Genomic DNA, 144,179 nt, shown 5'->3' on the forward strand with positions numbered 1-144,179 from the left:
TGTCTGAGAGTGTCAGAGAGTGTCAGAGAGAGTCAGAGAGTTTCAGAGAGTGATAGAGAGAGTCAGAGAGTTTCAGAGAGTGATAGAGTGTGTCAGAAAGTGATAGAGAGTGTCTGAGAGTGATAGAGAGTGTCAGAAAGTGATAGAGAGTGATAGAGAGTGTCAGAGAGTGATAGAGAGTGATAAAGAGTGTCTGAGAGTGTCAGAGAGTGTCAGAGAGAGTCAGAGAGTTTCAGAGAGTGATAGAGAGAGTCAGAGAGTTTCAGAGAGTGATAGAGAGTGTCAGTGAGTGACAGAGAGTGACAGAGAGTGTCAGAGAGTGATAGAGAGTGATAGTGAGTGTCTGAGAGTGTCAGAGAGTGTCAGAGAGTGTCAGAGAGTGATAGAGAGTGATAGGGAGTGTCAGAGAGTGTCTGAGAGGGTCTGAGAGTGTCAGAGATAGTCTGAGAGTGTCAGAGTGTGTCAGACTGTGATAGAGAGTGATAGAGAGCGTCAGAGAAGTCATAGAGTGATAGCAAGTGTCAGAGAGTGTCAGCGAGTGATAGAGAATGTTGGAGAGTCTCACAGTGTGTCAGAGATTGTCAGAGAGTGATAGAGAGTGATAGAGAGTGTCAGTGAGTGTCATAGAGTGATAGAGAGTGTCAGAGTGTGTCACAGAATGTCTGAGAGTGTCAGAGAGTGTCAGAGATTGACAAAGAGTGATAGAGTGTCAGAGAGAGTCATAGAGTGATAGCGAGTGTCAGAGAGTGTCAGAGAGTGATAGAGAGTGTCAGAGAGTCACAGAGAGTTTATGAGAGTGTCAGAGAGTGTCAGAGAGTGATAGAGAGTGAGAGAGAGTGTCAGAGAGTGATTGAGAGTGTCAGAGAGTGACAGAGAGTGACAGAGAGTGTCTGAGAGAGACAGAGAGTGTCAGAGAGTGACAGAAAGTGTCTGAGAGTGTCAGAGAGTGACAGAGAGCGATAGAGAGTGTCTGAGAATGTCAGAGAGTGTCAGAGAGTGATACAGAGTGTCTGAGAGTGTCAGAGAGTGACAGAGAGCGATAAAGAGTGTCTGAGAGTGTCAGAGAGAGTCAGAGAGAGTCAGAGAGTTTCAGAGAGTGATAGAGAGAGTCAGAGAGTTTCAGAGAGTGAGAGAGAGTGTCAGAAAGTGATAGAGAGTGTCTGAGAGTGATAGAGAGTGACAGAAAGTGATAGAGAGTGATAGAGAGTGTCAGAGAGTGATAGAGAGTGATAAAGAGTGTCTGAGAGTGTCAGAGAGTGTCAGAGAGAGTCAGAGAGTTTCAGAGAGTGATAGAGAGAGTCAGAGAGTTTCAGAGAGTGATAGAGAGTGTCAGTGAGTGACAGCGAGTGACAGAGAGTGTCAGAGAGTGATAGAGAGTGATAGTGAGTGTCAGAGAGTGTCAGAGAGTGATAGAGAGTGATAGGGAGTGTCAGAGAGTGTCTGAGAGTGTCTGAGAGTGTCAGAGATAGTCTGAGAGTGTCAGAGTGTGTCAGAGTGTGATAGAGAGTGATAGAGAGCGTCAGAGAGTGTCATAGAGTGATAGAGAGTGACAGAGTGTGTCACAGAAAGTATGAGAGTGTCAGAGAGTGTCAGAGAGTGATAAAGAGTGATAAAGAGTGATGGAGAGTGTCTGAGAGTGTCTGAGTGTGTCAGAGAGTGTCAGAGAGTGATAGAGAGTGATAGAGAGTGATATATTGTGTCAGAGAGTGTCAGAGATTGTCAGAAAGTGTCAGAGAGTGATAGAGAGTGTCAGAGAGAGTCATAGAGTGATAGCAAGTGTCAGAGAGTGTCAGAGAGTGTCAGCGAGTGATAGAGAATGTTGGAGAGTCTCACAGTGTGTCAGAGATTGTCAGAGAGTGATAGAGAGTGATAGAGAGTGTCAGTGAGTGTCATAGAGTGATAGAGAGTGTCAGAGTGTGTCACAGAATGTCTGAGAGTGTCAGAGAGTGTCAGAGATTGACAAAGAGTGAAAGAGTGTCAGAGAGAGTCATGGAGTGATAGCGAGTGTCAGAGAGTGTCAGAGAGTGATAGAGAGTGTCAGAGAGTCACAGAGAGTTTCTGAGAGTGTCAGAGAGTGTCAGAGAGTGTCAGAGAGTGATAGAGAATGAGAGAGAGTGTCAGAGAGTGATTGAGAGTGTCAGAGAGTGACATAAAGTGTCTGAGAGTGTCAGAGAGTGACAGAGAGCGATAGAGAGTGTCTGAGAATGTCAGAGAGTGTCAGAGATTGATACAGAGTGATATATTGTGTCAGTGAGTGTCAGAGATTGTCAGAGAGTGTCAGAAAGTGATAGAGAGTGATAGAGAGTGATAGAAAGTGTCAGAGAGAGTCATTGAGTGGTAGTGAGTGTCAGATAGCGTCAGAGAGTGTCACAGTGTGATAGAGTGTGATAGTGAGTCTCAGAGTGTGTCAGAGAGTGTCAGAGAGTGATAGAGAGCATCAGAGAGTGTCAGAGAGTGATAGAGAGTGTCAGAGTGAGTCACAGAGTGTCTGAGTGTGTCAGAGAGTGTCAGAGAGTGATAGAGAGTGATAGAGAGTGGCAGAGAGTGTCAGAGAGTGATAGAGAGTGTCAGAGAGTGTCAGAAAGTGATAGAGAGTGTCAGAAAGTGTCAGAGAGTGTCAGAGAGTGATCGAGAGTGACAGAGAGTGTCAGAGAGTGATAGAGAGTGTCAGAGAATGTCAGAGAGTGTCAGAGAGTGATAAAGAGAGATAGAGAGTGTCTGAGAGTGTCAGAGTTCGTCAGAGAGTGTCAGAGTGTGTCAGAGAGTGTCAGAGAGTGATAGAGAGTGATAGAGAGTGTCTGAGAGTGTCAGGGAGTGTAAGAGTGTGTCAGAGAGTGATAGAGAGTGATATATTGTGTCAGAGATTGTGAGAGAGTGTCAGAGAGTGATAGAGAGTGTCTGTGAGTGTTATAGAGTGATACAGAGTGTCAGAGTGTGTCACAGAATGTGTGAGAGTGTCAGAGAGTGTCAGAGAGTGTTAGAGAATTTCAGAGAGTGTCAGAGAGTGATAGTGAGTGTCTGAGAGTGTCTGAGAGTGACAGAGGGTGTCAGAGAGTGCCAGAGAGTTTCAGAGAGTTATGGAGAATTTCAGAGAGTGCCAGAGAGTGTCAGAGAGTGATTGAGAGTGTCAGAGAGAGATAGAGAGTGTCAGAATTAGAATTAGTATTAGAATATTACAGCGCAGTACAGGCCCTTCGGCCCTCGATGTTGCGCCGATCATCTGACCTACACTATTCCATTTACATCCATATGTCTATCCAATGACCACTTAAATGCCCTTAAAGTTGGCGAGTCTACTACTGTTGCAGGCAGGGCGTTCCACGCCCCTACTACTCTCTGCGTAAAGAAACTACCTCTGACATCTGTCCTATATCTTTCACCCCTCAACTTAAAGCTATGTCCCCTCGTGTTTGCCATCCTCATCCGAGGAAAAAGACTCTCACTATCCACCCTATCTAACCCTCTGATTATCTTGTATGTCTCTATTAAGTCACCTCTCCTCCTCCTTCTCTCTAACGAAAACAACCCCAAGTCCCTCAGCCTTTCCTCGTAAGACCTTCCTTCCATACCAGGCAACATCCTAGTAAATCTCCTCTGCACCCTTTCCAAAGCTTCGACATCCTTCCTATAATGCGGTGACCAGAACTGCACGCAATACTCCAGGTGCGGCCTCACCAGAGTTTTGTACAGCTGCATCATGACCCCGTGGCTCTGAAACTCGATCCCCCTACTAATAAAGGCTAACACACCATATGCCTTCTTAACAGCCCTATTAACCTGGGTAGCAACTTTCAGGGATTTATGTACCTGGATACCAAGATCTCTCTGCTCATCTACACTACCAAGAATCTTCCCATTAGCCCAGTACTCTGCATTGCTGTTACTCCTTCCAAAGTGAATCACCTCACACTTCTCCGCATTAAACTCCATTTGCCATCTCTCAGCCCAGCTCTGCAGCCTATCTATGTCCCTCTGTACCCTACAACACCCTTCGACACTATCCACAACTCCACCGACCTTCGTGTCATCCGCAAATGTACTAACCCACCCTTCTACACCCTCATCCAGGTCGTTTATAAAAATGACAAACAGCAGTGGCCCCAAAACAGAACCTTGCGGTACACCACTAGTAACTAAACTCCAGGATGAACATTTGCCATCAACCACCACCCTCTGTCTTCTTTCAGCTAGCCAATTTCTGATCCAAAGCTCTAAATCACCTTCAACCCCATACTTGCGTATTTTCTGCAAGAGCCTACCGTGGGGAACCTTATCAAACGCCTTACTGAAATCCATATACACCACATCCACGGCTTTACCCTCATCCACCTGTTTGGTCACCTTCTCGAAAAACTCAATAAGGTTTGTGAGGCACGACCTACCTTTCACAAAACCGTGCTGACTATCGCAAATGAACTTATTCTTTTCAAGATGATTATAAATCCTGTCTCTTACAACCTTTTCCAACATTTTACCCACAACCGAAGTAAGGCTCACAGGTCTATAATTACCAGGGCTGTCTCTACTCCCCTTCTTGAACAAGGGGACAACATTTGCTATCCTCCAGTCCTCCGGCACTACTCCTGTCGACAATGACGACTTGAAGATCAACAACAACGGCTCTGCAATCTCCTCCCTGGCTTCCCAGAGAATCCTAGGATAAATCCCATCTGGCCCAGGGGACTTATCTATTTTCACTCTTTCCAAAATTGCTAACACCTCCTCCTTGTGAATCTCAATCCCATCTAGCCTAGTAGGCTGTATCTCAGTAATCTCCTCGGCAACATTTTCTTTCTCTACTGTAAATACTGACGAAAAATATTCATTTAACGCTTCCCCTATCTCCTCTGATTCCGCACACAACTTCCCACTACTATCCTTGATTGGCCCTGTTCTAACTCTTATCATTCGTTTATTCCTGTTATACCTATAGAAAGCCTTAGGGTTTTCTTTGATCCTATCCGCCAATGACTTCTCGTGTCCTCTCCTTGCTCTTCTTAGCCCTCCCTTTAGATCCTTCCTGGCTAGCTTGTAACTCTCAAGCGCCCTAACTGAGCCTTCACGTCTCATCCTAACATAAGCCGCCCTCTTCCTCTTGACAAGCGCTTCAACTTCTTGAGTAAACCACGGCTCCCTTGCTCGACAACTTCCTCCCTGCCTGACAGGTACATACTTATCAAGGACACGCATTAGCTGCTCCTTGAATAAGCTCCACATTTCGTTTGTGCCCATCCCCTGCAGTTTCCTTCCCCATCCTACACATCCTAAATCTTGCCTAATCGCGTCATAATTTCCTTTCCCTCAGCTATAATTCTTGCCCTGCGGTATATACCTGTCCCTGCCCATCGCTCAGGTAAACCTAACCGAATTGTGATCACTATCGCCAAAGTGCTCACCTACATCTAAATCAAACACCTGGCCGGGTTCATTACCCAGTACCAAATCCAATGTGGCATCGCCCCTGGTTGGCCTGTCCACATACTGTGTCAGAAAACCCTCCTGCACACACTGGACAAAAACAGACCCATCTAAAGTACTCGAACTATAGTATTTCCAGTCAATATTTGGAAAGTTAAAGTCCCCCATAACCACTACCCTGTTACTCTCGCTCCTGTCGAGAATCATCTTCGCTATCCTTTCCTCTACATCTCTGGAACTATTCGGAGGTCTATAGAAAACTCCCAACAGGGTGACCTCTCCTCTCCTGTTTCTAACCTCGGCCCATACTACCTCAGTAGACGAGTCCTCAAACGTCCTTTCTGCCGCTGTAATACTTTCCTTGATTAACAATGCCACACCCCCCCCCCCCCCCGTCTTTTACCCTCTTCTCTGTTCTTTCTGAAACATCTAAATCCCGGAACCTGCAACATCCATTCCTGCCTCTGCTCTACCCATGTCTCCGAAATGGCCACAACATCAGGATCCCAGGTACCAACCCATGCTGCAAGCTCACCCACCTTATTCCGGATGCTCCTGGCGTTGAAGTAGACACACTTTAAACCAAGTTCTTGCTTGCCAGTGCCCTCTTGCGTCCCTGTAACCTTATCATAGAGTGATAGAGAGTGTCTGAAAGTGGGTGAGAGTGGGTGAGAGTGACAGAGAGTGACAGAGAGTGACAGAGAGTGTCATAGAGTGATAGCGAGTGTCAGAGAGTCTCACAGTGTGTCAGAGAGTGTCAGAGAGAGATGGAGAGTGATAGAGAGTGCCTGAGAATGTCAGAGTGTCAGAGAGTGATACAGAGTGATATATTGAATCAGTGAGTGTCAGAGATTGTCAGAGAGTGTCAGAGAGTGATAGAGAGTGATAGAGAGTGTCAGAGAGAGTCATAGAGTGATCGCGAGTGTCAGATAGCGTCAGAGAGTGTCAGAGAGTGATAGAGAGTGATAGAGAGTCTCAGAGTGTGTCAGAGAGTGTCAGAGAGTGATAGAGAGTGATAGAGAGTGTCAGTGAGCGTTATAGAGTGATAGAGAGTGTCAGAGTGTGTCACAGAATGTCTGAGAGTGTCAGAGAGTGTCAGAGATTGACAAAGAGTGATAGAGAGTGTCAGTGAGTGTCATCGAGTGATAGAGAGTGTCAGAGAGTGTCAGAGAGTGATAGAGAGTGATAGAGAGTGATAGAGAGTGATAGAGAGTGTCAGAGAGTGTCAGAGAGTGATAGAGTGTTTTAGAGAGTGTCAGAGAGTGTCAGACAGTGATAGAGAGTGATAGAGAGTGTCAGAGAGTGATAGAGAGTGTCATTGGATGTCAGAGAGTTTTACGGAGTGTGATGGAGTGTGTCTGAGAGTGTCAGAGAGTGTCAGAGAGTGATAGAGAGTGATAGAGAGTGTCAGAGAGTGCCAGAGAGTGATCGAGAGTGATATCGAGTGTCAGAGAGTGATAGAGAGTGTCATTGGATGTCAGAGAGTGATATGGAGGGTGATGGAGTGTGATGGAGTGTGTCTGAGAGTGTCAGAGAGTGTCAGAGAGTGATGGAGAGTGATAGAGAGTGTCAGAGGGTGATAGAGAGTGTCAGAGAGTGATAGAGAATAATCGAGAGCGTCAGAGAGTGTCAGAGAGTGATCGAGAGTGATAGAGAGTGTCAGAGAGTGATAGAGAGTGATAGTGAGAGTCAGAGAGTGATATAGAGTGATAGAGAGTGGCAGAGAGTGATAGAGAGTGATAGAGAGTGGCAGAGAGTGTCAGAGAGTGATAGAGAGTGATAGAGAGTGATAGAGAGTGTCAGAGAGTGTCAGCGTGTGATCGAGAGTGATAGAGAGTGTCAGAGTGTGATAGAGAGTGTCAGAGAGTGTCAGAGAGTGTCAGAGAGTGATAAAGAGTGATAGAGAGTGTCTGAGAGAGTCAGAGTGTGTCAGAGAGTGTCAGACTGTGTCAGAGAGTGTCATGGAGTGATAGAGAGTGTCTGAGAGTGATCGAGAGTGTCTGAGAGTGTCAGAGAGTGTCAGAGTGTGCCAGAGTGTGATAGAGAGTGTTGGAGAGTGACAGAGAGTGTCTGAGAGTGTCTGAGAGCGTCAAAGAGTGTCAGAGAGTGTCTGAGAGTGTCTGAGAGCGTCAGAGAGAGTCTGAGAGCGTCAGAGAGTGTCTGAGAGCGTCAAAGAGCGTTAATGTGTGATAGTGAGTGACAGAGAGTGTCTGTGAGTGTCTGTGAGTGTCAGAGTGTGATAGAGAGTGTCAGAGAGTGATAGAGAGTGTCTGAGAGTGTCAGAGAGTGTCAGAGTGTGCCAGAGTGTGATAGAGAGTGTTGGAGAGTGACAGAGAGTGATAGAGAGTGATTGAGTGTGTCTGAGAGTTTCAGAGAGTGTCAGAGAGTGATAGAGAGTGTCAGAGTGTGATAGAGAGTGTCAGAGAGCGTCAGAGAGTGTCAGAGAGTGATCGAGAGTGATAGAGAGTGTCAGAGAGTGATAGAGAGTGATAGTGAGAGTCAGAGAGTGATAGAGAGTGATAGAGAGTGGCATGGGAGTGTCAGAGAGTGATGGAGAGTGGCAGAGAGTGTCAGAGAGTGATAGAGAGTGATAGAGAGTGATAGAGATTGTCAGAGAGTGTCAGAGTGTGATCGAGAGTGATAGAGAGTGTCAGAGTGTGATAGAGAGTGTCAGAGAGTGTCAGAGAGTGTCAGAGAGTGATAAAGAGTGATAGAGAGTGTCTGAGAGAGTCAGAGTGTGTCAGAGAGTGTCAGACTGTGTCAGAGAGTGTCATGGAGTGATAGAGAGTGTCTGAGAGTGATCGAGAGTGTCTGAGAGTGTCAGAGAGTGTCAGAGTGTGCCAGAGTGTGATAGAGAGTGTTGGAGAGTGACAGAACATAGAACATAGAACATAGAAAATACAGCACAGAACAGGCCCTTCGGCCCACGATGCTGTGCCGATCCTTTGTCCTCTGTCAAGGACAATTTAATCTATACCCCATCATTCTCCTTTATCCATATACCTATCTAAAAGCCGTTTGAAAGTCCCTAAAGTTTCTGACTCAACAACTTCCCCAGGCAAGGCATTCCATGCCCCGACCACTCTCTGGGTAAAGAACCTTCCCCTGACATCCCCCTTATATCTCCCACCCTTCACCTTAAATTTATGACCCCTTGTAACGCTTAGCTCCACCCGGGGAAAAAGTTTCTGACTGTCTACCCTATCTATTCCCCTGATCATCTTATAAACCTCTATCATGTCACCCCTCATCCTTCTCCGTTCTAATGAGAAGAGGCCTAGAATGTTCAGCCTTTCCTCGTAAGACTTATTCTCCATTCCAGGCAACATCCTGGTAAATCTCCTCTGCACCCTCTCCAAGGCTTCCACTTCCTTCCTAAAATGAGGCGACCAGAACTGCACACAGTACTCCAAATGAGGCCTTACCAAGGTCCTGTACAGCTGCATCATCACCTCACGGCTCTTAAATTCAATCCCTCTGCTAATGAACGCTAACACCCCATATGCCTTCTTCACAGCCCTATCCACTTGAGTTGCAACTTTCAACGATCTATGCACATAGACCCCAAGGTCTCTCTGCTCCTCCACATGCCCAAGAACCCTACCGTTAACCCAGTATTTTGCATTCGTGTTTGTCCTTCCAAAATGGACGACCTCACACTTTTCAGGGTTAAACTCCATCTGCCACTTTTCAGCCCAGCACTGCAACCTATCCAAGTCCCTTTGCAGACGACAATAGCCCTCCTCGGTATCCACAACTCCACCAACCTTTGTATCATCTGCAAATTTACTGACCCACCCTTCGACTTCCTCATCCAAGTCGTTAATAAAAATCACAAACAGGAGAGGACCCAGAACTGATCCCTGTGGCACGCCACTGGTAACTGGGCTCCAGGCTGAGTATTTACCATCTAAGACCACTCTCTGCCTTCTATCTGTGACACACTCTGTGTGTCAGAGAGTGTCAGAGAGTGATAGAGAGTGTCAGAGAGTGTCAGAGAGTGTCATAGAGTGATAGAGAGTGTCAGAGTGTGTCACAGAATGTCAGAGAGTGTCAGAGAGAGTCAGAGAGTGATAGAGTGTGTCAGTGTGTGTCAGAGAGTGATAGCGAGTGTCAGATCGTGTCAGAGAGTGATAGAGAGTATCAGAGAGTATCAGGGAGTGTCAGAGAGTGATAGAGAGTGATAGAGAGCATCAGAGAGTGTCAGATTGTGATAGAGAGTGTCAGAGTGAGTCACAGAGTGTCTGAGTGTGTCAGAGAGTGTCAGAGAGTGATAGAGAGTGATAGAGAGTGGCAGAGCGTGTCAGAGAGTGATAGAGAGTGTCAGAGAGTGTCAGAAAGTGATAGAGAGAGTCAGAAAGTGTCAGAGAGTGTCAGAGAGTGATCGAGGGTGATAGAGAGTGTCAGAGAGTGATAGAGAGTGTCAGAGAATGTCAGAGAGTGTCAGTGAGTGATAAAGAGTGATAGAGAGTGTCTGAGAGTGTCAGAGTTCGTCAGAGAGTGTCAGAGTGTGTCAGAGAGTGTCAGAGAGTGATAGAGTGAAAGAGATTTTCAGAGAGTGTCATTGAGTGATAGAGTGTGTCAGAGAGTGATAGAGAGTGATAGAGAGTGTCTGAGAGTGTCAGGGAGTGTAAGGGTGTGTCAGAGTGTGATAGAGAGTGATATATTGTGTCAGAGAGTGTCAAAGATTGTCAGAGAGTGTCAGAGAGTGATAGAGAGTGTCTGTGAGTGTCATAGAGTGATAGAGAGTGTCAGAGTGTGTCACAGAATGTGTGAGAGTGTCAGAGAGTGTCAGAGATTGACAAAGAGTGATAGAGAGAGTCAGAGAGAGTCATAGAGTGATAGCGAGTGTCAGAGAGTGATAGAGAGCTTCAGAGAGTGATAGAGAGTGTCTGAGAGTGGGTCAGAGTGACAGAGAGTGACAGAGAGTGACAGAGAGTGTCTGAGAGTGATAGAGAGTGTCAGAAAGTGATAGAGAGTGATAGAGAGTGTCAGAGAGTGATAGAGAGTGATAGAGAGTGTCTGAGAGTGTCAGAGAGTGTCAGAGAGAGTCAGAGAGTTTCAGAGAGTGATAGAGAGAGTCAGAGAGTTTCAGAGAGTGATAGAGAGTGTCAGAGAGTGACAGAGAGTGACAGAGAGTGTCAGAGAGTGATAGAGAGAGATAGTGAGTGTCTGAGAGTGTCAGAGAGTGATAGAGAGTGTCAGAGAGTGTCTGAGAGGGTCTGAGAGTGTCAGAGATAGTCTGAGAGTGTCAGAGTGTGTCAGAGTGTGATAGACAGTGATAGAGAGCGTCAGAGAGTGTCATAGAGTGATAGAGAGTGTCAGAGTGTGTCACAGAAAGTATGAGAGTGTCAGAGAGTGTCAGAGAGTGATAAAGAGTGATGAAGAGTGATGGAGAGTGTCTGAGAGTGTCAGAGTGTGTCAGAGAGTGTCAGAGAGTGATAGAGAGTGATATATTGTGTCAGAGAGTGTCAGAGATTGTCAGAAAGTGTCAGAGAGTGATAGAGAGTGATAGAGAGTGTCAGAGAGAGTCATAGAGTGATAGCAAGTGTCAGAGAGTGCCAGAGAGTATCAGAGAGTGATAGAGAGTGATAGAGAGTCTCAGACTGTGTCAGAGAGTGTCAGAGAGTGATAGAGAGTGATAGAGAGTGTCAGAGAGTGTCATAGAGTGATAGAGTGTGTCAGAGTGTGTCACAGAATGTCAGAGAGTTTCAGAGATTGATAAAGAGTGATAGAGAGTGTCAGAGAGAGTCATAGAGTGATAGCGAGTGTCAGAGAGTGTCAGAGAGAGTCAGAGAGTGGTAGAGTGTGTCAGTGTATGTCAGTGTGTGTCAGAGAGTGATAGAGAGTGTCAGATCGTGTCAGAGAGTGATAGAGAGTATCAGAGAGTGTCAGAGAGTGATAGAGAGTGTCAGAGTGAGTCACAGAGTGTCTGAGTGTGTCAGAGAGTGTCAGAGAGTGATAGAGAGTGATAGAGAGTGATAGAGAGTGGCAGAGAGTGTCAGAGAGTGATAGAGAGTGTCAGAGAGTGTCAGAAAGTGATAGAGAGTGTCAGAAAGTGTCAGAGAGTGTCAGAGATTGATCGCGGGTGATAGAGAGTGTCAGAGAGTGATAGAGAGTGTCTGAGAGTGTCAGAGTTCGTCAGAGAGTGTCAGAGTGTGTCAGAGAGTGTCAGAGAGTGATAGAGTGAAAGAGATTTTCAGAGAGTGTCATTGAGTGATAGAGTGTGTCAGAGAGTGATAGAGAGTGATAGAGAGTGTCTGAGAGTGTCAGGGAGTGTAAGAGTGTGTCAGAGAGTGATAGAGCGTGATATATTGTGTCAGAGAGTGTCAGAGATTGTCAGAGAGTGTCAGAGAGTGATAGAGAGTGTCTGTGAGTGTCATAGAGTGATAGAGAGTGTCAGAGTGTGTCACAGAATGTGTGAGAGTGTCAGAGAGTGTCAGAGATTGACAAAGAGTGATAGAGAGAGTCAGAGAGAGTCATAGAGTGATAGCAAGTGTCAGAGAGTGTCAGAGAGTGTCAGCGAGTGATAGAGAATGTTGGAGAGTCTCACAGTGTGTCAGAGATTGTCAGAGAGTGATAGAGAGTGATAGAGAGTGTCAGAGAGTCACAGAGAGTTTCTGAGAGTGTCAGAGAGTGTCGAGAGTGATAGAGAGTGAGAGAGGGTTTCAGAGAGTGATAGAGAGTGTCTGAGAGTGGGTGAGAGTGACAGAGAGTGACAGAGAGTGACAGAGAGTGTCTGAGAGAGACAGAGATAGTCAGAGAGTGTCAGAAAGTGATAGAGAGTGATAGAGAGTGTCAGAGAGAGTCATTGAGTGGTAGTGAGTGTCAGATAGCGTCAGAGAGTGTCAGAGTGTGATAGAGTGTGATAGAGAGTCTCAGAGTGAGTCAGAGAGTGTCAGAGAGTAATAGAGAGCATCAGAGAGTGTCAGAGAGTGATCGAGAGTGTCAGAGTGAGTCACAGAGTGTCTGAGTGTGTCAGAGAGTGTCAGAGAGTGATAGAGAGTGATAGAGAGTGGCAGAGAGTGTCAGAGAGTGATAGAGAGTGTCAGAGAGTGCCAGAAAGTGTCAGAGAGTGTCAGAGAGTGATAAAGAGAGATAGAGAGTGTGTGAGAGTGTCAGAGTTCGTCAGAGAGTGTCAGAGTGTGTCAGAGAGTGTCAGAGAGTGATAGAGAGTGATAGAGAGTGATAGAGAGTGATAGAGATTTTCAGAGAGTGTCATTGAGTGATAGAGTGTGTCAGAGAGTGATAGAGAGTGTCTGAGAGTGTCAGGGAGTGTAAGAGTGTGTCAGAGAGTGATAGAGAGTGATATATTGTGTCAGAGAGTGTCAGAGATTGTGAGCGAGTGTCAGAGAGTGATAGAGAGTGTCTGTGAGTGTCATAGAGTGATAGAGAGTGTCAGAGTGTGTCACAGAATGTGTGAGAGTGTCAGAGAGTGTCAGAGATTGACAGAGAGTTTCAGAGAGTGATAGAGAGTGTCTGAGAGTGGGTGAGAGTGACAGAGAGTGACAGAGAGTGACAGAGAGTGACAGAGAGTGACAGAGAGAGTCATAGAGTGATAGCGAGTGTCAGAGAGTGATAGAGAGTTTCAGAGAGTGATAGAGAGTGTCTGAGAGTGGGTGAGAGTGACAGAGAGTGACAGAGAGTGACAGAGAGTGATAGAGAGTGACAGAGAGTGTCATAGAGTGATAGCGAGTGTCAGAGAGTCTCACAGTGTGTCAGAGAGTGTCAGAGAGTGTCAGAGAGAGATGGAGAGTGATAGAGAGTGTCTGAGAATGTCAGAGAGTGTCAGAGAGTGATACAGAGTGATATATTGTGTCAGTGAGTGTCAGAGATTGTCAGAGAGTGTCAGAGAGTGATAGAGAGTGATAGAGAGTGATAGAGAGTGTCAGAGAGAGTCATAGAGTGATCGCAAGTGTCAGATAGCGTCAGAGAGTGTCAGAGAGTGATAGAGAGTGATAGAGAGTCTCAGAGTGTGTCAGAGAGTGTCAGAGAGTGATAGAGAGTGATAGAGAGTGTCAGTGAGCGTCATAGAGTGATAGAGAGTGTCAGAGTGTGTCACAGAATGTCAGAGAGTTTCAGAGATTGATAAAGAGTGAGAGAGAGTGTCAGAGAGAGTCATAGAGTGATAGCGAGTGTCAGAGAGTGTCAGAGAGAGTCAGAGAGTGATAGAGTGTGTCAGTGTGTGTCAGAGAGTGATAGAGAGTGTCAGATCGTGTCAGAGAGTGATAGAGAGTATCAGAGAGTGTCAGAGAGTGATAGAGAGTGATATAGAGTATCAGAGAGTGATAGAGAGTGTCATTGGGTGTCAGAGAGTGATACGGAGTGTGTTAGAGAGTGTCTGAGAGTGTCAGAGTGTGTCAGAGAGTGTCAGAGATTGACAAAGAGTGATAGAGAGTGTCAGAGAGAGTCATAGAGTGATAGCGAGTGTCAGAGAGTCTCACAGTGTGTCAGAGAGTGTCAGAGAGTGATAGAGAGTGATCGAGAGTGTCAGTGAGTGTCATAGAGTGATGGAGAGTGTCAGAGTGTGTCACAGAATGTCTGAGAGTGTCAGAGAGTGTCAGAGATTGACAAAGAGTGATAGAGAGTGTCAGAGAGTGTCATCGAGTGTCAGAGAGTGTCAGATAGTGTCAGAGAGTGATAGAGAGTGATAGAGAGTGATAGAGAGTGATAGAGAGTGATAGAGAGTGTCAGAGAGTGTCAGAGAGTGATAGAGTGTTTTAGAGAGTGTCAGAGAGTGTCAGAGAGTGATAGAGAGTGATAGAGAGTGTCAGAGAGTGTCAGAGAGTGATAGAGAGTGATATCGAGTGTCAGAGAGTGATAGAGAGTGCCATTCGATGTCAGAGAGTGATACGGAGTGTGATGGAGTGTGTCTGAGACTGTCAGAGAGTGTCAGAGAGTGATGGAGAGTGATAGAGAGTGTCAGAGGGTGATAGAGAGTGTCAGAGAGTGAGAGAGAATAATCGAGAGCGTCAGAGAGTGTCAGAGAGTGATCGAGAGTGACAGAGAGTGTCAGAGAGTGATAGAGAGTGATAGTGAGAGTCAGAGAGTGACAGAGAGTGATAGAGAGTGGCAGAGATTGTCAGAGAGTGATAGAGTGTGATAGAGAGTGATAGAGAGTGGCAGAGAGTGTCAGAGAGTGATAGAGAGTGATAGAGAGTGATAGAGAATGTCAGAGAGTGTCAGAGTGTGATCGAGAGTGATAGAGAGTGTCAGAGTGTGATAGAGAGTGTCAGAGAGTGTCAGAGAGTGTCATGGAGTGATAGAGAGTGTCTGAGAGTGATCGAGAGTGTCTGAGAGTGATAGAGAGTGTCTGAGAGTGTCTGAGAGCGTCAAAGAGTGTCAGAGAGCGTCAGAGAGTATCTGAGAGTGTCTGAGAGCGTCAGAGAGTGTCTGAGAGCGTCAAAGAGCGTTAATGTGTGATAGAGAGTGATAGAGAGTGTCTGAGAGTGATCGAGACTGTCTGAGAGTGATAGAGAGTGTCTGAGAGTGTCTGAGAGCGTCAAAGAGTGTCAGAGAGCGTCAGAGAGTGTCTGAGAGTGTCAGAGAGTGTCAGAGTGTGTCAGAGTGTGATAGAGAGTGTCTGAGAGTGATAGAGAGTGTCTGAGAGTGTCTGAGAGCGTCAAAGCGTGTCAGAGAGCGTCAGAGAGTGTCTGAGAGTGTCTGAGAGCGTCAGAGAGTGTCTGAGAGCTTCAAAGAGCGTTAATGTGTGATAGAGAGTGATAGAGAGTGTCTGAGAGTGTCTGTGAGTGACAGAGAGTGTCTGTGAGTGTCAGTGAGTGTCAGAGTGTGATAGAGAGTGTCAGAGAGTCTCAGAGTGTGTCAGAGAGTGTCAGAGAGTGATAGAGAGTGATAGAGAGTGTCTGAGAATGTCAGAGAGTGATAGAGAGTGTCAGAGAGTGATAGAGAGTTTCTGAGAGTGTCAGAGAGTGACAGAGAGTTTCTGAGAGTGTCAGAGAGTATCAGAGAGTGATAGTGAGTGTCTGAGAGTGTCCGAGAGTGACAGAGAGTGTCTGAGAGTGTCAGTGAGTGTCAGAGATTGTCAGAGAGTGTCAGAGAGTGATAGAGAGTGATAGAGAGTGTCAGAGAGAGTCATAGAGTGATCGCGAGAGTCAGATAGCATCAGAGAGTGTCAGAGAGTGATAGAGAGTGATAGAGAGTGTCAGTGTGCGTCATTGAGTGATAGAGAGTGTCAGAGTGTGTCACAGAATGTCTGAGAGTGTCAGAGAGTGTCAGAGATTGACAAAGAGTGACAGAGAGTGTCAGAGAGAGTCATAGAGTGATAGCGAGTGTCAGAGAGTCTCACAGTGTGTCAGAGAGTCTCAGAGAGTGATCGAGAGTGATAGAGAGTGTCAGTGAGTGTCACAGAGTGATGGAGAGTGTCAGAGTGTGTCACAGAATGTCTGAGAGTGTCAGAGAGTGTCAGAGATTGACAAAGAGTGATAGAGAGTGTCAGAGAGTGTCATCGAGTGATAGAGAGTGTCAGAGAGTGTCAGAGAGTGTCAGAGAGTGATAGAGAGTGATAGAGAGTGATAGAGAGTGTCAGAGAGTGTCAGAGAGTGATAGAGTGTTTTAGAGAGTATCAGAGAGTGTCAGAGAGTGATAGAGAGTGATAGAGAGTGTCAGAGAGTGTCAGAGAGTGATAGAGAGTTATATCGAGTGTCAGAGAGTGATAGAGAGTTTTAGAGAGTGTCAGAGAGTGTCAGACAGTGATAGAGAGTGATAGAGAGTGTCAGAGAGTGATAGAGAGTGTCATTGGATGTCAGAGAGTTTTACGGAGTGTGATGGAGTGTGTCTGAGAGTGTCAGAGAGTGTCAGAGAGTGATAGAGAGTGATAGAGAGTGTCAGAGAGTGCCAGAGAGTGATCAAGAGTGATATCGAGTGTCAGAGAGTGATAGAGAGTGTCATTGGATGTCAGAGAGTGATACGGAGGGTGATGGAGTGTGATGGAGTGTGTCTGAGAGTGTCAGAGAGTGTCAGAGAGTGATGGAGAGTGATAGAGAGTGTCAGAGGGTGATAGAGAGTGTCAGAGAGTGATAGAGAATAATCGAGAGCGTCAGAGAGTGTCAGAGAGTTATCGAGAGTGATAGAGAGTGTCAGAGAGTGATAGAGAGTGATAGTGAGAGTCAGAGAGTGATAGAGAGTGATAGAGAGTGGCAGAGAGTGATAGAGAGTGATAGAGAGTGGCAGAGAGTGTCAGAGAGTGATAGAGAGTGATAGAGAGTGATAGAGAGTGTCAGAGAGTGTCAGCGTGTGATCGAGAGTGATAGAGAGTGTCAGAGTGAGATAGAGAGTGTCAGAGAGTGTCAGAGAGTGTCAGAGAGTGATAAAGAGTGATAGAGAGTGTCTGAGAGAGTCAGAGTGTGTCAGAGAGTGTCAGACTGTGTCAGAGAGTGTCATGGAGTGATAGAGAGTGTCTGAGAGTGATCGAGAGTGTCTGAGAGTGTCAGAGAGTGTCAGAGTGTGCCAGAGTGTGATAGAGAGTGTTGGAGAGTGACAGAGAGTGTCTGAGAGTGTCTGAGAGCGTCAAAGAGTGTCAGAGAGTGTCTGAGAGTGTCTGAGAGCGTCAGAGAGAGTCTGAGAGCGTCAGAGAGTGTCTGAGAGCGTCAAAGAGCGTTAATGTGTGATAGTGAGTGACAGAGAGTGTCTGTGAGTGTCTGTGAGTGTCAGAGTGTGATAGAGAGTGTCAGAGAGTGATAGAGAGTGTCTGAGAGTGTCAGAGAGTGTCAGAGTGTGCCAGAGTGTGATAGAGAGTGTTGGAGAGTGACAGAGAGTGATAGAGAGTGATTGAGTGTGTCTGAGAGTTTCAGAGAGTGTCAGAGAGTGATAGAGAGTGTCAGAGTGTGATAGAGAGTGTCAGAGAGCGTCAGAGAGTGTCAGAGAGTGATCGAGAGTGATAGAGAGTGTCAGAGAGTGATAGAGAGTGATAGTGAGAGTCAGAGAGTGATAGAGAGTGATAGAGAGTGGCATGGGAGTGTCAGAGAGTGATGGAGAGTGGCAGAGAGTGTCAGAGAGTGATAGAGAGTGATAGAGAGTGATAGAGATTGTCAGAGAGTGTCAGAGTGTGATCGAGAGTGATAGAGAGTGTCAGAGTGTGATAGAGAGTGTCAGAGAGTGTCAGAGAGTGTCAGAGAGTGATAAAGAGTGATAGAGAGTGTCTGAGAGAGTCAGAGTGTGTCAGAGAGTGTCAGACTGTGTCAGAGAGTGTCATGGAGTGATAGAGAGTGTCTGAGAGTGATCGAGAGTGTCTGAGAGTGTCAGAGAGTGTCAGAGTGTGCCAGAGTGTGATAGAGAGTGTTGGAGAGTGACAGAACATAGAACATAGAACATAGAAAATACAGCACAGAACAGGCCCTTCGGCCCACGATGTTGTGCCGATCCTTTGTCCTCTGTCAAGGACAATTTAATCTATACCCCATCATTCTCCTTTATCCATATACCTATCTAAAAGCCGTTTGAAAGTCCCTAAAGTTTCTGACTCAACAACTTCCCCAGGCAAGGCATTCCATGCCCCGACCACTCTCTGGGTAAAGAACCTTCCCCTGACATCCCCCTTATATCTCCCACCCTTCACCTTAAATTTATGACCCCTTGTAACGCTTTGCTCCACCCGGGGAAAAAGTTTCTGACTGTCTACCCTATCTATTCCCCTGATCATCTTATAAACCTCTATCATGTCACCCCTCATCCTTCTCCGTTCTAATGAGAAGAGGCCTAGAATGTTCAGCCTTTCCTCGTAAGACTTATTCTCCATTCCAGGCAACATCCTGGTAAATCTCCTCTGCACCCTCTCCAAGGCTTCCACATCCTTCCTAAAATGAGGCGACCAGAACTGCACACAGTACTCCAAATGAGGCCTTACCAAGGTCCTGTACAGCTGCATCATCACCTCACGGCTCTTAAATTCAATCCCTCTGCTAATGAACGCTAACACCCCATATGCCTTCTTCACAGCCCTATCCACTTGAGTTGCAACTTTCAACGATCTATGCACATAGACCCCAAGGTCTCTCTGCTCCTCCACATGCCCAAGAACCCTACCGTTAACCCAGTATTTTGCATTCGTGTTTGTCCTTCCAAAATGGACGACCTCACACTTTTCAGGGTTAAACTCCATCTGCCACTTTTCAGCCCAGCACTGCAACCTATCCAAGTCCCTTTGCAGACGACAATAGCCCTCCTCGGTATCCACAACTCCACCAACCTTTGTATCATCTGCAAATTTACTGACCCACCCTTCGACTTCCTCATCCAAGTCGTTAATAAAAATCACAAACAGGAGAGGACCCAGAACTGATCCCTGTGGCACGCCACTGGTAACTGGGCTCCAGGCTGAGTATTTACCATCTAAGACCACTCTCTGCCTTCTATCTGTGACACACTCTGTGTGTCAGAGAGTGTCAGAGAGTGATAGAGAGTGTCAGAGAGTGTCATAGAGTGATAGAGAGTGTCAGAGTGTGTCACAGAATGTCAGAGAGTGTCAGAGAGAGTCAGAGAGTGATAGAGTGTGTCAGTGTGTGTCAGAGAGTGATAGCGAGTGTCAGATCGTGTCAGAGAGTGATAGAGAGTATCAGAGAGTATCAGGGAGTGTCAGAGAGTGATAGAGAGTGATAGAGAGCATCAGAGAGTGTCAGATTGTGATAGAGAGTGTCAGAGTGAGTCACAGAGTGTCTGAGTGTGTCAGAGAGTGTCAGAGAGTGATAGAGAGTGATAGAGAGTGGCAGAGCGTGTCAGAGAGTGATAGAGAGTGTCAGAGAGTGTCAGAAAGTGATAGAGAGAGTCAGAAAGTGTCAGAGAGTGTCAGAGAGTGATCGAGGGTGATAGAGAGTGTCAGAGAGTGATAGAGAGTGTCAGAGAATGTCAGAGAGTGTCAGTGAGTGATAAAGAGAGATAGAGAGTGTCTGAGAGTGTCAGAGTTCGTCAGAGAGTGTCAGAGTGTGTCAGAGAGTGTCAGAGAGTGATAGAGTGAAAGAGATTTTCAGAGAGTGTCATTGAGTGATAGAGTGTGTCAGAGAGTGATAGAGAGTGATAGAGAGTGTCTGAGAGTGTCAGGGAGTGTAAGGGTGTGTCAGAGTGTGATAGAGAGTGATATATTGTGTCAGAGAGTGTCAAAGATTGTCAGAGAGTGTCAGAGAGTGATAGAGAGTGTCTGTGAGTGTCATAGAGTGATAGAGAGTGTCAGAGTGTGTCACAGAATGTGTGAGAGTGTCAGAGATTGACAAAGAGTGATAGAGAGAGTCAGAGAGAGTCATAGAGTGATAGCGAGTGTCAGAGAGTGATAGAGAGCTTCAGAGAGTGATAGAGAGTGTCTGAGAGTGGGTCAGAGTGACAGAGAGTGACAGAGAGTGTCTGAGAGTGATAGAGAGTGTCAGAAAGTGATAGAGAGTGATAGAGAGTGTCAGAGAGTGATAGAGAGTGATAGAGAGTGTCTGAGAGTGTCAGAGAGTGTCAGAGAGAGTCAGAGAGTTTCAGAGAGTGATAGAGAGAGTCAGAGAGTTTCAGAGAGTGATAGAGAGTGTCAGAGAGTGACAGAGAGTGACAGAGAGTGTCAGAGAGTGATAGAGAGAGATAGTGAGTGTCTGAGAGTGTCAGAGAGTGATAGAGAGTGTCAGAGAGTGTCTGAGAGGGTCTGAGAGTGTCAGAGATAGTCTGAGAGTGTCAGAGTGTGTCAGAGTGTGATAGACAGTGATAGAGAGCGTCAGAGAGTGTCATAGAGTGATAGAGAGTGTCAGAGTGTGTCACAGAAAGTATGAGAGTGTCAGAGAGTGTCAGAGAGTGATAAAGAGTGATGAAGAGTGATGGAGAGTGTCTGAGAGTGTCAGAGTGTGTCAGAGAGTGTCAGAGAGTGATAGAGAGTGATATATTGTGTCAGAGAGTGTCAGAGATTGTCAGAAAGTGTCAGAGAGTGATAGAGAGTGATAGAGAGTGTCAGAGAGAGTCATAGAGTGATAGCAAGTGTCAGAGAGTGTCAGAGAGTATCAGAGAGTGATAGAACATAGAACATAGAACATACAGCACAGAACAGGCCCTTCGGCCCACAATGTTGTGCCGATCCTTTGTCCTCTGTCAAGGACAATTTAATCTATACCCCATCATTCTCCTTTATCCATATACCTATCCAAAAGCCTTTTGAAAGTCCCTAAAGTTTCTGACTCAACAACTTCCCCGGGCAAGGCATTCCATGCCTCTACCACTCTCTGGGTAAAGAACCTTCCCCTGACATCCCCCTTATATCTCCCACCCTTCACCTTAAATTTATGACCCCTTGTAACGCTTTGCTCCACCCGGGGAAAAAGTTTCTGACTGTCTACCCTATCTATTCCCCTGATCATCTTATAAACCTCTATCATGTCACCCCTCATCCTTCTCCTTTCTAATGAGAAGAGGCCTAGAATGTTCAGCCTTTCCTCGTAAGACTTATTCTCCATTCCAGGCAACACCCTGGTAAATCTCCTCTGCACCCTCTCCAAGGCTTCCACATCCTTCCTAAAATGAGGCGACCAGAACTGCACACAGTACTCCAAATGAGGCCTTACCAAGGTCCTGTACAGCTGCATCATCACCTCACGGCTCTTAAATTCAATCCCTCTGCTAATGAACGCTAACACCCCATATGCCTTCTTCACAGCCCTATCCACTTGAGTTGCAACTTTCAATGATCTATGCACATAGACCCCAAGGTCTCTCTGCTCCTCCACATGCCCAAGAACCCTACCGTTAACCCAGTATTTTGCATTCATGTTTGTCCTTCCAAAATGGACGACCTCACACTTTTCAGGGTTAAACTCCATCTGCCACTTTTCAGCCCAGCACTGCAACCTATCCAAGTCCCTTTGCAGACGACAATAGCCCTCCTCGGTATCCACAACTCCACCAACCTTTGTATCATCTGCAAATTTACTGACCCACCCTTCGACTTCCTCATCCAAGTCGTTAATAAAAATCACAAACAGGAGAGGACCCAGAACTGATCCCTGAGGCACGCCACTGGTAACTGGGCTCCAGGCTGAGTATTTACCATCTAAGACCACTCTCTGCCTTCTATCAGTTAGCCAATTCTTAATCCAACTGGCCACATTCCCCACTATCCCATGCCTCCTGACTTTCTCCATAAGTCTACCATGGGGGACCTTATCAAATGCCTTACTAAAATCCATGTACACCACATCCACTGGTTTACCCTCATCCACTTGCTTGGTCACCTGCTCAAAGAATTCAATCAGGCTTGTGAGGCAAGACCTACCCCTCACAAAACCGTGCTGACTGTCCCGAATCAAGCAGTGTCTTTCCAGATGCTCAGAAATCCTATCCCTCAGCACCTTTTCCATCAACTTGCCTACCACCGAAGTAAGACTAACTGGCCTGTAATTCCCAGGGTTGTTCCTATTCCCTTTCTTGAACAGGGGCACAACATTTGCCACCCTCCAATCACCTGGTACCACCCCCGTCAGCAGAGAAGATGAAAAGATCATTGCCAGCGGCTCTGCAATTTCATCCCTTGCTTCCCATAACATCCTTGGATATACCCCGTCAGGCCCGGGAGACTTGTCTATCTTCAAGTTATTCAAAAACCCCAACACATCTTCCCTCCTAACGAGCACTTCCTCGAGCTTACCAGTCTGCTTCCCACCGTCCTCTTCAGTAATACACCCCTTCTCATTCGTAAATACCGAAGAGATGTACTCATTCAAAACCTCACTTATCTCTTCCGGCTCAACACACAGTCTCCCGCTATTGTCCTTGACCGGACCTACGGTCCCCCTAGTCATCCTCATATTTCTGACATACGCGTAAAAGGCCTTGGGGTTTTCTTTTATCCTACCCGCCAAGCATTTTTCATGCCCTCTCTTAGCTCTCCTAATCCCTTTCTTCAGATCCTTCCTGGCCATCTTGTATCCCTCCAGAGCTATGCCTGTGCCCTTTTTCCTCAACTTTATATACGCATCCTTCTTCTTCCTAACAAGACTCTCAACCTCTCTTGTCAACCACGGTTCCCTCACATGACCATCCCTTCCCTGTCTGACAGGGACATGCTTATCAATGGCCCCTACTATCTGCTCCTTGAAAAAGTTCCACATTTCGACCGTGCCCTTCCCTGCCAGCATATGCTCCCAACTTATGCTCCTCAGTTCCTGCCTGACAGCATCATATCTACCCTTCCCCCAATTGTAAACCTTGCCCTGTTGCACATACCTATCCCTCTCCATTACCACAGTGAATGCTACAGAATTGTGATCACTATCTCCAAAGTGCTCGCCCACCAACAGCTCTATCACTTGCCCTGGTTCATTACCTAGTACCAAATCCAATATTGCCTCCCCTCTGGTCGGGCAGAGTGATAGAGAGTGATAGAGAGTCTCAGACTGTGTCAGAGAGTGTCAGAGAGTGATAGAGAGTGATAGAGAGTGTCAGAGAGTGTCATAGAGTGATAGAGTGTGTCAGAGTGTGTCACAGAATGTCAGAGAGTTTCAGAGATTGATAAAGAGTGATAGAGAGTGTCAGAGAGCGTCATAGAGTGATAGCGAGTGTCAGAGAGTGTCAGAGAGAGTCAGAGAGTGATAGAGTGTGTCAGTGTATGTCAGTGTGTGTCAGAGAGTGATAGAGAGTGTCAGATCGTGTCAGAGAGTGATAGAGAGTATCAGAGAGTGTCAGAGAGTGATAGAGAGTGTCAGAGTGAGTCACAGAGTGTCTGAGTGTGTCAGAGAGTGTCAGAGAGTGATAGAGAGTGATAGAGAGTGATAGAGAGTGATAGAGAGTGGCAGAGAGTGTCAGAGAGTGATAGAGAGTGTCAGAGAGTGTCAGAAAGTGATAGAGAGTGTCAGAAAGTGTCAGAGAGTGTCAGAGATTGATCGCGGGTGATAGAGAGTGTCAGAGAGTGATAGAGAGTGTCAGAGAATGTCAGAGAGTGTCAGTGAGTGATAAAGAGAGATAGAGAGTGTCTGAGAGTGTCAGAGTTCGTCAGAGAGTGTCAGAGTGTGTCAGAGAGTGTCAGAGAGTGATAGAGTGAAAGAGATTTTCAGAGAGTGTCATTGAGTGATAGAGTGTGTCAGAGAGTGATAGAGAGTGATAGAGAGTGTCTGAGAGTGTCAGGGAGTGTAAGAGTGTGTCAGAGAGTGATAGAGAGTGATATATTGTGTCAGAGAGTGTCAGAGATTGTCAGAGAGTGTCAGAGAGTGATAGAGAGTGTCTGTGAGTGTCATAGAGTGATAGAGAGTGTCAGAGTGTGTCACAGAATGTGTGAGAGTGTCAGAGAGTGTCAGAGATTGACAAAGAGTGATAGAGAGAGTCAGAGAGAGTCATAGAGTGATAGCGAGTGTCAGAGAGTGATAGAGAGCTTCAGAGAGTGATAGAGAGTGTCTGAGAGTGGGTGAGAGTGACAGAGAGTGACAGAGAGTGACAGAGAGTGTCTGAGAGTGTCTGAGAGTGATAGAGAGTGTCAGAAAGTGATAGAGAGTGATAGAGAGTGTCTGAGAGTGTCAGAGAGGGTCAGAGAGTTTCAGAGAGTGATAGAGAGAGTCAGAGAGTTTCAGAGAGTGATAGAGAGTGTCAGAGAGTGACAGAGAGTGACAGAGAGTGTCAGAGAGTGATAGAGAGAGATAGTGAGTTTCTGAGAGTGTCAGAGAGTGTCAGAGAGTGATAGAGAGTGATAGGGAGTGTCAGAGAGTGTCTGAGAGGGTCTGAGAGTGTCAGAGATAGTCTGAGAGTGTCAGAGTGTGTCAGAGTGTGATAGAGAGTGATAGAGAGCGTCAGAGAGTGTCATAGAGTGATAGAGAGTGTCAGAGTGTGTCACAGAATGTCTGAGAGTGTCAGAGAGTGTCAGAGATTGACAAAGAGTGATAGAGTGTCAGAGAGTGTCAGAGAGTGTCAGCGAGTGATAGAGAATGTTGGAGAGTCTCACAGTGTGTCAGAGATTGTCAGAGAGTGATAGAGAGTGATAGAGAGTGTCAGTGAGTGTCATAGAGTGATAGAGAGTGTCAGAGTGTGTCACAGAATGTCTGAGAGTGTCAGAGAGTGTCAGAGATTGACAAAGAGTGATAGAGTGTCAGAGAGAGTCATGGAGTGACAGCGAATGTCAGAGAGTGTCAGAGAGTGATAGAGAGTGTCAGAGAGTCACAGAGAGTTTCTGAGAGTGTCAGAGAGTGTCGAGAGTGATAGAGAGTGAGAGAGGGTTTCAGAGAGTGATAAAGAGTGTCTGAGAGTGGGTGAGAGTGACAGAGAGTGCCAGAGAGTGACAGAGAGTGTCTGAGAGAGACAGAGATTGTCAGAGAGTGTCAGAAAGTGATAGAGAGAGATAGAGAGTGTCAGAGAGAGTCATTGAGTGGTAGTGAGTGTCAGAGAGTGTCAGAGAGTGATAGAGAGTGTCAGAGAGTCACAGAGAGTTTCTGAGAGTGTCAGAGAGTGTCGAGAGTGATAGAGAGTGAGAGAGGGTTTCAGAGAGTGATAGAGAGTGTCTGAGAGTGGGTGAGAGTGACAGAGAGTGACAGAGAGTGACAGAGAGTGTCTGAGAGAGACAGAGATTGTCAGAGAGTGTCAGAAAGTGATAGAGAGTGATAGAGAGTGTCAGAGAGAGTCATTGAGTGGTAGTGAGTGTCAGATAGCGTCAGAGAGTGTCAGAGTGTGATAGAGAGTGATAGAGAGTCTCAGAGTGAGTCAGAGAGTGTCAGAGAGTAATAGAGAGCATCAGAGAGTGTCAGAGAGTGATCGAGAGTGTCAGAGTGAGTCACAGAGTGTCTGAGTGTGTCAGAGAGTGTCAGAGAGTGATAGAGAGTGATAGAGAGTGTCAGAGAGTGTCAGAGAGTGATAGAGAGTGTCAGAGAGTGCCAGAAAGTGTCAGAGAGTGTCAGAGAGTGATAAAGAGAGATAGAGAGTGTGTGAGAGTGTCAGAGTTCGTCAGAGAGTGTCAGTGTGTGTCAGAGAGTGTCAGAGAGTGATAGAGAGTGATAGAGAGTGATAGAGAGTGATAGAGATTTTCAGAGAGTGTCATTGAGTGATAGAGTGTGTCAGAGAGTGATAGAGAGTGTCTGAGAGTGTCAGGGAGTGTAAGAGTGTGTCAGAGAGTGATAGAGAGTGATATATTGTGTCAGAGAGTGTCAGAGATTGTGAGAGAGTGTCAGAGAGTGATAGAGAGTGTCTGTGAGTGTCATAGAGTGATAGAGAGTGTCAGAGTGTGTCACAGAATGTGTGAGAGTGTCAGAGAGTGTCAGAGATTGACAGAGAGTTTCAGAGAGTGATAGAGAGTGTCTGAGAGTGGGTGAGAGTGACAGAGAGTGACAGAGAGTGACAGAGAGTGACAGAGAGTGACAGAGAGAGTCATAGAGTGATAGCGAGTGTCAGAGAGTGATAGAGAGTTTCAGAGAGTGATAGAGAGTGTCTGAGAGTGGGTGAGAGTGACAGAGAGTGACAGAGAGTGACAGAGAGTGATAGAGAGTGACAGAGAGTGTCATAGAGTGATAGCGAGTGTCAGAGAGTCTCACAGTGTGTCAGAGAGTGTCAGAGAGTGTCAGAGAGAGATGGAGAGTGATAGAGAGTGTCTGAGAATGTCAGAGAGTGTCAGAGAGTGATACAGAGTGATATATTGTGTCAGTGAGTGTCAGAGATTGTCAGAGAGTGTCAGAGAGTGATAGAGAGTGATAGAGAGTGATAGAGAGTGTCAGAGAGAGTCATAGAGTGATCGCAAGTGTCAGATAGCGTCAGAGAGTGTCAGAGAGTGATAGAGAGTGAGAGAGAGTCTCAGAGTGTGTCAGAGAGTGTCAGAGAGTGATAGAGAGTGATAGAGAGTGTCAGTGAGCGTCATAGAGTGATAGAGAGTGTCAGAGTGTGTCACAGAATGTCAGAGAGTTTCAGAGATTGATAAAGAGTGAGAGAGAGTGTCAGAGAGAGTCATAGAGTGATAGCGAGTGTCAGAGAGTGTCAGAGAGAGTCAGAGAGTGATAGAGTGTGTCAGTGTGTGTCAGAGAGTGATAGAGAGTGTCAGATCGTGTCAGAGAGTGATAGAGAGTATCAGAGAGTGTCAGAGAGTGATAGAGAGTGATATAGAGTATCAGAGAGTGATAGAGAGTGTCATTGGGTGTCAGAGAGTGATACGGAGTGTGTTAGAGAGTGTCTGAGAGTGTCAGAGTGTGTCAGAGAGTGTCAGAGATTGACAAAGAGTGATAGAGAGTGTCAGAGAGAGTCATAGAGTGATAGCGAGTGTCAGAGAGTCTCACAGTGTGTCAGAGAGTGTCAGAGAGTGATAGAGAGTGATCGAGAGTGTCAGTGAGTGTCATAGAGTGATGGAGAGTGTCAGAGTGTGTCACAGAATGTCTGAGAGTGTCAGAGAGTGTCAGAGATTGACAAAGAGTGATAGAGAGTGTCAGAGAGTGTCATCGAGTGATAGCGAGTGTCAGAGAGTGTCAGATAGTGTCAGAGAGTGATAGAGAGTGATAGAGAGTGATAGAGAGTGATAGAGAGTGATAGAGAGTGTCAGAGAGTGTCAGAGAGTGATAGAGTGTTTTAGAGAGTGTCAGAGAGTGTCAGAGAGTGATAGAGAGTGATATCGAGTGTCAGAGAGTGATAGAGAGTGCCATTCGATGTCAGAGAGTGATACGGAGTGTGATGGAGTGTGTCTGAGACTGTCAGAGAGTGTCAGAGAGTGATGGAGAGTGATAGAGAGTGTCAGAGGGTGATAGAGAGTGTCAGAGAGTGAGAGAGAATAATCGAGAGCGTCAGAGAGTGTCAGAGAGTGATCGAGAGTGACAGAGAGTGTCAGAGAGTGATAGAGAGTGATAGTGAGAGTCAGAGAGTGACAGAGAGTGATAGAGAGTGGCAGAGATTGTCAGAGAGTGATAGAGAGTGATAGAGAGTGATAGAGAGTGGCAGAGAGTGTCAGAGAGTGATAGAGAGTGATAGAGAGTGATAGAGAATGTCAGAGAGTGTCAGAGTGTGATCGAGAGTGATAGAGAGTGTCAGAGTGTGATAGAGAGTGTCAGAGAGTGTCAGAGAGTGTCATGGAGTGATAGAGAGTGTCTGAGAGTGATCGAGAGTGTCTGAGAGTGATAGAGAGTGTCTGAGAGTGTCTGAGAGCGTCAAAGAGTGTCAGAGAGCGTCAGAGAGTATCTGAGAGTGTCTGAGAGCGTCAGAGAGTGTCTGAGAGCGTCAAAGAGCGTTAATGTGTGATAGAGAGTGATAGAGAGTGTCTGAGAGTGATCGAGACTGTCTGAGAGTGATAGAGAGTGTCTGAGAGTGTCTGAGAGCGTCAAAGAGTGTCAGAGAGCATCAGAGAGTGTCTGAGAGTGTCAGAGAGTGTCAGAGTGTGTCAGAGTGTGATAGAGAGTGTCTGAGAGTGATAGAGAGTGTCTGAGAGTGTCTGAGAGCGTCAAAGAGTGTCAGAGAGCGTCAGAGAGTGTCTGAGAGTGTCTGAGAGTGTCAGAGAGTGTCTGAGAGCTTCAAAGAGCGTTAATGTGTGATAGAGAGTGATAGAGAGTGTCTGAGAGTGTCTGTGAGTGACAGAGAGTGTCTGTGAGTGTCAGTGAGTGTCAGAGTGTGATAGAGAGTGTCAGAGAGTCTCAGAGTGTGTCAGAGAGTGTCAGAGAGTGATAGAGAGTGATAGAGAGTGTCTGAGAATGTCAGAGAGTGATAGAGAGTGTCAGAGAGTGATAGAGAGTTTCTGAGAGTGTCAGAGAGTGACAGAGAGTTTCTGAGAGTGTCAGAGAGTATCAGAGAGTGATAGTGAGTGTCTGAGAGTGTCTGAGAGTGACAGAGATTGTCTGAGAGTGTCAGTGAGTGTCAGAGATTGTCAGAGAGTGTCAGAGAGTGATAGAGAGTGATAGAGAGTGTCAGAGAGAGTCATAGAGTGATCGCGAGTGTCAGATAGCATCAGAGAGTGTCAGAGAGTGATAGAGAGTGATAGAGAGTGTCAGTGAGCGTCATTGAGTGATAGAGAGTGTCAGAGTGTGTCACAGAATGTCTGAGAGTGTCAGAGAGTGTCAGAGATTGACAAAGAGTGATAGAGAGTGTCAGAGAGAGTCATAGAGAGATAGCGAGTGTCAGAGAGTCTCACAGTGTGTCAGAGAGTCTCAGAGAGTGATCGAGAGTGATAGAGAGTGTCAGTGAGTGTCACAGAGTGATGGAGAGTGTCAGAGTGTGTCACAGAATGTCTGAGAGTGTCAGAGAGTGTCAGAGATTGACAAAGAGTGATAGAGAGTGTCAGAGAGTGTCATCGAGTGATAGAGAGTGTCAGAGAGTGTCAGAGAGTGTCAGAGAGTGATAGAGAGTGATAGAGAGTGATAGAGAGTGTCAGAGAGTGTCAGAGAGTGATAGAGTGTTTTAGAGAGTGTCAGAGAGTGTCAGAGAGTGATAGAGAGTGATAGAGAGTGTCAGAGAGTGTCAGAGAGTGATAGAGAGTTATATCGAGTGTCAGAGAGTGATAGAGAGTGTCATTGGATGTCAGAGAGTGATACGGAGTGTGATGGAGTGTGTCTGAGAGTGTCAGAGAGTGTCAGAGAGTGATGGAGAGTGATAGAGAGTGTCAGAGGGTGATAGAGAGTTTCAGAGAGTGATAGAGAGTGATAGAGAGTGATAGAGAGTGATAGAGATTGTCAGAGAGTGTCAGAGTGTGATCGAGAGTGATAGAGAGTGTCAGAGTGTGATAGAGAGCGTCAGAGAGCGTCAGAGAGTGTCAGAGAGTGATCGAGAGTGATAGAGAGTGTCAGAGAGTGATAGAGAGTGATAGTGAGAGTCAGAGAGTGATAGAGAGTGATAGAGAGTGGCAGAGAGTGTCAGAGAGTGATGGAGAGTGGCAGAGAGTGTCAGAGAGTGATAGAGAGTGATAGAGAGTGTCAGAGTGTGATAGAGAGTGTCAGAGAGCGTCAGAGAGTGTCAGAGAGTGATAAAGAGTGATAGAGAGTGTCTGAGAGAGTCAGAGTGTGTCAGAGAGTGTCAGACTGTGTCAGAGAGTGTCATGGAGTGATAGAGAGTGTCTGAGAGTGATCGAGAGTGATAGTGAGAGTCAGAGAGTGATAGAGAGTGATAGAGAGTTGCAGAGAGTGTCAGAGAGTGATAGAGATTGTCAGAGAGTGTCAGAGTGTGATCGAGAGTGATAGAGAGTGTCAGAGTGTGATAGAGAGTGTCAGAGAGTGTCAGAGAGTGTCAGAGAGTGATAAAGAGTGATAGAGAGTGTCTGAGAGAGTCAGAGTGTGTCAGAGAGTGTCAGACTGTGTCAGAGAGTGTCATGGAGTGATAGAGAGTGTCTGAGAGTGATCGAGAGTGTCTGAGAGTGTCAGAGAGTGTCAGAGTGTGATAGAGAGTGTCAGAGAGTGTCAGAGAGTGTCAGAGAGTGATAAAGAGTGATAGAGAGTGTCTGAGAGAGTCAGAGTGTGTCAGAGAGTGTCAGACTGTGTCAGAGAGTGTCATGGTGTGATAGAGAGTGTCTGAGAGTGATTGAGTGTGTCTGAGAGTTTCAGAGAGTGTCAGAGAGTGATAGAGAGTGTCTGAGAGTGATAGAGAGTGTCTGAAAGTGTCTGAGAGCGTCAAAGAGTGTCAGAGAGTGTCTGAGAGCGTCAGAGAGTGTCTGAGAGTGTCTGAGAGCATCAGAGAGTGTCTGAGAGCGTCAAAGAGCGTTAATGTGTGATAGCGAGTGATAGAGAGTGTCTGAGAGTGTCTGTGAGTGACATAGAGTGTCTGTGAGTGTCAGTGAGTGTCAGAGTGTGACAGAGAGTGTCAGAGAGTGATAGAGAGTGTCTGAGAATGTCAGAGAGTGACTGAGAGTGTCTGAGAGTGATAGAGAGTTTCTGAGAGTGTCTGAGAGTGACAGAGAGTTTCTGAGAGTGTCAGAGAGTGATAGAGAGTGAGAGAGAGTGTCTGAGAGTTTCAGAGAGTGACAGAGAGTGACAGAGAGTGTCAGAGAGTGATAGAGAGTGTCAGAGAGTGATAGAGATTGTCTGAGAGTGTGTGAGAGTGACAGAGAGTGACAGAGAGTGACAGAGAGTGTATGAGAGTGTCAGTGAGAGTCATAGAGTGATAGCGAGTGTCAGAGAGTGTCAGAGTGTATCAGAGAGTGATAGAGAGTGATAGAGAGTCTCAGAGTGTGTCAGAGAGTGTCAGAGAGTGATAGAGAGTGATAGAGAGTGATAGAGAGTGTCTGAGAATATTAGAGAGTGTCAGAGAGTGATAGAGAGTGATATATTGAGTCAATGAGTGTCAGAGATTGTCAGAGAGTGTCAGAGAGTGATAGAGAGTGATAGAGAGTGTCAGAGAGAGTCATAGAGTGATAGCGAGTGTCAGAGAGTGTCAGAGTGTATCAGAGAGTGATAGAGAGTGATAGAGAGTCTCAGAGTGTGTCAGAGAGTGTCAGAGAGTGATAGAGAGTGATAGAGAGTGTCAGAGAGTGTCATAGAGTGATAGAGAGTGTCAGAGTGTGTCACAGAATGTCAGAGAGTTTCAGAGATTGATAAAGAGTGATAGAGAGTGTCAGAGAGAGTCATAGAGTGATAGCGAGTGTCAGAGAGAGTCAGAGAGTGATAGAGTGTGTCAGTGTGTGTCAGAGAGTGATAGAGTGTGTCAGATCGTGTCAGAGAGTGATAGAGAGTATCAGAGAGTGTCAGAGAGTGATAGAGAGTGATATAGAGTATCAGAGCGTGATAGAGAGTGTCATTGGGTGTCAGAGAGTGATACGGAGTGTGTTAGAGAGTGTCTGAGAGTGTCAGAGTGTGTCACAGAGTGTCATTGAGTGATAGAGAGTGTCAGAGAGTGTCAGAGTGTGAAAGAGAGTGATAGAGAGTGTCAGAGAGTGTCAGAGAGTGATAGGGAGTGATAGAGAGTGTCAGAGGGTGATAGAGAGTGTCAGAGAGTGATAGAGAGTGATAGAGAGCGTCAGAGAGTGTCATAGAGTGATAGAGAGTGTCAGAGTGAGTCACAGAGTGTCTGAGTGTGTCAGAGAGTGGTAAAGAGTGATAGAGAGTGTCTGAGAGGGTCAGAGTGTGTCAGAGAGTGTCAGACTGTGTCAGAGAGTGTCATGGAGTGATAGAGAGTGTCTGAGAGTGATGGAGAGTGATAGAGATTGTCACAGAGTGTCATTGAGTGATAGAGAGTGTCAGAGAGTGTCAGAGTGTGACAGAAAGTGATAGAGAGTGTCAGAGAGTGTCAGAGAGTGATAGAGAGCGTCAGAGAGTGTCATAGAGTGATAGAGAGTGTCAGAGTGAGTCACAGAGTGTCTGAGTGTGTCAGAGAGTGATAGAGAGTGAAAGAGAGTGTCTGAGAGTGTCAGTGAGTGATAGAGAATGATAGAGAGTGTCAGAGAGTGTCAGAGAGTGTCAGAGAGTGTCAGAAAGTGATAAAGGTGACAGAGATTTTCAGAGAGTGTCATTGAGTGATAGAGAGTGTCAGAGAGTGATAGAGAGTGATAGAGAGTGTCTGAGAGTGTCAGAGTGTGTCAGAGAGTGATAGAGAGTGATTGAGTGTGTCTGAGTGTGTCAGAGAGTGTCAGAGAGTGATAGAGAGTTTCTGAGAGAGATAGAGAGTTTCTGAGGGTGTCTGAGAGCGTCAAAGAGTGTCAGAGAGTGTATGAGAGCGTCAGAGAGTGTCAGAGAGTGTCTGAGAGAGTATGAGAGTGTCAAAGAGCGTTTGAGTGTGATAGAGAGTGTCTGAGAGTGTCCGTGAGTGACAGAGAGTGTCTGAGAGTGTCAGTGCGTGTCAGAGAGTGATAGAGAGTGTCAGAGAGTGTCAGAGAGTGATCGAGTGTGCCAGAGAGTGATAGAGAGTTTCTGAGATTGTCAGAGAGTGACAGAGAGTTTCTGAGAGTGTCAGAGAGTGTCAGAGAGTGATAGAGAGTAATGGAGAGTGTCTGAGAGTATCAGAGTGTGTGAGAATGTCAGAGAGCGATAGAGAGTGTCAGAGAGTGATAGAGAGTGTCAGAGAGTGAAAGAGAGTGTCAGAGAGTGATAGAGAGTGTCTGAGAGTGTCTGAGAGTGACAGAGAGTGACCGAGAGTGACAGAGAGTGTCTGAGAGTGTCAGTCAGTGTCAGAGAGTGATAGAGAGTGTCTGAGAGTGTCAGAGAGTGAGAGAGAGTGATAGAGAGTTTCTGAGAGTGTTAGAGAGTGTCAAAGAGTGATAGAGAGTGATAGATTGTGTCAGAGAGTGTCAGAGAGTGTCAGAGAGTGATAGAGAGTGATAGAGAGTGTCAGAGAGAGTCATGGAGTGATAGCATGTTTCAGAGAGTGTCAGAGAGTGATGTAGAGTTTCTGAGCGTGTTAGAGAGTGTCAAAGAGTGATAAAGAGTGATAGATTGTGTCAGAGAGTGTCCGAGAGTGTCAGAGAGTGATAGACGGTGATAGAGAGTGTCAGAGAGAGTCATAGATGGATAGCGAGTGTCAGAGAATGTCAGCGAGTGTCAGAGAGTGATAGAGAGTGATAGAGAGTGTCAGAGTGTGTCAGAGAGTGTCAGAGAGTGATCGAGAGCGTCAGAGAGTGTAATCGAGTGACAGAGAGTGTCAGAGTGTGTCACAGAATGTCTGAGAGTGTCAGAGTGTGTCTGAGATTGATAAATAGTGATAGAGGGTGTCTGAGAGTGTCAGAGAGTGTCAGAGAGTATCAGAGAGTGATAGAGAGTGATAGAGAGTGTCATAGAGTGTCATTGAGTGATAGAGAGTGTCAGAGAGCGTCAGAGAGCGTCAGAGAGTGTTCGAGAGTGTCAGAGAGTGATAGAGAGTGTCAGAGAAAGATGGGGAGTGTCAGAGAGTGATAGAGAGTGATACAGAGTGTCAGATAGTGATTAAGAGTGTCAGAGAGTGTCAGAGAGTGTCAGAGAGTGATAGAGAGAGATAGAGAGTGACTGAGAGTGTCTGAGAGTGTCAGAGAGTGCCTGAGAGTGTCAGAGAGTGTCAGAGAGTGTCAGAGTGTGTCAGAGAGTGATGAAGAGTGATAGAGAGAGTCTGAGAGTGTCAGAGAGAGTCAGAGTGTGTCAGAGAGTGTCAGAGAGAGATAGAGAGTGATGGAGAGTGTCAGAGAGTGTCAGAGAGTGTCAGAGCGTGATAGAGAGTGTTAGAGAGTGACAGAGAGTGAGAGAGAGTGATTGAGTGTGTCTGAGAGTTTCAGAGAGTGTCAGAGAGTGACAGGGAGTGTCTGAGAGTGATAGAGAGTGTCTGAGAGTGATAGAGAGGGTCTGAGAGCGTCAAAGAGTGTCAGAGAGTGTCTGAGAGTGTCTGAGAGCCTCAGAGAGTGTCTGAGAGTGTCTGAGAGCGTCAGAGAGTGATAGAGAGTGTCAGAGAGTGATAGAGAGTGTCTGAGAGTGTCAGAGAGTGATAGAGAGTGTCAGAGAGTGATAGAGAGTTTCTGAGAGTGTCAGAGAGTGACAGAGAGTTTCAGAGAGTGTCAGAGAGTGATAGAGAGTGAGAGAGAGTGTCTGAGAGTGTCAGAGAGTGTCAGAGTGTGTGAGAGTGTCTGAGAGCGTCAGAGAGTGTCTGAGAGTGTCTGAGAGCGTCAGAGAGTGATAGAGAGTGTCAGAGAGTGATAGAGAGTGTCTGAGAGTGTCAGAGAGTGATAGAGAGTGTCAGAGAGTGATAGAGAGTTTCTGAGAGTGTCAGAGAGTGACAGAGAGTTTCTGAGAGTGTCAGAGAGTGATAGAGAGTGAGAGAGAGTGTCTGAGAGTGTCAGAGAGTGTCAGAGTGTGTGAGAGTGACAGAAAGCGATGGAGAGTGTCAGAGAGTGATAGAGAGTGTCAGAGAGTGATAGAGAGTGTCTGAGAGTGTGTGAGAGTGACAGAGAGTGACAGAGAGTGACAGAGAGTGTCTGAGAGTGTCTGAGAGTGTCAGAGAGTGATAGAGAGTGATAGAGAGTGTCTGAGAATATCAGAGAGTGTCAGAGAGTGATAGAGAGTGATATATTGAGTCAGTGAGTGTCAGAGATTGTCAGAGAGTGTCAGAGAGTGATAGAGAGTGAAAGAGAGTGTCAGAGAGTGATAGAGATTGTCTGAGAGTGTCTGAGAGTGACAGAGAGTGACCGAGAGTGACGGAGAGTGTGTGAGAGTGTCAGAGAGTGTCAGAGAGTGATAGAGAGTGATAGAGAGTGTCTGAGAATATCAGAGAGTGTCAGAGAGTGATAGAGAGTGATATATTGAGTCAGTGAGTGTCAGAGATTGTCAGAGAGTGTCAGAGAGTGATAGAGAGTGATAGAGAGTGTCAGAGAGTGTCATAGAGTGATAGCGAGTGTCAGAGAGTGTCAGAGAGTATCAGAGAGTGATAGAGAGTGATAGAGAGTCTCAGAGTGTGTCAGAGAGTGTCAGAGAGTGATAGAGAGTGTCAGAGAGTGTCATAGAGTGATAGAGAGTGTCAGAGTGTGTCACAGAATGTCAGAGAGTTTCAGAGATTGATAAAGAGTGATAGAGAGCGTCAGAGAGTGTCATAGAGTGATAGAGAGTGTCAGAGAGTGATAGAGAGTGAGAGAGAGTGTCTGAGAGTGTCAGAGAGTGTCAGAGTGTGTGAGAGTGTCTGAAAGCGTCAGAGAGTGTCTGAGAGTGTCTGAGAGCGTCAGAGAGTGATAGAGAGTGTCAGAGAGTGATAGAGAGTGTCTGAGAGTGTCAGAGAGTGATAGAGAGTGTCAGAGAGTGATAGAGAGTTTCTGAGAGTGTCAGAGAGTGACAGAGAGTTTCTGAGAGTGTCAGAGAGTGATAGAGAGTGAGAGAGAGTGTCTGAGAGTGTCAGAGAGTGTCAGAGTGTGTGAGAGTGACAGAGAGCGATGGAGAGTGTCAGAGAGTGATAGAGAGTGTCAGAGAGTGATAGAGAGTGTCTGAGAGTGTGTGAGAGTGACAGAGAGTGACAGAGAGTGACAGAGAGTGACAGAGAGTGTCTGAGAGTGTCTGAGAGTGTCAGAGAGTGATAGAGAGTGATAGAGAGTGTCTGAGAATATCAGAGAGTGTCAGAGAGTGATAGAGAGTGATATATTGAGTCAGTGAGTGTCAGAGATTGTCAGAGAGTGTCAGAGAGTGATAGAGAGTGAAAGAGAGTGTCAGAGAGTGATAGAGAGTGTCTGAGAGTTTCTGAGAGTGACAGAGAGTGACCGAGAGTGACAGAGAGTGTGTGAGAGTGTCAGAGAGTGTCAGAGAGTGATAGAGTGTGATAGAGAGTGTCTGAGAATATCAGAGAGTGTCAGAGAGTGATAGAGAGTGATATATTGAGTCAGTGAGTGTCAGAGATTGTCAGAGAGTGTCAGAGAGTGATAGAGAGTGATAGAGAGTGTCAGAGAGTGTCATAGAGTGATAGCGAGTGTCAGAGAGTGTCAGAGAGTATCAGAGAGTGATAGAGAGTGATAGAGAGTCTCAGAGTGTGTCAGAGAGTGTCAGAGAGTGATAGAGAGTGTCAGAGAGTGTCATAGAGTGATAGAGAGTGTCAGAGTGTGTCACAGAATGTCAGAGAGTTTCAGAGATTGATAAAGAGTGATAGAGAGCGTCAGAGAGTGTCATAGAGTGATAGAGAGTGTCAGAGTGAGTCACAGAGTGTCTGAGTGTGTCAGAGAGTGATAGAGAGTGAAAGAGAGTGTCAGAGAGTGTCAGTGAGTGATAGAGAATGATAGAGAGTGTCAGAGAGTGTCAGAGAGTGTCAGAGAGTGTCAGAAAGTGATAAAGGTGACAGAGATTTTCAGAGAGTGTCATTGAGTGATAGAGAGTGTCAGAGAGTGATAGAGAGTGATAGAGAGTGTCTGAGAGTGTCAGAGTGTGTCAGAGAGTGATAGAGAGTGACTGAGTGTGTCTGAGTGTGTCAGAGCGTGTCAGAGAGTGATAGAGAGTTTCTGAGAGTGTCAGAGAGTGACAGAGAGTTTCTGAGAGTGTCAGAGAGTGATAGAGAGTGAGAGAGAGTGTCTGAGAGTGTCAGAGAGTGTCAGAGTGTGTGAGAGTGACAGAAAGCGATGGAGAGTGTCAGAGAGTGATAGAGAGTGTCAGAGAGTGATAGAGAGTGTCTGAGAGTGTGTGAGAGTGACAGAGAGTGACAGAGAGTGACAGAGAGTGTCTGAGAGTGTCTGAGAGTGTCAGAGAGTGATAGAGAGTGATAGAGAGTGTCTGAGAATATCAGAGAGTGTCAGAGAGTGATAGAGAGTGATATATTGAGTCAGTGAGTGTCAGAGATTGTCAGAGAGTGTCAGAGAGTGATAGAGAGTGAAAGAGAGTGTCAGAGAGTGATAGAGATTGTCTGAGAGTGTCTGAGAGTGACAGAGAGTGACCGAGAGTGACGGAGAGTGTGTGAGAGTGTCAGAGAGTGTCAGAGAGTGATAGAGAGTGATAGAGAGTGTCTGAGAATATCAGAGAGTGTCAGAGAGTGATAGAGAGTGATATATTGAGTCAGTGAGTGTCAGAGATTGTCAGAGAGTGTCAGAGAGTGATAGAGAGTGATAGAGAGTGTCAGAGAGTGTCATAGAGTGATAGCGAGTGTCAGAGAGTGTCAGAGAGTATCAGAGAGTGATAGAGAGTGATAGAGAGTCTCAGAGTGTGTCAGAGAGTGTCAGAGAGTGATAGAGAGTGTCAGAGAGTGTCATAGAGTGATAGAGAGTGTCAGAGTGTGTCACAGAATGTCAGAGAGTTTCAGAGATTGATAAAGAGTGATAGAGAGCGTCAGAGAGTGTCATAGAGTGATAGAGAGTGTCAGAGAGTGATAGAGAGTGAGAGAGAGTGTCTGAGAGTGTCAGAGAGTGTCAGAGTGTGTGAGAGTGTCTGAAAGCGTCAGAGAGTGTCTGAGAGTGTCTGAGAGCGTCAGAGAGTGATAGAGAGTGTCAGAGAGTGATAGAGAGTGTCTGAGAGTGTCAGAGAGTGATAGAGAGTGTCAGAGAGTGATAGAGAGTTTCTGAGAGTGTCAGAGAGTGACAGAGAGTTTCTGAGAGTGTCAGAGAGTGATAGAGAGTGAGAGAGAGTGTCTGAGAGTGTCAGAGAGTGTCAGAGTGTGTGAGAGTGACAGAGAGCGATGGAGAGTGTCAGAGAGTGATAGAGAGTGTCAGAGAGTGATAGAGAGTGTCTGAGAGTGTGTGAGAGTGACAGAGAGTGACAGAGAGTGACAGAGAGTGACAGAGAGTGTCTGAGAGTGTCTGAGAGTGTCAGAGAGTGATAGAGAGTGATAGAGAGTGTCTGAGAATATCAGAGAGTGTCAGAGAGTGATAGAGAGTGATATATTGAGTCAGTGAGTGTCAGAGATTGTCAGAGAGTGTCAGAGAGTGATAGAGAGTGAAAGAGAGTGTCAGAGAGTGATAGAGAGTGTCTGAGAGTTTCTGAGAGTGACAGAGAGTGACCGAGAGTGACAGAGAGTGTGTGAGAGTGTCAGAGAGTGTCAGAGAGTGATAGAGTGTGATAGAGAGTGTCTGAGAATATCAGAGAGTGTCAGAGAGTGATAGAGAGTGATATATTGAGTCAGTGAGTGTCAGAGATTGTCAGAGAGTGTCAGAGAGTGATAGAGAGTGATAGAGAGTGTCAGAGAGTGTCATAGAGTGATAGCGAGTGTCAGAGAGTGTCAGAGAGTATCAGAGAGTGATAGAGAGTGATAGAGAGTCTCAGAGTGTGTCAGAGAGTGTCAGAGAGTGATAGAGAGTGTCAGAGAGTGTCATAGAGTGATAGAGAGTGTCAGAGTGTGTCACAGAATGTCAGAGAGTTTCAGAGATTGATAAAGAGTGATAGAGAGCGTCAGAGAGTGTCATAGAGTGATAGAGAGTGTCAGAGTGAGTCACAGAGTGTCTGAGTGTGTCAGAGAGTGATAGAGAGTGAAAGAGAGTGTCAGAGAGTGTCAGTGAGTGATAGAGAATGATAGAGAGTGTCAGAGAGTGTCAGAGAGTGTCAGAGAGTGTCAGAAAGTGATAAAGGTGACAGAGATTTTCAGAGAGTGTCATTGAGTGATAGAGAGTGTCAGAGAGTGATAGAGAGTGATAGAGAGTGTCTGAGAGTGTCAGAGTGTGTCAGAGAGTGATAGAGAGTGACTGAGTGTGTCTGAGTGTGTCAGAGCGTGTCAGAGAGTGATAGAGAGTTTCTGAGAGTGATAGAGAGTTTCTGAGAGTGTCAGAGAGTGACAGAGAGTTTCTGAGAGTGTCAGAGAGTGATAGAGAGTGAGAGAGAGTGTCTGAGAGTGTCAGAGAGTGTCAGAGTGTGTGAGAGTGACAGAGAGCGATGGAGAGTGTCAGAGAGTGATAGAGAGTGTCAGAGAGTGATAGAGAGTGTCTGAGAGTGTGTGAGAGTGACAGAGAGTGACAGAGAGTGACAGAGAGTGACAGAGAGTGTCTGAGAGTGTCTGAGAGTGTCAGAGAGTGATAGAGAGTGATAGAGAGTGTCTGAGAATATCAGAGAGTGTCAGAGAGTGATAGAGAGTGATATATTGAGTCAGTGAGTGTCAGAGATTGTCAGAGAGTGTCAGAGAGTGATAGAGAGTGAAAGAGAGTGTCAGAGAGTGATAGAGAGTGTCTGAGAGTTTCTGAGAGTGACAGAGAGTGACCGAGAGTGACAGAGAGTGTGTGAGAGTGTCAGAGAGTGTCAGAGAGTGATAGAGTGTGATAGAGAGTGTCTGAGAATATCAGAGAGTGTCAGAGAGTGATAGAGAGTGATATATTGAGTCAGTGAGTGTCAGAGATTGTCAGAGAGTGTCAGAGAGTGATAGAGAGTGATAGAGAGTGTCAGAGAGTGTCATAGAGTGATAGCGAGTGTCAGAGAGTGTCAGAGAGTATCAGAGAGTGATAGAGAGTGATAGAGAGTCTCAGAGTGTGTCAGAGAGTGTCAGAGAGTGATAGAGAGTGTCAGAGAGTGTCATAGAGTGATAGAGAGTGTCAGAGTGTGTCACAGAATGTCAGAGAGTTTCAGAGATTGATAAAGAGTGATAGAGAGCGTCAGAGAGTGTCATAGAGTGATAGAGAGTGTCAGAGTGAGTCACAGAGTGTCTGAGTGTGTCAGAGAGTGATAGAGAGTGAAAGAGAGTGTCAGAGAGTGTCAGTGAGTGATAGAGAATGATAGAGAGTGTCAGAGAGTGTCAGAGAGTGTCAGAGAGTGTCAGAAAGTGATAAAGGTGACAGAGATTTTCAGAGAGTGTCATTGAGTGATAGAGAGTGTCAGAGAGTGATAGAGAGTGATAGAGAGTGTCTGAGAGTGTCAGAGTGTGTCAGAGAGTGATAGAGAGTGACTGAGTGTGTCTGAGTGTGTCAGAGCGTGTCAGAGAGTGATAGAGAGTTTCTGAGAGTGTCAGAGAGTGACAGAGAGTTTCTGAGAGTGTCAGAGAGTGATAGAGAGTGAGAGAGAGTGTCTGAGAGTGTCAGAGAGTGTCAGAGTGTGTGAGAGTGACAGAAAGCGATGGAGAGTGTCAGAGAGTGATAGAGAGTGTCAGAGAGTGATAGAGAGTGTCTGAGAGTGTGTGAGAGTGACAGAGAGTGACAGAGAGTGACAGAGAGTGTCTGAGAGTGTCTGAGAGTGTCAGAGAGTGATAGAGAGTGATAGAGAGTGTCTGAGAATATCAGAGAGTGTCAGAGAGTGATAGAGAGTGATATATTGAGTCAGTGAGTGTCAGAGATTGTCAGAGAGTGTCAGAGAGTGATAGAGAGTGAAAGAGAGTGTCAGAGAGTGATAGAGATTGTCTGAGAGTGTCTGAGAGTGACAGAGAGTGACCGAGAGTGACGGAGAGTGTGTGAGAGTGTCAGAGAGTGTCAGAGAGTGATAGAGAGTGATAGAGAGTGTCTGAGAATATCAGAGAGTGTCAGAGAGTGATAGAGAGTGATATATTGAGTCAGTGAGTGTCAGAGATTGTCAGAGAGTGTCAGAGAGTGATAGAGAGTGATAGAGAGTGTCAGAGAGTGTCATAGAGTGATAGCGAGTGTCAGAGAGTGTCAGAGAGTATCAGAGAGTGATAGAGAGTGATAGAGAGTCTCAGAGTGTGTCAGAGAGTGTCAGAGAGTGATAGAGAGTGTCAGAGAGTGTCATAGAGTGATAGAGAGTGTCAGAGTGTGTCACAGAATGTCAGAGAGTTTCAGAGATTGATAAAGAGTGATAGAGAGCGTCAGAGAGTGTCATAGAGTGATAGAGAGTGTCAGAGAGTGATAGAGAGTGAGAGAGAGTGTCTGAGAGTGTCAGAGAGTGTCAGAGTGTGTGAGAGTGTCTGAAAGCGTCAGAGAGTGTCTGAGAGTGTCTGAGAGCGTCAGAGAGTGATAGAGAGTGTCAGAGAGTGATAGAGAGTGTCTGAGAGTGTCAGAGAGTGATAGAGAGTGTCAGAGAGTGATAGAGAGTTTCTGAGAGTGTCAGAGAGTGACAGAGAGTTTCTGAGAGTGTCAGAGAGTGATAGAGAGTGAGAGAGAGTGTCTGAGAGTGTCAGAGAGTGTCAGAGTGTGTGAGAGTGACAGAGAGCGATGGAGAGTGTCAGAGAGTGATAGAGAGTGTCAGAGAGTGATAGAGAGTGTCTGAGAGTGTGTGAGAGTGACAGAGAGTGACAGAGAGTGACAGAGAGTGACAGAGAGTGTCTGAGAGTGTCTGAGAGTGTCAGAGAGTGATAGAGAGTGATAGAGAGTGTCTGAGAATATCAGAGAGTGTCAGAGAGTGATAGAGAGTGATATATTGAGTCAGTGAGTGTCAGAGATTGTCAGAGAGTGTCAGAGAGTGATAGAGAGTGAAAGAGAGTGTCAGAGAGTGATAGAGAGTGTCTGAGAGTTTCTGAGAGTGACAGAGAGTGACCGAGAGTGACAGAGAGTGTGTGAGAGTGTCAGAGAGTGTCAGAGAGTGATAGAGTGTGATAGAGAGTGTCTGAGAATATCAGAGAGTGTCAGAGAGTGATAGAGAGTGATATATTGAGTCAGTGAGTGTCAGAGATTGTCAGAGAGTGTCAGAGAGTGATAGAGAGTGATAGAGAGTGTCAGAGAGTGTCATAGAGTGATAGCGAGTGTCAGAGAGTGTCAGAGAGTATCAGAGAGTGATAGAGAGTGATAGAGAGTCTCAGAGTGTGTCAGAGAGTGTCAGAGAGTGATAGAGAGTGTCAGAGAGTGTCATAGAGTGATAGAGAGTGTCAGAGTGTGTCACAGAATGTCAGAGAGTTTCAGAGATTGATAAAGAGTGATAGAGAGCGTCAGAGAGTGTCATAGAGTGATAGAGAGTGTCAGAGTGAGTCACAGAGTGTCTGAGTGTGTCAGAGAGTGATAGAGAGTGAAAGAGAGTGTCAGAGAGTGTCAGTGAGTGATAGAGAATGATAGAGAGTGTCAGAGAGTGTCAGAGAGTGTCAGAGAGTGTCAGAAAGTGATAAAGGTGACAGAGATTTTCAGAGAGTGTCATTGAGTGATAGAGAGTGTCAGAGAGTGATAGAGAGTGATAGAGAGTGTCTGAGAGTGTCAGAGTGTGTCAGAGAGTGATAGAGAGTGACTGAGTGTGTCTGAGTGTGTCAGAGCGTGTCAGAGAGTGATAGAGAGTTTCTGAGAGAGATAGAGAGTTTCTGAGGGTGTCTGAGAGCGTCAAAGAGTGTCAGAGAGTGTATGAGAGCGTCAGAGAGTGTCAGAGAGTGTCTGAGAGAGTCAGAGAGTGTATGAGAGTGTCAAAGAGCGTTTGAGTGTGATACAGAGTGATAGAGAGTGTCTGAGAGTGTCCGTGAGTGACAGAGAGTGTCTGAGAGTGTCAGTGAGTGTCAGAGAGTGATAGAGAGTGTCAGAGAGTGTCAGAGAGTGATCTAGTGTGTCAGAGAGTGATAGAGAGTGATAGAGAGTCTCAGAGAGTGTCATAGAGTGATAGAGAGTGTCAGAGTGTGTCACAGAATGTCAGAGAGTTTCAGAGATTGATAAAGAGTGATAGAGAGTGTCAGAGAGAGTCATAGAGTGATAGCGAGTGTCAGAGAGTGTCAGAGAGAGTCAGAGAGTGATAGAGTGTGTCAGTGTGTGTCAGAGAGTGATAGAGAGTGATAGAGAGTGTCAGATCGTGTCAGAGAGTGATAGAGAGTATCAGAGAGTGTCAGAGAGTGATAGAGAGTGATATAGAGTATCAGAGAGTGATAGAGAGTGTCATTGGGTGTCAGAGAGTGATACGGAGTGTGATAGAGAGTGTCTGAGAGTGTCAGAGTGTGTCAGAGAGTGTCAGAGAGTGATGGAGAGTGATAGAGATTGTCACAGGGTGTCATTGAGTGATAGAGTGTGTCAGAGAGTGTCAGAGTGTGAAAGAGAGTGATAGAGAGTGTCAGAGAGTGTCAGAGAGTGATAGAGAGTGATAGAGAGTGTCAGAGGGTGATAGAGAGTGTCAGAGAGTGATAGAGAGTGATAGAGAGTGTCAGAGGTTGATGGAGAGTGTCAGAGAGTGATAGAGAGTGATAGAGAGCGTCAGAGAGTGTCATAGAGTGATAGAGAGTGTCACAGTGAGTCACAGAGTGTCTGAGTGTGTCAGAGAGTGATAGAGAGTGATAGAGAGTGTCAGAGAGTGTCAGTGAGTGATAGAGAATGATAGAGAGTGTCAGAGAGTGTCAGAGAGTGATGGAGAGTGATAGAGATTGTCACAGGGTGTCATTGAGTGATAGAGTGTGTCAGAGTTTTATAGAGAGTTTCTGAGAGTGTCAGAGAGTGACAGAGAGTTTCTGAGTGTGTCAGAGAGTGTCAGAGAGTGATAGAGAGTGATGGAGAGTGTCTGAGAGTATCAGAGTGTGTGAGAGTGTCAGAGAGCGATAGAGAGTGTCAGAGAGTGATAGAGAGTGTCAGAGAGTGAAAGAGAGTGTCAGAGAGTGATAGAGAGTGTCTGAGAGTGTCTGAGAGTGACAGAGAGTGACCGAGAGTGACAGAGAGTGTCTGAGAGTGTCAGTCAGTGTCAGAGAGTGATAGAGAGTATCTGAGAGTGTCAGAGAGTGAGAGAGAGTGATAGAGCGTGATAGAGAGTGTTAGAGATTGTCAAAGAGTGATAGAGGGTGTCACAGAGTGATAGAGAGTGATAGAGAGTGTCAGAGAGTGTCAGAGAGTGTCAGAGAGTGATAGAGAGTGATAGTGAGTGTCTGAGAGTGTCAGAGAGTGTCAGAGAGTGTCAGAGAGTGATAGAGAGTGATAGAGAGTGTCAGAGAGTGTCAGAGAGTGTCAGAGAGTTTCTGAGAGAGTCTGAGAGTGTCAGCGACTGTCAGAGTGTGTCAGAGAGTGATAGAGAGTGATAGTGAGTGTCTGAGAGTGTCAGAGAGTTTCAGTGTGTGTCAAAGAGTAATAGAGAGTGATAGAGAGTGTCAGAGAGTGTCATGGAGTGATAGAGAGTGTCAAAGAGTGTCAGAGAATGATAGAGAGTGATAGAGAGTGATAGAGAGTGTCTGAGTGTGTCAGAGAGAGAAAGAGAGTGTCAGAGATTGTCTGAGAGAGTCTGAGAGTGTCAGAGAATGTCAGAGTGTGTCAGAGAGTGATAGAGAGTGATAGTGAGTGTCTGAGAGTGTCAGAGAGTGTCAGAGAGTGATAGAGAGTGTCAGAGAGTGTCAGAGAGTGTCAGAGAGAGTCTGAGACTGTCAGAGACTGTCAGAGTGTGTCAGAGAGTGATAGAGAGTGATAGAGAGTGTTTGAGAGTGATAGAGAGTGTCAGGAAATGATAGAGAGTGTCAGAGAGTGATAGAGAGTGATAGAGAGAGTCTGAGAGTGTCAGAGAGAGTCTGAGAGTGTCAGAGAGAGTCTGAGAGTGTCAGAGAGTGATAGAAAGTGTCTGAGAGTGTCAGAGAATTTCAGAGTGCGTCAGAGTGAGTCAGAGAGTAATAGAGAGTGATATAGAGTGTCAAAGAGTGTCAGAGAGTGATAGAGAGTGATTGAGTGTGTCTGAGAGTGTCAGAGAAAGTCAGAGCGTGCCAGAGAGTGACAGAGAGTGTCTGAGAGTGTCTGAGAGTGTCAGAGAAGGAAAGAGAGTGATGGAGAGTGTCTGAGTGTGTCAGAGAGTGTCAGAGAGGGTCAGAGAGTGATAGAGAGTGATAGAGAGTGTCAGAGAGAATCATAGAGTGACAGAGAGTGTCAGACAGTGTCAGAGAGTGTCAGAGAGTGATAGAGAGTGTCTGAGAATGTCAGAGAGTGATAGAGAGTGTCAGAGAGTGATAGAGAGTGTCTGAGAGTTTCAGAGAGTGTCAGAGCGTGATAGAGTGTGATTGAGTGTGTCTGAGAGTGTCAGTGAGTGTCAGAGAGTGTCAGAGAGTGATAGAGAGTGTCTGAGAGTGTCAGAGAGCTTCAGAGTGTGATGGAGAGTGTCTGAGAGTGACAGAGAGTGTCTGAGAGTGTCAGTGAGTGTCAGAGAGTGAGAGAGAGTGTCAGAGAGTGTCAGAGAGTGATAGTGAGTTTCAGAGAGTGATAGAGAGTGTCTGAGAATGTCAGAGTGTCATAGAGAGTGTCAGAGAGTGATAGATAGTGTCTGAGTATTTCAGAGAGTGAGAGAGAGATTCTGAGAGTGTCAGAGAGTGTCAGAGAGTGATAGAGAGTGATAGAGAGTGTCTGAGAGTGTCAGAGAGTGTCTGAGATTGTCAGAGAGTGTCAGAGAGCGTCAGAGAGTGTCAGAGAGTGTCAGAGAGTGATAGAGAGTTATTGAGGTGTCTGAGAGTGACAGAGTGTGCCTGCGAGTGTCAGTGAGTGTCAGAGAGTGTTATAGAATGTCTGAGAATGTCTGAGAGTGTCTGAGAGTGTCAGAGATTGTCAGAGTGTGTCAGAGTGTGTCAGAGAGTGATAGAGAGTGTCTGAGACTGTCAGAGAGTGTCAGAGTGTGTCAGAGTGTGTCAGAGAGTGATAGAGATTGATAGAGAGTGTCAGAGAGTGTCAGAGAGTGATAGAGAGTGATAGAGAGTGTCTGAGAGTGTCAGAGAGTGTCTGAGATTGTCAGAGAGTGTCAGAGAGCGTCAGAGAGTGTCAGAGAGTGTCAGAGAGTGATAGAGAGTTACTGAGGTGTCTGAGAGTGACAGAGTGTGCCTGCGAGTGTCAGTGAGTGTCAGAGAGTGTTATAGAATGTCTGAGAATGTCTGAGACAATCTGAGAGTGTCAGAGATTGTCAGAGTGTGTCAGAGTGTGTCAGAGAGTGATAGAGAGTGTCTGAGAGAGTCAGAGTGTGTCAGAGAGTGTCAGACTGTGTCAGAGAGTGTCATGGAGTGATCGAGAGTGTCTGAGAGTGTCAGAGAGTGTCAGAGTGTGTCAGAGTGTGATAGAGAGTGTTAGAGAGTGACAGAGAATGATAGAGAGTGATTGAGTGTGTCTGAGAGTTTCAGAGAGTGTCAGAGAGTGATAGAGAGTGTCTGAGAGTGATAGAGAGTGTCTGAAAGTGTCTGAGAGCGTCAAAGAGTGTCAGAGAGTGTCTGAGAGCGTCAGAGAGTGTCTGAGAGTGTCTGAAAGCGTCAGAGAGTGTCTGAGAGCGTCAAAGAGCGTTAATGTGTGATAGCGAGTGATAGAGAGTGTCTGAGAGTGTCTGTGAGTGACAGAGAGTGTCTGTGAGTGTCAGTGAGTGTCAGAGTGTGACAGAGAGTGTCAGAGAGTGATAGAGAGTGTCTGAGAATGTCAGAGAGTGACAGAGAGTGTCAGAGAGTGATAGAGAGTTTCTGAGAGTGTCTGAGAGTGACAGAGAGTTTCTGAGAGTGTCAGAGAGTGATAGAGAGTGAGAGAGAGTGTCAGAGAGTGTCAGAGTATGAAAGAGAGTGATAGAGAGTGTCAGAGAGTGTCAGAGAGTGATAGAGAGTGATAGAGAGTGTCAGAGTGTGATAGAGAGTGTCAGAGAGTGATAGAGAGTGATAGAGAGCGTCAGAGAGTGTCATAGAGTGATAGAGAGTGTCAGAGTGAGTCACAGAGTGTCTGAGTGTGTCAGAGAGTGATAAAGAGTGATAGAGAGTGTCTGAGAGAGTCAGAGTGTGTCAGAGAGTGTCAGACTGTGTCAGAGAGTGTCATGGAGTGATAGAGAGTGTCTGAGAGTGATGGAGAGTGATAGAGATTGTCACAGAGTGTCATTGAGTGATAGAGAGTGTCAGAGAGTGTCAGAGTGTGAAAGAGAGTGATAGAGAGTGTCAGAAAGTGTCAGAGAGTGATAGAGAGCGTCAGAGAGTGTCATAGAGTGATAGAGAGTGTCAGAGTGAGTCACAGAGTGTCTGAGTGTGTCAGAGAGTGATAGAGAGTGAAAGAGAGTGTCAGAGAGTGTCAGTGAGTGATAGAGAATGATAGAGAGTGTCAGAGAGTGTCAGAGAGTGTCAGAGAGTGTCAGAAAGTGATAAAGGTGACAGAGATTTTCAGAGAGTGTCATTGAGTGATAGAGAGTGTCAGAGAGTGATAGAGAGTGATAGAGAGTGTCTGAGAGTGTCAGAGTGTGTCAGAGAGTGATAGAGAGTGATTGAGTGTGTCTGAGTGTGTCAGAGAGTGTCAGAGAGTGATAGAGAGTTTCTGAGAGAGATATAGAGTTTCTGAGGGTGTCTGAGAGCGTCAAAGAGTGTCAGAGAGTGTATGAGAGCGTCAGAGAGTGTCAGAGAGTGTCTGAGAGAGTATGAGAGTGTCAAAGAGCGTTTGAGTGTGATAGAGAGTGTCTGAGAGTGTCCGTGAGTGACAGAGAGTGTCTGAGAGTGTCAGTGCATGTCAGAGAGTGATAGAGAGTGTCAGAGAGTGTCAGAGAGTGATCGAGTGTGTCAGAGAGTGATAGAGAGTTTCTGAGATTGTCAGAGAGTGACAGAGAGTTTCTGAGAGTGTCAGAGAGTGATAGAGAGTAATGGAGAGTGTCTGAGAGTATCAGAGTGTGTGAGAATGTCAGAGAGCGATAGAGAGTGTCAGAGAGTGATAGAGAGTGTCAGAGAGTGAAAGAGAGTGTCAGAGAGTGATAGAGAGTGTCTGAGAGTGACAGAGAGTGACCGAGAGTGACAGAGAGTGTCTGAGAGTGTCAGTCAGTGTCAGAGAGTGATAGAGAGTGTCTGAGAGTGTCAGAGAGTGAGAGAGAGTGATAGAGAGTTTCTGAGAGTGTTAGAGAGTGTCAAAGAGTGATAGAGAGTGATAGATTGTGTCAGAGAGTGTCAGAGAGTGTCATAGAGTGATAGAGAGTGATAGAGAGTGTCAGAGAGAGTCATGGAGTGATAGCATGTTTCAGAGAGTGTCAGAGAGTGATGTAGAGTTTCTGAGCGTGTTAGAGAGTGTCAAAGAGTGATAGACGGTGATAGGGAGTGTCAGAGTGTGTCAGAGAGTGTCAGAGAGTGATCGAGAGCGTCAGAGAGTGTCATCGAGTGACAGAGAGTGTCAGAGTGTGTCACAGAATGTCTGAGAGTGTCAGAGTGTGTCTGAGATTGATAAATAGTGATAGAGGGTGTCTGAGAGTGTCAGAGAGTGTCAGAGAGTATCAGAGAGTGATAGAGAGTGATAGAGAGTGATAGAGAGTGTCATAGAGTGTCATTGAGTGATAGAGAGTGTCAGAGAGCGTCAGAGAGCGTCAGAGAGTGTTCGAGAGTGTCAGAGAGTGATAGAGAGTGTCAGAGAAAGATGGGGAGTGTCAGAGAGTGATAGAGAGTGATACAGAGTGTCAGCTAGTGAATAAGAGTGTCAGAGAGTGTCAGAGAGTGTCAGAGAGTGATAGAGAGAGATAGAGAGTGACTGAGAGTGTCTGAGAGTGTCAGAGAGTGCCTGAGAGTGTCAGAGAGTGTCAGAGAGTGTCAGAGTGTGTCAGAGAGTGATAAAGAGTGATAGAGAGAGTCAGAGAGTGTCAGAGAGTGTCAGAGAGAGATATAGAGTGATGGAGAGTGTCAGAGAGTGTCAGAGAGTGTCAGAGAGTGATAGAGAGTGTTAGAGAGTGACAGAGAGTGAGAGAGAGTGATTGAGTGTGTCTGAGAGTTTCAGAGAGTGTCAGAGAGTGACAGAGAGTGTCTGAGAGTGATAGAGAGCGTCTGAGAGTGATAGACAGTGTCTGTGAGCGTCAAAGAGTGTCAGAGAGTGTCTGAGAGTGTCTGAGAGCCTCAGAGAGTGTCTGAGAGTGTCTGAGAGCGTCAGAGAGTGATAGAGAGTGTCAGAGAGTGATAGAGAGTGTCTGAGAGTGTCAGAGAGTGATAGAGAGTGTCAGAGAGTGATAGAGAGTTTCTGAGAGTGTCAGAGAGTGACAGAGAGTTTCTGAGAGTGTCAGAGAGTGACAGAGAGTGAGAGAGAGTGTCTGAGAGTGTCAGAGAGTGTCAGAGTGTGTGAGAGTGTCTGAGAGCGTCAGAGAGTGTCTGAGAGTGTCTGAGAGCGTCAGAGAGTGATAGAGAGTGTCAGAGAGTGATAGAGAGTGTCTGAGAGTGTCAGAGAGTGATAGAGAGTGTCAGAGAGAGATAGAGAGTTTCTGAGAGTGTCAGAGAGTGACAGAGAGTTTCTGAGAGTGTCAGAGAGTGATAGAGAGTGAGAGAGAGTGTCTGAGAGTGTCAGAGAGTGTCAGAGTGTGTGAGAGTGACAGAGAGCGATGGAGAGTGATAGAGAGTGTCAGAGAGTGATAGAGAGTGTCTGAGAGTGTGTGAGAGTGACAGAGAGTGACAGAGAGTGACAGAGAGTGACAGAGAGTGTCTGAGAGTGTCTGAGAGTGTCAGAGAGTGATAGAGAGTGTCTGAGAATATCAGAGAGTGTCAGAGAGTGATAGAGAGTGATATATTGAGTCAGTGAGTGTCAGAGATTGTCAGAGAGTGTCAGAGAGTGATAGAGAGTGAAAGAGAGTGTCAGAGAGTGATAGAGATTGTCTGAGAGTGTCTGAGAGTGACAGAGAGTGACCGAGAGTGACAGAGAGTGTGTGAGAGTGTCAGAGAGTGTCAGAGAGTGGTAGAGAGTGATAGAGAGTGTCTGAGAATATCAGAGAGTGTCAGAGAGTGATAGAGAGTGATATATTGAGTCAGTGAGTGTCAGAGATTGTCAGAGAGTGTCAGAGAGTGATAGAGAGTGTCAGAGAGTGTCAGAAAGTGATAGAGAGAGTCAGAAAGTGTCAGAGAGTGTCAGAGAGTGATCGAGGGTGATAGAGAGTGTCAGAGAGTGATAGAGAGTGTCAGAGAATGTCAGAGAGTGTCAGTGAGTGATAAAGAGAGATAGAGAGTGTCTGAGAGTGTCAGAGTTCGTCAGAGAGTGTCAGAGTGTGTCAGAGAGTGTCAGAGAGTGATAGAGTGAAAGAGATTTTCAGAGAGTGTCATTGAGTGATAGAGTGTGTCAGAGAGTGATAGAGAGTGATAGAGAGTGTCTGAGAGTGTCAGGGAGTGTAAGGGTGTGTCAGAGTGTGATAGAGAGTGATATATTGTGTCAGAGAGTGTCAAAGATTGTCAGAGAGTGTCAGAGAGTGATAGAGAGTGTCTGTGAGTGTCATAGAGTGATAGAGAGTGTCAGAGTGTGTCACAGAATGTGTGAGAGTGTCAGAGATTGACAAAGAGTGATAGAGAGAGTCAGAGAGAGTCATAGAGTGATAGCGAGTGTCAGAGAGTGATAGAGAGCTTCAGAGAGTGATAGAGAGTGTCTGAGAGTGGGTCAGAGTGACAGAGAGTGACAGAGAGTGTCTGAGAGTGATAGAGAGTGTCAGAAAGTGATAGAGAGTGATAGAGAGTGTCAGAGAGTGATAGAGAGTGATAGAGAGTGTCTGAGAGTGTCAGAGAGTGTCAGAGAGAGTCAGAGAGTTTCAGAGAGTGATAGAGAGAGTCAGAGAGTTTCAGAGAGTGATAGAGAGTGTCAGAGAGTGACAGAGAGTGACAGAGAGTGTCAGAGAGTGATAGAGAGAGATAGTGAGTGTCTGAGAGTGTCAGAGAGTGATAGAGAGTGTCAGAGAGTGTCTGAGAGGGTCTGAGAGTGTCAGAGATAGTCTGAGAGTGTCAGAGTGTGTCAGAGTGTGATAGACAGTGATAGAGAGCGTCAGAGAGTGTCATAGAGTGATAGAGAGTGTCAGAGTGTGTCACAGAAAGTATGAGAGTGTCAGAGAGTGTCAGAGAGTGATAAAGAGTGATGAAGAGTGATGGAGAGTGTCTGAGAGTGTCAGAGTGTGTCAGAGAGTGTCAGAGAGTGATAGAGAGTGATATATTGTGTCAGAGAGTGTCAGAGATTGTCAGAAAGTGTCAGAGAGTGATAGAGAGTGATAGAGAGTGTCAGAGAGAGTCATAGAGTGATAGCAAGTGTCAGAGAGTGTCAGAGAGTATCAGAGAGTGATAGAACATAGAACATAGAACATACAGCACAGAACAGGCCCTTCGGCCCACAATGTTGTGCCGATCCTTTGTCCTCTGTCAAGGACAATTTAATCTATACCCCATCATTCTCCTTTATCCATATACCTATCCAAAAGCCTTTTGAAAGTCCCTAAAGTTTCTGACTCAACAACTTCCCCGGGCAAGGCATTCCATGCCTCTACCACTCTCTGGGTAAAGAACCTTCCCCTGACATCCCCCTTATATCTCCCACCCTTCACCTTAAATTTATGACCCCTTGTAACGCTTTGCTCCACCCGGGGAAAAAGTTTCTGACTGTCTACCCTATCTATTCCCCTGATCATCTTATAAACCTCTATCATGTCACCCCTCATCCTTCTCCTTTCTAATGAGAAGAGGCCTAGAATGTTCAGCCTTTCCTCGTAAGACTTATTCTCCATTCCAGGCAACACCCTGGTAAATCTCCTCTGCACCCTCTCCAAGGCTTCCACATCCTTCCTAAAATGAGGCGACCAGAACTGCACACAGTACTCCAAATGAGGCCTTACCAAGGTCCTGTACAGCTGCATCATCACCTCACGGCTCTTAAATTCAATCCCTCTGCTAATGAACGCTAACACCCCATATGCCTTCTTCACAGCCCTATCCACTTGAGTTGCAACTTTCAATGATCTATGCACATAGACCCCAAGGTCTCTCTGCTCCTCCACATGCCCAAGAACCCTACCGTTAACCCAGTATTTTGCATTCATGTTTGTCCTTCCAAAATGGACGACCTCACACTTTTCAGGGTTAAACTCCATCTGCCACTTTTCAGCCCAGCACTGCAACCTATCCAAGTCCCTTTGCAGACGACAATAGCCCTCCTCGGTATCCACAACTCCACCAACCTTTGTATCATCTGCAAATTTACTGACCCACCCTTCGACTTCCTCATCCAAGTCGTTAATAAAAATCACAAACAGGAGAGGACCCAGAACTGATCCCTGAGGCACGCCACTGGTAACTGGGCTCCAGGCTGAGTATTTACCATCTAAGACCACTCTCTGCCTTCTATCAGTTAGCCAATTCTTAATCCAACTGGCCACATTCCCCACTATCCCATGCCTCCTGACTTTCTCCATAAGTCTACCATGGGGGACCTTATCAAATGCCTTACTAAAATCCATGTACACCACATCCACTGGTTTACCCTCATCCACTTGCTTGGTCACCTGCTCAAAGAATTCAATCAGGCTTGTGAGGCAAGACCTACCCCTCACAAAACCGTGCTGACTGTCCCGAATCAAGCAGTGTCTTTCCAGATGCTCAGAAATCCTATCCCTCAGCACCTTTTCCATCAACTTGCCTACCACCGAAGTAAGACTAACTGGCCTGTAATTCCCAGGGTTGTTCCTATTCCCTTTCTTGAACAGGGGCACAACATTTGCCACCCTCCAATCACCTGGTACCACCCCCGTCAGCAGAGAAGATGAAAAGATCATTGCCAGCGGCTCTGCAATTTCATCCCTTGCTTCCCATAACATCCTTGGATATACCCCGTCAGGCCCGGGAGACTTGTCTATCTTCAAGTTATTCAAAAACCCCAACACATCTTCCCTCCTAACGAGCACTTCCTCGAGCTTACCAGTCTGCTTCCCACCGTCCTCTTCAGTAATACACCCCTTCTCATTCGTAAATACCGAAGAGATGTACTCATTCAAAACCTCACTTATCTCTTCCGGCTCAACACACAGTCTCCCGCTATTGTCCTTGACCGGACCTACGGTCCCCCTAGTCATCCTCATATTTCTGACATACGCGTAAAAGGCCTTGGGGTTTTCTTTTATCCTACCCGCCAAGCATTTTTCATGCCCTCTCTTAGCTCTCCTAATCCCTTTCTTCAGATCCTTCCTGGCCATCTTGTATCCCTCCAGAGCTATGCCTGTGCCCTTTTTCCTCAACTTTATATACGCATCCTTCTTCTTCCTAACAAGACTCTCAACCTCTCTTGTCAACCACGGTTCCCTCACATGACCATCCCTTCCCTGTCTGACAGGGACATGCTTATCAATGGCCCCTACTATCTGCTCCTTGAAAAAGTTCCACATTTCGACCGTGCCCTTCCCTGCCAGCATATGCTCCCAACTTATGCTCCTCAGTTCCTGCCTGACAGCATCATATCTACCCTTCCCCCAATTGTAAACCTTGCCCTGTTGCACATACCTATCCCTCTCCATTACCACAGTGAATGCTACAGAATTGTGATCACTATCTCCAAAGTGCTCGCCCACCAACAGCTCTATCACTTGCCCTGGTTCATTACCTAGTACCAAATCCAATATTGCCTCCCCTCTGGTCGGGCAGAGTGATAGAGAGTGATAGAGAGTCTCAGACTGTGTCAGAGAGTGTCAGAGAGTGATAGAGAGTGATAGAGAGTGTCAGAGAGTGTCATAGAGTGATAGAGTGTGTCAGAGTGTGTCACAGAATGTCAGAGAGTTTCAGAGATTGATAAAGAGTGATAGAGAGTGTCAGAGAGCGTCATAGAGTGATAGCGAGTGTCAGAGAGTGTCAGAGAGAGTCAGAGAGTGATAGAGTGTGTCAGTGTATGTCAGTGTGTGTCAGAGAGTGATAGAGAGTGTCAGATCGTGTCAGAGAGTGATAGAGAGTATCAGAGAGTGTCAGAGAGTGATAGAGAGTGTCAGAGTGAGTCACAGAGTGTCTGAGTGTGTCAGAGAGTGTCAGAGAGTGATAGAGAGTGATAGAGAGTGATAGAGAGTGATAGAGAGTGGCAGAGAGTGTCAGAGAGTGATAGAGAGTGTCAGAGAGTGTCAGAAAGTGATAGAGAGTGTCAGAAAGTGTCAGAGAGTGTCAGAGATTGATCGCGGGTGATAGAGAGTGTCAGAGAGTGATAGAGAGTGTCAGAGAATGTCAGAGAGTGTCAGTGAGTGATAAAGAGAGATAGAGAGTGTCTGAGAGTGTCAGAGTTCGTCAGAGAGTGTCAGAGTGTGTCAGAGAGTGTCAGAGAGTGATAGAGTGAAAGAGATTTTCAGAGAGTGTCATTGAGTGATAGAGTGTGTCAGAGAGTGATAGAGAGTGATAGAGAGTGTCTGAGAGTGTCAGGGAGTGTAAGAGTGTGTCAGAGAGTGATAGAGAGTGATATATTGTGTCAGAGAGTGTCAGAGATTGTCAGAGAGTGTCAGAGAGTGATAGAGAGTGTCTGTGAGTGTCATAGAGTGATAGAGAGTGTCAGAGTGTGTCACAGAATGTGTGAGAGTGTCAGAGAGTGTCAGAGATTGACAAAGAGTGATAGAGAGAGTCAGAGAGAGTCATAGAGTGATAGCGAGTGTCAGAGAGTGATAGAGAGCTTCAGAGAGTGATAGAGAGTGTCTGAGAGTGGGTGAGAGTGACAGAGAGTGACAGAGAGTGACAGAGAGTGTCTGAGAGTGTCTGAGAGTGATAGAGAGTGTCAGAAAGTGATAGAGAGTGATAGAGAGTGTCTGAGAGTGTCAGAGAGGGTCAGAGAGTTTCAGAGAGTGATAGAGAGAGTCAGAGAGTTTCAGAGAGTGATAGAGAGTGTCAGAGAGTGACAGAGAGTGACAGAGAGTGTCAGAGAGTGATAGAGAGAGATAGTGAGTTTCTGAGAGTGTCAGAGAGTGTCAGAGAGTGATAGAGAGTGATAGGGAGTGTCAGAGAGTGTCTGAGAGGGTCTGAGAGTGTCAGAGATAGTCTGAGAGTGTCAGAGTGTGTCAGAGTGTGATAGAGAGTGATAGAGAGCGTCAGAGAGTGTCATAGAGTGATAGAGAGTGTCAGAGTGTGTCACAGAATGTCTGAGAGTGTCAGAGAGTGTCAGAGATTGACAAAGAGTGATAGAGTGTCAGAGAGTGTCAGAGAGTGTCAGCGAGTGATAGAGAATGTTGGAGAGTCTCACAGTGTGTCAGAGATTGTCAGAGAGTGATAGAGAGTGATAGAGAGTGTCAGTGAGTGTCATAGAGTGATAGAGAGTGTCAGAGTGTGTCACAGAATGTCTGAGAGTGTCAGAGAGTGTCAGAGATTGACAAAGAGTGATAGAGTGTCAGAGAGAGTCATGGAGTGACAGCGAATGTCAGAGAGTGTCAGAGAGTGATAGAGAGTGTCAGAGAGTCACAGAGAGTTTCTGAGAGTGTCAGAGAGTGTCGAGAGTGATAGAGAGTGAGAGAGGGTTTCAGAGAGTGATAAAGAGTGTCTGAGAGTGGGTGAGAGTGACAGAGAGTGCCAGAGAGTGACAGAGAGTGTCTGAGAGAGACAGAGATTGTCAGAGAGTGTCAGAAAGTGATAGAGAGAGATAGAGAGTGTCAGAGAGAGTCATTGAGTGGTAGTGAGTGTCAGAGAGTGTCAGAGAGTGATAGAGAGTGTCAGAGAGTCACAGAGAGTTTCTGAGAGTGTCAGAGAGTGTCGAGAGTGATAGAGAGTGAGAGAGGGTTTCAGAGAGTGATAGAGAGTGTCTGAGAGTGGGTGAGAGTGACAGAGAGTGACAGAGAGTGACAGAGAGTGTCTGAGAGAGACAGAGATTGTCAGAGAGTGTCAGAAAGTGATAGAGAGTGATAGAGAGTGTCAGAGAGAGTCATTGAGTGGTAGTGAGTGTCAGATAGCGTCAGAGAGTGTCAGAGTGTGATAGAGAGTGATAGAGAGTCTCAGAGTGAGTCAGAGAGTGTCAGAGAGTAATAGAGAGCATCAGAGAGTGTCAGAGAGTGATCGAGAGTGTCAGAGTGAGTCACAGAGTGTCTGAGTGTGTCAGAGAGTGTCAGAGAGTGATAGAGAGTGATAGAGAGTGTCAGAGAGTGTCAGAGAGTGATAGAGAGTGTCAGAGAGTGCCAGAAAGTGTCAGAGAGTGTCAGAGAGTGATAAAGAGAGATAGAGAGTGTGTGAGAGTGTCAGAGTTCGTCAGAGAGTGTCAGTGTGTGTCAGAGAGTGTCAGAGAGTGATAGAGAGTGATAGAGAGTGATAGAGAGTGATAGAGATTTTCAGAGAGTGTCATTGAGTGATAGAGTGTGTCAGAGAGTGATAGAGAGTGTCTGAGAGTGTCAGGGAGTGTAAGAGTGTGTCAGAGAGTGATAGAGAGTGATATATTGTGTCAGAGAGTGTCAGAGATTGTGAGAGAGTGTCAGAGAGTGATAGAGAGTGTCTGTGAGTGTCATAGAGTGATAGAGAGTGTCAGAGTGTGTCACAGAATGTGTGAGAGTGTCAGAGAGTGTCAGAGATTGACAGAGAGTTTCAGAGAGTGATAGAGAGTGTCTGAGAGTGGGTGAGAGTGACAGAGAGTGACAGAGAGTGACAGAGAGTGACAGAGAGTGACAGAGAGAGTCATAGAGTGATAGCGAGTGTCAGAGAGTGATAGAGAGTTTCAGAGAGTGATAGAGAGTGTCTGAGAGTGGGTGAGAGTGACAGAGAGTGACAGAGAGTGACAGAGAGTGATAGAGAGTGACAGAGAGTGTCATAGAGTGATAGCGAGTGTCAGAGAGTCTCACAGTGTGTCAGAGAGTGTCAGAGAGTGTCAGAGAGAGATGGAGAGTGATAGAGAGTGTCTGAGAATGTCAGAGAGTGTCAGAGAGTGATACAGAGTGATATATTGTGTCAGTGAGTGTCAGAGATTGTCAGAGAGTGTCAGAGAGTGATAGAGAGTGATAGAGAGTGATAGAGAGTGTCAGAGAGAGTCATAGAGTGATCGCAAGTGTCAGATAGCGTCAGAGAGTGTCAGAGAGTGATAGAGAGTGAGAGAGAGTCTCAGAGTGTGTCAGAGAGTGTCAGAGAGTGATAGAGAGTGATAGAGAGTGTCAGTGAGCGTCATAGAGTGATAGAGAGTGTCAGAGTGTGTCACAGAATGTCAGAGAGTTTCAGAGATTGATAAAGAGTGAGAGAGAGTGTCAGAGAGAGTCATAGAGTGATAGCGAGTGTCAGAGAGTGTCAGAGAGAGTCAGAGAGTGATAGAGTGTGTCAGTGTGTGTCAGAGAGTGATAGAGAGTGTCAGATCGTGTCAGAGAGTGATAGAGAGTATCAGAGAGTGTCAGAGAGTGATAGAGAGTGATATAGAGTATCAGAGAGTGATAGAGAGTGTCATTGGGTGTCAGAGAGTGATACGGAGTGTGTTAGAGAGTGTCTGAGAGTGTCAGAGTGTGTCAGAGAGTGTCAGAGATTGACAAAGAGTGATAGAGAGTGTCAGAGAGAGTCATAGAGTGATAGCGAGTGTCAGAGAGTCTCACAGTGTGTCAGAGAGTGTCAGAGAGTGATAGAGAGTGATCGAGAGTGTCAGTGAGTGTCATAGAGTGATGGAGAGTGTCAGAGTGTGTCACAGAATGTCTGAGAGTGTCAGAGAGTGTCAGAGATTGACAAAGAGTGATAGAGAGTGTCAGAGAGTGTCATCGAGTGATAGCGAGTGTCAGAGAGTGTCAGATAGTGTCAGAGAGTGATAGAGAGTGATAGAGAGTGATAGAGAGTGATAGAGAGTGATAGAGAGTGTCAGAGAGTGTCAGAGAGTGATAGAGTGTTTTAGAGAGTGTCAGAGAGTGTCAGAGAGTGATAGAGAGTGATATCGAGTGTCAGAGAGTGATAGAGAGTGCCATTCGATGTCAGAGAGTGATACGGAGTGTGATGGAGTGTGTCTGAGACTGTCAGAGAGTGTCAGAGAGTGATGGAGAGTGATAGAGAGTGTCAGAGGGTGATAGAGAGTGTCAGAGAGTGAGAGAGAATAATCGAGAGCGTCAGAGAGTGTCAGAGAGTGATCGAGAGTGACAGAGAGTGTCAGAGAGTGATAGAGAGTGATAGTGAGAGTCAGAGAGTGACAGAGAGTGATAGAGAGTGGCAGAGATTGTCAGAGAGTGATAGAGAGTGATAGAGAGTGATAGAGAGTGGCAGAGAGTGTCAGAGAGTGATAGAGAGTGATAGAGAGTGATAGAGAATGTCAGAGAGTGTCAGAGTGTGATCGAGAGTGATAGAGAGTGTCAGAGTGTGATAGAGAGTGTCAGAGAGTGTCAGAGAGTGTCATGGAGTGATAGAGAGTGTCTGAGAGTGATCGAGAGTGTCTGAGAGTGATAGAGAGTGTCTGAGAGTGTCTGAGAGCGTCAAAGAGTGTCAGAGAGCGTCAGAGAGTATCTGAGAGTGTCTGAGAGCGTCAGAGAGTGTCTGAGAGCGTCAAAGAGCGTTAATGTGTGATAGAGAGTGATAGAGAGTGTCTGAGAGTGATCGAGACTGTCTGAGAGTGATAGAGAGTGTCTGAGAGTGTCTGAGAGCGTCAAAGAGTGTCAGAGAGCATCAGAGAGTGTCTGAGAGTGTCAGAGAGTGTCAGAGTGTGTCAGAGTGTGATAGAGAGTGTCTGAGAGTGATAGAGAGTGTCTGAGAGTGTCTGAGAGCGTCAAAGAGTGTCAGAGAGCGTCAGAGAGTGTCTGAGAGTGTCTGAGAGTGTCAGAGAGTGTCTGAGAGCTTCAAAGAGCGTTAATGTGTGATAGAGAGTGATAGAGAGTGTCTGAGAGTGTCTGTGAGTGACAGAGAGTGTCTGTGAGTGTCAGTGAGTGTCAGAGTGTGATAGAGAGTGTCAGAGAGTCTCAGAGTGTGTCAGAGAGTGTCAGAGAGTGATAGAGAGTGATAGAGAGTGTCTGAGAATGTCAGAGAGTGATAGAGAGTGTCAGAGAGTGATAGAGAGTTTCTGAGAGTGTCAGAGAGTGACAGAGAGTTTCTGAGAGTGTCAGAGAGTATCAGAGAGTGATAGTGAGTGTCTGAGAGTGTCTGAGAGTGACAGAGATTGTCTGAGAGTGTCAGTGAGTGTCAGAGATTGTCAGAGAGTGTCAGAGAGTGATAGAGAGTGATAGAGAGTGTCAGAGAGAGTCATAGAGTGATCGCGAGTGTCAGATAGCATCAGAGAGTGTCAGAGAGTGATAGAGAGTGATAGAGAGTGTCAGTGAGCGTCATTGAGTGATAGAGAGTGTCAGAGTGTGTCACAGAATGTCTGAGAGTGTCAGAGAGTGTCAGAGATTGACAAAGAGTGATAGAGAGTGTCAGAGAGAGTCATAGAGAGATAGCGAGTGTCAGAGAGTCTCACAGTGTGTCAGAGAGTCTCAGAGAGTGATCGAGAGTGATAGAGAGTGTCAGTGAGTGTCACAGAGTGATGGAGAGTGTCAGAGTGTGTCACAGAATGTCTGAGAGTGTCAGAGAGTGTCAGAGATTGACAAAGAGTGATAGAGAGTGTCAGAGAGTGTCATCGAGTGATAGAGAGTGTCAGAGAGTGTCAGAGAGTGTCAGAGAGTGATAGAGAGTGATAGAGAGTGATAGAGAGTGTCAGAGAGTGTCAGAGAGTGATAGAGTGTTTTAGAGAGTGTCAGAGAGTGTCAGAGAGTGATAGAGAGTGATAGAGAGTGTCAGAGAGTGTCAGAGAGTGATAGAGAGTTATATCGAGTGTCAGAGAGTGATAGAGAGTGTCATTGGATGTCAGAGAGTGATACGGAGTGTGATGGAGTGTGTCTGAGAGTGTCAGAGAGTGTCAGAGAGTGATGGAGAGTGATAGAGAGTGTCAGAGGGTGATAGAGAGTTTCAGAGAGTGATAGAGAGTGATAGAGAGTGATAGAGAGTGATAGAGATTGTCAGAGAGTGTCAGAGTGTGATCGAGAGTGATAGAGAGTGTCAGAGTGTGATAGAGAGCGTCAGAGAGCGTCAGAGAGTGTCAGAGAGTGATCGAGAGTGATAGAGAGTGTCAGAGAGTGATAGAGAGTGATAGTGAGAGTCAGAGAGTGATAGAGAGTGATAGAGAGTGGCAGAGAGTGTCAGAGAGTGATGGAGAGTGGCAGAGAGTGTCAGAGAGTGATAGAGAGTGATAGAGAGTGTCAGAGTGTGATAGAGAGTGTCAGAGAGCGTCAGAGAGTGTCAGAGAGTGATAAAGAGTGATAGAGAGTGTCTGAGAGAGTCAGAGTGTGTCAGAGAGTGTCAGACTGTGTCAGAGAGTGTCATGGAGTGATAGAGAGTGTCTGAGAGTGATCGAGAGTGATAGTGAGAGTCAGAGAGTGATAGAGAGTGATAGAGAGTTGCAGAGAGTGTCAGAGAGTGATAGAGATTGTCAGAGAGTGTCAGAGTGTGATCGAGAGTGATAGAGAGTGTCAGAGTGTGATAGAGAGTGTCAGAGAGTGTCAGAGAGTGTCAGAGAGTGATAAAGAGTGATAGAGAGTGTCTGAGAGAGTCAGAGTGTGTCAGAGAGTGTCAGACTGTGTCAGAGAGTGTCATGGAGTGATAGAGAGTGTCTGAGAGTGATCGAGAGTGTCTGAGAGTGTCAGAGAGTGTCAGAGTGTGATAGAGAGTGTCAGAGAGTGTCAGAGAGTGTCAGAGAGTGATAAAGAGTGATAGAGAGTGTCTGAGAGAGTCAGAGTGTGTCAGAGAGTGTCAGACTGTGTCAGAGAGTGTCATGGTGTGATAGAGAGTGTCTGAGAGTGATTGAGTGTGTCTGAGAGTTTCAGAGAGTGTCAGAGAGTGATAGAGAGTGTCTGAGAGTGATAGAGAGTGTCTGAAAGTGTCTGAGAGCGTCAAAGAGTGTCAGAGAGTGTCTGAGAGCGTCAGAGAGTGTCTGAGAGTGTCTGAGAGCATCAGAGAGTGTCTGAGAGCGTCAAAGAGCGTTAATGTGTGATAGCGAGTGATAGAGAGTGTCTGAGAGTGTCTGTGAGTGACATAGAGTGTCTGTGAGTGTCAGTGAGTGTCAGAGTGTGACAGAGAGTGTCAGAGAGTGATAGAGAGTGTCTGAGAATGTCAGAGAGTGACTGAGAGTGTCTGAGAGTGATAGAGAGTTTCTGAGAGTGTCTGAGAGTGACAGAGAGTTTCTGAGAGTGTCAGAGAGTGATAGAGAGTGAGAGAGAGTGTCTGAGAGTTTCAGAGAGTGACAGAGAGTGACAGAGAGTGTCAGAGAGTGATAGAGAGTGTCAGAGAGTGATAGAGATTGTCTGAGAGTGTGTGAGAGTGACAGAGAGTGACAGAGAGTGACAGAGAGTGTATGAGAGTGTCAGTGAGAGTCATAGAGTGATAGCGAGTGTCAGAGAGTGTCAGAGTGTATCAGAGAGTGATAGAGAGTGATAGAGAGTCTCAGAGTGTGTCAGAGAGTGTCAGAGAGTGATAGAGAGTGATAGAGAGTGATAGAGAGTGTCTGAGAATATTAGAGAGTGTCAGAGAGTGATAGAGAGTGATATATTGAGTCAATGAGTGTCAGAGATTGTCAGAGAGTGTCAGAGAGTGATAGAGAGTGATAGAGAGTGTCAGAGAGAGTCATAGAGTGATAGCGAGTGTCAGAGAGTGTCAGAGTGTATCAGAGAGTGATAGAGAGTGATAGAGAGTCTCAGAGTGTGTCAGAGAGTGTCAGAGAGTGATAGAGAGTGATAGAGAGTGTCAGAGAGTGTCATAGAGTGATAGAGAGTGTCAGAGTGTGTCACAGAATGTCAGAGAGTTTCAGAGATTGATAAAGAGTGATAGAGAGTGTCAGAGAGAGTCATAGAGTGATAGCGAGTGTCAGAGAGAGTCAGAGAGTGATAGAGTGTGTCAGTGTGTGTCAGAGAGTGATAGAGTGTGTCAGATCGTGTCAGAGAGTGATAGAGAGTATCAGAGAGTGTCAGAGAGTGATAGAGAGTGATATAGAGTATCAGAGCGTGATAGAGAGTGTCATTGGGTGTCAGAGAGTGATACGGAGTGTGTTAGAGAGTGTCTGAGAGTGTCAGAGTGTGTCACAGAGTGTCATTGAGTGATAGAGAGTGTCAGAGAGTGTCAGAGTGTGAAAGAGAGTGATAGAGAGTGTCAGAGAGTGTCAGAGAGTGATAGGGAGTGATAGAGAGTGTCAGAGGGTGATAGAGAGTGTCAGAGAGTGATAGAGAGTGATAGAGAGCGTCAGAGAGTGTCATAGAGTGATAGAGAGTGTCAGAGTGAGTCACAGAGTGTCTGAGTGTGTCAGAGAGTGGTAAAGAGTGATAGAGAGTGTCTGAGAGGGTCAGAGTGTGTCAGAGAGTGTCAGACTGTGTCAGAGAGTGTCATGGAGTGATAGAGAGTGTCTGAGAGTGATGGAGAGTGATAGAGATTGTCACAGAGTGTCATTGAGTGATAGAGAGTGTCAGAGAGTGTCAGAGTGTGACAGAAAGTGATAGAGAGTGTCAGAGAGTGTCAGAGAGTGATAGAGAGCGTCAGAGAGTGTCATAGAGTGATAGAGAGTGTCAGAGTGAGTCACAGAGTGTCTGAGTGTGTCAGAGAGTGATAGAGAGTGAAAGAGAGTGTCTGAGAGTGTCAGTGAGTGATAGAGAATGATAGAGAGTGTCAGAGAGTGTCAGAGAGTGTCAGAGAGTGTCAGAAAGTGATAAAGGTGACAGAGATTTTCAGAGAGTGTCATTGAGTGATAGAGAGTGTCAGAGAGTGATAGAGAGTGATAGAGAGTGTCTGAGAGTGTCAGAGTGTGTCAGAGAGTGATAGAGAGTGATTGAGTGTGTCTGAGTGTGTCAGAGAGTGTCAGAGAGTGATAGAGAGTTTCTGAGAGAGATAGAGAGTTTCTGAGGGTGTCTGAGAGCGTCAAAGAGTGTCAGAGAGTGTATGAGAGCGTCAGAGAGTGTCAGAGAGTGTCTGAGAGAGTATGAGAGTGTCAAAGAGCGTTTGAGTGTGATAGAGAGTGTCTGAGAGTGTCCGTGAGTGACAGAGAGTGTCTGAGAGTGTCAGTGCGTGTCAGAGAGTGATAGAGAGTGTCAGAGAGTGTCAGAGAGTGATCGAGTGTGCCAGAGAGTGATAGAGAGTTTCTGAGATTGTCAGAGAGTGACAGAGAGTTTCTGAGAGTGTCAGAGAGTGTCAGAGAGTGATAGAGAGTAATGGAGAGTGTCTGAGAGTATCAGAGTGTGTGAGAATGTCAGAGAGCGATAGAGAGTGTCAGAGAGTGATAGAGAGTGTCAGAGAGTGAAAGAGAGTGTCAGAGAGTGATAGAGAGTGTCTGAGAGTGTCTGAGAGTGACAGAGAGTGACCGAGAGTGACAGAGAGTGTCTGAGAGTGTCAGTCAGTGTCAGAGAGTGATAGAGAGTGTCTGAGAGTGTCAGAGAGTGAGAGAGAGTGATAGAGAGTTTCTGAGAGTGTTAGAGAGTGTCAAAGAGTGATAGAGAGTGATAGATTGTGTCAGAGAGTGTCAGAGAGTGTCAGAGAGTGATAGAGAGTGATAGAGAGTGTCAGAGAGAGTCATGGAGTGATAGCATGTTTCAGAGAGTGTCAGAGAGTGATGTAGAGTTTCTGAGCGTGTTAGAGAGTGTCAAAGAGTGATAAAGAGTGATAGATTGTGTCAGAGAGTGTCCGAGAGTGTCAGAGAGTGATAGACGGTGATAGAGAGTGTCAGAGAGAGTCATAGATGGATAGCGAGTGTCAGAGAATGTCAGCGAGTGTCAGAGAGTGATAGAGAGTGATAGAGAGTGTCAGAGTGTGTCAGAGAGTGTCAGAGAGTGATCGAGAGCGTCAGAGAGTGTAATCGAGTGACAGAGAGTGTCAGAGTGTGTCACAGAATGTCTGAGAGTGTCAGAGTGTGTCTGAGATTGATAAATAGTGATAGAGGGTGTCTGAGAGTGTCAGAGAGTGTCAGAGAGTATCAGAGAGTGATAGAGAGTGATAGAGAGTGTCATAGAGTGTCATTGAGTGATAGAGAGTGTCAGAGAGCGTCAGAGAGCGTCAGAGAGTGTTCGAGAGTGTCAGAGAGTGATAGAGAGTGTCAGAGAAAGATGGGGAGTGTCAGAGAGTGATAGAGAGTGATACAGAGTGTCAGATAGTGATTAAGAGTGTCAGAGAGTGTCAGAGAGTGTCAGAGAGTGATAGAGAGAGATAGAGAGTGACTGAGAGTGTCTGAGAGTGTCAGAGAGTGCCTGAGAGTGTCAGAGAGTGTCAGAGAGTGTCAGAGTGTGTCAGAGAGTGATGAAGAGTGATAGAGAGAGTCTGAGAGTGTCAGAGAGAGTCAGAGTGTGTCAGAGAGTGTCAGAGAGAGATAGAGAGTGATGGAGAGTGTCAGAGAGTGTCAGAGAGTGTCAGAGCGTGATAGAGAGTGTTAGAGAGTGACAGAGAGTGAGAGAGAGTGATTGAGTGTGTCTGAGAGTTTCAGAGAGTGTCAGAGAGTGACAGGGAGTGTCTGAGAGTGATAGAGAGTGTCTGAGAGTGATAGAGAGGGTCTGAGAGCGTCAAAGAGTGTCAGAGAGTGTCTGAGAGTGTCTGAGAGCCTCAGAGAGTGTCTGAGAGTGTCTGAGAGCGTCAGAGAGTGATAGAGAGTGTCAGAGAGTGATAGAGAGTGTCTGAGAGTGTCAGAGAGTGATAGAGAGTGTCAGAGAGTGATAGAGAGTTTCTGAGAGTGTCAGAGAGTGACAGAGAGTTTCAGAGAGTGTCAGAGAGTGATAGAGAGTGAGAGAGAGTGTCTGAGAGTGTCAGAGAGTGTCAGAGTGTGTGAGAGTGTCTGAGAGCGTCAGAGAGTGTCTGAGAGTGTCTGAGAGCGTCAGAGAGTGATAGAGAGTGTCAGAGAGTGATAGAGAGTGTCTGAGAGTGTCAGAGAGTGATAGAGAGTGTCAGAGAGTGATAGAGAGTTTCTGAGAGTGTCAGAGAGTGACAGAGAGTTTCTGAGAGTGTCAGAGAGTGATAGAGAGTGAGAGAGAGTGTCTGAGAGTGTCAGAGAGTGTCAGAGTGTGTGAGAGTGACAGAAAGCGATGGAGAGTGTCAGAGAGTGATAGAGAGTGTCAGAGAGTGATAGAGAGTGTCTGAGAGTGTGTGAGAGTGACAGAGAGTGACAGAGAGTGACAGAGAGTGTCTGAGAGTGTCTGAGAGTGTCAGAGAGTGATAGAGAGTGATAGAGAGTGTCTGAGAATATCAGAGAGTGTCAGAGAGTGATAGAGAGTGATATATTGAGTCAGTGAGTGTCAGAGATTGTCAGAGAGTGTCAGAGAGTGATAGAGAGTGAAAGAGAGTGTCAGAGAGTGATAGAGATTGTCTGAGAGTGTCTGAGAGTGACAGAGAGTGACCGAGAGTGACGGAGAGTGTGTGAGAGTGTCAGAGAGTGTCAGAGAGTGATAGAGAGTGATAGAGAGTGTCTGAGAATATCAGAGAGTGTCAGAGAGTGATAGAGAGTGATATATTGAGTCAGTGAGTGTCAGAGATTGTCAGAGAGTGTCAGAGAGTGATAGAGAGTGATAGAGAGTGTCAGAGAGTGTCATAGAGTGATAGCGAGTGTCAGAGAGTGTCAGAGAGTATCAGAGAGTGATAGAGAGTGATAGAGAGTCTCAGAGTGTGTCAGAGAGTGTCAGAGAGTGATAGAGAGTGTCAGAGAGTGTCATAGAGTGATAGAGAGTGTCAGAGTGTGTCACAGAATGTCAGAGAGTTTCAGAGATTGATAAAGAGTGATAGAGAGCGTCAGAGAGTGTCATAGAGTGATAGAGAGTGTCAGAGAGTGATAGAGAGTGAGAGAGAGTGTCTGAGAGTGTCAGAGAGTGTCAGAGTGTGTGAGAGTGTCTGAAAGCGTCAGAGAGTGTCTGAGAGTGTCTGAGAGCGTCAGAGAGTGATAGAGAGTGTCAGAGAGTGATAGAGAGTGTCTGAGAGTGTCAGAGAGTGATAGAGAGTGTCAGAGAGTGATAGAGAGTTTCTGAGAGTGTCAGAGAGTGACAGAGAGTTTCTGAGAGTGTCAGAGAGTGATAGAGAGTGAGAGAGAGTGTCTGAGAGTGTCAGAGAGTGTCAGAGTGTGTGAGAGTGACAGAGAGCGATGGAGAGTGTCAGAGAGTGATAGAGAGTGTCAGAGAGTGATAGAGAGTGTCTGAGAGTGTGTGAGAGTGACAGAGAGTGACAGAGAGTGACAGAGAGTGACAGAGAGTGTCTGAGAGTGTCTGAGAGTGTCAGAGAGTGATAGAGAGTGATAGAGAGTGTCTGAGAATATCAGAGAGTGTCAGAGAGTGATAGAGAGTGATATATTGAGTCAGTGAGTGTCAGAGATTGTCAGAGAGTGTCAGAGAGTGATAGAGAGTGAAAGAGAGTGTCAGAGAGTGATAGAGAGTGTCTGAGAGTTTCTGAGAGTGACAGAGAGTGACCGAGAGTGACAGAGAGTGTGTGAGAGTGTCAGAGAGTGTCAGAGAGTGATAGAGTGTGATAGAGAGTGTCTGAGAATATCAGAGAGTGTCAGAGAGTGATAGAGAGTGATATATTGAGTCAGTGAGTGTCAGAGATTGTCAGAGAGTGTCAGAGAGTGATAGAGAGTGATAGAGAGTGTCAGAGAGTGTCATAGAGTGATAGCGAGTGTCAGAGAGTGTCAGAGAGTATCAGAGAGTGATAGAGAGTGATAGAGAGTCTCAGAGTGTGTCAGAGAGTGTCAGAGAGTGATAGAGAGTGTCAGAGAGTGTCATAGAGTGATAGAGAGTGTCAGAGTGTGTCACAGAATGTCAGAGAGTTTCAGAGATTGATAAAGAGTGATAGAGAGCGTCAGAGAGTGTCATAGAGTGATAGAGAGTGTCAGAGTGAGTCACAGAGTGTCTGAGTGTGTCAGAGAGTGATAGAGAGTGAAAGAGAGTGTCAGAGAGTGTCAGTGAGTGATAGAGAATGATAGAGAGTGTCAGAGAGTGTCAGAGAGTGTCAGAGAGTGTCAGAAAGTGATAAAGGTGACAGAGATTTTCAGAGAGTGTCATTGAGTGATAGAGAGTGTCAGAGAGTGATAGAGAGTGATAGAGAGTGTCTGAGAGTGTCAGAGTGTGTCAGAGAGTGATAGAGAGTGACTGAGTGTGTCTGAGTGTGTCAGAGCGTGTCAGAGAGTGATAGAGAGTTTCTGAGAGAGATAGAGAGTTTCTGAGGGTGTCTGAGAGCGTCAAAGAGTGTCAGAGAGTGTATGAGAGCGTCAGAGAGTGTCAGAGAGTGTCTGAGAGAGTCAGAGAGTGTATGAGAGTGTCAAAGAGCGTTTGAGTGTGATACAGAGTGATAGAGAGTGTCTGAGAGTGTCCGTGAGTGACAGAGAGTGTCTGAGAGTGTCAGTGAGTGTCAGAGAGTGATAGAGAGTGTCAGAGAGTGTCAGAGAGTGATCTAGTGTGTCAGAGAGTGATAGAGAGTGATAGAGAGTCTCAGAGAGTGTCATAGAGTGATAGAGAGTGTCAGAGTGTGTCACAGAATGTCAGAGAGTTTCAGAGATTGATAAAGAGTGATAGAGAGTGTCAGAGAGAGTCATAGAGTGATAGCGAGTGTCAGAGAGTGTCAGAGAGAGTCAGAGAGTGATAGAGTGTGTCAGTGTGTGTCAGAGAGTGATAGAGAGTGATAGAGAGTGTCAGATCGTGTCAGAGAGTGATAGAGAGTATCAGAGAGTGTCAGAGAGTGATAGAGAGTGATATAGAGTATCAGAGAGTGATAGAGAGTGTCATTGGGTGTCAGAGAGTGATACGGAGTGTGATAGAGAGTGTCTGAGAGTGTCAGAGTGTGTCAGAGAGTGTCAGAGAGTGATGGAGAGTGATAGAGATTGTCACAGGGTGTCATTGAGTGATAGAGTGTGTCAGAGAGTGTCAGAGTGTGAAAGAGAGTGATAGAGAGTGTCAGAGAGTGTCAGAGAGTGATAGAGAGTGATAGAGAGTGTCAGAGGGTGATAGAGAGTGTCAGAGAGTGATAGAGAGTGATAGAGAGTGTCAGAGGTTGATGGAGAGTGTCAGAGAGTGATAGAGAGTGATAGAGAGCGTCAGAGAGTGTCATAGAGTGATAGAGAGTGTCACAGTGAGTCACAGAGTGTCTGAGTGTGTCAGAGAGTGATAGAGAGTGATAGAGAGTGTCAGAGAGTGTCAGTGAGTGATAGAGAATGATAGAGAGTGTCAGAGAGTGTCAGAGAGTGATGGAGAGTGATAGAGATTGTCACAGGGTGTCATTGAGTGATAGAGTGTGTCAGAGTTTTATAGAGAGTTTCTGAGAGTGTCAGAGAGTGACAGAGAGTTTCTGAGTGTGTCAGAGAGTGTCAGAGAGTGATAGAGAGTGATGGAGAGTGTCTGAGAGTATCAGAGTGTGTGAGAGTGTCAGAGAGCGATAGAGAGTGTCAGAGAGTGATAGAGAGTGTCAGAGAGTGAAAGAGAGTGTCAGAGAGTGATAGAGAGTGTCTGAGAGTGTCTGAGAGTGACAGAGAGTGACCGAGAGTGACAGAGAGTGTCTGAGAGTGTCAGTCAGTGTCAGAGAGTGATAGAGAGTATCTGAGAGTGTCAGAGAGTGAGAGAGAGTGATAGAGCGTGATAGAGAGTGTTAGAGATTGTCAAAGAGTGATAGAGGGTGTCACAGAGTGATAGAGAGTGATAGAGAGTGTCAGAGAGTGTCAGAGAGTGTCAGAGAGTGATAGAGAGTGATAGTGAGTGTCTGAGAGTGTCAGAGAGTGTCAGAGAGTGTCAGAGAGTGATAGAGAGTGATAGAGAGTGTCAGAGAGTGTCAGAGAGTGTCAGAGAGTGTCTGAGAGAGTCTGAGAGTGTCAGCGACTGTCAGAGTGTGTCAGAGAGTGATAGAGAGTGATAGTGAGTGTCTGAGAGTGTCAGAGAGTTTCAGTGTGTGTCAAAGAGTAATAGAGAGTGATAGAGAGTGTCAGAGAGTGTCATGGAGTGATAGAGAGTGTCAAAGAGTGTCAGAGAATGATAGAGAGTGATAGAGAGTGATAGAGAGTGTCTGAGTGTGTCAGAGAGAGAAAGAGAGTGTCAGAGATTGTCTGAGAGAGTCTGAGAGTGTCAGAGAATGTCAGAGTGTGTCAGAGAGTGATAGAGAGTGATAGTGAGTGTCTGAGAGTGTCAGAGAGTGTCAGAGAGTGATAGAGAGTGTCAGAGAGTGTCAGAGAGTGTCAGAGAGAGTCTGAGACTGTCAGAGACTGTCAGAGTGTGTCAGAGAGTGATAGAGAGTGATAGAGAGTGTTTGAGAGTGATAGAGAGTGTCAGGAAATGATAGAGAGTGTCAGAGAGTGATAGAGAGTGTCAGAGAGAGTCTGAGAGTGTCAGAGAGTGTATGAGAGTGTCAAAGAGCGTTTGAGTGTGATACAGAGTGATAGAGAGTGTCTGAGAGTGTCCGTGAGTGACAGAGAGTGTCTGAGAGTGTCAGTGAGTGTCAGAGAGTGATAGAGAGTGTCAGAGAGTGTCAGAGAGTGATCTAGTGTGTCAGAGAGTGATAGAGAGTGATAGAGAGTCTCAGAGAGTGTCATAGAGTGATAGAGAGTGTCAGAGTGTGTCACAGAATGTCAGAGAGTTTCAGAGATTGATAAAGAGTGATAGAGAGTGTCAGAGAGAGTCATAGAGTGATAGCGAGTGTCAGAGAGTGTCAGAGAGAGTCAGAGAGTGATAGAGTGTGTCAGTGTGTGTCAGAGAGTGATAGAGAGTGATAGAGAGTGTCAGATCGTGTCAGAGAGTGATAGAGAGTATCAGAGAGTGTCAGAGAGTGATAGAGAGTGATATAGAGTATCAGAGAGTGATAGAGAGTGTCATTGGGTGTCAGAGAGTGATACGGAGTGTGATAGAGAGTGTCTGAGAGTGTCAGAGTGTGTCAGAGAGTGTCAGAGAGTGATGGAGAGTGATAGAGATTGTCACAGGGTGTCATTGAGTGATAGAGTGTGTCAGAGAGTGTCAGAGTGTGAAAGAGAGTGATAGAGAGTGTCAGAGAGTGTCAGAGAGTGATAGAGAGTGATAGAGAGTGTCAGAGGGTGATAGAGAGTGTCAGAGAGTGATAGAGAGTGATAGAGAGTGTCAGAGGTTGATGGAGAGTGTCAGAGAGTGATAGAGAGTGATAGAGAGCGTCAGAGAGTGTCATAGAGTGATAGAGAGTGTCACAGTGAGTCACAGAGTGTCTGAGTGTGTCAGAGAGTGATAGAGAGTGATAGAGAGTGTCAGAGAGTGTCAGTGAGTGATAGAGAATGATAGAGAGTGTCAGAGAGTGTCAGAGAGTGATGGAGAGTGATAGAGATTGTCACAGGGTGTCATTGAGTGATAGAGTGTGTCAGAGTTTTATAGAGAGTTTCTGAGAGTGTCAGAGAGTGACAGAGAGTTTCTGAGTGTGTCAGAGAGTGTCAGAGAGTGATAGAGAGTGATGGAGAGTGTCTGAGAGTATCAGAGTGTGTGAGAGTGTCAGAGAGCGATAGAGAGTGTCAGAGAGTGATAGAGAGTGTCAGAGAGTGAAAGAGAGTGTCAGAGAGTGATAGAGAGTGTCTGAGAGTGTCTGAGAGTGACAGAGAGTGACCGAGAGTGACAGAGAGTGTCTGAGAGTGTCAGTCAGTGTCAGAGAGTGATAGAGAGTATCTGAGAGTGTCAGAGAGTGAGAGAGAGTGATAGAGCGTGATAGAGAGTGTTAGAGATTGTCAAAGAGTGATAGAGGGTGTCACAGAGTGATAGAGAGTGATAGAGAGTGTCAGAGAGTGTCAGAGAGTGTCAGAGAGTGATAGAGAGTGATAGTGAGTGTCTGAGAGTGTCAGAGAGTGTCAGAGAGTGTCAGAGAGTGATAGAGAGTGATAGAGAGTGTCAGAGAGTGTCAGAGAGTGTCAGAGAGTGTCTGAGAGAGTCTGAGAGTGTCAGCGACTGTCAGAGTGTGTCAGAGAGTGATAGAGAGTGATAGTGAGTGTCTGAGAGTGTCAGAGAGTTTCAGTGTGTGTCAAAGAGTAATAGAGAGTGATAGAGAGTGTCAGAGAGTGTCATGGAGTGATAGAGAGTGTCAAAGAGTGTCAGAGAATGATAGAGAGTGATAGAGAGTGATAGAGAGTGTCTGAGTGTGTCAGAGAGAGAAAGAGAGTGTCAGAGATTGTCTGAGAGAGTCTGAGAGTGTCAGAGAATGTCAGAGTGTGTCAGAGAGTGATAGAGAGTGATAGTGAGTGTCTGAGAGTGTCAGAGAGTGTCAGAGAGTGATAGAGAGTGTCAGAGAGTGTCAGAGAGTGTCAGAGAGAGTCTGAGACTGTCAGAGACTGTCAGAGTGTGTCAGAGAGTGATAGAGAGTGATAGAGAGTGTTTGAGAGTGATAGAGAGTGTCAGGAAATGATAGAGAGTGTCAGAGAGTGATAGAGAGTGATAGAGAGAGTCTGAGAGTGTCAGAGAGAGTCTGAGAGTGTCAGAGAGAGTCTGAGAGTGTCAGAGAGTGATAGAAAGTGTCTGAGAGTGTCAGAGAATTTCAGAGTGCGTCAGAGTGAGTCAGAGAGTAATAGAGAGTGATATAGAGTGTCAAAGAGTGTCAGAGAGTGATAGAGAGTGATTGAGTGTGTCTGAGAGTGTCAGAGAAAGTCAGAGCGTGCCAGAGAGTGACAGAGAGTGTCTGAGAGTGTCTGAGAGTGTCAGAGAAGGAAAGAGAGTGATGGAGAGTGTCTGAGTGTGTCAGAGAGTGTCAGAGAGGGTCAGAGAGTGATAGAGAGTGATAGAGAGTGTCAGAGAGAATCATAGAGTGACAGAGAGTGTCAGACAGTGTCAGAGAGTGTCAGAGAGTGATAGAGAGTGTCTGAGAATGTCAGAGAGTGATAGAGAGTGTCAGAGAGTGATAGAGAGTGTCTGAGAGTTTCAGAGAGTGTCAGAGCGTGATAGAGTGTGATTGAGTGTGTCTGAGAGTGTCAGTGAGTGTCAGAGAGTGTCAGAGAGTGATAGAGAGTGTCTGAGAGTGTCAGAGAGCTTCAGAGTGTGATGGAGAGTGTCTGAGAGTGACAGAGAGTGTCTGAGAGTGTCAGTGAGTGTCAGAGAGTGAGAGAGAGTGTCAGAGAGTGTCAGAGAGTGATAGTGAGTTTCAGAGAGTGATAGAGAGTGTCTGAGAATGTCAGAGTGTCATAGAGAGTGTCAGAGAGTGATAGATAGTGTCTGAGTATTTCAGAGAGTGAGAGAGAGATTCTGAGAGTGTCAGAGAGTGTCAGAGAGTGATAGAGAGTGATAGAGAGTGTCTGAGAGTGTCAGAGAGTGTCTGAGATTGTCAGAGAGTGTCAGAGAGCGTCAGAGAGTGTCAGAGAGTGTCAGAGAGTGATAGAGAGTTATTGAGGTGTCTGAGAGTGACAGAGTGTGCCTGCGAGTGTCAGTGAGTGTCAGAGAGTGTTATAGAATGTCTGAGAATGTCTGAGAGTGTCTGAGAGTGTCAGAGATTGTCAGAGTGTGTCAGAGTGTGTCAGAGAGTGATAGAGAGTGTCTGAGACTGTCAGAGAGTGTCAGAGTGTGTCAGAGTGTGTCAGAGAGTGATAGAGATTGATAGAGAGTGTCAGAGAGTGTCAGAGAGTGATAGAGAGTGATAGAGAGTGTCTGAGAGTGTCAGAGAGTGTCTGAGATTGTCAGAGAGTGTCAGAGAGCGTCAGAGAGTGTCAGAGAGTGTCAGAGAGTGATAGAGAGTTACTGAGGTGTCTGAGAGTGACAGAGTGTGCCTGCGAGTGTCAGTGAGTGTCAGAGAGTGTTATAGAATGTCTGAGAATGTCTGAGACAATCTGAGAGTGTCAGAGATTGTCAGAGTGTGTCAGAGTGTGTCAGAGAGTGATAGAGAGTGTCTGAGAGAGTCAGAGTGTGTCAGAGAGTGTCAGACTGTGTCAGAGAGTGTCATGGAGTGATCGAGAGTGTCTGAGAGTGTCAGAGAGTGTCAGAGTGTGTCAGAGTGTGATAGAGAGTGTTAGAGAGTGACAGAGAATGATAGAGAGTGATTGAGTGTGTCTGAGAGTTTCAGAGAGTGTCAGAGAGTGATAGAGAGTGTCTGAGAGTGATAGAGAGTGTCTGAAAGTGTCTGAGAGCGTCAAAGAGTGTCAGAGAGTGTCTGAGAGCGTCAGAGAGTGTCTGAGAGTGTCTGAAATCGTCAGAGAGTGTCTGAGAGCGTCAAAGAGCGTTAATGTGTGATAGCGAGTGATAGAGAGTGTCTGAGAGTGTCTGTGAGTGACAGAGAGTGTCTGTGAGTGTCAGTGAGTGTCAGAGTGTGACAGAGAGTGTCAGAGAGTGATAGAGAGTGTCTGAGAATGTCAGAGAGTGACAGAGAGTGTCAGAGAGTGATAGAGAGTTTCTGAGAGTGTCTGAGAGTGACAGAGAGTTTCTGAGAGTGTCAGAGAGTGATAGAGAGTGAGAGAGAGTGTCAGAGAGTGTCAGAGTATGAAAGAGAGTGATAGAGAGTGTCAGAGAGTGTCAGAGAGTGATAGAGAGTGATAGAGAGTGTCAGAGTGTGATAGAGAGTGTCAGAGAGTGATAGAGAGTGATAGAGAGCGTCAGAGAGTGTCATAGAGTGATAGAGAGTGTCAGAGTGAGTCACAGAGTGTCTGAGTGTGTCAGAGAGTGATAAAGAGTGATAGAGAGTGTCTGAGAGAGTCAGAGTGTGTCAGAGAGTGTCAGACTGTGTCAGAGAGTGTCATGGAGTGATAGAGAGTGTCTGAGAGTGATGGAGAGTGATAGAGATTGTCACAGAGTGTCATTGAGTGATAGAGAGTGTCAGAGAGTGTCAGAGTGTGAAAGAGAGTGATAGAGAGTGTCAGAAAGTGTCAGAGAGTGATAGAGAGCGTCAGAGAGTGTCATAGAGTGATAGAGAGTGTCAGAGTGAGTCACAGAGTGTCTGAGTGTGTCAGAGAGTGATAGAGAGTGAAAGAGAGTGTCAGAGAGTGTCAGTGAGTGATAGAGAATGATAGAGAGTGTCAGAGAGTGTCAGAGAGTGTCAGAGAGTGTCAGAAAGTGATAAAGGTGACAGAGATTTTCAGAGAGTGTCATTGAGTGATAGAGAGTGTCAGAGAGTGATAGAGAGTGATAGAGAGTGTCTGAGAGTGTCAGAGTGTGTCAGAGAGTGATAGAGAGTGATTGAGTGTGTCTGAGTGTGTCAGAGAGTGTCAGAGAGTGATAGAGAGTTTCTGAGAGAGATATAGAGTTTCTGAGGGTGTCTGAGAGCGTCAAAGAGTGTCAGAGAGTGTATGAGAGCGTCAGAGAGTGTCAGAGAGTGTCTGAGAGAGTATGAGAGTGTCAAAGAGCGTTTGAGTGTGATAGAGAGTGTCTGAGAGTGTCCGTGAGTGACAGAGAGTGTCTGAGAGTGTCAGTGCATGTCAGAGAGTGATAGAGAGTGTCAGAGAGTGTCAGAGAGTGATCGAGTGTGTCAGAGAGTGATAGAGAGTTTCTGAGATTGTCAGAGAGTGACAGAGAGTTTCTGAGAGTGTCAGAGAGTGATAGAGAGTAATGGAGAGTGTCTGAGAGTATCAGAGTGTGTGAGAATGTCAGAGAGCGATAGAGAGTGTCAGAGAGTGATAGAGAGTGTCAGAGAGTGAAAGAGAGTGTCAGAGAGTGATAGAGAGTGTCTGAGAGTGACAGAGAGTGATAAAGAGTGATAGAGAGTGTATGAGAGCGTCAGAGAGTGTCAGAGAGTGTCTGAGAGTGTCAGAGAGTGTATGAGAGTGTCAAAGAGCGTTTGAGTGTGATACAGAGTGATAGAGAGTGTCTGAGAGTGTCCGTGAGTGACAGAGAGTGTCTGAGAGTGTCAGTGAGTGTCAGAGAGTGATAGAGAGTGTCAGAGAGTGTCAGAGAGTGATCTAGTGTGTCAGAGAGTGATAGAGAGTGATAGAGAGTCTCAGAGAGTGTCATAGAGTGATAGAGAGTGTCAGAGTGTGTCACAGAATGTCAGAGAGTTTCAGAGATTGATAAAGAGTGATAGAGAGTGTCAGAGAGAGTCATAGAGTGATAGCGAGTGTCAGAGAGTGTCAGAGAGAGTCAGAGAGTGATAGAGTGTGTCAGTGTGTGTCAGAGAGTGATAGAGAGTGATAGAGAGTGTCAGATCGTGTCAGAGAGTGATAGAGAGTATCAGAGAGTGTCAGAGAGTGATAGAGAGTGATATAGAGTATCAGAGAGTGATAGAGAGTGTCATTGGGTGTCAGAGAGTGATACGGAGTGTGATAGAGAGTGTCTGAGAGTGTCAGAGTGTGTCAGAGAGTGTCAGAGAGTGATGGAGAGTGATAGAGATTGTCACAGGGTGTCATTGAGTGATAGAGTGTGTCAGAGAGTGTCAGAGTGTGAAAGAGAGTGATAGAGAGTGTCAGAGAGTGTCAGAGAGTGATAGAGAGTGATAGAGAGTGTCAGAGGGTGATAGAGAGTGTCAGAGAGTGATAGAGAGTGATAGAGAGTGTCAGAGGTTGATGGAGAGTGTCAGAGAGTGATAGAGAGTGATAGAGAGCGTCAGAGAGTGTCATAGAGTGATAGAGAGTGTCACAGTGAGTCACAGAGTGTCTGAGTGTGTCAGAGAGTGATAGAGAGTGATAGAGAGTGTCAGAGAGTGTCAGTGAGTGATAGAGAATGATAGAGAGTGTCAGAGAGTGTCAGAGAGTGATGGAGAGTGATAGAGATTGTCACAGGGTGTCATTGAGTGATAGAGTGTGTCAGAGTTTTATAGAGAGTTTCTGAGAGTGTCAGAGAGTGACAGAGAGTTTCTGAGTGTGTCAGAGAGTGTCAGAGAGTGATAGAGAGTGATGGAGAGTGTCTGAGAGTATCAGAGTGTGTGAGAGTGTCAGAGAGCGATAGAGAGTGTCAGAGAGTGATAGAGAGTGTCAGAGAGTGAAAGAGAGTGTCAGAGAGTGATAGAGAGTGTCTGAGAGTGTCTGAGAGTGACAGAGAGTGACCGAGAGTGACAGAGAGTGTCTGAGAGTGTCAGTCAGTGTCAGAGAGTGATAGAGAGTATCTGAGAGTGTCAGAGAGTGAGAGAGAGTGATAGAGCGTGATAGAGAGTGTTAGAGATTGTCAAAGAGTGATAGAGGGTGTCACAGAGTGATAGAGAGTGATAGAGAGTGTCAGAGAGTGTCAGAGAGTGTCAGAGAGTGATAGAGAGTGATAGTGAGTGTCTGAGAGTGTCAGAGAGTGTCAGAGAGTGTCAGAGAGTGATAGAGAGTGATAGAGAGTGTCAGAGAGTGTCAGAGAGTGTCAGAGAGTGTCTGAGAGAGTCTGAGAGTGTCAGCGACTGTCAGAGTGTGTCAGAGAGTGATAGAGAGTGATAGTGAGTGTCTGAGAGTGTCAGAGAGTTTCAGTGTGTGTCAAAGAGTAATAGAGAGTGATAGAGAGTGTCAGAGAGTGTCATGGAGTGATAGAGAGTGTCAAAGAGTGTCAGAGAATGATAGAGAGTGATAGAGAGTGATAGAGAGTGTCTGAGTGTGTCAGAGAGAGAAAGAGAGTGTCAGAGATTGTCTGAGAGAGTCTGAGAGTGTCAGAGAATGTCAGAGTGTGTCAGAGAGTGATAGAGAGTGATAGTGAGTGTCTGAGAGTGTCAGAGAGTGTCAGAGAGTGATAGAGAGTGTCAGAGAGTGTCAGAGAGTGTCAGAGAGAGTCTGAGACTGTCAGAGACTGTCAGAGTGTGTCAGAGAGTGATAGAGAGTGATAGAGAGTGTTTGAGAGTGATAGAGAGTGTCAGGAAATGATAGAGAGTGTCAGAGAGTGATAGAGAGTGTCAGAGAGAGTCTGAGAGTGTCAGAGAGTGTATGAGAGTGTCAAAGAGCGTTTGAGTGTGATACAGAGTGATAGAGAGTGTCTGAGAGTGTCCGTGAGTGACAGAGAGTGTCTGAGAGTGTCAGTGAGTGTCAGAGAGTGATAGAGAGTGTCAGAGAGTGTCAGAGAGTGATCTAGTGTGTCAGAGAGTGATAGAGAGTGATAGAGAGTCTCAGAGAGTGTCATAGAGTGATAGAGAGTGTCAGAGTGTGTCACAGAATGTCAGAGAGTTTCAGAGATTGATAAAGAGTGATAGAGAGTGTCAGAGAGAGTCATAGAGTGATAGCGAGTGTCAGAGAGTGTCAGAGAGAGTCAGAGAGTGATAGAGTGTGTCAGTGTGTGTCAGAGAGTGATAGAGAGTGATAGAGAGTGTCAGATCGTGTCAGAGAGTGATAGAGAGTATCAGAGAGTGTCAGAGAGTGATAGAGAGTGATATAGAGTATCAGAGAGTGATAGAGAGTGTCATTGGGTGTCAGAGAGTGATACGGAGTGTGATAGAGAGTGTCTGAGAGTGTCAGAGTGTGTCAGAGAGTGTCAGAGAGTGATGGAGAGTGATAGAGATTGTCACAGGGTGTCATTGAGTGATAGAGTGTGTCAGAGAGTGTCAGAGTGTGAAAGAGAGTGATAGAGAGTGTCAGAGAGTGTCAGAGAGTGATAGAGAGTGATAGAGAGTGTCAGAGGGTGATAGAGAGTGTCAGAGAGTGATAGAGAGTGATAGAGAGTGTCAGAGGTTGATGGAGAGTGTCAGAGAGTGATAGAGAGTGATAGAGAGCGTCAGAGAGTGTCATAGAGTGATAGAGAGTGTCACAGTGAGTCACAGAGTGTCTGAGTGTGTCAGAGAGTGATAGAGAGTGATAGAGAGTGTCAGAGAGTGTCAGTGAGTGATAGAGAATGATAGAGAGTGTCAGAGAGTGTCAGAGAGTGATGGAGAGTGATAGAGATTGTCACAGGGTGTCATTGAGTGATAGAGTGTGTCAGAGTTTTATAGAGAGTTTCTGAGAGTGTCAGAGAGTGACAGAGAGTTTCTGAGTGTGTCAGAGAGTGTCAGAGAGTGATAGAGAGTGATGGAGAGTGTCTGAGAGTATCAGAGTGTGTGAGAGTGTCAGAGAGCGATAGAGAGTGTCAGAGAGTGATAGAGAGTGTCAGAGAGTGAAAGAGAGTGTCAGAGAGTGATAGAGAGTGTCTGAGAGTGTCTGAGAGTGACAGAGAGTGACCGAGAGTGACAGAGAGTGTCTGAGAGTGTCAGTCAGTGTCAGAGAGTGATAGAGAGTATCTGAGAGTGTCAGAGAGTGAGAGAGAGTGATAGAGCGTGATAGAGAGTGTTAGAGATTGTCAAAGAGTGATAGAGGGTGTCACAGAGTGATAGAGAGTGATAGAGAGTGTCAGAGAGTGTCAGAGAGTGTCAGAGAGTGATAGAGAGTGATAGTGAGTGTCTGAGAGTGTCAGAGAGTGTCAGAGAGTGTCAGAGAGTGATAGAGAGTGATAGAGAGTGTCAGAGAGTGTCAGAGAGTGTCAGAGAGTGTCTGAGAGAGTCTGAGAGTGTCAGCGACTGTCAGAGTGTGTCAGAGAGTGATAGAGAGTGATAGTGAGTGTCTGAGAGTGTCAGAGAGTTTCAGTGTGTGTCAAAGAGTAATAGAGAGTGATAGAGAGTGTCAGAGAGTGTCATGGAGTGATAGAGAGTGTCAAAGAGTGTCAGAGAATGATAGAGAGTGATAGAGAGTGATAGAGAGTGTCTGAGTGTGTCAGAGAGAGAAAGAGAGTGTCAGAGATTGTCTGAGAGAGTCTGAGAGTGTCAGAGAATGTCAGAGTGTGTCAGAGAGTGATAGAGAGTGATAGTGAGTGTCTGAGAGTGTCAGAGAGTGTCAGAGAGTGATAGAGAGTGTCAGAGAGTGTCAGAGAGTGTCAGAGAGAGTCTGAGACTGTCAGAGACTGTCAGAGTGTGTCAGAGAGTGATAGAGAGTGATAGAGAGTGTTTGAGAGTGATAGAGAGTGTCAGGAAATGATAGAGAGTGTCAGAGAGTGATAGAGAGTGATAGAGAGAGTCTGAGAGTGTCAGAGAGAGTCTGAGAGTGTCAGAGAGAGTCTGAGAGTGTCAGAGAGTGATAGAAAGTGTCTGAGAGTGTCAGAGAATTTCAGAGTGCGTCAGAGTGAGTCAGAGAGTAATAGAGAGTGATATAGAGTGTCAAAGAGTGTCAGAGAGTGATAGAGAGTGATTGAGTGTGTCTGAGAGTGTCAGAGAAAGTCAGAGCGTGCCAGAGAGTGACAGAGAGTGTCTGAGAGTGTCTGAGAGTGTCAGAGAAGGAAAGAGAGTGATGGAGAGTGTCTGAGTGTGTCAGAGAGTGTCAGAGAGGGTCAGAGAGTGATAGAGAGTGATAGAGAGTGTCAGAGAGAATCATAGAGTGACAGAGAGTGTCAGACAGTGTCAGAGAGTGTCAGAGAGTGATAGAGAGTGTCTGAGAATGTCAGAGAGTGATAGAGAGTGTCAGAGAGTGATAGAGAGTGTCTGAGAGTTTCAGAGAGTGTCAGAGCGTGATAGAGTGTGATTGAGTGTGTCTGAGAGTGTCAGTGAGTGTCAGAGAGTGTCAGAGAGTGATAGAGAGTGTCTGAGAGTGTCAGAGAGCTTCAGAGTGTGATGGAGAGTGTCTGAGAGTGACAGAGAGTGTCTGAGAGTGTCAGTGAGTGTCAGAGAGTGAGAGAGAGTGTCAGAGAGTGTCAGAGAGTGATAGTGAGTTTCAGAGAGTGATAGAGAGTGTCTGAGAATGTCAGAGTGTCATAGAGAGTGTCAGAGAGTGATAGATAGTGTCTGAGTATTTCAGAGAGTGAGAGAGAGATTCTGAGAGTGTCAGAGAGTGTCAGAGAGTGATAGAGAGTGATAGAGAGTGTCTGAGAGTGTCAGAGAGTGTCTGAGATTGTCAGAGAGTGTCAGAGAGCGTCAGAGAGTGTCAGAGAGTGTCAGAGAGTGATAGAGAGTTATTGAGGTGTCTGAGAGTGACAGAGTGTGCCTGCGAGTGTCAGTGAGTGTCAGAGAGTGTTATAGAATGTCTGAGAATGTCTGAGAGTGTCTGAGAGTGTCAGAGATTGTCAGAGTGTGTCAGAGTGTGTCAGAGAGTGATAGAGAGTGTCTGAGACTGTCAGAGAGTGTCAGAGTGTGTCAGAGTGTGTCAGAGAGTGATAGAGATTGATAGAGAGTGTCAGAGAGTGTCAGAGAGTGATAGAGAGTGATAGAGAGTGTCTGAGAGTGTCAGAGAGTGTCTGAGATTGTCAGAGAGTGTCAGAGAGCGTCAGAGAGTGTCAGAGAGTGTCAGAGAGTGATAGAGAGTTACTGAGGTGTCTGAGAGTGACAGAGTGTGCCTGCGAGTGTCAGTGAGTGTCAGAGAGTGTTATAGAATGTCTGAGAATGTCTGAGACAATCTGAGAGTGTCAGAGATTGTCAGAGTGTGTCAGAGTGTGTCAGAGAGTGATAGAGAGTGTCTGAGAGAGTCAGAGTGTGTCAGAGAGTGTCAGACTGTGTCAGAGAGTGTCATGGAGTGATCGAGAGTGTCTGAGAGTGTCAGAGAGTGTCAGAGTGTGTCAGAGTGTGATAGAGAGTGTTAGAGAGTGACAGAGAATGATAGAGAGTGATTGAGTGTGTCTGAGAGTTTCAGAGAGTGTCAGAGAGTGATAGAGAGTGTCTGAGAGTGATAGAGAGTGTCTGAAAGTGTCTGAGAGCGTCAAAGAGTGTCAGAGAGTGTCTGAGAGCGTCAGAGAGTGTCTGAGAGTGTCTGAAATCGTCAGAGAGTGTCTGAGAGCGTCAAAGAGCGTTAATGTGTGATAGCGAGTGATAGAGAGTGTCTGAGAGTGTCTGTGAGTGACAGAGAGTGTCTGTGAGTGTCAGTGAGTGTCAGAGTGTGACAGAGAGTGTCAGAGAGTGATAGAGAGTGTCTGAGAATGTCAGAGAGTGACAGAGAGTGTCAGAGAGTGATAGAGAGTTTCTGAGAGTGTCTGAGAGTGACAGAGAGTTTCTGAGAGTGTCAGAGAGTGATAGAGAGTGAGAGAGAGTGTCAGAGAGTGTCAGAGTATGAAAGAGAGTGATAGAGAGTGTCAGAGAGTGTCAGAGAGTGATAGAGAGTGATAGAGAGTGTCAGAGTGTGATAGAGAGTGTCAGAGAGTGATAGAGAGTGATAGAGAGCGTCAGAGAGTGTCATAGAGTGATAGAGAGTGTCAGAGTGAGTCACAGAGTGTCTGAGTGTGTCAGAGAGTGATAAAGAGTGATAGAGAGTGTCTGAGAGAGTCAGAGTGTGTCAGAGAGTGTCAGACTGTGTCAGAGAGTGTCATGGAGTGATAGAGAGTGTCTGAGAGTGATGGAGAGTGATAGAGATTGTCACAGAGTGTCATTGAGTGATAGAGAGTGTCAGAGAGTGTCAGAGTGTGAAAGAGAGTGATAGAGAGTGTCAGAAAGTGTCAGAGAGTGATAGAGAGCGTCAGAGAGTGTCATAGAGTGATAGAGAGTGTCAGAGTGAGTCACAGAGTGTCTGAGTGTGTCAGAGAGTGATAGAGAGTGAAAGAGAGTGTCAGAGAGTGTCAGTGAGTGATAGAGAATGATAGAGAGTGTCAGAGAGTGTCAGAGAGTGTCAGAGAGTGTCAGAAAGTGATAAAGGTGACAGAGATTTTCAGAGAGTGTCATTGAGTGATAGAGAGTGTCAGAGAGTGATAGAGAGTGATAGAGAGTGTCTGAGAGTGTCAGAGTGTGTCAGAGAGTGATAGAGAGTGATTGAGTGTGTCTGAGTGTGTCAGAGAGTGTCAGAGAGTGATAGAGAGTTTCTGAGAGAGATATAGAGTTTCTGAGGGTGTCTGAGAGCGTCAAAGAGTGTCAGAGAGTGTATGAGAGCGTCAGAGAGTGTCAGAGAGTGTCTGAGAGAGTATGAGAGTGTCAAAGAGCGTTTGAGTGTGATAGAGAGTGTCTGAGAGTGTCCGTGAGTGACAGAGAGTGTCTGAGAGTGTCAGTGCATGTCAGAGAGTGATAGAGAGTGTCAGAGAGTGTCAGAGAGTGATCGAGTGTGTCAGAGAGTGATAGAGAGTTTCTGAGATTGTCAGAGAGTGACAGAGAGTTTCTGAGAGTGTCAGAGAGTGATAGAGAGTAATGGAGAGTGTCTGAGAGTATCAGAGTGTGTGAGAATGTCAGAGAGCGATAGAGAGTGTCAGAGAGTGATAGAGAGTGTCAGAGAGTGAAAGAGAGTGTCAGAGAGTGATAGAGAGTGTCTGAGAGTGACAGAGAGTGACCGAGAGTGACAGAGAGTGTCTGAGAGTGTCAGTCAGTGTCAGAGAGTGATAGAGAGTGTCTGAGAGTGTCAGAGAGTGAGAGAGAGTGATAGAGAGTTTCTGAGAGTGTTAGAGAGTGTCAAAGAGTGATAGAGAGTGATAGATTGTGTCAGAGAGTGTCAGAGAGTGTCATAGAGTGATAGAGAGTGATAGAGAGTGTCAGAGAGAGTCATGGAGTGATAGCATGTTTCAGAGAGTGTCAGAGAGTGATGTAGAGTTTCTGAGCGTGTTAGAGAGTGTCAAAGAGTGATAGACGGTGATAGGGAGTGTCAGAGTGTGTCAGAGAGTGTCAGAGAGTGATCGAGAGCGTCAGAGAGTGTCATCGAGTGACAGAGAGTGTCAGAGTGTGTCACAGAATGTCTGAGAGTGTCAGAGTGTGTCTGAGATTGATAAATAGTGATAGAGGGTGTCTGAGAGTGTCAGAGAGTGTCAGAGAGTATCAGAGAGTGATAGAGAGTGATAGAGAGTGATAGAGAGTGTCATAGAGTGTCATTGAGTGATAGAGAGTGTCAGAGAGCGTCAGAGAGCGTCAGAGAGTGTTCGAGAGTGTCAGAGAGTGATAGAGAGTGTCAGAGAAAGATGGGGAGTGTCAGAGAGTGATAGAGAGTGATACAGAGTGTCAGCTAGTGAATAAGAGTGTCAGAGAGTGTCAGAGAGTGTCAGAGAGTGATAGAGAGAGATAGAGAGTGACTGAGAGTGTCTGAGAGTGTCAGAGAGTGCCTGAGAGTGTCAGAGAGTGTCAGAGAGTGTCAGAGTGTGTCAGAGAGTGATAAAGAGTGATAGAGAGAGTCAGAGAGTGTCAGAGAGTGTCAGAGAGAGATATAGAGTGATGGAGAGTGTCAGAGAGTGTCAGAGAGTGTCAGAGAGTGATAGAGAGTGTTAGAGAGTGACAGAGAGTGAGAGAGAGTGATTGAGTGTGTCTGAGAGTTTCAGAGAGTGTCAGAGAGTGACAGAGAGTGTCTGAGAGTGATAGAGAGCGTCTGAGAGTGATAGACAGTGTCTGTGAGCGTCAAAGAGTGTCAGAGAGTGTCTGAGAGTGTCTGAGAGCCTCAGAGAGTGTCTGAGAGTGTCTGAGAGCGTCAGAGAGTGATAGAGAGTGTCAGAGAGTGATAGAGAGTGTCTGAGAGTGTCAGAGAGTGATAGAGAGTGTCAGAGAGTGATAGAGAGTTTCTGAGAGTGTCAGAGAGTGACAGAGAGTTTCTGAGAGTGTCAGAGAGTGACAGAGAGTGAGAGAGAGTATCTGAGAGTGTCAGAGAGTGTCAGAGTGTGTGAGAGTGTCTGAGAGCGTCAGAGAGTGTCTGAGAGTGTCTGAGAGCGTCAGAGAGTGATAGAGAGTGTCAGAGAGTGATAGAGAGTGTCTGAGAGTGTCAGAGAGTGATAGAGAGTGTCAGAGAGAGATAGAGAGTTTCTGAGAGTGTCAGAGAGTGACAGAGAGTTTCTGAGAGTGTCAGAGAGTGATAGAGAGTGAGAGAGAGTGTCTGAGAGTGTCAGAGAGTGTCAGAGTGTGTGAGAGTGACAGAGAGCGATGGAGAGTGATAGAGAGTGTCAGAGAGTGATAGAGAGTGTCTGAGAGTGTGTGAGAGTGACAGAGAGTGACAGAGAGTGACAGAGAGTGACAGAGAGTGTCTGAGAGTGTCTGAGAGTGTCAGAGAGTGATAGAGAGTGATAGAGAGTGTCTGAGAATATCAGAGAGTGTCAGAGAGTGATAGAGAGTGATATATTGAGTCAGTGAGTGTCAGAGATTGTCAGAGAGTGTCAGAGAGTGATAGAGAGTGAAAGAGAGTGTCAGAGAGTGATAGAGATTGTCTGAGAGTGTCTGAGAGTGACAGAGAGTGACCGAGAGTGACAGAGAGTGTGTGAGAGTGTCAGAGAGTGTCAGAGAGTGGTAGAGAGTGATAGAGAGTGTCTGAGAATATCAGAGAGTGTCAGAGAGTGATAGAGAGTGATATATTGAGTCAGTGAGTGTCAGAGATTGTCAGAGAGTGTCAGAGAGTGATAGAGAGTGATAGAGAGTGTCAGAGAGTGTCATAGAGTGATAGCGAGTGTCAGAGATTGTCAGAGAGTGTCAGAGAGTGATAGAGAGTGAAAGAGAGTGTCAGAGAGTGATAGAGATTGTCTGAGAGTGTCTGAGAGTGACAGAGAGTGACCGAGAGTGACAGAGAGTGTGTGAGAGTGTCAGAGAGTGTCAGAGAGTGATAGAGAGTGATAGAGAGTGTCTGAGAATATCAGAGAGTGTCAGAGAGTGATAGAGAGTGATATATTGAGTCAGTGAGTGTCAGAGATTGTCAGAGAGTGTCAGAGAGTGATAGAGAGTGATAGAGAGTGTCAGAGAGTGTCATAGAGTGATAGCGAGTGTCAGGGAGTGTCAGAGAGTGTCAGAGAGTGATAGAGAGTGTCAGAGAGTGTCATAGAGTGATAGAGAGTGTCAGAGTGTGTCACAGAATGTCAGCGAGTTTCAGAGATTGATAAAGAGTGATAGAGAGCGTCAGAGAGTGTCATAGAGTGATAGCGAGTGTCAGAGAGTGATAGAGAGTGAGAGAGAGTGTCTGAGAGTGTCAGAGAGTGTCAGAGTGTGTGAGAGTGTCTGAGAGCGTCAGAGAGTGTCTGAGAGTGTCTGAGAGCGTCAGAGAGTGATAGAGAGTGTCAGAGAGTGATAGAGAGTGTCTGAGAGTGTCAGAGAGTGATAGAGAGTGTCAGAGAGTGATAGAGAGTTTCTGAGAGTGTCAGAGAGTGACAGAGAGTTTCTGAGAGTGTCAGAGAGTGTCAGAGTGTGTGAGAGTGACAGAGAGCGATGGAGAGTGTCAGAGAGTGATAGAGAGTGTCAGAGAGTGATAGAGAGTGTCTGAGAGTGTGTGAGAGTGACAGAGAGTGACAGAGAGTGACAGAGAGTGACAGAGAGTGTCTGAGAGTGTCTGAGAGTATCAGAGAGTGATAGAGAGTGATAGAGAGTGTCTGAGAATATCAGAGAGTGTCAGAGAGTGATAGAGAGTGATATATTGAGTCAGTGAGTGTCAGAGATTGTCAGAGAGTGTCAGAGAGTGATAGAGAGTGAAAGAGAGTGTCAGAGAGTGATAGAGAGTGTCTGAGAGTGTCTGAGAGTGACAGAGAGTGACCGAGAGTGACAGAGAGTGTGTGAGAGTGTCAGAGAGTGTCAGAGAGTGATAGAGAGTGATAGAGAGTGTCTGAGAATATCAGAGAGTGTCAGAGAGTGATAGAGAGTGATATATTGAGTCAGTGAGTGTCAGAGATTGTCAGAGAGTGTCAGAGAGTGATAGAGAGTGATAGAGAGTGTCAGAGAGTGTCATAGAGTGATAGCGAGTGTCAGAGAGTGTCAGAGAGTATCAGAGAGTGATAGAGAGTGATAGAGAGTCTCAGAGTGTGTCAGAGAGTGTCAGAGAGTGATAGAGAGTGTCAGAGAGTGTCATAGAGTGATAGAGAGTGCAGGAGTGTGTCACAGAATGTCAGAGAGTTTCAGAGATTGATAAAGAGTGATAGAGAGCGTCAGAGAGTGTCATAGAGTGATAGAGAGTGTCAGAGTGAGTCACAGAGTGTCTGAGTGTGTCAGAGAGTGATAGAGAGTGAAAGAGAGTGTCAGAGAGTGTCAGTGAGTGATAGAGAATGATAGAGAGTGTCAGAGAGTGTCAGAGAGTGATAGAGAGTGATTGAGTGTGTCTGAGTGTGTCAGAGCGTGTCAGAGAGTGATAGAGAGTTTCTGAGAGAGATAGAGAGTTTCTGAGGGTGTCTGAGAGCGTCAAAGAGTGTCACAGAGTGTATGAGAGCGTCAGAGAGTGTCAGAGAGTGTCTGAGAGAGTCAGAGAGTGTATGAGAGTGTCAAAGAGCGTTTGAGTGTGATAGAGAGTGATAGAGAGTGTCTGAGAGTGTCCGTGAGTGACAGAGAGTGTGGAGTTTGCAAGTTCTCCCTGTGTCTGCGTGGGTTTTCTCCGGGTGCTCCGGTTTCCTCCCACAAGCCAAAAAGACTTGCAGGTTGATAGGTAAATTGGCCATTATAAATTGTCACTAGTATAGGTAGGTGGTAGGGAAATATAGGGACAGGTGGGGATGTTTGGTAGGAATATGGGATTAGTGTAGGATTAGTATAAATGGGTGGTTGATGTTCGGCACAGACTCGGTGGGCCGAAGGGCCTGTTTCAGTGCTGTATCTCTAATCTAATCTAATCTATCACTCTCTGACACTCTCAGACACTCACTTTCAATCTCTGATACTCTCTGACACTCTCTATCACTCTCTGACACTCTCTATCTCTCTCTCTGACACTCTCTATCTCTCTCTGACACTCTCTATCACTCTCTGACACTCTCTGACACTTTCTGACACTCTCTGACACTCTCTATAACTCTCTGCCACTCTCTATCACTCGCTGACACTCTCTGACACTCTCTGACACTCTCTGACACTCTCTGACATACTCTGACACTCTCTATCACTCTCTGACACCCTCTGAAACTCACTATCACTCTCTGACACTCTCTATCACTTTCTATCATTCTCTGACAATGTCTGACAATCTCAGACACTCACTATCACTCTCTGATACTCTCTGACACTCTCTATCACTCTCTGACACTCTCCATCTCTCTCTGACACTCTCTATCACTCTCTGACACTCTCTGACACCCTGTGACACTCTCAATCACTCTCTGACACACTCTGACACACTCTGACACTCTCAGACACTCTCAGACACTCACTATCACTCTCTGACACTCTCTGAAACTCTCTGACAGTCTCTATCACTCTCTGACACCCTCTATCTCTCTCTGACACTCTGTGACACTCTCTATCACTCTCTATCGCTCTCTGACACTCTCTGAAACTCACTATCATTTTCTGACACTCTCTGACACTCTCTATCATTCTCTGACACTCTCAGACACTCACTATCACTCTCTGATACTCTCTGACACTCTCTATCACTCTCTGACACTCTCTGACACTCTCAGACACTCACTATCACTCTCTGACACTCTCTGACACTCTCTGACAGTCTCTATCACTCTCTGACACCCTCTATCTCTCTCTGACACTCTGTGACACTCTCTATCACTCTCTATCGCTCTCTGACACTCTCTGAAACTCACTATCAATCTCTGACAGTCTCTGAAACTCACTATCACTCTCTGACACTCTCTGAAACTCACTATCACTCTCTGACACTCTCTGACACTCTCTATCATTCTCTGACACACTCTGACACTCTCAGACACTCTCAGACACTCACTATCACTCTCTGACAGTCTCTATCACTCGCTGACACTCTCTGAAACTCTCTGACACTCTCTGACACACTCTGACACTCTCAGACACTCTCAGACACTCACTATCACTCTCTAACACTCTCTGACACTCTCTGACAGTCTCTATCACTTTCTGACACCCTCTATCTCTCTCTGACACTCTGTGACACTCACTATCACTCTCTATCGCTCTCTGACACTCTCTGACACTCTCAGACATTCACTATCACTCTCTGCCACTATCTGACACTCTCTATCACTCTCTGACACTCTCTGACACTCTCTGACACTCTCTGAAACTCACTATCACTCTCTGACACTCTCTATCACTTTCTATCATTCTCTGACAGTCTCTGACACTCTCAGACACTCACTATCACTCTCTGCCACTCTCTGACACTCTCTATCACTCGCTGACACTCTCTGCCACTCTCTGACAATCTCAGACACTCTCAGACACTCTCAGACACTCTCTGACACTCTCTGACATACTCTGACACTCTCTATCACTCTCTGACACTCTCTGACACTCTCTGAAACTCACTATCACTCTCTGACACTCTCTATCACTTTCTATCATTCTCTGACACTGTCTGACACTCTCAGACACTCACTATCACTCTCTGATACTCTCTGACACTCTCTATCACACTCTGGCACTCTCTATCTCTCTCTGACACTCTCTATCTCTCTCTGACACTCTCTATCACTCTCTGACACTCTCTGACACCCTTTGACACTCTCTATCACTCTCTGACACACTATGACACACTCTGACACTCTCAGACACTCTCAGACACTCACTATCACTCTCTGACACTCTCTGACACTCTCTGACAGTCTCTATCACTCTCTGACACCCTCTATCTCTCTCTGAAACTCTGTGACACTCTCTATCACTCTCTATCGCTCTCTGACACTCTCTGACAATCTCAGACACTCTCAGACACTCTCAGACACTCTCTATCACTCTCTGACACTCTCTGAAACTCGCTATCACTCTCTGACACTCTCTGACACTCTCTATCATTCTCTGACACACTCTGACACTCTCAGACACTCACTATCACTCTCTGATATTCTCTGACACTCTCTATCACTCTCTGACACTCTCTATCTCTCTCTGACACTCTCTATCTCTCTCTGACACTCTCAATCACTCTCTGAAACTCACTATCACTCTCTGACACTCTCTGACACTCTCTATCGCTCTCTGACACTCTCTGAAACTCACTATCACTCTCTGACACTCTCTGAAACTCACTATCACTCTCTGACACTCTCTGAAACTCACTATCACTCTCTGACACTCTCCGACACTCTCTATCATTCTCTGACACACACTGACACTCTCAGACACTCTCAGACACTCACTATCACTCTCTGACTCTCTCTATCACTCTCTGCCACTCTCTGTCACTCGCTGACACTCTCTGAAACTCTCTGACACTCTCTGACACTCTCTGACACACTCTGACACTCGCAGACACTCTCAGACACTCACTATCACTCTCTAACACTCTCTGACACTCTCTGACAGTCTCTATCACTCTCTGACACCCTCTATCTCTCTCTGATAATCTGTGACACTCTCTATCACTCTCTATCGCTCTCTGACACTCTCTGACACTCTCAGACACTCACTATCACTCTCTGCCACTCTCTGACACTCTCTATCACTCGCTGACACTCTCTGAAACTCTCTGACACTCTCTGATACTCTCTGACATACTCTGACACTCTCTATCACTCTCTGACACTCTCTGGCACCCTCTGACACTCTCTGACATACTCTGACTCTCTCTATCACTCTCTGACACTCTCTGAAACTCACTATCACTCTCTGACACTCTCTATCACTTTCTATCATTCTCTGACACTCTCAAACAATCTCAGACACTCTCAGACACTCTCAGACACTCTCTGACACTCTCTGACATACTCTGACACTCTCTATCACTCTCTGACATTCTCTGAAACTCACTATCACTCTCTGACACTCTCTATCACTTTCTATCATTCTCTGACACTGTCTGACACTCTCTGACACTCACTATCACTCTCTGATACTCTCTGACACTCTCTATCACTCTCTGACACTCTCTATCTCTCTCTGACACTCTCTATTTATCTCTGACACTCTCTATCACTCTCTGACACTCTCTGACACCCTTTGACACTCTCTATCACTCTCTGACACACTATGACACACTCTGACACTCTCAGACACTCACTATCACTCTCTGACACTCTCTGACACTCTCTGACAGTCTCTATCACTCTCTGAAACTCTGTGACACTCTCTATCACTCTCTATCACTCTCTGACACTCTCTGACAATCTCAGACACTCTCAGACACTCTCTATCACTCTCTGACACTCTCTGAAACTCACTATCACTCTCTGACACTCTCTGACACTCTCTATCATTCTCTGACACTCTCTGACACTCTCAGACACTCACTATCACTCTCTGATACTCTCTGACACTCTCTATCACTCTCTGACACTCTCTATCTCCCTCTGACACTCTCTATCTCTCTCTGACACTCTCTATCTCTCTCTGACACTCTCTATCATTCTCTGACACTCTCTGACACCCTGTGACACTCTCAATCACTCTCTGACAAACTCTGACACACTCTGACACTCTCAGACACTCTCAGACACTCACTATCACTCTCTGACACTCTCTGACAAACTCTATCACTCTCTGACACCCTCTATCTCTCTCTGACACTCTGTGACACTCTCTATCACTCTCTATCGCTCTCTGACACTCTCTGAAACTCACTATCATTTTCTGACACTCTCTGACACTCTCTATCATTCTCTGACACTCTCTGACACTCTCAGACACTCACTATCACTCTCTGATACTCTCTGACACTCTCTATCACTCTCTGACACTCTCTGACACTCTCAGACACTCACTATCACTCTCTGACACTCTCTGACACTCTCTGACACTCTCTGACAGTCTCTATCACTCTCTGACACCCTCTATCTCTCTCTGACACTCTGTGACACTCTCTATCACTCTCTATCGCTCTCTGACACTCTCTGAAACTCACTATCAATCTCTGACAGTCTCTGAAACTCACTATCACTCTCTGACACTCTCTGAAACTCACTATCACTCTCTGACACTCTCTGACACTCTCTATCATTCTCTGACACACTCTGACACTCTCAGACACTCTCAGACACTCACTATCACTCTCTGACTTTCTCTATCACTCGCTGACACTCTCTGAAACTCTCTGACACTCTCTGACACACTCTGACACTCTCCGACACTCTCAGACACTCACTATCACTCTCTAACACTCTCTGACACTCTCTGACAGTCTCTATCACTCTCTGACACCCTCTATCTCTCTCTGACACTCTGTGACACTCACTATCACTCTCTATCGCTCTCTGACACTCTCTGACACTCTCAGACATTCACTATCACTCTCTGCCACTATCTGACACTCTCTATCACTCTCTGACACTCTCTGACACTCTCTGACACTCTCTGGCACTCTCTGACATACTCTGAAACTCTCTATCACTCTCTGACACTCTCTGGCACCCTCTGACACTCTCTGACATACTCTGACTCTCTCTATCACTCTCTGACACTCTCTGAAACTCACTATCACTCTCTGACACTCTCTATCACTTTCTATCATTCTCTCACAGTCTCTGACACTCTCAGACACTCACTATCACTCTCTGCCACTCTCTGACACTCTCTATCACTCGCTGACACTCTCTGCCACTCTCTGACAATCTCAGACACTCTCAGACACTCTCAGACACTCTCTGACACTCTCTGACATACTCTGACACTCTCTATCACTCTCTGACACTCTCTGAAACTCACTATCACTCTCTGACACTCTCTATCACTTTCTATCATTCTCTGACACTGTCTGACACTCTCAGACACTCACTATCACTCTCTGATACTCTCTGACACTCTCTATCACACTCTGGCACTCTCTATCTCTCTCTGACACTCTCTATCTCTCTCTGACACTCTCTATCACTCTCTGACACTCTCTGACACCCTTTGACACTCTCTATCACTCTCTGACACACTATGACACAGTCTGACACTCTCAGACACTCTCAGACACTCACTATCACTCTCTGACACTCTCTGACACTCTCTGACAGTCTCTATCACTCTCTGACACCCTCTATCTCTCTCTGAAACTCTGTGAAACTCTCTATCACTCTCTATCACTCTCTGACACTCTCTGACAATCTCAGACACTCTCAGACACTCTCAGACACTCTCTATCACTCTCTGACACTCTCTGAAACTCACTATCACTCTCTGACACTCTCTGACACTCTCTATCATTCTCTGACACTCTCTGACACTCTCAGACACTCACTATCACTCTCTGATATTCTCTGACACTCTCTATCACTCTCTGACACTCTCTAACTCTCTCTGACACTCTCTATCTCTCTCTGACACTCTCAATCACTCTCTGAAACTCACTATCACTCTCTGACACTCTCTGACACTCTCTATCGCTCTCTGACACTCTCTGAAACTCACTATCACTCTCTGACACTCTCTGAAACTCACTATCACTCTCTGACACTCTCTGAAACTCACTATCACTCTCTGACACTCTCCGTCCCTCTCTATCATTCTCTGACACACTCTGACACTCTCAGACACTCTCAGACACTCACTATCACTCTCTGACTCTCTCTATCACTCTCTGCCACTCTCTGTCACTCGCTGACACTCTCTGAAACTCTCTGACACTCTCTGACACTCTCTGACACACTCTGACACTCGCAGACACTCTCAGACACTCACTATCACTCTCTAACACTCTCTGACACTCTCTGACAGTCTCTATCACTCTCTGACACCCTCTATCTCTCTCTGACAATCTGTGACACTCTCTATCACTTTCTATCATTCTCTGACACTCTCAAACAATCTCAGACACTCTCAGACACTCTCAGACACTCACTATCACTCTCTGACTTTCTCTATCACTCGCTGACACTCTCTGAAACTCTCTGACACTCTCTGACACACTCTGACACTCTCAGACACTCTCAGACACTCACTATCACTCTCTAACACTCTCTGACACTCTCTGACAGTCTCTATCACTCTCTGACACCCTCTATCTCTCTCTGACACTCTGTGATACTCACTATCACTCTCTATCACTCTCTGACACTCTCTATCACTTTCTATCATTCTCTGACAGTCTCTGACACTCTCAGACACTCACTATCACTCTCTGCCACTCTCTGACACTCACTATCACTCTCTGACACTCTCTGACAAACTCTATCACTCTCTGACACCCTCTATCTCTCTCTGACACTCTGTGACACTCTCTATCACTCTCTATCGCTCACTGACACTCTCTGAAACTCACTATCATTTTCTGACACTCTCTGACACTCTCTATCATTCTCTGACACTCTCAGACACTCACTATCACTCTCTGATACTCTCTGACACTCTCTATCACTCTCTGACACTCTCTGACACTCTCAGACACTCACTATCACTCTCTGACACTCTCTGACACTCTCTGACACTCTCTGACAGTCTCTATCACTCTCTGACACCCTCTATCTCTCTCTGACACTCTGTGACACTCTCTATCACTCTCTATCGCTCTCTGACACTCTCTGAAACTCACTATCAATCTCTGACAGTCTCTGAAACTCACTATCACTCTCTGACACTCTCTGAAACTCACTATCACTCTCTGACACTCTCTGACACTCTCTATCATTCTCTGACACACTCTGACACTCTCAGACACTCACTATCACTCTCTGACTTTCTCTATCACTCGCTGACACTCTCTGAAACTCTCTGACACTCTCTGACACACTCTGACACTCTCAGACACTCTCAGAAACTCACTATCACTCTCTAACACTCTCTGACACTCTCTGACAGTCTCTATCACTCTCTGACACCCTCTATCTCTCTCTGACACTCTGTGACACTCACTATCACTCTCTATCGCTCTCTGACACTCTCTGACACTCTCAGACATTCACTATCACTCTCTGCCACTATCTGACACTCTCTATCACTCTCTGACACTCTCTGACACTCTCTGACACTCTCTGGCACTCTCTGACATACTCTGAAACTCTCTATCACTCTCTGACACTCTCTGGCACCCTCTGACACTCTCTGACATACTCTGACTCTCTCTATCACTCTCTGACACTCTCTGAAACTCACTATCACTCTCTGACACTCTCTATCACTTTCTATCATTCTCTGACAGTCTCTGACACTCTCAGACACTCACTATCACTCTCTGCCACTCTCTGACACTCTCTATCACTCGCTGACAGTCTCTGCCACTCTCTGACAATCTCAGACACTCTCAGACACTCTCAGACACTCTCTGACACTCTCTGACATACTCTGACACTCTCTATCACTCTCTGACACTCTCTGAAACTCACTATCACTCTCTGACACTCTCTGACACTCTCTGACAGTCTCTATCACTCTCTGACACCCTCTATCTCTCTCTGAAACTCTGTGAAACTCTCTATCACTCTCTATCACTCTCTGACAATCTCAGACACTCTCAGACACTCTCAGACACTCTCTATCACTCTCTGACACTCTCTGAAACTCACTATCACTCTCTGACACTCTCTGACACTCTCTATCATTCTCTGACACTCTCTGACACTCTCAGACACTCACTATCACTCTCTGATATTCTCTGACACTCTATCACTCTCTGACACTCTCTATCTCTCTCTGACACTCTCTATCTCTCTCTGACACTCTCAATCACTCTCTGAAACTCACTATCACTCTCTGACACTCTCTGACACTCTCTATCGCTCTCTGACACTCTCTGAAACTCACTATCACTCTCTGACACTCTCTGAAACTCACTATCACTCTCTGACACTCTCTGAAACTCACTATCACTCTCTGACACTCTCCGACACTCTATCATTCTCTGACACACTCTGACACTCTCAGACACTCTCAGACACTCACTATCACTCTCTGACTCTCTCTATCACTCTCTGCCACTCTCTGTCACTCGCTGACACTCTCTGAAACTCTCTGACACTCTCTGACACTCTCTGACACACTCTGACATTCGCAGACACTCTCAGACACTCACTATCACTCTCTAACACTCTCTGACACTCTCTGACAGTCTCTATCACTCTCTGACACCCTCTATCTCTCTCTGACAATCTGTGACACTCTCTATCACTTTCTATCATTCTCTGACACTCTCAAACTATCTCAGACACTCTCAGACACTCTCAGACACTCTCTGACACTCTCTGACATACTCTGACACTCTCTATCACTCTCTGACACTCTCTGAAACTCACTATCACTCTCTGACACTCTCTATCACTTTCTATCATTCTCTGACACTGTCTGACACTCTCTGACACTCACTATCACTCTCTGATACTCTCTGACACTCTCTATCACTCTCTGACACTCTCTATCTCTCTCTGACACTCTCTATTTATCTCTGACACTCTCCATCACTCTCTGACACTCTCTGACACCCTTTGACACTCTCTATCACTCTCTGACACACTATGACACACTCTGACACTCTCAGACACTCACTATCACTCTCTGACACTCTCTGACAGTCTCTATCACTCTCTGAAACTCTGTGACACTCTCTATCACTCTCTATCACTCTCTGACACTCTCTGACAATCTCAGGCACTCTCAGACACTCTCTATCACTCTCTGACACTCTCTGAAACTCACTATCACTCTCTGACACTCTCTGACACTCTCTATCATTCTCTGACACTCTCTGACACTCTCAGACACTCACTATCACTCTCTGATACTCTCTGACACTCTCTATCACTCTCTGACACTCTCTATCTCCCTCTGACACTCTCTATCTCTCTCTGACACTCTCTATCTCTCTCTGACACTCTCAATCACTCTCTGACACTCTCTGACACTCTCTGACAATCTCAGGCACTCTCAGACACTCTCTATCACTCTCTGACACTCTCTGAAACTCACTATCACTCTCTGACACTCTCTGACACTCTCTATCATTCTCTGACACTCTCTGACACTCTCAGACACTCACTATCACTCTCTGATACTCTCTGACACTCTCTATCACTCTCTGACACTCTCTATCTCCCTCTGACACTCTCTATCTCTCTCTGACACTCTCTATCTCTCTCTGACACTCTCAATCACTCTCTGACACTCTCTGACACTCTCTGACACTCTCTGATACTCTCTATAACTCTCTGCCACTCTCTATCACTCGCTGACACTCTCTGACACTCTCTGACACTCTCTGACACTCTCTGACACTCTCTATCACTCTCTGACACTCTCTGAAACTCACTATCACTCTCTGACACGCTCTATCACTTTCTATAATTCTCTGACAATGTCTGACACTCTCAGACACTCACTATCACTCTCTGATACTCTCTGACACTCTCTATCACTCTCTGACACTCTCTATCTCTCTCTGACACTCTCTATCACTCTCTGACACTCTCTGACACCCTTTGAGACTCTCTATCACTCTCTGACACACTATGACACACTCTGACACTCTCAGACACTCTCAGACACTCACTATCACTCTCTGACACTCTCTGACACTCTCTGACAGTCTCTATCACTCTCTGACACTCTCTATCTCTGTCTGAAACTCTGTGACACTCTCTATCACTCTCTATCACTCTCTGACACTCTCTGACAATCTCAGACACTCTCAGACACTCTCAGACACTCTCTATCACTCTCTGACACTCTCTGAAACTCACTATAACTCTCTGACACTCTCTGACACTCTCTATCATTCTCTGACACTCTCTGACACTCTCAGACACTCACTATCACTCGCTGAAACTCTCTGACACTCTCTATCACTCTCTGACACTCTCTATCTCTCCCTGACACTCTCTATCTCTCTCTGACACTCTCTATCTCTCTCTGACACTCTCAATCACTCTCTGAAACTCACTATCACTCTCTGACACTCTCAGACACTCACTATCACTCTCTGACACTCTCTGACAGTCTCTTTCACTCTCTGACACCCTCTATCTCTCTCTGACACTCTGTGACACTCTCTATCACTCTCTATCGCTCTCTGACACACTCTGAAACTCACTATCACTCTCTGACACTCTCTGAAACTCACTATCACTCTCTGACACTCTCTATCTCTCTCTGACACTCTCAATCACTCTCTGAAACTCACTATCACTCTCTGACACTCTCTGACACTCTCAGACACTCACTTTCACTCTCCGATACTCTCTGACACTCTCTATCACTCTCTGACACTCTCTCTGACACTCTCAGACACTCACTATCACTCTCTGACACTCTCTGACACTCTCTGACACTCTCTGACAGTCTCTATCACTCTCTGACACCCTCTATCTCTCTCTGACACTCTGTGACACTCTCTATCACTCTCTATCGCTCTCTGACACTCTCTGAAACTCACTATCAATCTCTGACAGTCTCTGAAACTCACTATCACTCTCTGACACTCTCTGAAACTCACTATCACTCTCTGACACTCTCTATCATTCTCTGACACACTCTGACACTCTCAGACACTCTCAGACACTCACTATCACTCTCTGACTCTCTCTATCACTCGCTGACACTCTCTGAAACTCTCTGACACTCTCTGACACACTCTGACACTCTCAGACACTCTCAGACACTCACTATCACTCTCTAACACTCTCTGACACTCTCTGACAGTCTCTATCACTCTCTGACACCCTCTATCTCTCTCTGACACTCTGTGACACTCACTATCACTCTCTATCGCTCTCTGACACTCTCTGACACTCTCAGACATTCACTATCACTCTCTGCCACTATCTGACACTCTCTATCACTCTCTGACACTCTCTGACACTCTCTGACACTCTCTGGCACTCTCTGACATACTCTGACACTCTCTATCACTCTCTGACACTCTCTGGCACCCTCTGACACTCTCTGACATACTCTGACTCTCTCTATCACTCTCTGACACTCTCTGAAACTCACTATCACTCTCTGACACTCTCTATCACTTTCTATCATTCTCTGACAGTCTCTGACACTCTCAGACACTCACTATCACTCTCTGCCACTCTCTGACACTCTCTATCACTCGCTGACACTCTCTGCCACTCTCTGACACTCTCAGACACTCTCAGACACTCTCAGACACTCTCTGACACTCTCTGACATACTCTGACACTCTCTATCACTCTCTGACACTCTCTGAAACTCACTATCACTCTCTGACACTCTCTATCACTTTCTATCATTCTCTGACACTGTCTGACACTCTCAGACACTCACTATCACTCTCTGATACTCTCTGACACTCTCTATCACACTCTGGCACTCTCTATCACTCTCTGACACTCTCTGACACCCTTTGACACTCTCTATCACTCTCTGACACACTATGACACACTCTGACACTCTCAGACACTCTCAGACACTCACTATCACTCTCTGACACTCTCTGACACTCTCTGACAGTCTCTATCACTCTCTGACACCCTATATCTCTCTCTGAAACTCTGTGAAACTCTCTATCAAAATCTATCACTCTCTGACACTCTCTGACAATCTCAGACACTCTCAGACACTCTCAGACACTCTCTATCACTCTCTGACACTCTCTGAAACTCACTATCACTCTCTGACACTCTCTGACACTCTCTATCATTCTCTGACACTCTCTGACACTCTCAGACACTCACTATCACTCTCTGACACTCTCTATCTCTCTCTGACACTCTCAATCACTCTCTGAAACTCACTATCACTCTCTGACAGTCTCTGACACTCTCAGACACTCACTTTCACTCTCTGATACTCTCTGACACTCTCTATCACTCTCTGACACTCTCTGACACTCTCAGACACTCACTATCACTCTCTGACACTCACTGACACTCTCTGACACTCTCTGACAGTCTCTATCACTCTCTGACACCCTCTATCTCTCTCTGACACTCTGTGACACTCTCTATCACTCTCTATCGCTCTCTGACACTCTCTGAAACTCACTATCAATCTCTGACAGTCTCTGAAACTCACTATCACTCTCTGACACTCTCTGAAACTCACTATCACTCTCTGACACTCTCTGACACTCTCTATCATTCTCTGACACACTCTGACACTCTCAGACACTCTCAGACACTCACTATCACTCTCTGACTCTCTCTATCACTCGCTGACACTCTCTGAAACTCTCTGACACTCTCTGACACACTCTGACACTCTCAGACACTCTCAGACACTCTCAGACACTCACTATCACTCTCTAACACTCTCTGACACTCTCTGACAGTCTCTATCACTCTCTGACACCCTCTATCTCTCTCTGACACTCTGTGACACTCACTATCACTCTCTATCGCTCTCTGACACTCTGACACTCTCAGACATTCACTATCACTCTCTGCCACTATCTGACACTCTCTATCACTCTCTGACACTCTCTGACACTCTCTGACACTCTCTGGCACTCTCTGACATACTCTGACACTCTCTAGCACTCTCTGACACTCTCTGGCACCCTCTGACACTCTCTGACATACTCTGACTCTCTCTATCACTCTCTGACACTCTCTGAAACTCACTATCACTCTCTGACACTCTCTATCACTTTCTATCATTCTCTGACAGTCTCTGACACTCTCAGACACTCACTATCACTCTCTGCCACTCTCTGACACTCTCTATCACTCGCTGACACTCTCTGCCACTCTCTGACAATCTCAGACACTCTCAGACACTCTCAGACACACTCAGACACTCTCTGACACTCTCTGACATACTCTGACACTCTCTATCACTCTCTGACACTCTCTGAAACTCACTATCACTCTCTGACACTCTCTATCACTTTCTATCATTCTCTGACACTGTCTGACACTCTCAGACACTCACTATCACTCTCTGATACTCTCTGACACTCTCTATCACACTCTGGCACTCTCTATCTCTCTCTGACACTCTCTATCACTCTCTGACACTCTCTGACACCCTTTGACACTCTCTATCACTCTCTGACACACTATGACACACTCTGACACTCTCAGACACTCTCAGACACTCACTATCACTCTCTGACACTCTCTGACAGTCTCTATCACTCTCTGACACCCTCTATCTCTCTCTGAAACTCTGTGAAACTCTCTATCACTCTCTATCACTCTCTGACACTCTCTGACAATCTCAGACACTCTCAGACACTCTCAGACACTCTCTATCACTCTCTGACACTCTCTGAAACTCACTATCACTCTCTGACACTCTCTATCATTCTCTGACACTCTCTGACACTCTCAGACACTCACTATCACTCTCTGATATTCTCTGACACTCTCTATCACTCTCTGACACTCTCTATCTCTCTCTGACACTCTCAATCACTCTCTGAAACTCACTATCACTCTCTGACACTCACTGACACTCTCTATCGCTCACTGACACTCTCTGAAACTCACTATCACTCTCTGACACTCTCTGAAACTCACTATCACTCTCTGACACTCTCTGAAACTCACTATCACTCTCTGACACTCTCCGACACTCTCTATCATTCTCTGACACACTCTGACACTCTCAGACACTCTCAGACACTCACTATCACTCTCTGACTCTCTCTATCACTCTCTGCCACTCTCTGTCACTCGCTGACACTCTCTGACACTCTCTGACACTCTCTGACACACTCTGACACTCGCAGACACTCTCAGACACTCACTATCACTCTCTAACACTCTCTGACACTCTCTGACAGTCTCTATCACTGTCTGACACCCTCTATCTCTCTCTGACAATCTGTGACACTCGATATCACTCTCTATCGCTCTCTGACACTCTCTGACACTCTCAGACACTCACTATCACTCTCTGCCACTCTCTGACACTCTCTATCACTCGCTGACACTCTCTGACACTCTCTGACACTCTCTGACACTCTCTGACATACTCTGACACTCTCTATCACTCTCTGACACTCTCTGGCAACCTCTGACACTCTCTGACATACTCTGACTCTCTCTATCACTCTCTGACACTCTCTGAAACTCACTATCACTCTCTGACACTCTCTATCACTTTCTATCATTCTCTGACACTCTCAAACAATCTCAGACACTCTCAGACACTCTCAGACACTCTCTGACACTCTCTGACATACTCTGACACTCTCTATCACTCTCTGACACTCTCTGAAACTCACTATCACTCTCTGACACTCTCTATCACTTTCTATCATTCTCTGACACTGTCTGACACTCTGTGACACTCACTATCACTCTCTGATACTCTCTGACACTCTCTATCACTCTCTGACACTCTCTATCTCTCTCTGACACTCTCTATTTATCTCTGACACTCTCTATCACTCTCTGACACTCTCTGACACCCTTTGACACTCTCTATCACTCTCTGACACACTATGACACACTCTGACACTCTCAGACACTCACTATCACTCTCTGACACTGTCTGACAGTCTCTATCACTCTCTGAAACTCTGTGACACTCTCTATCACTCTCTGACACTCTCTGACAATCTCAGACACTCTCAGACACTCTCTATCACTCTCTGACACTCTCTGAAACTCACTATCACTCTCTGATACTCTCTGACACTCTCTATCACTCTTTGACACTCTCTATCTCCCTCTGACACTCTCTATCTCTCTCTGACACTCTCTATCTCTCTCTAACACTCTCAATCACTCTCTGACACTCTCTGACACTCGCTGACACTCTCTGACACTCTCTGACACTCTCTGACATACTCTGACACTCTCTATCACTCTCTGACACGCTCTGAAACTCACTATCACTCTCTGACACGCTCTATCACTTTCTATAATTCTCTGACAATGTCTGACACTCTCAGACACTCACTATCACTCTCTGATACTCTCTGACACTCTCTGTCACTCTCTGACACTCTCTATCTCTCTCTGACACTCTCTATCTCTCTCTGACACTCTCTGACACCCTTTGAGACTCTCTATCACTCTCTGACACACTATGACACACTCTGACACTCTCAGACACTCTCAGACACTCACTATCACTCTCTGACACTCTCTGACAGTCTCTATCACTCTCTGACACCCTCTATCTCTCTCTGAAACTCTGTGACACTCTCTATCACTCTCTATCACTCTCTGACACTCTCTGACAATCTCAGACACTCTCAGACACTCTCAGACACTCTCTATCACTCTCTGACACTCTCTGAAACTCACTATAACTCTCTGACACTCTCTGACACTCTCTATCATTCTCTGACACTCTCTGACACTCTCAGACACTCACTATCACTCGCTGAAACTCTCTGATACTCTCTATCACTCTCTGACACTCTCTATCTCTCCCTGACACTCTCTATCTCTCTCTGACACTCTCTATCTCTCTCTGACACTCTCAATCACTCTCTGAAACTCACTATCACTCTCTGACACTCTCTGACACTCTCAGACACTCACTATCACTCTCTGACACTCTCTGACAGTCTCTTTCACTCTCTGACATCCTCTATCTCTCTCTGACACTCTGTGACACTCTCTATCACTCTCTATCGCTCTCTGACACACTCTGAAACTCACTATCACACTCTGACACCCTCTGAAACTCACTATCACTCTCTGACACTCTCTATCTCTCTCTGACACTCTCAATCACTCTCTGAAACTCACTATCACTCTCTGACACTCTCTGACACTCTCAGACACTCACTTTCACTCTCTGATACTCTCTGACACTCTCTATCACTCTCTGACACTCTCTGACACTCTCAGACACTCACTATCACTCTCTGACACTCTCTGACAGTCTCTATCACTCTCTGACACCCTCTATCTCTCTCTGACACTCTGTGACACTCTCTATCACTCTCTATCGCTCTCTGACACTCTCTGAAACTCACTATCACTCTCTGACACTCTCTGAAACTCACTATCACTCTCTGACACTCTCTGAAACTCACTATCACTCTCTGACACTCTCTGACACTCTCTATCATTCTCTGACACACTCTGACACTCTCAGACACTCTCAGACACTCACTATCACTCTCTGACACTGTCTATCTCTCTCTGACACTCTCAATCACTCTCTGAAACTCACTATCACTCTCTGACACTCTCTGACACTCTCAGACACTCACTTTCACTCTCTGATACTCTCTGACACTCTATATCACTCTCTGACACTCTCTGACACTCTCAGACACTCACTATCACTCTCTGACACTCTCTGACACTCTCTGACAGTCTCTATCACTCTCTGACACCCTCTATCTCTCTCTGACACTCTGTGACACTCTCTATCACTCTCTGACACTCTCTGAAATTCACTATCACTCTCTGACACTCTCTGAAACTCACTATCACTCTCTGACACTCTCTGAAACTCACTATCACTCTCTGACACTCTCTGACACTCTCTATCATTCTCTGACACACTCTGACACTCTCAGACACTCTCAGACACTCACTATCACTCTCTGACTCTCTCTATCACTCTCTGCCACTCTCTATCACTCGCTGACACTCTCTGAAACTCTCTGACACTCTCTGACTCTCTGTGACATACTCTGACACTCTCTATCACTCTCTGACACTCTCTGGCACCCTCTGACACTCTCTGACATACTCTGACTCTCTCTATCACTCTCTGACACTCTCTGAAACTCACTATCACTCTCTGACACTCTCTATCACTTTCTATCATTCTCTGACACTCTCAAACCATCTCAGACACTCTCAGACACTCTCAGACACTCTCTGACACTCCCTGACATACTCTGACACTCTCTATCACTCTCTGACACTCTCTGAAACTCACTATCACTCTCTGACACTCTCTATCACTTTCTATCATTCTCTGACACTGTCTGACACTCTCTGACACTCACTATCACTCTCTGATACTCTCTGACACTCTCTATCACTCTCTGACACTCTCTATCTCTCTCTGACACTCTCTATTTATCTCTGACACTCTCTATCACTCTCTGACACTCTCTGACACCCTTTGACACTCTCTATCACTCTCTGACACACTATGACACACTCTGACACTCTCAGACACTCACTATCACTCTCTGACACTCTCTGACACTCTCTGACAGTCTCTATCACTCTCTGAAACTCTGTGACACTCTCTATCACTCTCTATCACTCTCTGACACTCTCTGACAATCTCAGACACTCTCAGACACTCTCTATCACTCTCTGACACTCTCTGAAACTCACTATCACTCTCTGACACTCTCTGACACTCTCTATCATTCTCTGACACTCTCTGACACTCTCAGACACTCACTATCACTCTCTGATACTCTCTGACACTCTCTATCACTCTCTGACACTCTCTATCTCCCTCTGACACTCTCTATCTCTCTCTGACACTCTCTATCTCTCTCTGACACTCTCAATCACTCTCTGACACTCTCTGACACTCTCTGACACTCTCTGATACTCTCTATAACTCTCTGCCACTCTCTATCACTCGCTGACACTCTCTGACACTCTCTGACACTCTCTGACATACTCTGACACTCTCTATCACTCTCTGACACTCTCTGAAACTCACTATCACTCTCTGACACGCTCTATCACTTTCTATAATTCTCTGACAATGTCTGACACTCTCAGACACTCACTATCACTCTCTGATACTCTCTGACACTCTCTATCACTCTCTGACACTCTCTATCTCTCTCTGACACTCTCTATCTCTCCCTGACACTCTCTATCTCTCTCTGACACTCTCTATCTCTCTCTGACACTCTCAATCACTCTCTGAAACTCAATATCACTCTCTGACACTCTCTGACACTCTCAGACACTCACTATCACTCTCTGACACTCTCTGACAGTCTCTTTCACTCTCTGACACCCTCTATCTCTCTCTGACACTCTGTGACACTCTCTATCACTCTCTATCGCTCTCTGACACACTCTGAAACTCACTATCACTCTCTGACACTCTCTGAAACTCACTATCACTCTCTGACACTCTCTATCTCTCTCTGACACTCTCAATCACTCTCTGAAACTCACTATCACTCTCTGACACTCTCTGACACTCTCTATCATTCTCTGACACACTCTGACACTCTCAGACACTCTCAGACACTCACTATCACTCTCTGACTCTCTCTATCACTCTCTGCCACTCTCTATCACTCGCTGACACTCTCTGAAACTCTCTGACACTCTCTGACACTCTCTGACACTCTCTGACATACTCTGACACTCTCTATCACTCTCTGACACTCTCTGGCACCCTCTGACACTCTCTGACATACTCTGACTCTCTCTATCACTCTCTGACACTCTCTGAAACTCACTATCACTCTCTGACACTCTCTATCACTTTCTATCATTCTCTGACACTCTCAAACAATCTCAGACACTCTCAGACACTCTCAGACACTCTCTGACACTCTCTGACACACTCTGACACTCTCTATCACTCTCTGACACTCACTGAAACTCACTATCACTCTCTGACACTCTCTATCACTTTCTATCATTCTCTGACACTGTCTGACACTCTCTGACACTCACTATCACTCTCTGATACTCTCTGACACTCTCTATCACTCTCTGACACTCTCTATCTCTCTCTGACACTCTCTATTTATCTCTGACACTCTCTATCACTCTCTGACACTCTCTGACACCCTTTGACACTCTCTATCACTCTCTGACACACTATGACACACTCTGACACTCTCAGACACTCACTATCACTCTCTGAAACTCTGTGACACTCTCTATCACTCTCTATCACTCTCTGACACTCTCTGACAATCTCAGACACTCTCAGAAACTCTCTATCACTCTCTGACACTCTCTGAAACTCACTATCACTCTCTGACACTCTCTGACACTCTCTATCATTCTCTGACACTCTCTGACACTCTCAGACACTCACTATCACTCTCTGATACTCTCTGACACTCTCTATCACTCTCTGACACTCTCTATCTCCCTCTGACACTCTCTATCTCTCTCTGACACTCTCTATCTCTCTCTGACACTCTCAATCACTCTCTGACACTCTCTGACACTCTCTGACACTCTCTGATACTCTCTATAACTCTCTGCCACTCTCTATCACTCGCTGACACTCTCTGACACTCTCTGACACTCTCTGACATACTCTGACACTCTCTATCACTCTCTGACACTCTCTGAAACTCACTATCACTCTCTGACACGCTCTATCACTTTCTATAATTCTCTGACAATGTCTGACACTCTCAGACACTCACTATCACTCTCTGATACTCTCTGACACTCTCTATCACTCTCTGACAATCTCTATCACTCTCTGACACTCTCTATCTCTCTCTGACACTCTCTATCACTCTCTGACACTCTCTGACACCCTTTGAGACTCTCTATCACTCTCTGACACACTATGACACACTCTGACACTCTCAGACACTCTCATACACTCACTATCACTCTCTGACACTCTCTGACAGTCTCTGTCACTCTCTGACACCCTCTATCTCTCTCTGAAACTCTGTGACACTCTCTATCACTCTCTATCACTCTCTGACACTCTCTGCCAATCTCAGACACTCTCAGACACTCTCTATCACTCTCTGACACTCTCTGAAACTCACTATAACTCTCTGACACTCTCTGAAACTCTCTATCATTCTCTGACACTCTCTGACACTCTCAGACACTCACTATCACTCTCTGAAACTCTCTGACACTCTCTATCACTCTCTGACACTCTCTATCTCTCCCTGACACTCTCTATCTCTCTCTGACACTCTCTATCGCTCTCTGACACTCTCAATCACTCTCTGAAACTCACTATCACTCTCTGACACTCTCTGACACTCTCAGACACTCACTATCACTCTCTGACACTCTCTGACAGTCTCTTTCACTCTCTGACACCCTCTATCTCTCTCTGACACTCTGTGACACTCTCTATCACTCTCTATCGCTCTCTGACACACTCTGAAACTGACTATCACTCTCTGACACTCTCTGAAACTCACTATCACTCTCTGACACTCTCTATCTCTCTCTGACACTCTCAATCACTCTCTGAAACTCACTATCACTCTCTGACACTCTCTGACACTCTCAGACACTCACTTTCACTCTCTGATACTCTCTGACACTCTCTATCACTCTCTGACACTCTCTGACACTCACTATCACTCTCTGACACTCTCTGACAGTCTCTATCACTCTCTGACACCCTCTATCTCTCTCTGACACTCTGTGACACTCTCTATCACTCTCTATCGCTCTCTGACACTCTCTGAAACTCACTATCACTCTCTGACACTCTCTGAAACTCACTATCACTCTCTGATACTCTCTGACACCCTCTATCACTCTCTGACACTCTCTATCTCTCTCTGACACTCTCTATCTCTCTCTGACACTCTCTATCACTCTCTGACACTCTCTGACACCCTTTGAGACTCTCTATCACTCTCTATCACTCTCTGACACTCTCTGAAACTCACTATAACTCTCTGACACTCTCTGAAACTCTCTATCATTCTCTGACACTCTCTGACACTCTCAGACACTCACTATCACTCTCTGAAACTCTCTGACACTCTCTATCACTCTCTGACACTCTCTATCTCTCCCTGACACTCTCTATCTCTCTCTGACACTCTCTATCTCTCTCTGACACTCTCAATCACTCTCTGAAACTCACTATCACTCTCTGACACTCTCTGACACTCTCAGACACTCACTATCACTCTCTGACACTCTCTGACAGTCTCTTTCACTCTCTGACACCCTCTATCTCTCTCTGACACTCTGTGACACTCTCTATCACTCTCTATCGCTCTCTGACACACTCTGAAACTGACTATCACTCTCTGACACTCTCTGAAACTCACTATCACACTCTGACACTCTCTATCTCTCTCTGACACTCTCAATCACTCTCTGAAACTCACTATCACTCTCTGACACTCTCTGACACTCTCAGACACTCACTTTCACTCTCTGATACTCTCTGACACTCTCTATCACTCTCTGACACTCTCTGACACTCTCAGACACTCACTATCACTCTCTGACACTCTCTGACAGTCTCTATCACTCTCTGACACCCTCTATCTCTCTCTGACACTCTGTGACACTCTCTATCACTCTCTATCGCTCTCTGACACTCTCTGAAACTCACTATCACTCTCTGACACTCTCCGAAACTCACTATCACTCTCTGATACTCTCTGACACCCTCTATCACTCTCTGACACTCTCTATCTCTCTCTGACACTCTCTATCTCTCTCTGACACTCTCTATCACTCTCTGACACTCTCTGACACCCTTTGAGACTCTCTATCACTCTCTGACACACTATGACACACTCTGACACTCTCAGACACTCTCAGACACTCACTGTCACTCTCTGACACTCTCTGACAGTCTCTATCACTCTCTGACACCCTCTATCTCTCTCTGAAACTCTGTGACACTCTCTATCACTCTCTATCACTCTCTGACACTCTCTGACAATCTCAGACACTCTCAGACACTCTCAGACACTCTCTATCACTCTCTGACACTCTCTGAAACTCACTATAACTCTCTGACACTCTCTGAAACTCTCTATCATTCTCTGACACTCTCTGACACTCTCAGACACTCACTATCACTCTCTGAAACTCTCTGACACTCTCTATCACTCTCTGAGACTCTCTATCTCTCCCTGACACTCTCTATCTCTCTCTGACACTCTCTATCTCTCTCTGACACTCTCAATCACTCTCTGAAACTCACTATCACTCTCTGACACTCTCAGACACTCACTATCACTCTCTGACACTCTCTGACAGTCTCTTTCACTCTCTGACACCCTCTATCTCTCTCTGACACTCTGTGACACTCTCTATCACTCTCTATCGCTCTCTGACACACTCTGAAACTCACTATCACTCTTTGACACTCTCTGAAACTCACTATCACTCTCTGACACTCTCTATCTCTCTCTGACACTCTCAATCACTCTCTGAAACTCACTATCACTCTCTGACACTCTCTGACACTCTCAGACACTCACTTTCACTCTCTGATACTCTCTGACACCCTCTATCTCTCTCTGACACTCTCAGACACTCACTATCACTCTCTGACACTCTCTGAAACTCACTATCACTCTCTGACACTCTCTATCATTCTCTGACACACTCTGACACTCTCAGACACTCTCAGACACTCACTATCACTCTCTGACACTCTCTATCTCTCACTGACACTCTCAATCACTCTCTGAAACTCACTATCACTCTCTGACACTCTCTGACACTCTCAGACACTCACTATCACTCTCTGACACTCTCTGACACTCTCTGACAGTCTCTATCACTCTCTGACACCCTCTATCTCTCTCTGACACTCTGTGACACTCTCTATCACTCTCTATCGCTCTCTGACACTCTCTGAAATTCACTATCACCCTCTGACACTCTCTGAAACTCACTATCACTCTCTGACACTCTCTGAAACTCACTATCACTCTCTGACACTCTCTGACACTCTCTATCATTCTCTGACACACTCTGACACTCTCAGACACTCTCAGACACTCACTATCACTCTCTGACTCTCTCTATCACTCTCTGCCACTCTCTATCACTCGCTGACACTCTCTGAAACTCTCTGACACTCTCTGACACTCTCAGACACTCACTATTACTCTCTAACACTCTCTGACACTCTCTGACAGTCTCTATCACTCTCTGACACCCTCTATCTCTCTCTGACACTCTGTGACACTCTCTATCACTCTCTATCGCTCTCTGACACTCTCTGACACTCTCAGACACTCACTATCACTCTCTGCCACTCTCTGACACTCTCTATCACTCGCTGACACTCTCTGACACTCTCTGACACTCTCTGACACTCTCTGACATACTCTGACACTCTCTATCACTCTCTGACACTCTCTGGCACCCTCTGACACTCTCTGACATACTCTGACTCTCTCTATCACTCTCTGACACTCTCTGAAACTCACTATCACTCTCTGACACTCTCTATCACTTTCTATCATTCTCTGACACTCTCTGACAATCTCAGACACTCACTACCACTCTCTGCCACTCTCTGACACTCTCTATCACTCGCTGACACTCTCTGCCACTCTCTGACAATCTCAGACACTCTCAGACATTCTCAGACACTCTCAGACACTCTCTGACACTCTCTGACATACTCTGACACTCTCTATCACTCTCTGACACTCTCTGAAACTCACTATCACTCTCTGACACTCTCTATCACTTTCTATCGTTCTCTGACACTGTCTGACACTCTCAGACACTCACTATCACTCTCTGATACTCTCTGACACTCTCTATCACTCTCTGACACTCTCTATCTCTCTCTGACACTCTCTATCACTCTCTGACACACTATGACACACTCTGACACTCTCAGACACTCACTATCACTCTCTGACACTCTCTGACACTCTCTGACAGTCTCTATCACTCTCTGACACCCTCTATCTCTCTCTGACACTCTGTGACACTCTCTATCACTCTCTAACGCTCTCTGACACTCTCTGACAATCTCAGACACTCTCAGACACTCTCTATCACTCTCTGACACTCTCTGAAACTCATTATCACTCTCTGACACTCTCTGACACTCTCTGACACTCTCTGGCAGTCTCTATCACTCTCTGACACCCTCTATCTCTCTCTGACACTCTCTGAAACTCACTATCACTCTCTGACACTCTCAGACACTCACTATCACTCTCTGATACTCTCTGACACTCTCTATCACTCTCAGACACTGTCAGACACTCACTATCACTCTCTGACACTCTCTGACACACTCTGACACTCTCTGACAGTCTCTATCACTCTCTGACACCCTCTATCTCTCTCTGACACTCTGTGACACTCTCTATCACTCTCTATCGCTCTCTGACACTCTCTGACACTCTCTGAAACTCACTATCACTCTCTGACACTCTCCGACACTCCCTATCATTCTCTGACACTCTCTGACACTCTCAGACACTCACTATCACTCTCTGATACTCTCTGACACTCTCTATCACTCTCTGACACTCTCTATCTCTCTCTGACACTCTCTATCTCTCTCTGACACTCTCTGAAACTCACTATCACTCTCTGACACGCTCTATCACTTTCTATAATTCTCTGACAATGTCTGACACTCTCAGACACTCACTATCACTCGCTGACAATCTCTGACACTCTCTGACATACTCTGACACTCTCTATCACTCTCTGACACTCTCTGAAACTCACTATCACTCTCTGACACGCTCTATCACTTTCTATAATTCTCTGACAATGTCTGACACTCTCAGACACTCACTATCACTCTCTGATACTCTCTGACATTCTCTATCACTTTCTGACACTCTCTATCTCTCTCTGACACTCTCTATCACTCTCTGACACTCTCTATCACTCTCTGACACCCTTTGACACTCTCTATCACTCTCTGACACACTATGACACACTCTGACACTCTCAGACACTCTCAGACACTCACTATCACTCTCTGACACTCTCTGACACTCTCTGACAGTCTCTATCACTCTCTGACACCCTCTATCTCTCTCTGAAACTCTGTGACAATCTCTATCACTCTCTATCACTCTCTGACACTCTCTGACAATCTCAGACACTCTCAGACACTCTCAGACACTCTCTATCACTCTCTGACACTCTCTGAAACTCACTATCACTCTCTGACACTCTCTGACACTCTCTATCATTCTCTGACACTCTCTGACACTCTCAGACACTCACTATCACTCTCTGACACTCTCTGAAACTCACTATCACTCTCTGACACTCTCTGACACTCTCTATCATTCTCTGACACACTCTGACACTCTCAGACACTCTCAGACACTCACTATCACTCTCTGACACTCTCTATCTCTCACTGACACTCTCAATCACTCTCTGAAACTCACTATCACTCTCTGACACTCTCTGACACTCTCAGACACTCACTTTCACTCTCTGATACTCTCTGACACTCTCTATCACTCTCTGACACTCTCTGACACTCTCAGACACTCACTATCACTCTCTGACACTCTCTGACACTCTCTGACAGTCTCTATCACTCTCTGACACCCTCTATCTCTCTCTGACACTCTGTGACACTCTCTATCACTCTCTATCGCTCTCTGACACTCTCTGAAATTCACTATCACTCTCTGACACTCTCTGAAACTCACTATCACTCTCTGACACTCTCTGAAACTCACTATCACTCTCTGACACTCTCTGACACTCTCTATCATTCTCTGACACACTCTGACACTCTCAGACACTCTCAGACACTCACTATCACTCTCTGACTCTCTCTATCACTCTATGCCACTCTCTATCACTCGCTGACACTCTCTGAAACTCTCTGACACTCTCTGACACTCTCAGACACTCACTATTACTCTCTAACACTCTCTGACACTCTCTGACAGTCTCTATCACTCTCTGACACCCTCTATCTCTCTCTGACACTCTGTGACACTCTCTATCACTCTCTATCGCTCTCTGACACTCTCTGACACTCTCAGACACTCGCTATCACTCTCTGCCACTCTCTGACACTCTCTATCACTCGCTGACACTCTCTGACACTCTCTGACACTCTCTGACACTCTCTGACATACTCTGACACTCTCTATCACTCTCTGACACTCTCTGGCACCCTCTGACACTCTCTGACATACTCTGACTCTCTCTATCACTCTCTGACACTCTCTGAAAGTCACTATCACTCTCTGACACTCTCTATCACTTTCTATCATTCTCTGACACTCTCTGACAATCTCAGACACTCACTACCACTCTCTGCCACTCTCTGACACTCTCTATCACTCGCTGACACTCTCTGCCACTCTCTGACAATCTCAGACACTCTCAGACATTCTCAGACACTCTCAGACACTCTCTGACACTCTCTGACATACTCTGACACTCTCTATCACTCTCTGACACTCTCTGAAACTCACTATCACTCTCTGACACTCTCTATCACTTTCTATCATTCTCTGACACTGTCTGACACTCTCAGACACTCAATATCACTCTCTGATACTCTCTGACACTCTCTATCACTCTCTGACACTCTCTATCTCTCTCTGACACTCTCTATCACTCTCTGACACACTATGACACACTCTGACACTCTCAGACACTCACTATCACTCTCTGACACTCTCTGACACTCTCTGACAGTCTCTATCACTCTCTGACACCCTCTATCTCTCTCTGACACTCTGTGACACTCTCTATCACTCTCTAACGCTCTCTGACACTCTCTGACAATCTCAGACACTCTCAGACACTCTCTATCACTCTCTGACACTCTCTGAAACTCATTATCACTCTCTGACACTCTCTGACACTCTCTGACACTCTCTGGCAGTCTCTATCACTCTCTGACACCCTCTATCTCTCTCTGACACTCTCTGAAACTCACTATCACTCTCTGACACTCTCAGACACTCACTATCACTCTCTGATACTCTCTGACACTCTCTATCACTCTCAGACACTGTCAGACACTCACTATCACTCTCTGACACTCTCTGACACACTCTGACACTCTCTGACAGTCTCTATCACTCTCTGACACCCTCTATCTCTCTCTGACACTCTGTGACACTCTCTATCACTCTCTATCGCTCTCTGACACTCTCTGACACTCTCTGAAACTCACTATCACTCTCTGACACTTTCCGACACTCCCTATCATTCTCTGACACTCTCTGACACTCTCAGACACTCACTATCACTCTCTGATACTCTCTGACACTCTCTATCACTCTCTGACACTCTCTATCTCTCTCTGACACTCTCTATCTCTCTCTGACACTCTCTGAAACTCACTATCACTCTCTGACACGCACTATCACTTTCTATAATTCTCTGACAATGTCTGACACTCTCAGACACTCACTATCACTCGCTGACAATCTCTGACACTCTCTGACATACTCTGACACTCTCTATCACTCTCTGACACTCTCTGAAACTCACTATCACTCTCTGACACGCTCTATCACTTTCTATAATTCTCTGACAATGTCTGACACTCTCAGACACTCACTATCACTCTCTGATACTCTCTGACATTCTCTATCACTGTCTGACACTCTCTATCTCTCTCTGACACTCTATATCACTCTCTGACACTCTCTATCACTCTCTGACACCCTTTGACACTCTCTATCACTCTCTGACACACTATGACACACTCTGACACTCTCAGACACTCTCAGACACTCACTATCACTCTCTGACACTCTCTGACACTCTCTGACAGTCTCTATCACTCTCTGACACCCTCTATCTCTCTCTGAAACTCTGTGACACTCTCTATCACTCTCTATCACTCTCTGACATTCTCTGACAATCTCAGACACTCTCAGACACTCTCAGACACTCTCTATCAATCTCTGACACTCTCTGAAACTCACTATCACTCTCTGACACTCTCTGACACTCTCTATCATTCTCTGACACTCTCTGACACTCTCAGACACTCACTATCACTCTCTGATACTCTCTGACACTCTCTATCACTCTCTGACACTCTCTATCTCTCTCTGACACTCTCTATCTCTCTCTGACACTCTCAATCACTCTCTGAAACTCACTATCACTCTCTGACACTCTCTGACACTCTCTATCATTCTCTGACACTCTCCGACACTCTCAGACACTCACTTTCACTCTCTGATACTCTCTGACACTCTCTATCACTCTCTGTCACTCTCTGACACTCTCTGACACTCTCAGACACTCACTATCACTCTCTGACACTCTCTGACACTCTCTGACAGTCTCTATCACTCTCTGACACCTTCTATCTCTCTCTGACACTCTGTGACACTCTCTATCACTCTCTATCGCTCTCTGACACTCTCTGAAACTCACTATCACTCTCTGACACTCTCTGAAACTCACTATCACTCTCTGACACTCTCTGAAACTCACTATCACTCTCTGACACTCTCTGACACTCTCTATCATTCTCTGACACACTCTGACACACTCTGACACACTCTGACACTCTCAGACACTCTCAGACACTCACTATCACTCTCTGACTCTCTCTATCACTCTCTGCCACTCTCTATCACTCTCTGCCACTCTCTGCCACTCTCTGACACTCTCTATCACTCGCTGACACTCTCTGCCACTCTCTGACAATCTCAGACACTCTCAGACACTCTCAGACACTCTCAGACACTCTCTGACACTCTCTGACATACTCTGACACTCTCTATCACTCTCTGACACTCTCTGACACTCTCTGAAACTCACTATCACTCTCTGACACTCTCTATCACTTTCTATCATTCTCTGACACTGTCTGACATTCTCAGACACTCACTATCACTCTCTGATACTCTCTGACACTCTCTATCACTCTCTGACACTCTCTATCTCTCTCTGACACTCTCTATCTCTCTCTGACACTCTCTATCACTCTCTGACAATCTCTGACACCCTTTGACACTCTCTATCACTCTCTGACACACTATGACACACTCTGACACTCTCAGACACTCTCAGACACTCACTATCACTCTCTGACACTCTCTGACACTCTCTGACAGTCTCTATCACTCTCTGACACCCTCTATCTCTCTCTGACACTCTGTGACACTCTCTATCACTCTCTATCACTCTCTGACACTCTCTGACAATCTCAGACACTCTCAGAAACTCTCAGACACTCTCTATCACTCTCTGACCCACTCTGAAACTCACTATCACTCTCTGACACTCTCTGACACTCTCTATCATTCTCTGACACTCTCTGACACTCTCAGACACTCACTATCACTCTCTGATACTCTCTGACACTCTCTATCACTCTCTGACACTCTCTATCTCTCTCTGACACTCTCTATCTCTCTCTGACACTCTCTGACACTCTCTGACACTCTCTGACACACTCTATCTCTCTCTGACACTCTCTATCTCTCTCTGACACTCTCAATCACTCTCTGACACTCTCTGACACTCTCTATAACTCTCTGCCACTCTCTATCACTCGCTGACACTCTCTGACACTCTCTGACATACTCTGACACTCTCTATCACTCTCTGACACTCTCTGAAACTCACTATCACTCTCTGACACGCTCTATCACTTTCTATAATTCTCTGACAATGTCTGACACTCTCAGACACTCACTATCACTCTCTGATACTCTCTGACACTCTCTATCACTCTCTGACACTCTCTATCTCTATCTGATACTCTCTATCTCTCTCTGACACTCTCTATCACTCCCTGACACACTATGACACACTCTGACACTCTCAGACACTCTCAGACACTCACTATCACTCTCTGACACTCTCTGACACTCTCTGACAGTCTCTATCACTCTCTGACACCCTCTATCTCTCTCTGAAACTCTGTGACACTCTCTATCACTCTCTATCACTCTCTGACACTCTCTGACAATCTCAGACACTCTCAGACTCTCTCAGACACTCTCTATCACTCTCTGACTCTCTCTGAAACTCACTATCACTCTCTGACACTCTCTGACACTCTCTATCATTCTCTGACACTCTCTGACACTCTCAGACACTCACTATCACTCTCTGATACTCTCTGACACTCTCTATCACTCTCTGACACTCTCTGACACTCTCTATCTCTCTCTGACACTCTCTATCTCTCGCTGACACTCTCAATCACTCTCTGAAACTCACTATCACTCTTGATCACTCTCTGACACTCTCTATCATTCTCTGACACTCTCAGACACTCACTTTCACTCTCTGATACTCTCTGATACTCTCTGACACTCTCTATCACTCTCTGACACTCTCTGACACTCTCAGTCACTCACTATCACTCTCTGACACTCTCTGACACTCTCTGACAGTCTCTATCACTCTCTGACACCCTCTATCTCTCTCTGACACTCTGTGACACTCTCTATCACTCTCTATCGCTCTCTGACACTCTCTGAAACTCACTATCACTCTCTGACACTCTCTGAAACTCACTATCACTCTCTGACACTCTCTGAAACTTACTATCACTCTCTGACACTCTCTGACACTCTCTATCATTCTCTGACACACTCTGACACTCTCAGACACTCTCTGACACTCTCTGACACTCTCTATCATTCTCTGACACTCTCTGACACTCTCAGACACTCACTATCACTCTCTGATACTCTCTGACATTCTCTATCACTCTCTGACACTCTCTATCTCTCTCTGACACTCTCTATCTCTCTCTGACACTCTCAATCACTCTCTGAAACTCACTATCACTCTCTGACACTCTCTGACACTCTCTATCATTCTCTGACACTCTCTGACACTCTCAGACACTCACTTTCACTCTCTGATACTCTCTGACACTCTCTATCACTCTCTGTCACTCTCTGACACTCTCTGACACTCTCAGACACTCACTATCACTCTCTGACACTCTCTGACACTCTCTGACAGTCTCTACCACTCTCTGACACCCTCTATCTATCTCTGACACTCTGTGACACTCTCTATCACTCTCTATCGCTCTCTGACACTCTCTGAAACTCACTATCACTCTCTGACACTCTCTGAAACTCACTATCACTCTCTGACACTCTCTGAAACTCACTATCACTCTCTGACACTCTCTGACACTCTCTATCATTCTCTGACACACTCTGACACACTCTGACACTCTCAGACACTCTCAGACACTCACTATCACTCTCTGACTCTCTCTATCACTCTCTGCCACTCTCTATCACTCGCTGACACTCTCTGACACACTCTGACACTCTCAGACACTCTCAGACACTCACTATCACTCTCTAACACTCTCTGACACTCTCTGACAGTCTCTATCACTCTCTGACACCCTCTATATCTCTCTGACACTCTGTGACACTCTCTACCACTCTCTATCGCTCTCTGACACTCTCAGACACTCACTATCACTCTCTGCCACTCTCTGACACTCTCTGACACTCTCTATCACTCGCTGACACTCTCTGACACTCTCTGACACTCTCTGACACTCTCTGACATACTCTGACACTCTCTATCACTCTCTGACACTCTCTGGCACCCTCTGACACTCTCTGACATACTCTGACTCTCTCTATCACTCTCTGACACTCTCTGAAACTCACTATCACTCTCTGACACTCTCTATCACTTTCTATCATTCTCTGACACTCTCTGACACTCTCAGACACTCACTATCACTCTCTGCCACTCTCTGACACTCTCTATCACTCGCTGACACTCTCTGCCACTCTCTGACACTCTCAGACACTCTCAGACACTCTCAGACACTCTCTGACACTCTCTGACATACTCTGACACTCTCTATCACTCTCTGACACTCTCTGACACTCTCTGAAACTCACTATCACTCTCTGACACTCTCTGACACTCTCTATCACTTTCTATCATTCTCTGACACTGTCTGACACTCTCAGACACTCACTATCACTCTCTGATACTCTCTGACACTCTCAGACACTCTCTATCTCTCTCTGACACTCTCTATCTCTCTCTGACACTCTCTATCACTCTCTGACAATCTCTGACACCCTTTGACACTCTCTATCACTCTCTGACACACTATGACACACTCTGACAGTCTCAGACACTCTCAGACACTCACTATCACTCTCTGACACTCTGTGACACTCTGTGACAGTCTCTATCACTCTCTATCTCTCTCTGACACTCTGTGACACTCTCTATCACTCTCTATCACTCTCTGACACTCTCTGACAATCTCAGACACTCTCAGACACTCTCAGACACTCTCTATCACTCTCTGACACACTCTGAAACTCACTATCACTCTCTGACACTCTCTGACACTCTCTATCATTCTCTGACACTCTCTGACACTCTCAGACACTCACTATCACTCTCTGATACTCTCTGACACTCTCTATCACTCTCTGACACTCTCTATCTCTCTCTGACACTCTCTATCTCTCTCTGACACTCTCTGACACTCTCCGACACTCTCTGACACACTCTATCTCTCTCTGACACTCTCTATCTCTCTCTGACACTCTCAATCACTCTCTGACACTCTCTGACACTCTCTATAACTCTCTGCCACTCTCTATCACTCGCTGACACTCTCTGACACTCTCTGACACTCTCTGACATACTCTGACACTCTCTATCACTCTCTGACACTCTCTGAAACTCACTATCACTCTCTGACACGCTCTATCACTTTCTATAATTCTCTGACAATGTCTGACACTCTCAGACACTCACTATCACTCTCTGATACTCTCTGACACTCTCTATCACTCTCTGACACTCTCTATCTCTCTCTGATACTCTCTATCTCTCTCTGACACTCTCTATCACTCCCTGACACACTATGACACACTCTGACACTCTCAGACACTCTCAGACACTCACTATCACTCTCTGACACTCTCTGACACTCTCTGACAGTCTCTATCACTCTCTGACACCCTCTATCTCTCTCTGAAACTCTGTGACACTCTCTATCACTCTCTGACACTCTCTGACAATCTCAGACACTCTCAGACTCTCTCAGACACTCTCTATCACTCTCTGACTCTCTCTGAAACTCACTATCACTCTCTGACACTCTCTGACACTCTCTATCATTCTCTGACACTCTCTGACACTCTCAGACACTCACTATCACTCTCTGATACTCTCTGACACTCTCTATCACTCTCTGACACTCTCTGACACTCTCAATCTCTCTCTGACACTCTCTATCTCTCGCTGACACTCTCAATCACTCTCTGAAACTCACTATCACTCTCGATCACTCTCTGACACTCTCTATCATTCTCTGACACTCTCAGACACTCACTTTCACTCTCTGATACTCTCTGATACTCTCTGACACTCTCTATCACTCTCTGACGCTCTCTGACACTCTCAGACACTCACTATCACTCTCTGACACTCTCTGACACTCTCTGACAGTCTCTATCACTCTCTGACACCCTCTATCTCTCTCTGACACTCTGTGACACTCTCTATCACTCTCTATCGCTCTCTGACACTCTCTGAAACTGACTATCACTCTCTGACACTCTCTGAAACTCACTATCACTCTCTGACACTCTCTGAAACTTACTATCACTCTCTGACACTCTCTGACACTCTCTATCATTCTCTGACACACTCTGACACTCTCAGACACTCTCTGACTCTCTCTATCACTCTCTGCCACTCTCTATCACTCTCTGACACTCTCTGAAACTCACTATCACTCTCTGACACTCTCTGACACTCTCTATCATTCTCTGACACTCTCTGACACTCTCAGACACTCACTATCACTCTCTGATACTCTCTGACATTCTCTATCACTCTCTGACACTCTCTATCTCTCTCTGACACTCTCTATCTCTCTCTGACACTCTCAATCACTCTCTGAAACTCACTATCACTCTCTGACACTCTCTGACACTCTCTATCATTCTCTGACACTCTCTGACACTCTCAGACACTCACTTTCACTCTCTGATACTCTCTGACACTCTCTATCACTCTCTGTCACTCTCTGACACTCTCTGACACTCTCAGACACTCACTATCACTCTCTGACACTCTCTGACACTCTCTGACAGTCTCTACCACTCTCTGACACCCTCTATCTCTCTCTGACACTCTGTGACACTCTCTATCACTCTCTATCGCTCTCTGACACTCTCTGAAACTGACTATCACTCTCTGACACTCTCTGAAACTCACTATCACTCTCTGACACTCTCTGAAACTCACTATCACTCTCTGACACTCTGACACTCTCTATCATTCTCTGACACACTCTGACACACTCTGACACTCTCAGACACTCTCAGACACTCACTATCACTCTCTGACTCTCTCTATCACTCTCTGCCACTCTCTATCACTCGCTGACACTCTCTGACACTCTCTGAAACTCTCTGACACTCTCTGACACACTCTGACACTCTCAGACACTCTCAGACACTCACTATCACTCTCTAACACTCTCTGACACTCTCTGACAGTCTCTATCACTCTCTGACACCCTCTATATCTCTCTGACACTCTGTGACACTCTCTATCACTCTCTATCGCTCTCTGACACTCTCAGACACTCACTATCACTCTCTGCCACTCTCTGACACTCTCTGACACTCTCTATCACTCGCTGACACTCTCTGACACTCTCTGACACTCTCTGACACTCTCTGACATACTCTGACACTCTCTATCACTCTCTGACACTCTCTGGCACCCTCTGACACTCTCTGACATACTCTGACTCTCTCTATCACTCTCTGACACTCTCTGAAACTCACTATCACTCTCTGACACTCTCTATCACTTTCTATCATTCTCTGACACTCTCTGACACTCTCAGACACTCACTGTCACTCTCTGCCACTCTCTGACACTCTCTATCACTCGCTGACACTCTCTGCCACTCTCTGACACTCTCAGACACTCTCAGACACTCTCAGACACTCTCTGACACTCTCTGACATACTCTGACACTCTCTATCACTCTCTGACACTCTCTGACACTCTCTGAAACTCACTATCACTCTCTGACACTCTCTATCACTTTCTATCATTCTCTGACACTGTCTGACACTCTCAGACACTCACTATCACTCTCTGATACTCTCTGACACTCTCAGACACTCTCTGACACTCTCTATCTCTCTCTGACGCTCTCTATCTCTCTCTGACACTCTCTATCACTTTCTATCATTCTCTGACACTGTCTGACACTCTCAGACACTCACTATCACTCTCTGATACTCTCTGACACTCTCTGACACCCTTTGACACTCTCTATCACTCTCTGACACACTATGACACACTCTGACACTCTCAGACACTCTCAGACACTCACTATCACTCTCTGACACTCTCTGACACTCTCTGACAGTCTCTATCACTCTCTGACACCCTCTATCTCTCTCTGACACTCTGTGACACTCTCTATCACTCTCTATCACTCTCTGACACTCTCTCACAATCTCAGACACTCTCAGACACTCTCAGACACTCTCAGACACTCTCTATCACTCTCTGACACTCTCTGAAACTCACTATCACTCTCTGACACTCTCTGACACTCTCTATCATTCTCTGACACTCTCTGACACTCTCAGACACTCACTATCACTCTCTGATACTCTCTGACACACTCTATCACTCTCTGACACTCACTATCTCTCTCTGACACTCTCTATCTCTCTCTGACACTCTCTGACACTCTCCGACACTCTCTGACACACTCTATCTCTCTCTGACACTCTCTATCTCTCTCTGACACTCTCAATCACTCTCGGACACTCTCTGACACTCTCTATAACTCTCTGCCACTCTCTATCACTCGCTGACACTCTCTGACACTCTCTGACATACTCTGACACTCTCTATCACTCTCTGAAACTCACTATCACTCTCTGACACGCTCTATCACTTTCTATAATTCTCTGACAATGTCTGACACTCTCAGACACTCACTATCACTCTCTGATACTCTCTGACACTCTCTATCACTCTCTGACACTCTCTATCTCTCTCTGACACTCTCTATCTCTCTCTGACACTCTCTATCACTCCCTGACACACTATGACACACTCTGACACTCTCAGACACTCTCAGACACTCACTATCACGCTCTGACACTCTCTGACACTCTCTGACAGTCTCTATCACTCTCTGACACCCTCTATCTCTCTCTGAAACTCTGTGACACTCTCTATCACTCTCTATCACTCTCTGACACTCTCTGACAATCTCAGACACTCTCAGACTCTCTCAGACACTCTCTATCACTCTCTGACTCTCTCTGAAACTCACTACCACTCTCTGACACTCTCTGAAACTCTCTATCATTCTCTGACACTCTCTGACTCTCTCAGACACTCACTATCACTCTCTGATACTCTCTGACACTCTCTATCACTCTCTGAAACTCTCTGACACTCTCTATCTCTCTCTGACACTCTCTATCTCTCTCTGACACTCTCAATCACTCTCTGAAACTCACTATCACTCTCTGACACTCTCTGACACTCTCTATCATTCTCTGACACTCTCAGACACTCACTTTCACTCTCTGATACTCTCTGATACTCTCTGACACTCTCTATCACTCTCTGACACTCTGTGACACTCTCTGACACTCTCAGACACTCACTATCACTCTCTGACACTCTCTGACAGTCTCTATCACTCTCTGACACCCTCTATCTCTCTCTGACACTCTGTGACACTCTCTATCACTCTCTATCGCTCTCTGACACTCTCTGAAACTCACTATCACTCTCTGACACTCTCTGAAACTCACTATCACTCTCTGACACTCTCTGAAACTCACTATCACTCTCTGACACTCTCTGACACTCTCTATCATTCTCTGACACACTCTGACACTCTCAGACACTCTCAGACACTCTCTGACTCTCTCCATCACTCTCTGCCACTCTCTATCACTCGCTGACACTCTCTGAAACTCTCTGACACTCTCTGACACACTCTGACACTCTCAGAAACACTCAGACACTCACTATCACTCTCTAACACTCTCTGACACTCTCTGACAGTCTCTATCACTCTCTGACACCCTCTATCTCTCTCTGACACTCTGTGACACTCTCTATCACTCTCTATCGCTCTCTGACACTCTCAGACACTCACTATCACTCTCTGCCACTCTCTGACACTCTCTATCACTCGCTGAAACTCTCTGACACTCTCTGACACTCTCTGACATACTCTGACACTCTCTATCACTCTCTGACACTCTCTGGCACCCTCTGGCACCCTCCGACACTCTCTGACATACTCTAACTCTCTCTATCACTCTCTGACACTCTCTGAAACTCACTATCACTCTCTGACACTCTCTATCACTTTCTATCATTCTCTGACACTCTCTGACACTCTCAGACACTCACTATCACTCTCTGCCGCTCTCTGCCACTCTCTATCACTCGCTGACACTCTTTGCCACTCTCTGACACTCTCAGACACTATCAGACACTCTCTGACACTCTCTGACACTCTCTGACACTCTCTGACATACTCTGACACTCTCTATCTCTCTCTGACACTCTCTATCACTCTCTGACACTCTCTGACACCCTTTGACACTCTCTATCACTCTCTGACACACTATGACACACTCTGACACTCTCAGACACTCTCAGACACTCACTATCACTCTCTGACACTCTCTGACACTCTCTGACAGTCTCTATCACTCTCTGACACCCTCGATCTCTCTCTGACACTCTGTGACACTCTCTATCACTCTCTATCACTCTCTGACACTCTCTGACAATCTCAGACACTCTCAGACACTCTCTATCGCTCTCTGACACTCTCTGAAACTCACTATCACTCTCTTACACTCTCTGACACTCTCTAACATTCTCTGACACTCACTGACACTCTCAGACACTCACTATCACTCTCTGATACTCTCTGACACTCTCTATCACTCTCTGACACTCTCTATCTCTCTCTGACACTCTCTATCTCTCTCTGACACTCTCAATGACTCTCTGACACTCTCTGACACTCTCTGACACTCTCTATAACTCTCTGCCACTCTCTATCACTCGCTGACACTCTCTGACACTCTCTGACATACTCTGTCACTCTCGATCACTCTCTGACACTCACTATCACTCTCTGACACGCTCTATCACTTTCTATAATTATCTGACAATGTCTGACACTCTCAGACACTCACTATCACTCTCTGATACTCTCTGACACTCTCTATCACTCTCTGACACTCTCTATCTCTCTCTGAGACTCTCTATCACTCTCTGACACTCTCTGACACCCTGTGACACTCTCAATCACTCTCTGACACACTCTGACACACTCTGACACTCTCAGACACTGTCAGACACTCACTATCACTCTCTGACACTCTCTGACACTCTCTGACAGTCTCTATCACTCTCTGACACCCTCTATCTCTCTCTGACACTCTGTGACACTCTCTATCATTCTCTATCGCTCTCTGACACTCTCTGACAATCTCAGACACTCTCAGACACTCTCAGACACTCACTATCACTCTCTGACTCTCTCTTTCACTCTCTGCCACTCTATCACTCGCTGACACTCTCTGAAACTCTCTGACACTCTCTGACATACTCTGACACTCTCTATCACTCTCTGACACTCTCTGAAACTCACTATCACTCTCTGACACTCTCTGACACTCTCTATCATTCTCTGACACTCTCTGACTCTCTCAGACACTCACTATCACTCTCTGATACTCTCTGACACTCTCTATCACTCTCTGACACTCTCTATCTCTCTCTGACACTCTCTATCTCTCTCTGACACTCTCAATCACTCTCTGACACTCTCAATCACTCTCTGACACACTCTATAACTCTCTGCCACTCTCTGACACTCTCTGACACTCTCTGACACTCTCTGACATACTCTGACACTCTCTATCACTCTCTGACACTCACTATCACTCTCTGACACTCTCTGACAGTCTCTATCACTCTCTGACACACTCTATCTCTCTCTGACACTCTGTGACACTCTCTATCACTCTCTATCACTCTCTGACACCCTCTATCTCTCTCTGACACTCTGTGACACTCTCTATCACTCTCTATCACTCTCAGACACTCTCAGACACTCACTATCACTCTCTGACACTCTCTGACACTCTCTATCATTCTCTGACACTCTCTGACACTCTCTGACACTCTCTATCACACTCTGACACTCTCTGACACTCTCAGACACTCACTATCACTCTCTGACACTCTCTGACACTCTCTGACGGTCTCTATCACTCTCTGACACCCTCTATCTCTCTCTGACACTCTGTGACACTCTCTATCACTCTCTATCGCTCTCTGACACTCTCTGAAACTCACTATCACTCACTGACACTCTCTGAAACTCACTATCACTCTCTGATCCTCTCTGACACTCTCTATCACTCTCTGACACTCTCTGACACTCTCCATCTCTCTCTGACACTCTCTATCTCTCTCTGACACTCTCAATCACTCTCTGAAACTCACTATCACTCTCTGACACTCTCTGACACTCTCTATCATTCTCTGACACTCTCAGACGCTCACTTTCACTCTCTGATACTCTCTGATACTCTCTGATACTCTCTATCACTCTCTGACACTCTCTGACACTCTCTGACACTCTCAGACACTCACTATCACTCTCTGACACTCTCTGACACTCTGTGACACTCTCTATCACTCTATATCGCTCTCTGACTCTCTCTGAAACTCACTATCACTCTCTGACACTGTCTGAAACTCACTATCACTCTCTGACACTCTCTGAAACTCACTATCACTCTCTGACACTCTCTGACACTCTCTATCATTCTCTGACACACTCTGACACACTCAGACACTCTCAGACACTCTCTGACTCTCTCTATCACTCTCTGCCACTCTCTATCACTCGCTGACACTCTCTGAAACTCTCTGACACTCTCTGACACACTCTGACACTCTCAGACACACTCAGACACTCACTATCACTCTCTAACACTCTCTGACACTCTCTGACAGTCTCTATCACTCTCTGACACCCTCTATCTCTCTCTGACACTCTGTGACACTCACTATCACTCTCTATCGCTCTCTGACACTCTCATACACTCACTATCACTCTCTGCCACTCTCTGACTCTCTCTATCACTCGCTGACACTCTCTGACACTCTCTGACACTCTCTGACATACTCTGACACTCTCTATCACTCTCTGACACTCTCTGGCTCCCTCTGACACTCTCTGACATACTCTAACTCTCTCTATCACTCTCTGACACTCTCTGAAACTCACTATCACTCTCTGACACTCTCTATCACTTTCTATCATTCTCTGACACTCTCTGACACACTCAGACACTCACTATCACTCTCTGCCACTCTCTGCCACTCTCTAACACTCGCTGACACTCTCTGCCACTCTCTGACAATCTCAGACACTCTCAGACACTCTCTGACACTCTCAGACACTCTCTGACACTCTCTGACACTCTCTGACATACTCTGACACTCTCTATCTCTCTCTGACACTCTCTATCACTCTCTGACACTCTCTGACACTCTCTGACACCCTTTGACACTCTCTATCACTCTCTGACACACTATGACACACTCTGACACTCTCAGACACTCTCAGACACTCACTATCACTCTCTGACACTCTCTGACACTCTCTGACACTCTCTGACACTCTCTGACAGTCTCTATCACTCTCTGACACCCTCTATCTCTCTCTGACACTCTGTGACACTCTCTATCACTCTCTATCACTCTCTGACACTCTCTGACAATCTCAGACACTCTCAGACACTCTCAGACACTCTCTATCACTCTCTGACACTATCTGAAACTCACTATCACTCTCTGATACTCTCTGCCACTCTCTAACATTCTCTGACACTCACTGACACTCTCAGACACTCACTATCACTCTCTGATACTCTCTGACACTCTCTATCACTCTCTGACACTCTCTATCTCTCTCTGACACTCTCTGACACTCTCTGGCACCCTCTGGCACCCTCTGACACTCTCTGACATACTCTAACTCTCTCTATCACTCTCTGACACTCTCTGAAACTCTCTATAACTCTCTGCCACTCTCTATCACTCGCTGACACTCTCTGACACTCTCTGACATACTCTGACACTCTCTATCACTCTCTGACACTCACTATCACTCTCTGACACGCTCTATCACTTTCTATAATTCTCTGACAATGTCTGACACTCTCAGACACTCACTGTCACTCTCTGATACGCTCTGACACTCACTATCACTCTCTGACACTCTCTATCTCTCTCTGAAACTCTCTATCACTCTCTGACACTCTCTGACACCCTGTGACACTCTCAATCACTCTCTGACACACTCTGACACACTCTGACACTCTCAGACACTGTCAGACACTCACTATCACTCTCTGACACCCTCTATCTCTCTCTGACACTCTGTGACACTCTCTATCACTCTCTATCGCTCTCTGACACTCTCTGACAATCTCAGACACTCTCAGACACTCTCAGACACTCACTATCACTCTCTGACTCTCTCTTTCACTCTCTGCCACTCTCTATCACTCGCTGACACTCTCTGAAACTCTCTGACACTCTCTGACGTACTCTGACACTCTCTATCACTCTCTGACACTCTCTGAAACTCACTATCACTCTCTGACACTCTCTGACACTCTCTATCATTCTCTGACACTCTCTGACACTCTCAGACACTCACTATCACTCTCTGATACTCTCTGACACTCTCTATCTTTCTCTGACACTCTCTATCTCTCTCTGACACTCTCTATCTCTCTCTGACACTCTCAATCACTCTCTGACACTCTCTTACACTCTCTATAACTCTCTGACACTCTCTGGCACTCTCTGACAGCCTCTGACACTCTCTATCACTCTCTATCACTCTCTGACACACTCTGACACACTCTGACACTCTCAGACACTCTCAGACACTCACTATCACTCTCTGACACTCTCTGAAACTCTCTGACACTCTGTGACACTCTCAGACACACACTATCACTCTCTATAACTCTCTGACACTCTCTGACACTCTCTGACACTCTCTGACACCCTCTGACATTCTCTGTCAGTCTCTATCACTCTCTGACACTCTCTATCACTGTCTGACACTCTCTATCTCTCTCTGACACTCTCTATCTCTCTCTGACACTCTCTGACATTCTCTGACACTCTCTGACACTCTCTATAACTCTCTGACACTCTCTGACACTCCCTGACACCCTCTGACACTCTCTGTCACTCTCTAGGACTCTCTATCACTCTCTGACACACTCTGACACACTCTGACACTCTCAGACTCTCTCAGACACTCACTATCACTCTCTGCCACTCTCTATCACTCGCTAACACTCTCTGACACTCTCTGACACTCTCTGACATACTCTGACACTCTCTGACATACTCTGACACTCTCTATCACTCTCTGACACTCTCTGAAACTCACTATCACTCTCTGACACTCTCTGACACTCTCTCTCATTCTCTGACACTCTCTGACACTCTCAGACACTCACTATCACTCTCTGATACGCTCTGACTCTATCACTCTCTGACACTCTCTGACTCTATCACTCTCTGACACTCTCTATCACTCTCTGACACTCTCTATCACTCTCTGACACTCTCTGACACTCTCTATAACTCTCTTACACACTTTGACACTCTCTGACACCCTCTGACACCCTCTGACACTCTCTATCACTCTCTGACACACTCTGACACTCTCAGTCGCTCACTACCACTCTCTGACACTCTCTATCACTCTCTGACACACTCAGACACTCTCAGACACTCACTACCACTCTCTGACACTCTCTGACACTCTCTGACAGTCTCTATCACTCTCTGACACCCTCTATCTCTCTCTGACACTCTGTGACACTCTCTGACACTCTCTGACACTCTCAGACACTCACTATCACTCTCTGCCACTCTCTGCCACTCTCTATCACTCGCTGATACTCTCTGACACTCTCTGACAATCTCAGACACTCACTATCACTCTCTGCCACTCTCTGACACTCTCTATCAATCTCTGACACTCTCTATCTCTCTCTGACACTCTCTATCTCTCTCTGAAACTCTCAATCACTCTCTGACACTCTCTGATACTCTCTGACACTCTCTATCACTCTCTGACACTCTCTATCTCTCTCTGACACTCTCTGACACTCTCTGACACTCTCTATAACTCTCTGCCACTCTCTATCACTCGCTGACACTCTCTGACACTCTCTGACATACTCTGACACTCTCTATCACTCTCTGACACTCACTATCACTCTCTGACACGCTCTATCACTTTCTATAATTCTCTGACAATGTCTGACACTCTCAGACACTCACTGTCACTCTCTGATACGCTCTGACACTCTCTATCACTCTCTGACATTCTCTATCTCTCTCTGAAACTCTCTATCACTCTCTGACACTCTCTGACACCCTGTGACACTCTCAATCACTCTCTGACACACTCTGACACACTCTGACACTCTCAGACACTGTCAGACACTCACTATCACTCTCTGACACCCTCTATCTCTCTCTGACACTCTGTGACACTCTCTATCACTCTCTATCGCTCTCTGACACTCTCTGACAATCTCAGACACTCTCAGACACTCTCAGACACTCACTATCACTCTCTGACTCTCTCTTTCACTCTCTGCCACTCTCTATCACTCGCTGACACTCTCTGAAACTCTCTGACACTCTCTGACGTACTCTGACACTCTCTATCACTCTCTGACACTCTCTGAAACTCACTATCACTCTCTGACACTCTCTGACACTCTCTATCATTCTCTGACACTCTCTGACACTCTCAGACACTCACTATCACTCTCTGATACTCTCTGACACTCTCTATCTTTCTCTGACACTCTCTATCTCTCTCTGACACTCTCTATCTCTCTCTGACACTCTCAATCACTCTCTGACACTCTCTTACACTCTCTATAACTCTCTGACACTCTCTGGCACTCTCTGACAGCCTCTGACACTCTCTATCACTCTCTATCACTCTCTGACACACTCTGACACACTCTGACACTCTCAGACACTCTCAGACACTCACTATCACTCTCTGACACTCTCTGAAACTCTCTGACACTCTGTGACACTCTCAGACACACACTATCACTCTCTATAACTCTCTGACACTCTCTGACACTCTCTGACACTCTCTGACACCCTCTGACATTCTCTGTCAGTCTCTATCACTCTCTGACACTCTCTATCACTGTCTGACACTCTCTATCTCTCTCTGACACTCTCTATCTCTCTCTGACACTCTCTATCTCTCTCTGACACTCTCTGACATTCTCTGACACTCTCTGACACTCTCTATAACTCTCTGACACTCTCTGACACTCCCTGACACCCTCTGACACTCTCTGTCACTCTCTAGGACTCTCTATCACTCTCTGACACACTCTGACACACTCTGACACTCTCAGACTCTCTCAGACACTCACTATCACTCTCTGCCGCTCTCTATCACTCGCTGACACTCTCTGACACTCTCTGACATTCTCTGACATACTCTGACACTCTCTGACATACTCTGACACTCTCTATCACTCTCTGACACTCTCTATCACTCTCTGCCACTCTCTGAAACTGACTATCACTCTCTGACGCTCTCTGGCACTCTCTATCATTCTCTGACACTCTCTGACACTCTCAGACACACACTATCACTCTCTGATACACTCTGACACTCTCTATCACTCTCTGACACTCTCTATCTTTCTCTGACACTCTCTATCTCTCTCTGACACTCTCAATCACTCTCTGACACTCTCTGACACTCTCTGACACTCTCTATAACTCTCTGACACTCTCTGGCACTCTCTGACAGCCTCTGACACTCTCTATCACTCTCTGACACACTCTGACACACTCTGACACTCTCAGACACTCTCAGACACTCACTATCACTCTCTGACACTCTCTGAAACTCTCTGACACTCTGTGACACTCTCAGACACTCACTATCACTCTCTATAACTCTCTGACACTCTCTGACACTCTCTGACACTCTCTGACACCCTCTGACATTCTCTGTCAGTCTCTATCACTCTCTGACACTCTCTATCACTGTCTGACACTCTCTATCTCTCTCTGACACTCTCTATCTCTCTCTGACACTCTCTGACATTCTCTGACACTCTCTGACACTCTCTATAACTCTCTGACACTCTCTGACACTCCCTGACACCCTCTGACACTCTCTGTCACTCTCTAGGACTCTCTATCACTCTCTGACACACTCTGACACACTCTGACACTCTCAGACTCTCTCAGACACTCACTATCACTCTCTGCCGCTCTCTATCACTCGCTGACACTCTCTGACACTCTCTGACACTCTCTGACATACTCTGACACTCTCTGACATACTCTGACACTCTCTATCACTCTCTGACACTCTCTGAAACTCACTATCACTCTCTGACACTCTCTGACACTCTCTCTCATTCTCTGACACTCTCTGACACTCTCAGACACTCACTATCACTCTCTGATACGCTCTGACTCTATCACTCTCTGACACTCTCTATCTCTCTCTGACACTCTCTATCACTCTCTGACACTCTCTGACACTCTCTGACACTCTCTATAACTCTCTGACACTCTCTGACACTCTCTGACACCCTCTGACACCCTCTGACACTCTCTATCAATCTCTGACACACTCTGACACTCTCAGACACTCACTACCACTCTCTGACACTCTCTATCACTCTCTGACACACTCTGACACTCTCAGACACTCACTACCACTCTCTGACACTCTCTGACACTCTCTGACAGTCTCTATCACTCTCTGACACCCTCTATCTCTCTCTGACACTCTGTGACACTCTCTGACACTCTCTGACACTCTCAGACACTCACTATCACTCTCTGCCACTCTCTGCCACTCTCTATCACTCGCTGATACTCTCTGACACTCTCTGACAATCTCAGACACTCACTATCACTCTCTGCCACTCTCTGACACTCTCTATCAATCTCTGACACTCTCTATCTCTCTCTGACACTCTCTATCTCTCTCTGAAACTCTCAATCACTCTCTGACACTCTCTGACACTCTCTGACACTCTCTATCACTCTCTGCCACTCTCTATCACTCGCAGACACTCTCAGACACTCTCTGACACTCTCTGACACTCTCTGACATACTCTGACACTCTCTATCAATCTCTGACACTCTCTGACACTCTCTATCATTCTCCGAAACTCTCTGACACTCTCTGACATACTCTGACACTCTCTATCACTCTCTGACACTCTCTGAAACTCACTATCACTCTCTGACACTCTCTATCATTCTCTGACACTCTCTGACATTCTCAGACACTCACTATCACTCTCTGATACTCTCTGACACTCTCTATCACTCTCTGACACTCTCTATCTATCTCTGACACTCTATATCTCTCTCTGACACTCTCAATCACTCTCTGACACTCTCTGACACTCTCTGACACTCTCTATAACTCTCTGCCACTCTCTATCACTCGCTGACACTCTCTGAAACTCTCTGACACTCTCTGACATACTCTGACACTCTCTATCACTCCGTGACACTCTCTGACACTCTCAGACACTCACTATCATTCTCTGACATACTCTGACACTCTCTATCATTCTCTGACACTCTCTGACACTCTCTATCATTCTCTGACATACTCTGACACTCTCTATCATTCTCTGGCACTGTCTGACACTCTCAGACACTCTCAGACACTCACTATCACTCTCTGACTCTCTCTATCACTCTCTGCCACTCTCTGAAACTGACTATCACTCTCTGACGCTCTCTGGCACTCTCTATCATTCTCTGACACTCTCTGATACTCTCAGACACACACTATCACTCTCTGATACACTCTGACACTCTCTATCACTCTCTGACACTCTCTATCTTTCTCTGACACTCTCTATCTCTCTCTGACACTCTCAATCACTCTCTGACACTCTCTGACACTCTCTATAACTCTCTGACACTCTCTGGCACTCTCTGACAGCCTCTGACACTCTCTATCACTCTCTGACACACTCTGACACACTCTGACACTCTCAGACACTCTCAGACACTCACTATCACTCTCTGACACTCTCTGAAACTCTCTGACACTCTGTGACACTCTCAGACACTCACTATCACTCTCTATAACTCTCTGACACTCTCTGACACTCTCTGACACTCTCTGACACCCTCTGACATTCTCTGTCAGTCTCTATCACTCTCTGACACTCTCTATCACTGTCTGACACTCTCTATCTCTCTCTGACACTCTCTATCTCTCTCTGACACTCTCTGACATTCTCTGACACTCTCTGACACTCTCTATAACTCTCTGACACTCTCTGACACTCCCTGACACCCTCTGACACTCTATGTCACTCTCTAGGACTCTCTATCACTCTCTGACACACTCTGACACACTCTGACACTCTCAGACTCTCTCAGACACTCACTATCACTCTCTGCCGCTCTCTATCACTCGCTGACACTCTCTGACACTCTCTGACACTCTCTGACATACTCTGACACTCTCTGACATACTCTGACACTCTCTATCACTCTCTGACACTCCCTGACACTCTCTCTCATTCTCTGACACTCTCTGACACTCTCAGACACTCACTATCACTCTCTGATACGCTCTGACTCTATCACTCTCTGACACTCTCTATCTCTCTCTGACACTCTCTATCACTCTCTGACACTCTCTGACACTCTCTGACACTCTCTATAACTCTCTGACACTCTCTGACACTCTCTGACACCCTCTGACACCCTCTGACACTCTCTATCACTCTCTGACACACTCTGACACTCTCAGACACTCACTACCACTCTCTGACACTCTCTATCACTCTCTGACACACTCTGACACTCTCAGACACTCACTACCACTCTCTGACACTCTCTGACACTCTCTGACAGTCTCTATCACTCTCTGACACCCTCTATCTCTCTCTGACACTCTGTGACACTCTCTGACACTCTCTGACACTCTCAGACACTCACTATAACTCTCTGCCACTCTCTGCCACTCTCTATCACTCGCTGATACTCTCTGACACTCTCTGACAATCTCAGACACTCACTATCACTCTCTGCCACTCTCTGACACTCTCTATCAATCTCTGACACTCTCTATCTCTCTCTGACACTCTCTATCTCTCTCTGAAACTCTCAATCACTCTCTGACACTCTCTGACACTCTCTGACACTCTCTGACACACTCTATAACTCTCTGCCACTCTCTATCACTCGCAGACACTCTCTGACACTCTCTGACACTCTCTGACATACTCTGACACTCTCTATCAATCTCTGACACTCTCTGACACTCTCTATCATTCTCCGAAACTCTCTGACACTCTCTGACATACTCTGACACTCTCTATCACTCTCTGACACTCTCTGAAACTCACTATCACTCTCTGACACTCTCTATCATTCTCTGACACTCTCTGACATTCTCAGACACTCACTATCACTCTCTGATACTCTCTGACACTCTCTATCACTCTCTGACACTCTCTATCTATCTCTGACACTCTATATCTCTCTCTGACACTCTCAATCACTCTCTGACACTCTCTGACACTCTCTGACACTCTCTATAACTCTCTGCCACTCTCTATCACTCGCTGACACTCTCTGAAACTCTCTGACACTCTCTGACATACTCTGACACTCTCTATCACTCCGTGACACTCTCTGACACTCTCAGACACTCACTATCATTCTCTGACATACTCTGACACTCTCTATCATTCTCTGACACTCTCTGACACTCTCTATCATTCTCTGACATACTCTGACACTCTCTATCATTCTCTGACACTGTCTGACACTCTCAGACACTCACTATCACTCTCTGATACTCTCTGACACTCTCTATCACTCTCTGACACTCTCTATCTCTCTCTGACACTCTCAATCTCTCTCTGACACTCTCTGACACCCTTTGACACTCTCTATCACTCTCTGACACACTCTGACACACTCTGACACTCTCAGACACTCTCAGACACTCACTATCACTCTCTGACTCTCTCTATCACTCTCTGCCACTCTCTGAAACTGACTATCACTCTCTGACGCTCTCTGGCACTCTCTATCATTCTCTGACACTCTCTGACACTCTCAGACACTCACTATCACTCTCTGATACACTCTGACACTCTCTATCACTCTCTGACACTCTCTATCTTTCTCTGACACTCTCTATCTCTCTCTGACACTCTCAATCACTCTCTGACACTCTCTGACACTCTCTGACACTCTCTATAACTCTCTGACACTCTCTGGCACTCTCTGACAGCCTCTGACACTCTCTATCACTCTCTGACACACTCTGACACACTCTGACACTCTCAGACACTCTCAGACACTCACTATCACTCTCTGACACTCTCTGAAAGTCTCTGACACTCTGTGACACTCTCAGACACTCACTATCACTCTCTATAACTCTCTGACACTCTCTGACATTCTCTGACACTCTCTGACACTCTCTATAACTCTCTGACACTCTCTGACACTCCCTGACACCCTCTGACACTCTCTGTCACTCTCTAGGACTCTCTATCACTCTCTGACACACTCTGACACACTCTGACACTCACAGACTCTCTCAGACACTCACTATCACTCTCTGCCGCTCTCTATCACTCGCTGACACTCTCTGACACTCTCTGACATTCTCTGACATACTCTGACACTCTCTGACATACTCTGACACTCTCTATCACTCTCTGACACTCTCTGACACTCTCTCTCATTCTCTGACACTCTCTGACACTCTCAGACACTCACTATCACTCTCTGATACGCTCTGACTCCATCACTCTCTGACACTCTCTATCTCTCTCTGACACTCTCTATCACTCTCTGACACTCTCTGACACTCTCTGACACTCTCTATAACTCTCTGACACTCTCTGACACTCTCTGACACCCTCTGACACCCTCTGACACTCTCTATCACTCTCTGACACACTCTGACACTCTCAGACACTCACTACCACTCTCTGACACTCTCTATCACTCTCTGACACACTCTGACACTCTCAGACACTCACTACCACTCTCTGACACTCTCTGACACTCTCTGACAGTCTCTATCACTCTCTGACACCCTCTATCTCTCTCTGACACTCTGTGACACTCTCTGACACTCTCTGACACTCTCAGACACTCACTATCACTCTCTGCCACTCTCTGCCACTCTCTATCACTCGCTGATACTCTCTGACACTCTCTGACAATCTCAGACACTCACTATCACTCTCTGACACTCTCTGACACTCTCTATCAATCTCTGACACTCTCTATCTCTCTCTGACACTCTCTATCTCTCTCTGAAACTCTCAATCACTCTCTGACACTCTCTGACACTCTCTATAACTCTCTGCCACTCTCTATCACTCGCAGACACTCTCTGACACTCTCTGACACTCTCTGACATACTCTGACACTCTCTATCAATCTCTGACACTCTCTGACACTCTCTATCATTCTCCGAAACTCTCTGACACTCTCTGACATACTCTGACACTCTCTATCACTCTCTGACACTCTCTGAAACTCACTATCACTCTCTGACACTCTCTATCATTCTCTGACACTCTCTGACATTCTCAGACACTCACTATCACTCTCTGATACTCTCTGACACTCTCTATCACTCTCTGACACTCTCTATCTATCTCTGACACTCTATATCTCTCTCTGACACTCTCAATCACTCTCTGACACTCTATGACACTCTCTGACACTCTCTATAACTCTCTGCCACTCTCTATCACTCGCTGACACTCTCTGAAACTCTCTGACACTCTCTGACATACTCTGACACTCTCTATCACTCCGTGACACTCTCTGACACTCTCAGACACTCACTATCATTCTCTGACATACTCTGACACTCTCTATCATTCTCTGACACTCTCTGACACTCTCTATCATTCTCTGACATACTCTGACACTCTCTATCATTCTCTGACACTGTCTGACACTCTCAGACACTCACTATCACTCTCTGATACTCTCTGACACTCTCTATCACTCTCTGACACTCTCTATCTCTCTCTGACACTCTCAATCTCTCTCTGACACTCTCTGACACCCTTTGACACTCTCTATCACTCTCTGACACACTCTGACACACTCTGACACTCTCAGACACTCTCAGACACTCACTATCACTCTCTGACTCTCTCTATCACTCTCTGCCACTCTCTGAAACTGACTATCACTCTCTGACGCTCTCTGGCACTCTCTATCATTCTCTGACACTCTCTGACACTCTCAGACACTCACTATCACTCTCTGATACACTCTGACACTCTCTATCACTCTCTGACACTCTCTATCTTTCTCTGACACTCTCTATCTCTCTCTGACACTCTCAATCACTCTCTGACACTCTCTGACACTCTCTGACACTCTCTATAACTCTCTGACACTCTCTGGCACTCTCTGACAGCCTCTGACCCTCTCTATCACTCTCTGACACACTCTGACACACTCTGACACTCTCAGACACTCTCAGACACTCACTATCACTCTCTGACACTCTCTGAAAGTCTCTGACACTCTCTGACACTCTCTGACACTCTCTGACACTCTCTGACACTCACTATCACTGTCTGACACACTCTATCACTCTCTGAGACTCTCTATCACTCTCTGACACTCTGAGACAATCACTATCACTCTCTGACACTCTCTGACACTCTCTATTACTCTCTATCTCTCTCTGACACTCTCTATCACTCTCTGACACTCTCTGACACTCACTATCACTGTCTGACACACTCTATCACTCTCTGAGACTCTCTATCACTCTCTGACACTCTGAGACAATCACTATCACACTCTGACACTCTCTATCATTCTCTGACACTGTCTGACACTCTCAGACACTCACTATCACTCTCTGATACTCTCTGACACTCTCTATCACTCTCTGACACTCTCTATCTCTCTCTGACACTCTCAATCTCTCTCTGACACTCTCTGACACCCTTTGACACTCTCTATCACTCTCTGACACACTCTGACACACTCTGACACTCTCAGACACTCTCAGACACTCACTATCACTCTCTGACTCTCTCTATCACTCTCTGACGCTCTCTGGCACTCTCTATCATTCTCTGACACTCTCTGACACTCTCAGACACTCACTGTCACTCTCTGATACACTCTGACACTCTCTATCACTCTCTGACACTCTCTATCTTTCTCTGACACTCTCTATCTCTCTCTGACACTCTCAATTACTCTCTGACACTCTCTGACACTCTCTATAACTCTCTGACACTCTCTGGCACTCTCTGACAGCCTCTGACACTCTCTATCACTCTCTGACACACTCTGACACACTCTGACACTCTCAGACACTCTCAGACACTCACTATCACTCTCTGACACTCTCTGAAAGTCTCTGACACTCTGTGACACTCTCAGACACTCACGATCACTCTCTATAACTCTCTGACACTCTCTGACACTCTCTGACACTCACTATCACTGTCTGACACACTCTATCACTCTCTGAGACTCTCTATCACTCTCTGACACTCTGAGACAATCACTATCACTCTCTGACACTCTCTGACACTCTCTATTACTCTCTATCTCTCTCTGACACTCTCTCATACTCTCAGACACTGACAGACACTCACTATCACTCTCTGACACACTCTGTCACTCTCTGACACTCACTGTCACTCTCTGACACATTCTGACACTCTCTGACACTCTCTATCACTCTCTATCACACTCTGACACTCTCTATCACTCTCTATCACTCTCTGACACTCTCTGACACTCTCTGACACTCTCAGACACTCACTATCACTCTGACACTCTGTGACACTCTCTGACACTCTCTGATACTCTCTGACACTCACTATCACTCTCTGACACTCCCTATCTCTCTCAGACACTCTCTGACACTCTCTATCACTCTCTGACACTCTCTGACACTCACTATCACTGTCTGACACACTCTATCACTCTCTGAGACTCTCTATCACTCTCTGACACTCTGAGACAATCACTATCACTCTCTGACACTCTCTATTACTCTCTATGACTCTCTGACACTCTCTCTTACTCTCAGACACTGACAGACACTCACTATCACTCTCTGACACACTCTGTCACTCTCTGACACTCACTGTCACTCTCTGACACACACTGACACTCTCTGACACTCTCTATCACTCTCTATCACACTCTGGCACTCTCTGACACTCTCTATCACTCTCTATGACTCTATGACACTCTCTGACACTCTCTGACACTCTCAGACACTCACTATCACTCTGACACTCTGTGACACTCTCTGACACTCTCTGATACTCTCTGACACTCACTATCACTCTCTGACACTCTCTGACACTCACTATCACTCTCTGACACTCTCTGACACTCTCTATCACTCTCTGACACTCTCCATATCTCTCTGACACTCTCAGACAATCACTATCACTCTCTGACACTCTCTGACACTCTCTATCACTCTCTGACACTCTCTGACACTCTCTGACACTCTCAGACAATCACTATCACTCTCTGACACTCTCTGACACTCACTATCACTCTCTGACACTCTCTGACACTCACTGTCACTCTCTGACACTCTCTATCACTCTCTGACACTCTCTGACACTCTCAGACAATCACGATCACTCTATGACACTCTCTGACTCTCACTATCACTCTCTGACACTCTCTGACACTCTCAGACACTCTCTGACACTCACTATCACTCTTGGACACTCTCTATCACTCTCTGACACTGTCTGACAGTCTCTGACACTCTCAGACACTCACTATCACTCTCTGACACTCTGTGACACTCACTGTCACTCTCTGACACTGTCTGACACTCTCTGACACTCTCTATCACTCTCTGACACTGTCTGACACTCTCTGACACTCTCTATCACTCTCTGACACTGTCTGACACTCTCTGACACTCTCAGACACTGACTATCTCTCTCTGACACTCTCTGACACTCACTATCACTCTCTGACACACTCTATCACTCTCTAGCTCTCTCTGACACTCTCTGACACTCTAAATATCACTCTCTGACACTCTCTGACACTCTCTGACATACTCTGACACTCTCTGACACTCTCGGACACTCACTATCACTCTCTGAAACTCCCTATCACTCTCTGACATTCTCTGGCACTCTCCCACACTCTCTAACACTCTCTGACGCTCTCACTATCACTCTCTGACACTCTCTGACACTCTCTGACACTCACTATCACTCTCAGACACTCACTATCACTCCCTGATACTCTCTGACACTCACTATCACTCTCTGACACTCTCGATCTATGTCTGACACTCTCTGACACTCACTATCACTCTCTGACACTCACTGTCACTCTCTGACACACACTGACACTCTCTGACACTCTCTATCACTCTCTATCACACTCTGACACTCTCTGACACTCTCTATCACTCTCTATCACTCTATGACACTCTCTGACACTCTCTGACACTCTCAGACACTCACTATCACTCTGACACTCTGTGACACTCTCTGACACTCTCTGATACTCTCTGACACTCACTATCACTCTCTGACACTCTCTGACACTCACTATCACTCTCTGACACTCTCTGACACTCTCTATCACTCTCTGACACTCTCCATATCTCTCTGACACTCTCAGACAATCACTATCACTCTCTGACACTCTCTGACACTCTCTATCACTCTCTGACACTCTCTGACACTCTCTGACACTCTCAGACAATCACTATCACTCTCTGACACTCTCTGACACTCACTATCACTCTCTGACACTCTCTGACACTCACTGTCACTCTCTGACACTCTCTATCACTCTCTGACACTCTCTGACACTCTCAGACAATCACGATCACTCTATGACACTCTCTGACTCTCACTATCACTCTCTGACACTCTCTGACACTCTCAGACACACTCTGACACTCACTATCACTCTTGGACACTCTCTATCACTCTCTGACACTGTCTGACAGTCTCTGACACTCTCAGACACTCACTATCACTCTCTGACACTCTGTGACACTCACTGTCACTCTCTGACACTGTCTGACACTCTCTGACACTCTCTATCACTCTCTGACACTGTCTGACACTCTCTGACACTCTCTATCACTCTCTGACACTGTCTGACACTCTCTGACACTCTCAGACACTGACTATCTCTCTCTGACACTCTCTGACACTCACTATCACTCTCTGACACTCTCTATCACTCTCTAGCTCTCTCTGACACTCTCTGACACTCTAAATATCACTCTCTGACACTCTCTGACACTCTCTGACATACTCTGACACTCTCTGACACTCTCGGACACTCACTATCACTCTCTGAAACTCCCTATCACTCTCTGACATTCTCTGGCACTCTCCCACACTCTCTAACACTCTCTGACGCTCTCACTATCACTCTCTGACACTCTCTGACACTCTCTGACACTCACTATCACTCTCAGACACTCACTATCACTCCCTGATACTCTCTGACACTCACTATCACTCTCTGACACTCTCGATCTATGTCTGACACTCTCTGACACTCACTATCACTCTCTGACAGTCTCTATCACTCTCAGACACTCACTGTCACTCTCTGACACTCTCTATCACTCTCTGACACTCTCTGACACTCTCTGACACTCTCTATCACTCTCTGACACTCTCTGACACTCTCAGACTCTCACTATCACTCTCTGAACTCTCTGACGCTCAATATCACTCTCTGACACTCTCTGACGCTCACTATCACTCTCTGATACTCTCTGACACTCAATATCACTCTCTGACACTCTCTATCACTCTCTGACACTCTCTGACACTCTCTGACACTCGCTGGCACTCACTATCACTCTCTGACACTCTCTATTACTCTCTGACACTCTCAGACACCCACTATCACGCTCTGACACTCTCTCACACTCTCTGACACTCTCTAATACTCTCTGACACTCTCTATCACTCTCAGACACTCACTATCACTCTCTGATACTCTCTGACGCTCACTATCACTCTCTGATACTCTCTGACACTCAATATCAATCTCTGACACTCTCTATCACTCTCTGACACTCTCTGACGCTCTCTGACACTCTCTGACACTCTCTGATACTCGCTGGCACTCACTATCACTCTCTGACTCTCTCTATCACTCTCTGACAATCTCTATCACTCTCTGACACTCTCAGACACTCACTATCACTCTCTGACACTCTCTGACACTCTCTGACACTCTCTATCACTCGGTGCCAATCTCTATCACTCTCAGACACTCTCAGACACTCACTATCACTCTCTGACACTCTCTATCTCTCTCTGACACTCTCTCACACTCTCTGACACTCTCTGACACTCTATCACTCTCAGACACTCACTATCATTCTCTGACACTCACTATCACTCTCTGACACTCTCTCACACTCTCTGAGATTCTCTGAAACTCTCTGTCTGTCTCTGAAACTCTCTGTCACTCTCTGACACTCTCTGACACTCCCTGACTCTCCCTGACACTCTCTGACACTTTCGGACACTCACTATCAATCTCTGATACTCTCTGACACACACTATCACTCTCTGATATTCTCTATCAATCTCTGACACTCTCTGACACTCTCTGACACTCGCTATCTCTCTCTGACACTCTCTATCTCTCTCTGACACTCTCTGTCCCTCTCTGACACTCTCAGACATTCTCATACACTCATTATCACTCTCTGATACTCTCTGACACACACTATCACTCTCTGATACTCTCTATCAATCTCTGACACTCTCTATCACTCTCAGACACTCTCAGACACTCACTGTCACTCTCTGACACTCACTGTCACTCTCTGACACTCTCTCACACTCTCTGACACTCTCTGAAACTCTCTATCTCTCTCTGACACTCTCTATCACTCTCTGACACTCTCTGACAATCTCTGACACTCGCTGGCACTCACTATCACTCTCTGACACTCTGTATCACTCTCTGACACTCTCAGACACTCTCTATCACTCTCAGACACTCTCAGACACTCTCTATCACTCTCAGACACTCACTATCACTCTCTGATACTCTCTGACGCTCACTATCACTCTCTGATACTCTCTGACACTCAATATCACTCTCTGACACTCTCTATCACTCTCTGACACTCTCTGACACTCTCTGACACTCTCTGACACTCTCTGACACTCGCTGGCACTCACTATCACTCTCTGACACTCTCTATCACTCTCTGACACTCTCAGACACTCACTATCACTCGCTGACACTCTCTCACACTCTCTGAGACTCTCTATCACTCTGTGACACTCTCTATCACTCTCAGACACTCTCAGACACTCACTATCACTCTCTGACACTCTCTATCTCTCTCTGACACTCTCTATCACTCTCAGACACTCTCAGACACTCACTATCACTCTCTGACACTCACTATCACTCTAAGACACTCTCTCACACTCTCTGACACTCGCTGAAACTCTCTGTCTCTCTCTGAAATTCTCTATCCCTCTCTGACACTCTCTGACACTCTCAGACACTCTCAGACACTCACTATCATTCTCTGATACTCTCTGACACTCACTATCACTCTCTGATACTCTCTGACACTCACTATCACTCTCTGACACTCTCTATCACTCTCTGACACTCTCTGACACTCACTATCACTGTCTGACACACTCTATCACTCTCTGAGACTCTCTATCACTCTCTGACACTCCCTGACAATCACTATCAATCTCTGACACTCTCTGACACTCTCTATTACTCTCTATCACTCTCTGACACTCTCTCATACTCTCAGACACTGACAGACACTCACTATCACTCTCTGACACACTCTGTCACTCTCTGACACTCACTGTCGCTCTCTGACGCTCTCTGACACTCTCAGACACTCACTATCACTCTGACACTCTGTGACACTCCCTATCTCTCTCTGACACTCTCTGACACTCTCTATCACTCTCTGACACTCACTATCACTGTCTGACACACTCTATCACTCTCTGAGACTCTCTATCACTCTCTGACACTCTGAGACAATCACTATCACTCTCTGACACTCTCTGACACTCTCTGACACTCTCTATTACTCTCTATCACTCTCTGACACTCTCTCATACTCTCAGACACTGACAGACACTCACTATCACTCTCTGACACACTCTGTCACTCTCTGACACTCTCTGACACTCTCTATCACTCTCTATCACACTCTGACACTCTCTGACACTCCCTATCTCTCTCTGACACTCTCTGACACTCTCTATCACTCTCTGACACTCTCCATCTCTCTCTGACACTCTCAGACAATCACTATCACTCTCTGACACTCTCTGACACTCTCTATCACTCTCTGACACTCTCTGACACTCTCTGACACTCTCAGACAATCACTATCACTCTCTGACACTCTCTGACACTCACTATCATTCTCTGACACTCTCTGACACTCTCTGACACTCACTGTCACTCTCTGACACTCACTGTCACTCTCTGACACTCTCTGACACACACTATCACTCTCTGACACTCTCTGACACTCACTATCACTCTCTGGCACTCTCTGACACTCTCTATCACTCTCTGACACTCTCCATCTATCTCTGACACTCTCAGACAATCACTATCACTCTCTGACACTCTCTGACACTCTCTATCACTCTCTGACACTCTCTGACACTCTCTGACACTCTCAGACAATCACTATCACTCTCTGACACTCTCTGACACTCACTATCATTCTCTGACACTCTCTGACACTCTCTGACACTCACTGTCACTCTCTGACACTCACTGTCACTCTCTGACACTCTCCGACACTCACGATCACGCTCTGACACACTCTGACACTCTCTGACACTCTCTGAAACTCTCTATCAGTCTCTGTCACTCTCTGACACTCTCAGACACTCACTTTCACTCTCTGACACTCTCTGACACTCTCTGTCACTCTCTGAAACTCTCTGACACTCACTATCACTCTCTGACACTCTCTGACACTCTCTATCACTCTCTGACACTCTCTGACA

Source organism: Heterodontus francisci, chromosome 9 (genome assembly GCF_036365525.1).
Source record: "Heterodontus francisci isolate sHetFra1 chromosome 9, sHetFra1.hap1, whole genome shotgun sequence".
Lineage (NCBI taxonomy): Eukaryota > Metazoa > Chordata > Chondrichthyes > Heterodontiformes > Heterodontidae > Heterodontus > Heterodontus francisci.